Raw genomic sequence first — 144,179 nt, 5'->3', positions numbered from 1 at the left:
AAAATCAATCAATCCACAATTCAGGGCCATATTCACCCAAAACAGATTTTTCCACAAACTTGAGAGACCCCTAAGGTTTGCATAAAAAACTGAATTAAAAAAAATACATTGTGGGGGTTTAATCCTTCCCATTTACATAAAGCATTGTCTGAGCATGCACAGAGAACACACTGTTGGGGAGCTGGTGTAGGGGCCAGCAGCAGTGGCAGCTTCTGCAAAACCTGGGGGCCCAAAGGCAGCTGTGGTGAGCCCTGGCACTCAGCAGCAGAGCCTGGGAATCACTGCGGGGATCAGCCACAATGGTAGTGGATTCCAGGAGCACTCTGGCCTTGCAGTGGTGGGTGTTGTGAACTGCTTCAGGCCCTGATACAGCATTGAATATATCATGAGCACTAACTTATACAGAAACATGGGCAACATGAAGTTGGGAAGTTCACGTGATTCATGTAGTCAATATACATATAGTTCATTTAGTCCTAGATTTAGATCTCCTTGAGTATGAGACAATTAATGGATGGCATTTTCAAAGTTAACTAGAGTATGTTAATACAAATCTTCTAAGTTCATAACACTTGTTGCAAAATAAATCTACTTATTTTATTGCTTTCGTGCACAGGCTGCCTCAGTCCAGACTCTTTAACAACAACTTTATATAATCCAAGAGATATGAAATGCAGATCTTGTGACTTATTAACTGAAACTTATTCAACAACATCTATTTCTCTGAAATGCTGGAAGAGGTGTCAGACTGTAAATTAAGAGGAAAATGCCAGTGGGAAAGAGATCCTGGGCAGACTAAAATCTAATATAAACTTGAGTCAGCCTGACATTAAGCATTCACTGAAATTACTAATCCGAACAGTACCATGTTTTCAAAAACACACGTTTACAGATACTCATCTGTACTCTTATGCAACTCTTAATTAGTAAGTGTTTTCATTGTGTCCCCAGACTGAAATGCACAGCTGAGTTTTTACAGCAGTGGATGTGTCAGGTCCATCTCATGCTGAGTCAGTGGAGCTGGGGAAGATGGAGGCTGACATGTGTCAGCAGCAAGCAGCTGAGTTTGTCTCTTGCTCAGAACAAAGAAGGACCTGAAAGTTTTTGTAAGAAACAAGATATTAAAAATAAGGCCAAGGCCGATGGCACAAAATAGTAAAAAATATTTATTCTATTTAAGTCTTCAAAAATTCCCTACGTGTTTCACCAAAAGTCTTTTTCAAGGGAAACTATATAATATAATATTAGTATTTGTTAAGTAAACTCAGTATTTTTATTATATTGTTATATTAAATGTTACAGATTCCCTTGAGGAAGCCTTTTTGGTGAAATGAACAGGAAATTTCTGGAGACTTAAACTGAGTAATAAAATATTTTTATCTATTTTGCACCGTCAGCCTTGGCCTTTTTTATATCCCCTGACTCCATATTTTCTTGTTTATAAGGAATGGATCTTGTCACATGAGCCACTCTATCCCATGAAATTCTACTGAAGATTCTTTTGCTGATATAAAAGTACACTTCTTTGGCTATAGTTAAAGGCCCGTTTAGACGTGGCAGGCATCCTTGGGTTTATGTCAGGAATGCCCTGCTATTTTAAAAAGTGAATTACCGGCCAGGAACTCCTTTACATTTCACCACAGGGTCCCAGTTCTGGTTGGGACCACTGCAGCATGCTCTGTTTTTCTTTTTACTGTTTTTTTTAAAGGTCTTCAGTTTTGCTTGTAATTAAGCCATTTCAAAAACTAAATCTTTGGGGGTATAAAAGTAAAGGTAAAGGTATCCCCTGTGCAAGCACCGAGTCGTGTCTGACCCTTGGGGTGACGCCCTCTAGTGTTTTCATGGCAGACTCAATACAGGGTGGTTTGCCAGTGCCTTCCCCAGTCATTACCGTTTACCCCCCCAGCAAGCTGGGTACTCATTTGACTGACCTCGGAAGGATGGAAGGCTGAGTCAACCTTGAGCCGGCTGCTGGGATTGAACTCCCAGCCTCATGGGCAAAGCTTTCAGATGGCTGCCTTACCACTCTGCGCCACAAGAGGCTCTTCGTAGTTGCAAATATAACAGCAAAATAAGAAGTTGCATTGTGTTACCACCTAATGATCTGTTAAGTATTAAAGAACATTGCATTTTTATTTTTATTCATATCATTACAAAGGAGGAAGAATGAACTGGATCTGTCTATTGTTGCCCACTATTGATTGCCCTGTCCTCTGCCTCACAGGCTGTTATGGGTAGCAGCTATCATAAACAGTTATTTTTTTAAAAAAACCAAAATCAGCTTTGCTACTGATTTCTAAAAAGGTAAAGGGTATCCCCTGTGCAAGCACCGGGTCATGTCTGACCCTTGGGGTGACGCCCTCTAGCGTTTTCATGGCAGACTCAATACGGGGTGGTTTGCCAGTGCCTTCCCCAGTCATTACCGTTTACTCCCCAGCAAGCTGGGTACTCATTTTACCGACCTCAGAAGGATGGAAGGCTGAGTCAACCTTGAGCCGGCTGCTGGGATTGAACTCCCAGCCTCATGGGCAGAGCTTTCAGATGGCTGCCTTACCACTCTGCGCCACAAGAGGCACATTTGGGGGTATATGTTACATCAAAAATAATTATTTAAAAGAAGAGAATTAATGGTGTTGCTTTTTAAGAAAGAAAATCATGCTCCTCAAAACTCTAAAAGCAAGAACGTTGTCAGTCTTGAGTTTTTTAAAACTCACATTGTACCTTTTAAATTAACAAGTATAAAGACAGCACATAAACGATACCACTACATAATTTAATTTTTTTGGCCATCAAGTCATAGCTGACTTATGGCAATACAAGAGATGTTCAGAGGTGTCTTGTCACTGCTTTCCCCTGCATATAAGCGAGCAAAACTTGGAGAAGGCTGAAAGAAATCAACATGTAAACCAAAACTCCATTGATTCACCTTACAGGACCCACAAAAAAGGTGACACACTAATTTATTCCCGCAAATTCTTCTCAGCTGCAAAGACAACTGTTGCATAGCAGTTTAAAACCCTTTTCCTAGGCAGCAAGTGATGTGGTACTTGTAACCCTAAGGTTGTGAAATGTACACTATTTCACAACAGCGAGTGCCTGCTATCGGAAAGTTGCTTCAGCAGCAAATTCCCATCTAAAAATGTCGTCTGGATGTCTATATATTGATTTCACTGCTGCTACGTAAGCGAACTTCTTGCTTGTCACAGAGCATCTGTTTAAGTCAAAGGTGGCCTCGAGCTATTCCTTGTGAGGGAAAATTCAACTGGTATTGATAAATCAGCACAAAGATATACTGCAACAGGTGTAACAGAAAGTTTTACTGTGAAGTTGGTGTTGAACTCCTCTCTTGGTTTTAAGGCTCTGTACAACTCACTCACTATGTACGTAAGAACAGCTGCTCAGGCAAATCTCTGTCTGAAATTACCATTTGCCAGAGATGTCAGTAGCAAAAATGCAATTGCTAGGTTTTTGGGGAACTAATGTGTCAAAACCATATGTTGTGTGCATTTTTTGAAGTGAAATCTTGGAAAAACTAACATTTTACATTGATTAGCTAGAACACTCTTAAGTATTACTTGAACTACAGGGTGTATTAGACCTCATTTAAATATGATGCTGAGCATGAAAATAAACACACCCACCACAGGATATATACAATCTGCATTCTGTTTAAATTGTTCCTTCCAACTCATGCAATGTTAGCAAATCCAAAACCTAAGCATGCATTCATAGCATTCTGACTTTGCACACTTAGGGCTGGCAACCCAACTGAAATGTGATTTGAGACACATATAATTATATATTTTTATACTTTTATTAAATGACATTTAGAATAAAAGCTTTCAAGGTGAACACGTGCAGACAAAGAACCTTGCAGCCTGCATGCTAGTCACCCAGTTAAGAAACACCATATTGTCTTGAAAGATGACTTCTTACACAATTCTTTCATTGTGTTTGCAGCAGCCAGCCTTTGCCCATGTACCAAACAAATCAAGCTAGCTGTTTTCCCTGATGATTAATTCCAGTCTGCCTGCCTGCCATAACCCATACTCTAAGACCAAATCACACCCTGTTGAAAAGCACAGGAATGTTGAACTGCTATTGTAAATTGATATTCCTTCATGGTTACCAATCAATTCTGAAGCCCTGTATAAACACACTTAAAACATTTAAGGACTGTCTTTCTGCTATTCAACTTATGTCAGAAACCTGATAAACATTTAGAATTGTCTGTTTATCCAAATATACACATCAATAGTGCCAAAGCAGAAAAATGCTTTAAGTAGCATGTGTGAAATGTTAGAATCATAGAGTTGGAAGGAACCTCCAGGGTCATCTAGTCCAACCCCCTGCAGGATATTCTTGTGCCTTCTTCAGCTGGTCACATTTTTGAGGAATACCTAGAAGACCTAAACTAAATTTCAAACCCAGTATATCTAACTTGACGGAGTTGTCCTTGATTGATGATCAGAGCAGTGAGAGGTATGAACAAACATAGCTTGTTTCCTGATTAAGGATTCACTAGGAAGGCATTATGCATCTCTTCCAGTATCAGTGATGGCAACCACTGTGGCACCTCCATTGGAAGATGAGATGCAAATTTCTGTAAATAGAAGTCAACAGACAAATTACAAATTAAGTGAACATGAACACCCATATAAGGAGAATGCAGATATTACTTCTCCAGGTGGTAACACCATTTGATTGATTTCTTTCATAGATTTGTTTGTTCTACAAAATGGTGAAGGATATTGCCACTCTCCTGCTCCTCTAGATTTCTGATTTGCCACATAAGAATCCTAAAATTTCCCACACCATTTTTAGATACACAAAACCCTGCCTTCTAAATAAATATATGACTATATTTCCACTTGACGAATACTCATTCATGTTCACCAATTATGTTGATGTACTACTTTTCCAGTGGTTTTATGCTATTCTGAGCATTTCTTATTCATGTTGCTGTTAAACAACACTAAGATGAAAAATGAAGCAGCCAACATGCTGCTAGGGTGAGACAACATCTATGAAGAGAAGATGGGAAGAAACCTGATCATGTGAAATTTTTATTGACAAGAAAAATGATTCACTTGGTATCTTTAAAGTGATCTGAATAAGAATGCTTCATCAGCTGTCAAGCATCTCTTGGCTAGTGAATGTTCCGGTATGTAACCAGAAATGCATACACACGTCATGTGACACGTGTATATTCAGCAGTGGAGAATGAGCTTAGTGAGAGGTTGGTAACTTAGCGTTTAAGGATTGATTTGCCAATGTATTAAGAGGTGATTTTACCCTTTAGAACTCAAAGCAGACAACAAATAGGTATAGTAAAATAATATGTTCTTTATTAAAACAGAAATAACAAAAAGAAATAGACAAACATATATCCAGCAAACTAGCAGTCAAGTGGATAGGAAAATAAAGTGGGAAAGAGGATTGCAATCAGTACATTTACCAGTCCTGGAAAAAGAAGAAGCAGAGAGGACAACACAACCAGCCAGTGGTGGTTCTGAATGGGTCCCGGGTCAGAAGCACACTTTGGGCTTGGCAAAGCCCCTGTTTATATGTTTTCTTGGGAGAGGGGGTACATGACTGAGGCCAGGTGAACACAGGATGGAATTTTCCATGGGGCAGGATATTAGAAAAATGTCTCCTCTTGGTCAGGACATTTAATTGGTAACCCATCTTGTCTAGCAGTGTCTAAGTGTTTGGGAAGTAATTTCCCTTGGCAGATAGGCACAGAGTGGATTATAGATGAGAGATTGAGAATCTTGTCCAGGAAGCTTTTAGGCAAACAAAACTCTGCCAGACCCTTTGCTCAGAAAATACAATGGGGAGGGGGGGGGCAATGAGAGGTGACCTGGACATGTTTTGGATTGAAGCTGCTATGTGAACCTGTGACAGGGAAGATGGAGTCTGGCTGTGGCAGACTTTAACAGTGCATGGCTTAGCATAAGCCTAGACTAGAGATGAGTGCCGCTGGTTGTTCATAACAGCATGCCAACCCGTAGGGCAGGTCCTGCCATCCTTAACAGGTAGTCTCCTACCAATGCCTGTAAAAGAACCATGTCCATCTTTGGGAAGCAATAGAGTATAGTAAGTCCTAAGTAAAGCAACCTGGATCTTTGTGTCATCCTTCTTGAAAGAGGCAAGGGACCAACCACAAAAAATAATTTGGCTCAGAAGGAGTAGTCTTGCAGTAGTATCTATTTGGCCTTTGTTTATGGAGACAGCTTGGAGAAGGACCAGCCCCAAACCCTAGGATAAGCAAGTTCATGACCATAGAGTAAGCAAGTTTGGGGCAGTAGTTGCAGTGATCTGCAAATTATTAGCCCTGAATGGGATTGTTTTCCTGGGGAAAGGATACTACAAATATCAGTTTGTTTACTATGCTATGCACTTAAATTTACAAAACATTCCCCAAAATTAGTGTATTCTAAAGTCTTACATAGTTATCAAGATTTGTGAAAGGAACCAACTCATTATTTAGCTCTCTGCTTACCAAAAACCCTGTTCAAAGTTGCTTTTTTGACAAGCACAATACATCATAGTATAGCATAATACATTTCAATGGCCTGTTTACAAGTCAGGCTCTTCTTGATTGTTGCATGTTTATTCTGTGTGATCAAGTTATGTCCTAACCCAGAATGTGAGTGTTTAGTCTCTGCATGCCAGCGTTAATCACTGCATCGCTCTCTCAATCAAGCTGCAAAGTCCAAAGAAGCCATAATTATACTGGGATGACCCGCCCTATACTCTTTCTCTGGTCTATTTATATGGTTTTATTTGTTTGCTATGCTGCAAACAGGTAGTCTCGCTATTCCATCAGACCAGTTTTTGTTACAGCCAAGGGCAGGTGTTGCACAACTTGCAAGGCACTGTGACCACCGTGTGGAAAACATGAAGCCGGTGGCAGGCCACTCATCAGGAGAAGTGACTGAGTTGACCTTTATAAAATTATTGCACCTGTGATCAAGCGCCACTTGAAAGATGGCACACATTTATAGAGCCAGAGTTGATCTCCTGCAGAGACAGACAGCACTTGACACCCGTAAGAAGCTTGTCCTTTCCCAATAACTTTGGTGGAAGTGAGCAGGGGTGAAGAAGAGCAAAGGCTCCCTTGCTCTGGCCTTTATAATCCAATATGAAAAGAGCTCTTAAAATTGAAACCAAATATAGTCAGGCTGTATAAGCAGTGGACTAATACACTGAGCACTGCCTGGAAGACACGTAACGCAACATTTTTCTCTTTCTCCCTTCTTCCCGCCCCCCCCCCCCACAATAACTGATTTGAGCAGAAATGAAAACTGCCAAGTGGCTACTCACCAGCCCCAATATTTAAAGTCAAAGTTCCAGGTAGAACATAAGAGTGTGCACTTGGAGCACTGGATATAATTGCGAGATACAATCTAAGTTGGAAACACCCAAGAATGCAAAGTATGCATGTGCATATTTTTGCAGTTTCTTGAAAACATGGCAAACAGCAGCAGCAGCATCTCAGGAACGTAAGACTCTGGCTTGCTGAATCAGATCCATAGTCTAGCTAACAGTCAGGTACCTCTGGGTGCTTTAGACATGAAAATCCATCCCTAGTTATTCCTCACCAATGTCTAATAGCTAGATGTTTAATGCCTCTGATGATGGAGGTTCTATCAGGTTGCACAACTCACAGCCCTAGATATCCTAACCCACATCTCAAGGTAGTGAGTTAAATGTGAGTTCATTCCTTTTCCTAGTATTTTTAGCCATTCATCTTCATTGAGGGCTTGCAGGTTCTAGTATTATAGAATCATAGAGTTGAAAGGGGCCATCCAGGCCATCTACTCAATGCAGGATCAGCCGAAAGCATCCTAAAGATCGGAATAACGTTTGCTCTCTTCCAGTTCTCCGGGACATCTCCAGTCCTTAAAGAGGTCCCGAAGATGATGGACAAGCATTGTGCAAGTTCTCTGGAAGTTTCTTTGAGCACTCTCGGGTGCATTTCATCCGGTCCAGGGGATTTGAACTCATCCAGTGCAGCTAAATGCTTCTTGACAACCTCTCTGTCCATGTCAACCTGCCATCCAGACACTATCTCTTGGCTACTGCCATCTCTAGATGTGCCTAAACCCTTTGACCTGTGGGAAAAAACAGATGTAAAATAGGCGCTGAGCCTTTCTGCTTTCTCTGCATCCTCCGTTAGAGTTTGTCCATCCAAATTATAGAAGAGGGAGAAAGATACTTCCCTTTTCTCTCTGTTCTTAAATGTGTAAAGCTCTTTGATATTATTCTTCAGTCATTTTTCTCAGTTAAGAAGCCCCGAAAGGTTGGCTTCAATTGTATAAAAGTGGAATGACAATATTCAGCCAAGGCTGTTGAGAAGACAAGCCAGATGAAAGCTGTGTAGTGCTTCTAAAAAGATAATAGTCCTACAGCAACAATAATTTTATTTCACACTCTGGTTCAAGTGCTTTATGTAACCCACTCCTTGGCTGTTCTTCATATAAACAATTACATGGGATAAAGGCAATGCAAAATATAACTTGCTATGTTTATCAAGTAAAGCTACATTACGCTCAGCCAAGGCCAAAGGGCTGGTGATCCGTGGCCCCAAAGAGGCCTCGACCAGGGCCAGGGCCTTTTCTGCCCTGGCCCCAGCTTGGTGGAACAAGCTCCCTAACGAGATCAGGACCCTGCCCAAACTCCAGCAGTTTCACAGGGCCTGTAAAATGGAGCTCTTCCATCAAGGGTTTGGCTGAGGTCAGCACACCCACTGCATGTTGTATCATAACAGATAGATGGGCCTTCCTCTCTCTATATACACACACCACTTCTCCATGTCAATATTGCATATTGCTCCTAGGTAACCGGGTGTTCCCACATCAGGACCAAGGAGGATAGTAATTTGTTTTTGCCAACTGCTGGAAGTCTATTGTTTATTGTCTGTATTTTTAATCAAAACTGTTTTATTAATTATATATATTGTTTTTACTGCATTGTAGCTAAAATGTTGTTGGCCATCCCAGGATGCAAGTGAGAGCAAGAAAAAAAATCAAACAATAAATAAAACCAAGTAAAGCTAGGTAAATGATTGCAGTTATTGCAGGGAGACAAACAGAATGCAAAAGCTCACCTTTGCCCATATTTCAAAGACACACACAAAAATTGCTATTTCCAGCTACTATTTAGCACCACCCACAGGATACACTGAGAACTAATGTCTAGAAATTTGCTATTTAAAACCTGGAATGTGTGCAAACTGTTCATCTCGAGTTTTACAGAGGAGTATGTTGGTATCTAATGGAGTTAGTGTTGAAGTGTCAGCTGTAAACACCAGGAAAGCATAAGTATACAGTCAGATTACTTACCCACAGGCCAATCATTGTGCTGATTTCTATAGTTGACTGAAGTCTTGAAAACTGTTGAGGAGATTACAACCTACATATCTTCCATGTGCCAGATGAGACATCAGGTTTCCCTGTAAGCTCTAGTGATACACTATTTCCTCTGTTGGCCATCTGATGCGTGTATGTCCGTATGTCAGTGACATCATAGAAGCCCACAGAAATCAGGTTGTTTTTTTCTCACTGGAAACTCTGCACTGTCTATAAACATCTCAGGTTTTGTAGCTTCCATTTTTTCAGAAATATATTTTCTTGCACGTTTGCTGGTAGGTGAGCAAACACACCTGTCACTGAAAAATATCCACTAATATAACCTTCACAATACACAGTTTTTGTCAGAAGTTAAGGCATTGAAATGGGACTGGTATTGTTTCCATTATCAATACATAGAGATTTTAAGCACTAAAATAGTCCAAGGGTCATAGTGTTTCATCACCACTCCTACATATATAACTTTTGCAAAACACTTTCACATGATCAAAAGGCTTCATATATTTTAGCGTGTTGCAGCCCTTACAACAACACTATAAGTTCACTATTGCTATCTCTGAATGAGTGGAGGGAGAACGTGGCATGGAATAGCCCAATCTTATCAGATCTTGGAAGCTAAGCAGGGCTGGATCTTCGATGGGAGACTCAGCAGGGGAAAGTCATGACAAGACATTGCTACTCACTTGCCCTGAAAGCTAGAGTCACCCTTAGTCACTTGTGCCATGATAGCACTTGTATATGCATGGGGGCATAGGCTGAGGTTAAAAGTAAAAATGGCTTGTGAATTTATGACAAGTAGATAATAACCCAGGGACTTTCTGCTTTGTAACTCAGTGTTGCCTCAGGGTTATCTCATAAAACTTCTCCTAAGTTTATCTTCCAGTTGAAGACTAGCCCTGCTTCTCTCTGTAACATGCTATTGGAGTAGAGGAACATCTCTTGACCAGAAACTGCTTTGAGAGCTGGTATCTGAGAATCAGAGTGGCAGTTATCTGCCTGGATTATCTATTATACTACAGTACAGAAGTGGCCAAACGGTGGTTTTCCAGATGACCATTAACTACAAGTACCATGAGACCCTGCCAGCACGTACTCATGGTAATTGTAGTCCATGGACATCTGGAGAGCCACAGTTTGGTCACCCCTGCTATAGAATGTGATGGACTACTTATAGGGGAAGTCAGAATACACTGGGAATTACAATAAAGCTGGAATTATTTCCATTGTGGGCTACTAGCACCTCATTTCAGAAGGGCAGAACATCAACGCCTATTAATTTATGGCTGTTCAGCTCTTATTACAGAAGTAATCACTCAGCCGTGATGCTCTCAAGAGGTATTGTCCTGTCTATAAGATTTTTTTAGGAGAGGGGGGCCTGAATGTTGAGCATCTGGCCAGTAAACCCCATTAGTTTGCCAGCAATTCCTGAAGAAGCTCTAACTTTTGACCTGGGTATGACACTGAATTGGATCAGGCTGGCAACCTATGCTTGGAGGCAGACAGAGAGGAATTTCCCTGTTGATCTTATTATATCTGCCCACTGTATTTGATATCCTTTGATTATGAGGTGTTTGTAGAACCATTCCTGGAAAAACATCACTTATATGTGGCAGGAAGTATCCCCCAAAACATGGTTCATATACCCTAAAAAATCTTTTCGTGGAGACTTTATATTCCCTTTTATTACAGGTAATTAATTAATTAATTAATTAATTAATTATATTTCTCTACTGCTGCTCTCAGCATTTGCCAGCTTGCAGCAGTTCACAAACATATCATAAAAACAATATCTCAACAATAAAAAGACTAACAATATTTATAACAATAATAATGATAAAATGGCGGTACAAATTTGTAGAATTTTCCCTCCAACATTTCAAGTAGTTGGCGACAGATGATACATGTGTCTGAGGATGGTCGACAGGGAAGCTTTATAATGGCTCAATGAATTACTACTTAATGCTAAACCTGGAGGGACAGAGCAAAGGGCCCTGTGGGGGGCATAAGGAGGCAAGTGGTCCCATATGTAGGCTGGACCCAAGCCGGGTATAGCCCTAAAGGTCATAACCAAGACCTTAAACTTGATCCGGAGGCAGATAGGTAACTAGTGCAGTTGTTTTAGCAGCAGCTGAGCATGGGCCTGCCAAGATGACTTAGTAAGGACCCGCACCGCCACAATCTGTACCAACTGTAATTTCTGGGTCAAGGACAAAGTTAGGCCCTCATAGAAGTCTAACCTGGAAGTGACCATTGCATGGATCACTGTGGCTAAGTGTTCTGAAGACAGGCAGGGTGCTAGTAGCTGAGCCTTGCATAGATGATAAAATGCTGTCTGGGCTACCTTGGTGATCTGAGCCTCCATGGAAAAAGAGACATCAAAGATCACCCCCAAATTCCTGGCCATGAGTGCAGATGTCAATTGTACCGCATCCAGGCAGGGAAGTCGTGCTTCCTGTTCCTGCCCTCTTCTCCCCAGCCACAGGACACCCATTTTGGAGGGGTTGAGTTTCAGGTGACTCTTCCTGATCCATCCAGCCATTGTTTCCATACATCTGGCAATTGTTCTTTTTTTGGGGGGGAGGGGGGGAGGGAGATCAATCCATCCATTAGGAGATAGAGCTGGGTGTCATCAGTATACTGTTATTCGTCCACAGATGGATAAGAACAAATGAAAAATTGTTCCTTACTAACAGAATGCATTCTCTTTCTTTCTTGCTTGCGTTTATATTTGGATTTATCCACCACCACTCCTGAACCCAGCCGGCTTATGGCAGTTTACAATAAAACAATAAAACCCCCATAAAAACAGCAACAACGCTTATTTCTACCACCTCTTTCAGTAACGGAAAGGGCCAGAGTTTGAGTTTTAGCTGAATGCTAGCTTCACTCAGTGAGGAAGGGTGGATGCTTTTTCATTGGAAGTATTCACTCAAGCACAAGAAGGGGAAAGATGAGGAGTCAGTTGGACATTCAAAATGACATGGGTAACTGAAACATCAATATGCCAGCAAATTTGGAAAACTCAACAGTGGCCACAGGATTGGAAAAGGTCAGTTTACATTCCAATCCCAAAGAAGGGCAATGCCAAAGAATGTTCAAACTACCACACTGTTGCACTCATTTCTCATGCTAGCAAAGTTATGCTCAAAATCCTACAAGCTAGGATCCAGCAATATGTGGACCGAGAACTTCCAGAAGTACAGGCAGGATTTCAAAGAGGCAGAGGAACTAGGGATCAAATTGCCAACATATGCTGGATCATGGAGAAAGCTAGGGAGTTCCAGCAGAGGAACTAAAGAGCCTTTTGATGCAGGTGAAGGAGGAGAGTGCAAAAGTTGGCTTGAAACTCAACATCAAGAAAACAAAGTTCATGGCATCTGGCCCTCTCAATTCCTGGCAAATAGATGGGGAGGAAATGGAGATAGTGACAGATTTTATTTTCCTGAGCTCCAAGATCACTGCAGATGGGGACTGCAGCAAGATCCAAGATCTCCACGATCACTGCAGGGGACTGCTCCTGGGGAGGAAAGCTATGGCAAATCTAGACAGCATCCTAAAAAGCAGAGACATTACCCTGCCAACAAAAGTGTGTCTAGTCAAGGCAATGGTCTTCCCAGTTGCAATGTATGGCTGTAAAAGTTGGACCATAAGGAAGGCCAAGTGTCAAAGTATTGAGGCTTTTGAACTCTGGTGCTGGAGAAGACTCTTGCGAGTCCCTTGGACTGCAAGGTGAACAAACCGGTCAGTCCTAGAGGAGATCAGCCCTGACTGCTCCTTAGAAGGCCAGATTCTGAAGATGAAACTCAAATACTTTGGCCACCTCATGAGAAGGAAGGACTCCCTGGAGAAGAAGAAGAAGAAGAGTTGGTTCTTATATGCCGCTTTTCTCTACCCGAAGGAGGCTCAAAGCGGCTTACAGTCGCCTTCCCATTCCTCTCCCCACAACAGACACCCTGTGGGGTGGGTGAGGCTGAGAGAGCGCTGATATCACTGCCCGGTCAGAACAGTTTTATCAGTGCTGTGGCGAGCCCAAGGTCACCCAGCTGGCTGCATGTGGGGGAGCGCAGAATCGAACCCGGCATGCCAGATTAGAAGTCCGCACTCCTAACCACTACACCAAACTGGCTCTCAGAGAACAGCTAGTACAGCCTATTGCTGGGAGCGATCGAGGGCAAAAGAAGAAGGGGACGACAGAGAATGAGGTGGCTGGATGGAGTCACTGAAGCAGTCGGTGCAAACTTAAATGGACTCCGGGGAATGGTAGAGGACAGGAAGGCCTGGAGGATCATTGTCCATGGGATCGCGATGGGTCGGACACGACTTCGCACCTAACAACAATAATAACAACAACTGAAACATCATATACTGATCTCGGCATTAACCAGTAGATATCATGATAATAGTTTAAGATCCATCCCTGCAGAACTCTATGTGACCATCATGATTGCTGCAACTACTAATTGACGCAAGTACAGTGGAAAATAATGGTTTTCAGACAATCAAAGGCTTTCAGCGACAAGACACTCTGACTGGGTATGGCTGCTATAGCCTAGTTCTGTATTTTCAGACCTTGAAACAAAACTAAAGAAATGCAGGTTCTTTGGTATACATAGACGAGGCTTTCTCAACCAGGGTTTTGTGAAACCCTGGAGTTTCTTGATGGCCCTGGAAAGGTTTCCCAAATGGGTGGGAGTTAATTAATTTTTTTTAAATGTTACACATTTCTTGGGTAGTATGACCATATATGGTCAATGTTAACCCCCCTCCCAAAATGGCCAATGATGGGCCTGGACGGGGTAGGAAGGAGAGGGCCATCAAGTGGACATGTACATAGCGAGTCTTCCCAACCATATTCTGCATGATGGCGCCACTTCTTGAAGCCCAAAGAATATTTCAGGGATTTAGCAACAGGAAAAAAGTTGAAAAAGGCTGACCTAGACTTTCAGGGAAAACCTGGCCTGCAAACACAGCCAGAGGTCAATTGGAAGCTCTAATAGCAACCTGCACCTTCAGGCAGCTCTACAAAAGATAAATTTGCCCTGAGCAAGAGAGGGCCCAAATAATTTAAGTACCAAGAAATTTTGGGATTGTGACCATCCAGTGTCAGCACAGCTTGATAGAGCAGCAAAGAGCTGGCACACCAAATACAGGAAGTTGCCTTGTATTAAGCCTGACCAGTACTAGCTGTTCCAGCAGCTTTCCAGGCAAGAGTCTTTCCCAGCCCTCCTGACCTAAGAACTTTCATTGATCAAAACCTACCAAAAAAGTTTAAGACTGGAAATCTATATACCATTTAAGCCATTATTATAATTATAATGTATACATATTTGACACAATCTGATTTAAAATGGCCAGATCAGTCCACACATTTTAGTGAAGAGAAATAAATCTCTAAGTCCTATTTGTACATCTAAACATGATAATCATTTGGCATAATGCGGTATGGTTTGATCATCAGTTTAAATAAAATTCACCAGGCCATGGGTTTGAGCACAGGCAAATCACTCCGTCTTTCAGTGTTTTTCCTAAATGGTATTTCCTAGATGTGCCCCCATCATGTGTGTTGCTCCTTCCTTGCACATCCAAACACATTTTTCAGATATTGGTTGGCTTTACAGCCAGCCGCTGCTGATGGCACCATTCAAGTAAGCACATGTAAAGTCCAGGCAGTTATAGTTATTTCTGATCAGACAGCAGCATCCTTGCACACTGGAAGAGACACCATTTGACACGGGGCAGGGGGGAGGCGAGAGGATAGCAGGTGAAGAGTAATGTGTTTTGGCAGAACGGAGGAGAGATCGTTGCTCTGCACCTGTCTCTGTGAATCTTGATGCTTCCATAGCTAATAAGTCAGAAGTAAGATTCTCAAACAGCTCTTCGAAGGTCCTGCAAGTACATCTTTGCTGCAAAGCCTGCCTTGGCTGCTCCAGCATGCACTCAGACAAGCACAGAAGACTATCTATTGTTAGTTGTAGCCTCAGAGTACAAAAGAAAATACGGAACTTCAAGAGAGGTCTGGATATAACAGCCAGGTTGTGTTGTATTCCTAAAGAACCTTAAACAGCCAGGAAGGGCATTTCAATTTGAGGCCAATTTTAAAACCATTAATGAATTAGATAGTGGCACTTAGAGCCAACCAATGATTGACGATATAATGACTTAGTTTTCTAAAACAAGCACCAATTCAAGACAATTTTGCTGTAACAGTAACTGCTCTCACACAGCCTGTACCAAACCAGTCTGTTTATGCTTCTTCTTCTTTTAAAGGGCGGAAATCTATTGCAAGCTGATGCTGAGCTTCACATGATGTTACTAATGGAACCTAATGTACTCTTTTCTGCTTAAGCAGTAGGCTGGTCACAAAATCGTTATGATAAGCAGTGCTCTGAAATAAATAAACCTGCTCAGGATACTTTGGCATTAATGATTCAATGTGGGATGTGGGAAATAAATCATGAGTTTTAAAGAAAAGTCATGACTCAGTGACAGAGCATTCATTTTCTGCGCAGAAAGTTCCTGGTTCAATCTCCAGGAAGCAGGAGATGGGAAAGACCTGTCTGAGTAGTCAATGCTGGTCTGACTCTGTAGAAGGTAGCTTCAAGAGTTCAGGAGAGTGGGGGCCTGTAGAATGCCCAGGGAGGAATCCATCTCCCCCCTCCAAGCCAGAATGGCTCTTAGGTTCTCCTGCAGCTACTTGCCTGCTTTTGGTGAGATCTTGGACTCTCTGGCAGCAACTGCTGGGACTTGTTTGATTTCCAGGCTATCTGTGCTTTCCATGGGCTGCACCACATGGCTCCTGGGTTGCACAGCCTCTACCATTGGGCCTCTGTGTAGCTCTGGCTTCTCTGCCATGGCTGCTGGATACCACTTGGTTCCTAGGCACCACCAATTGTTGAATTCTCTGTGCTTATACAGAGAATGCTATTTTACTGGGGGGGATTAATTAACCCCCACCAAGATATTTTTAAGATTTGAATTTTTCTGCAAACTTGGAAGGTCCAGATTTGCTGAAAAAACTGTTTGTGTGGTCCCCAGTCCACAGATTTAGGTATCTGCAGATGGGGCTGCACATAGCTTGCTTTTGTGGTCAGTTTTGAAGAAATTACAAATATTAATGAGTGCTGCAAATGCCTACGATTTCCTACTACTTTTTCCCTATCTTAATAATTATTTTTCCAAGTCCTGTTATCTCTTAAAATCAAGAATCCTATGAACCTGGTAAACAGTGAGACAATTAATACTCGTGAGGCATTTAAACCTAATACACATCTAGTCCACCAGATGGCACTGCAGACAGAATGCAGTTCTAAACTGAGAAAAAAGCATATTTTATTTCTTACTCGTAGTAAAGCCCGTTGCATTCTGTAATGATAATAAGGAGAACATGGTAATACTGGAAGAAAGATTGATGGCAAATTACATAGATGAGGAAGAAGAAGAGATGGTTCGTATATGCTGCTTTTCTCTACCCGAAGGAGTCTCAAAGTGGCTTACAGTCGCCTTCCCTTTCCTCTCCCCACAACAAACACCCTGTGAGGTGGGTGAGGCTGAGAGAGCCCTGATATCACTGCTCAGTCAAAACAGCTTTATCAATGCTGTGGTGAGCCCAAGGTCACCTAGCTGGCTGCATGTGGGAGAGTGTAGATTCAAACTCAGTTCACCAGATTAGAAGTCCAGACTCCTAACCCCTACACCAAGCTGGCTTTCTAGATAATATCACCTACAATTTTCTTTTACAAATAGAGGGTAGAGTACCTCAGTTTTATATATTACCCCAAATTCATAAGGGTACTATTCCAGTTCCACGTAGTTCAATAGTCTCCAAGTCTGGGTCAATTTTTTAAACCTCCAGCACTATATTTGAACTTTTCCCTCAAACCCTTCATTCATAAAATAAGATTCTTTTAATGGGACACGATAGATTTTTAAAAACTTTATTAGCAAAATATTGAATATGAGGATATGTTGCTCATAACTATGGACGTGGTCTCCTTGTACACCAATATTCCACAGGATGAAACATGTACAATTCTTATTATTACAGTATAAACTAGTATATTATTTATTAAACATTTATCACGTAATATGATCATATATAGTCATGCCCTCTCCCAAAATGGCCAATAATGGACCTGGAGGGGAGAGGCCTTTGGTGGGTGTGTACACAGCTATGCTTCCCAACAATATATTCTGCATGATTGCTCTGCTTTTGGGTTTTCTCGAATCCTGAAAAGTGTTTCAGGGGGTTCCCAGTGGTAAAAAAGATGAGGAAGTCTGCTATAAGCACAGACCAGTCGTTCTAACATTGAAGTATAATTCTTTGTAAGCTATAATTCTTAAAGTATTGTATATGCTATTGAATGTGTTAAATGTAATCTCTTGTACGTGTGACTCAGCTCCAGACCTTTAAAAGTCTGTATACTTGAACATCTGAGCTGCATAAGCAACAAGAGAATTTCAGCACCAGTTGTTGGACATTGACTGGGTTCTAACTAGATAGGAAAAGATCTGCAGTTTTGGGTCATAGGAAAAGTACACACACAATGGAGGAACAGCTCCCAAAACAACTCAGAGAGAGGGATTCTGGATTTATATACTGAACTCTCTGCAACCTGGAGGCTTAAACTCTGAAATATTCTGGTTGTGCTTGTGATTAGCATACAGGTTTTGCTTTGCATAAGAACTGTGCTCAGTATGTGACTTGTATTTATCCCATTTCCTGTTCATCCTCTTCATGACACAGCAAACAGAAGACTAGAGACACCTGTATTAATAGAAAAACTCCTCTCACTTTGGACCTTTTTTCCAGAGAAAAACACAGCAGGATTTTCCAGTACCCAGGGGAGGTTTGCAATTGAATATTTAATGTACACGAAGCCTGTGCTGTATATTTTGAAGCCATCAATGTATATTTATTAATTAAAGTTATTTATTAGGGATAAAAATATTTGCTGGCTCAGAATTCTTCCTGGCGTATAACAATCAATATGAATATACTGTAGGACCAGAACCAGCGATAAGATTATAGAAGTAAGCAAATTATATAATTAGAATTCATATAATGGAATTAATATAACAGCAGCACTAATTTCTCATTATTTCTGTCACCTCCAGGTATTTACCCCCTGCTGAAAATTGTACAGATGTGTGGATCTGTATACTGACCTCTGGGGAAGATCAGTGTGATCAAAATACATTACGTCTGTACATGTTGGTATCAGTGGGGTACGCACTGAGATGCTTTATTTGTGCCCAATAGATATTTTTCTATGGTTTTAAGACACGTTGGGCTCTGATAATAAATTGTTTATATTTTTCTAAATGTGGTTTTAGACTAGAGGAAGGCAGCCTCTTGGCCTTCTTCATCTTCCTATAACATTTGTAGTCTTAGAAGGATATAGGCAGATATCTCCCTCCCCACTTCCATCATATGAAAAGCTTTTGTTTTTACCCTGCTTTTTACTACCAGAAGGAGTCTCAAAGTGGCTTACAATTGCCTACCCTTCCTCTCCCCATAACAGACACCCTTTGATGTAGGTGAGAGAGCTGAGAGGACTGTGACTGGCCCAAGGTCACCCAGGTGCCTGCAGTTGGGGGAGATGAATCTTGAAATCCAGATCTCCAGATTAGAGGCTGCCGCTACATCAATCTGGCTCCCAATGGAATGGCACCTTGCTAGTTATCCTTCATAAACTTCCTCAAGGATTGTGCTACAAAAAGACAACTCTTAAAAAGGAACAACTAACCATAACATTATTATAATTTATTTATTATCTGTAAGGATTGCCCTATTAGGTCTTCATTTTGGTGATGTCTGTTCTGGACTACAGTGTCATCTATTAACAATGTTTGTTTCTATTTTTGACTTCAAAGATGTCACAGAAAAGAAACGAGATGCCTGGCATAGCCAGCCTTCCCCTAACAGCAATGAAAAGAGATGAACTGCTTCAGTTAGAGAAGCCTTGGCTGACCTGCGGAATCGTTTTCTGATGCTGACGTCACTGACATTGCTTGATTGTCATGTTTCTTATCTGTTGAGATGGTGGTAATAGAGGGAAATTAATGATGGATTTGGAAGTAGCATTATTCAAATACTCTGCTGCAAATTCAGAAATAGTTTTAACGGGTTTCTGCTGGCAACTGAAGGCTGTGGGTTTTTATGTTGTTGTACAAGAGTGTACAAATCTTTCCATTCTTGCACCTGGCATTTGAGGTGCCACCAGGTTTCTTAAGAAGGTATAAACCTTTTACCAACAAATATTCAAAAAAAGTCTGCATCTTAAATCTTGTTAGCTTCAAAGAAATGTTTCAGCCTCTCAATATAGTCTATTCATTTAGACCAGGGGCGAACGCTGGCAGGGGCTCATGGGAATTGTAGTCCATGGACATCTGGAGGACCACAGGTTGACTACCCCTGACTTAGACTATCAAATTTTGGCATGGCATTGTTATTCACTTTGGCATTATTATTCATCCTTGCCACCAGTATAATAACCCCATAACACCCAGTACCAAAAGAGAACATAACTGTATTTGAACATAAGCAATACGTTGCCTGGTCCTTGGTAGGGCATAACTCTCTGCAGGGAGTCCTCCCTACCTATATATGTATTTTAATGAGTACATTTCAACTTTACCAAGATTCCAAATTTCTGCAACCTAGAATACCATCTAATAAAGGGACATCAACAGACTCCTAACTGCCCATGATATGACAATATGCTTTCTCATAATTTCAATGCTACCCATGCAAAGTTTTGTATACCAGCCATGTTTTGGGTTCATGGCTAAATTTGGCAGGAGAAACAATATGCCCCAGGTGACAGATTGGGGAGGATCCAGAAAGGGAAATAGACAATATATTATTTGGATTAGTCTTCAATTTTAGCATTACTCAGTGCTCTATTAGCAACCTAAATATCTTTGCCTGTCTCTGCTTAGACTTATTATCTGCATTACAGGGCATTAGTACCAACAACTGTTCAGTTCATGCAATGAGAATGAAATCTGTTATGCAAACCTATTATGGAGAGCAGAGAAGCAATGGTTTGTTAAATTATTACATTATTCCTTTGATTCACATGATAGCAATACAGCATTTCAAAAGTGGTTCTGAGTTCCTGTACCAACTGAGCTTTATGCAGTACTTTATGCAATACTAAGGACATCCTGTTAGAACCAACAAGGCTCTCTTTAAACATTACAAGCTATAACAATACAGCGCAGAGTTGCTTTCCCATTTCAGGGACCCTACAGGAAAGATTGGTCAACCCAGTCCCTCCTCCCCCCAATATCTCAAGCAGTGATTTTGAAGTTTCATCAACCACCAGGACTTTAACTATCACAGCAGTGCAATGGAGTGGATTCATGGAAAAGAAATTTCCATGCTGTTTCTGGAATAGTTAAAAAAGCAACTCAGAATCACCTAGTAAATGTGGATATGATTTCAGGTGAATGCAAGAGTTTCCAGGGGCTATGTAATGCAGAGTGTTGTTCTTAGTAACAGTCAGCCTAATGCCTCTGGAATTTCATGAGCTGGCTCGAGTTGCCTTTTGGATATAGCGGTTACAATGGTTAACTTCAATGACAAGTGATGGCCAGGTTAATCCCCAGTACAGAAATGAACTCACTTGATGGTTTATTTTTCTTTTATTTAAAACACACACACACAAGGCCAAGATTGATGGTGCAAAATAGGTATATTTTATTACTCAGTTTTCCAAAAATTCTCTATGCATTTTGCCCAAAAAGCTTCTTCAAAGGAATCTGTTCATCTTTCAGAGATTCATGCAAAGAGAGTAAAATTACTGAAAAACAAACAGATTCCCTTGAAGAAGCTTTTTTGGCAAAATGCATAGGGAATTTTTGGAGACTTAAACTGAATAATTAATGAGATTTGTTATCCGCTGCAAGATGGCTTGCTGACAGTAGCGGGTAAATCATCATCATCATCATCATCATCATCATCATCATCATAATCTATTTATCCCTGTTTTGCATCATCAACCTTGGCCTTGTTCCTATTTTAATATCCTGTGACTCCTGCAGCTCCTTATCTTCTCGTTATTTTCCTTTTATATGAATTTTTCACTAGCAGTAACCTCAGATAGGAAAGGAAGCATGGAAACGCCAACCATATTACTCACATACCTCTTTTGGTGGAGGAAACTTCTAGGTCCCAGGTTCAGGTCCCAGAAGAGAATGCACCAAGAAGAGCTTTTTTGTCAGGAAGGGCAGAAGCAGACACTTGCGGGGCAATCCTAAGAATGCTTTCCTGGAGTAAGACCCGCTACACAAGCCAATGCCAGATTCTGAGTAGACATGCTTAGGACTGCTGCAGGACAGCAAGAGGAGAATGCACAAAAGACCACTCCCACCTACAGCTCACTGGAGAGGGGGGAATCATCCCATTGTGGGGGACATGCAATACAACAAACTTCATCTTTTGAATGGCAGCAAAACAGAAAGACATAGGAATAGAACCCATGCTACCAACTGTTCTTCTAACTGCATACTCAAAGAATACGCATCATCCGTGGTGTCAAAAATAGCCTGGAAAGGATATGCAGCACAACTGAGGCCTTGAAGTATCAGATCCAATCACTTGGATTAAGCTGGGTGTGGTTATTGCATACTCCAGACCACAGAGATTTTGCTTAGCATCATTCCACAAAATTACCCCTTAACTGAGCTCATGAGGCTCCCTTCCAGTGACGAATGAGATTGGAAACTCACAGGATTTCCTGCCTCTTTCCTTTGTTAGAGTACAACTATGAAGACTGGGGGGCACCAGCCTTTTTGAGTCTATAGACACCTTTGGAATTCTGACACACAGTGATGGCTGAGATAGGAGATGAAACCAGCCCAAAATGTTAGGGAGGTTATGCATAACTCTGATAGTCCTCTTCAATATTTTATGCAGAAGCTCTGCCAAAGAGGATGGTTTTAAAAATGACTCTTAGAGGCTTTACGCACCGGGATCTTTGTAGCAAATTGGTCACTGAATGAAAAATCGCCATTTAAAATAGTGGAATTCGTCGTTATGCATACCTGCCTTTGTAGTGGAATCCAGTTGCGTTTTTTAGCGTTTCCCACAGGCTTCCGGTCTCGGCAGAAATCGCTAGAAAGGAAGCGCTATTGCCAAGCTCGTCCCGCCCCTGGCCGTCAAGCAGCCAATGGGCAGCCGTTAGCATGCTCCCAAACAGCCCCTTTCCCTTTAAGAAAGGTTTTTTTTAAAAAAAAAACAGACCCATTGCAACAAATCTGTGTTAATTCGTTGCAACGGAGAGACCCATCTAGCTGCCTAGTGTGTTTGAGCTGTCGTTTGATCGTTGCCACGCTCCCTCCGAGTGAAAAAAAAAATCCCCCCCCCTCTCACGGGCCCGATTTTCGGCTGAATGAATGTGTAAAAAATAAAGGGAAAATACATCAGCAAACGGGCTTCTCTGTTCTTTGTGCTTAGTGACTGAAGGGGAGGGACTGAAGCCTGGGAAGCCTCTAACCTGAAAGAGGCTAGCTGGTGCGTTTATCCCCGCTCGCTTGGAGAAAAAAAAATGGCGATCGCTTCACCGGAAGATCAGAGAAGAGAGCCAGGGGGAGGGACTTTGTAGAAACCGCAACAATGTTAACGCACAGGTCTTTTTCGCTAGTGTTGCAGATTGGTTGCAGGAGTGTATCGCTTTCCGGAGGGTGAATCCACTTTTGGGGATTTCCCTGAAAGCGCTACAAGGAAGCGCTTTTTGCAGATTGGTTTCAGGTGTGTGGCAGATTGTCGACGACGTTGTGCATAACAGCAAATCAGTAGCGTTTTCAATTGGCAACCATTGTGCTATTTTGAAGGCGTGCAAAAAGCCCCTTAGTGTTTAAAAATGTGTTCTCGCTGATACACGGCTTACCTTCAGTTATGCAGTGAAGATCCTTGAGCCGCTGTGGCAGCTGCTGTTTTGAATCTGCACAGCCAATCAGAAGCCCTGCTGGGCAAAAGCGCCAACTGGCCCGGCCCACTAGTAGCCACTAGGAAAGGTAGGCACCAACCTGGGGATCCCTCTCAGCCTTTTCTTAGCCCACATCACATGCCAAAGACCGCTGAAGCTAGTAAAGAGCAGAGAATCTGCCAAAAACAGTTAAAACAGATTTATCTGTGAAACAATAAAAATATGAATCCAATAACATCAGGAATGGACTTATGGAATGGAATGGGATTGCAAGCTTCCTTGTTTCAGCTATGCTCCTGTGCATCTGCGGGCTACATTGGCAGATTACAGAATTGTAAGTAGAGCTGCCTCTACCAGCGCATGCCCTGTAGGTTCAGCTATGCTGATGATGCAACTATCAATAATATAGCAATGGTGCAGGAGCCAGACTAAAACAAGGTACTTCATAATCCCAAAAAAGAGCAGCTAGTTGCCAAGTGGTAACTGCAGCTGTTGGTTGTTTTGTTGGCTCAGCGGACAGGTAGCACTGTGCATGGAGCCTGTGCTTGCCTCTGCTCCTTTTGGCAGGTCCCCTGTAATAAGTCAAAAGAGACACAGATAACGGTGAGTAACGTTCAGCAGCAAGTAACAGGGGCTGTTTTACAGTTCTGAGAAAGCAGACTCACCTGGGTGCTGTTCCAATTGCTATTCCTCTCCCCACCCCCTCCCCATGAGGGTTCTTACACTGCAGCATTCAGCTGTTTGACACATAATGTAGTCATTTGATTAATACTTACTGATCCCTGCCAGGGAATGGAACTGGAATTGTCTGTTGCTCTTTTAGGGTTTGATCCTACTTGGCAGAAATGCTTGTACAGCAATAGCAATTGTTGGCAAGGCAGGTAGTCATGTGGAAACGTGACTATTTGTTTCCTCTACTAGTATACACCAGCACGACACTGTATTGACATGATGGTGATGTTCTGTCACCATATCTCTATGGGGGGCTCCCTCCCTTTATGCACAGGGTATACTTACCTTCTATCCCATGTTGGAGTCACTGCTGGCAACTACTGAGGCAAGAGGGGGCCATATTTGCATCAAAGATCCCCTCCCTTGCTTTCCAGTAAGAGGGATTACCTGCTATCCCAAGCTGGCATATGACCAATTGCAATGCTGATGTACCTTATGCTGCCAGCTTCTTTTCCCTCTGGGAAACAGAATTATTAATGATCTGCCTCACATATACCCCTGAAGAAGAAGGGGTGTCTAGTACTCTTTATGTCAAAATATACCAGAGACCAATAATATTAATAATGATAACAACTTTGAATGTTTTACTTACAGTTAAGTTTGTATGGGCTTCTTTACACTAAAATGATAAAGTTCAGTAAGAACTATAAAAATTGAGTTTTCACAACTCTTTTGGTGGCTCAAACCCAGCCAGTGTCAAATTTCTCCACATCCAAAAATCGCATGTGGAGAGAAATGTTTTCTTATGTCTGAACTTGAAGTGCCAGATTTCCATGGTCTGGCAGACATAAAATGATTCAGAGGTTTAATGTTTCCTTGCAGTTAGCCGCATAGCTCTTGCAGTGCATAATAGGTGACTCACAATCCTGTCTCCCCCATTTTGCTCTTCTGTTTTTTTTAAAAAAATGTTTATCCAGCAAAGTTCAGGAAATCTTACAGAAAGCTATGGTTCTAGGAATAGTAAGAGAATGCAGTTCTTCCAGTTCAACATTAGAAGAAGGCACTGTTGTTGGACCTCCAAAGGAACTGGTTGGCCACTGGAAGAGACAGGCTACTAAATGGACCATGGAAATGATGCAGCAGGGCTCTCCTTATGTGGTTCATTTTCCCAAGTCTCTTACTAAGTCTTGTGCAGGTATCAGATTGTGACTGAAGCACAAGATGAAGCATCATAAATACCATACTAAATTCCGTATCCATATTCAGCATTTAATATGATATTTATGATACTTTGACTTGTGCTTCAGCCACAATACTTGGTAATACCACTATGATTTGATATTAACTTAATTTCATCTGAATAGAAAAAAGTTGTAAATGTAAGGAAATACCTAGTCCAGGTAATGTAAAATAGTTTCAAAATGGGCAAAAAAATCATCTCACAACAAAGACTATACTAATCATAGGAGAAATATATATAATTATTTGGAAGTAAGTTCCACTGAAATCAATGGATCTAGGCCAAGATGGGGAAATTAATTTGACTTTGGCTGTAATTGTGTTCCCCTTCTGCAATTTCTTTTTTTTCTTTTTTTTGCCTGCTCCAATGCAAATGCATCCCAGTTTGGTCAGTGGGGATTACTTCCAAGTCACCATTAAGTTCTTTCATCCCAATCAGACATCTTTGATATCAATAACATTTTAGCATGGAAATCAAGAGCAGCCTATGTTTTAATAAAAAGCTACAAGAATATATTTGTTCATAAAGGTGACTCCAAATACCACTTCACTGGATTACACTTAGGTGGCATTTGCACTATATAGATGCTAACTGGATGGATTTTTAGGGGAAAACATAATTGACTATGCCCACAAACAGTGCTAATTTGATTGCAGTCTGCCCAAATGAACACATGCTCACTTATCTTTAGTAGTTAATGCTTGCCTGGCTCCTACCGATATGTACTGTCTCCTGAATTTCTCTTATCCATCTCTTAAACCTGTGAACAATATTTTGTTCTTAGATAGCTTACCTGCTAAGTGATGATTTATTCATCTCCAAGTTCTTCAGCTCCCATTAAAAACTTTAAAAATCCATTTATAAGCATTTATAAGTCTTAAAAGATGCATTTTCAAAATTAACTCAGTATATTATATTTTCTATGCGTACCAATTACATTTTCTAGGCATACATGCAAAACATTTTACAGGTACCCCTAAAATGCATGCAAGCAAGCATGTGCCTTTAACTGTGTGGGTAGATGCACATGAGCCAGCTGAAAAGCAAAAAGGAGGCCAGAATTGTGAAGGTGCCTGGATTGAAAATGGATTGCTGCCATTTGCTGCAGTCTAATGCGTGAAGCACACCTCCATACAGTATGACACAATATTTTTAGAAGTTATCTTCAGCATACTTAGCCAAACAGCACTTTGATTCTGACTCAAACAAGATACAAAGACAACTGTTTCAACTTACATATGTTCTGAAATGCCCATGTGCAAGTTGCTGCATATTCTGAAAAGTTCTACCAGCAGCCATTCCGTCAGTTCTGTTCAGTTATTGTGACCCCTCTTGTAAAATGAAATATGCCTACCTATCCTGAAAGCGGAGTGACATCTCTTCAGTTCACAAGCTTGTGTGTAGCTTATGTAGTTTTACTCCCTGGATACCATTATTTGCATATTCAGGCTCTATGCTTTAGTTTATTAACCATGCTGTTTTTTTTATGGTAGAAGGATCTGAGGAGCCATCAGGCTTTGAAAGAAGCCCCTCTCTTTTTTTCTTGTCAGGAAAGACAGAGGATGGGACACCTGTGGCAAGAATACAGGGCAATGCCAGAAAAATGGAAAGATGCCACCATCCTACTCCACCAACTAAACAACAGCGCCATTACCAATAACGAATTAATCAGTCTAAAATCACACCACATGCCTTAGTCCTGGTTATCCAGCAGTCATACTCTACGTGCTCAAGAGGATCCTGAGTATCAGATTTTCACAAGTTCCAGATTTAAACCTCAACAGTGTACTCCTTGAGTGTAATCCGCGACTTCTTCGGGTAGTAGTGTACAGAGATTTCTAAAACTATTTTTTTTGTGTGTGAAATCTACCATAGCAGCCTATAGCATCCCCAGTTAGCACGCTTCCTGAACGCCAGCCCTGGAAACACCCTTTACTCTCCAGAAGACCTGGACACTCAAACTTTGATCTGCTGATTCAGACCGGCGGGACTCGCCCGCTGGCTCTCTCGACACCAGCTGTGGCCCCCCACCTTCCGATCACCTGGCCCCGCCCCCTAGCTCCCGCAGCGCTTTCAGCCAATAGTGGAAAGGAGGGCGCACAAGGCTCGGCTGTCGCCTGCTCTGGCTGGCCTGGAAGCGCGGCGAAGGCGGTTCCTCGTCTGGCCATCGGAGGGCGGGTCGTCTCGGTGGTGGCCAGGAGCATCCTCTGCCCGCTCGCCAGCCAGGCACCGGCCGGAGAAGAACGAAAGGGGTTCGTGGGCTGGAGGAGCGGAGGAAGAAGCAGGTATTTGGGAAGGAAGCCGGTGGGAGGGGGCGCTTGAGGCTAGCATCTTGAGCCGGCTGACACAAGACTACACTGAGCTCAGTTAAAGCCGGCTTACGGACATGCCAATGACTGCTCTTCCTTTGACGGGAGGACTCCACACTTTTCCTGTGGGTCTCTCTGAGTGGATGCCTCGCAGGTGACTGTGTGCGCTGCGGGTTTCTTCTGCTTCCCAGTGGTATTCCACTGCAACATGTATCTTTTGGTCAAGTAGCAGCAGTGGAATTTTCTGTTCCCGACACTAACTTGGTAGGAATCTCTTCTAGTTTCTAATACGGGCATTGTTTTCTTTGTCATGTCGACGTTTAGGTCACAGCTGGCTTATGGCACCTCAGGGGTTTTCAAGGCAAGAGATGTTCAGAGGTGATTTGCCATTGCCTGCCTCCATGACCCTGGTACTCCTTGATGGTCTCCCTTGCCTGCTTAGGTTCGGAGATCTGATTGAGATCAGGCTCACATGGCATTATCCAGGTCAGGGCAGGCACTTCTGTAGGCTCACAATCTTGCTGCTTCAGATTCTGTTCATCTTTGACCACTCACAGTATTGGTTGTCCTTACCTGAACTGCAGATTGCCTAGATGTGAACAGCTTGGGGAGGGGGGTCTCACATGCCCATATTCATGAAGAGGAAATCGTTCATGAATTGGAAGCATAACTTGTGTACTATAATTATTGCAACTGTATTGCTACAACAGGAGTATATAGCTTAGTGCAGGTATGCTTTCAGGTGCATACAAATGTAGGCAGATGTAAGTTTGAAGATACTTATGCATAAGGAAAGACTTTGGTGGATCCTCTTGTCTTTGAGTAAAGGATTGTGCTAGAAGGTATCTGGGTCCACTGAAACTCCACAACTCTATTCAAAAGTCTTCCAGACATTCAATAACAGCATTTTTGGACCAGTAGTAAGACCATGTCAGTCTTATGGTAGAGGTGTCTGCATTCCCTGTTTAGTTTTTTTTTATCTGAAAGACCCTTCTTTGTGTGTGGCTTTTGCTTCCAGGGACTCAGCAGAGAGTGTTAAGAATGTCCCTGCTTTGGTCAAGACTCATGTTCCTGCCCATCCTTCTAGGGGTGGTATATGCAGCTCCCACCTTAGATGGAGGTAAAAAGCAGCACCCTGAGGAGATAATTCTAAGTTTTCCCAAGGAAAAAGCCAGCCTGAGTGAGATGTTCCGTGAAGTGGAAGAGTTGATGGAGGATACGGAGTACAAACTGAGGAATGCAGTTGAAGAGGTAAGCCATTCCACACCCGATAAATATAGTGAAATGCTTACCTTATGAAGATGCCATATTTTTGGCTTTTTGCATGACATCACCAACATCCAGCACCCAAGCAGCAAACCAGTAGCTACATCCTCCATTTTAAAATGTTAGCTGGGGAATTGCATAAAGTGGATTCCCCAGCCTAAAAAGCATGAGCTACAGGGGAGCAACTAGGAGGCAAATTAGCACTATCTCTGCCTCCAGTATCCTGCCCTCACATCCACCTCCCTTCTCCCAGGGATTTTTGTATGCAAGCTGCCTGGAGCAATGAATTGCTCCCTTCCACCATTGCAAGCTGGCATGCGGAGTGTAAGGAGCGCGAGAAGATGGCAGACAAAAGCAAGAGAGCTAGAAGATGAGAAATGGCCGCAGGTGCGATAATTTTTAGCACTATGCCATTTCTCTGGCGTAACATTATTTTTTAAAATGTGCGGAATTGCCCTGGCTTTCCCAATCAGCACATTGGAATTTGGGTGGGAGCTGTGTATTGTGGAGGAGTGGTCTACCATTGGTCGGGACAGATTCCCACCTATAGTTTCTTAGCTGCTGGTTTCCGAGTTGTGCCTCTTCTTATCGTGTGACAAACTGAATAACATTTCCTGAAATGTGTCATTGAGCTCTAGCCAAAGAAGGGTTATTTTTTCAATTGGTTCAGATAATGGGAACATAACAGAAAAAAAGTGAGGAATGATGGTAGAATAGCCAGTGTGGTATAGTTGGGGAATAACCAGTGTGGAACTAGAACCTGGGAAACCCGGGTTTGAATCCTGACTCTGCCAGGGAAGCCTGCTGGGTGACTTTAGCCTCACTTACCAAAGAGGCTTGATGTGTGGATAAAATTTCTGAGAGGAGCCTCTTCAGTCCCCATTGAGGAGAAAAGCAGAATATAAATGAACGAAATTGTCAGAATCCACCTGGGATAGATGTGCTTCAATTGATGCTACTGATTTAGGTGACATTTCTTCTCTTGGGTATTTTTATACTACGTCTTTGAAAACTGAAGTTTAGGAAATTCACTATGCATTTAAATCTAAATACCAGAATCAATTTAACCAGTGGTGGATAATATAAACCATTTGGAAAAGTGTAATAAGATATGCTGTGTGATTTACTTGAGGCCCCTGTGAATGGTGCCCCTACCTTTTGAATACTGCTCCCATTAAAATGTATTTGTATCTACTTATGCTCATTTTGTTCTAATACTGCATGGCCACAAGAGAATTTTCCACTGTAGGATGCCATTAAAAAAACAACCCTTTGCACAGCTAATACAAACTTCGCAGCACAGTTTCAAAGTAACAAGAATTTAACATTTGTCTCCAGTAGCAGCAGATGCCAGGGCAAATGTGGAAAAAATGTGAACAAGACCGAATAAGAGGGCAGCTAAAACACTGCCTTGCACATTCTGTGAAAACTGTAACTTTCTCTCACAAAGAGAGTATTCATGGTTGCTAACATGAACCCAGGTGCAGATCTCAGAAAGAGGCCCTTTCCCCTCGTCCACAAACCATTGTTTGCACTTTGCACAAAGGACAATATGTTTAACTGCTGTTCCTGTTCCACTTTTCTTTCCCTGCAATTGCTTATGTGTCTTTCTGGCTAACAGTATTTGGGTGGGGTTAAGTTTGGGCTCGTTTTTTACAGATATTGAGAGTGGGAATGATTTGCCGCAGTTCATGAGTTTACTTTGGCTGGGACATGAATCTGTCAGCAACTCCACGTGGGTGCTTTTACCACTTTTTGTTTCCTGGTTAGTTGGTTCCCCAATTTCTGGCTCCATGATTTCACTTCACAAGAGACCAAGTTATTTGTAAATAAGCTGCAAAATAACTCCCCCTCCCAAATTCTGTTCCAAGTTTAGAAATTAGAAGAGAAGGTCTTCCTAGGTAAGCCTCTTTACCTTCAGGGCATGGAAACAACTGTTGTGGCCAGTGGGGACCCCACTGCGTCTCCTGCCCCGTCTCTTTCCTCAGTGCCTTAGATGACACTCTGGGGAATGTAGTCAGACATTATGATTCAGGTATCCTATGGACAGCATCCTAAAGGATGGCCCGCTAGAGAAGCGGGGGGGGGGGGGTGAGTAGTAGCTGCCTGAGAGAGACTTGCCCTTCTGCTGATTAGCCACTAAAGGAAAGAAGGGGATCTGAAACAGAGAAGAATTTGAGGGTGCATCAAAAGCAAGCACTGTGAATTGCCGATGTTCATGTTTCATTGTCTCAATGCATAATGTTTAAAAGCAGTAAGTGTTGGCAGACAGGGAATTGGATGTGGGTTTGAACCCAGGCCTTCTCAGATTTAGTCAAACACTTCACCTCACATTGGGTCTATATTCCATGTGTTTAATTTCATTTATGGCCAGAGAGATCAATTTGAATGTGTTTGCCACCCTTCTAGAAACCATTAGCTGGCTGTTGTTGGAAGAGTTTTGGAATTATCACGTTCAGTTTGCTTATAAAGAGTGTCTGCCTTGGGTCCTGTGATGCTCAGTAGCAGGCAGCCATATAAATATTTTCCATAAATATATTGAATGGTTGCTTGAAGCATAAATCCAGTGTTCAGTGCCATATGACCTAGACACTAGTGTGGCATAAACCTTCTGGCTGTTTACCTAATAAACATAGTAGGATTTCTGAATAAACATGTTTCCATCCACAATGTGAATTGTGGTTGCAGGGCGATGTGAGTTCAAAAACATGTGAAATGGTTGCAGGGCGATATGAGTTCTGTAGTTGGATGGCAGAGCATATGAGTTCTGTAGTTGGATGAACAGCCCCCATGAGGATGCAGTATGGTTTCATTTATTTCTAGTTATACATGATTCCTGGTACAGGAACACTACTAATGCTTGTGCCACATTCTCTTGCAGATCACTAATGCATTAGTTTAAAAGCATTTTTCCTCAACAATAAAATATTTCCTTTGAGTGCTGGGAAAATTCAATCAACATAATACTAGCACTACTGTAATGGAAGATATCTCCTTAAGACTAGACATTTTAAACAGTCAAAAGATCTGTCAGTTGACTGATCCTATGTTGAGAAATGCTAACTGAGAAATCATCTTAATTCACCAAAAAGTCAATTTACTGTCTCTTAATTATGTTAATTGAGAAATTGACTATTGTGGATCAATGAAGTAATGCATTATTAACAATATCAAGAGAGGTTTCTGTAAATGTGATGGTTCATTGAACAGCTTGTCTCACAGGGTTTTTTTAGATGGAAAGAGAGCCCTCCTAAACAGTCAGTTAATTGTTTCTTAACTGTACTTCTAAAAAGAAATGTTTGTTCCACTGATGAAACAAATATCCAGAAGTGCAGTCCAATACTTTAAAAAACGTTGAGGAATAGCCTTTTAAAAATATTCCACATACATTTTTTTTTGCTTCATTCTGCAAATCGATCTCGGTTTAGAGAAGCATGAGAGAAACTCTCCTGAGAGATTTTTTAAAGGCAATTTGTGTTTGTGAAGTGGGGAAATCTTGCCCTGTGGATATACTTGAATTTAGTTTAAGACTAGAATCTGAACTTTAGCTATGTGCCTGCAATTTCCATGTGAAAAAAATAGTATGTTAGAGAACCACTAAGCTGAAGTCTTCAGGAGACGAAAAATAAAGCCTTTTGTTTGTATAGCTGAGAACTATCCAGCTGCATGGAAATGTTGCCTTGACAAACAGGAAAGAATACAGCTGCATGGGGAGGGGAGCTGTGTGCAATTAAGTACACTTGGACTGCAGGACTTGCTTTTCTGAACTGTTCAGTGGAAGATTACTTACTCCTCTTTAAACCGCTCCTGCGGAGAGGATTAAATAATCGGTTAAGGGCACCTAAAGAGGGCCCTGTCCGTGATGAGGAAGGGTGCCGATAGGCCCCCTCCTCATGACTGACAATCGGAGGGCCCAATCAGCAGGCGCTTTGCGCCTGCCGATTGGGCCCTCCGATTGTCAGTCCAGCGGCAAGGGATCAATTGTGGACTGATGAATCGGGAGGTGCAAAGCACCTCCCGAACCGCCCCTCAAACGTCCGCTGCGTTCCCCCGCACTCCGCCATTTGTTCCCTCGCCGCCGAAACAAGCGGCGCCCCCCCCAAGTGACAGCAGCCGCCAATCACAGGTGCTGGCTGCCGCCCACCACTATCGGCGGCAGAGGCGCCGGGGAACCGCTGGCGCCCACTCTGTGCTGAGGCGCCCAACACGCGTTTCGGCCCCGCCACCAGGATGACTGGTGGCCCGCAGCACTGAGAGTTGGCGGTGGCAACTCCCGGCACCAACCAACACGGTGAGGAGCCCGCGGAAAGGACGGCCGCCAGCCGCGCTGCTGACAATGGCTCGCCGCCCACCAACCTCTCTCCCGGTCCACCTCTCTCCCAGCCCACCAACCTCTCTCCCGCAAAGCGCCCGCGGACATCTCCTCCCTGGCCCCAAGGAACACAGGTAGGCAGCAGCGCGGACGCACCATTGGACACGGACACGGTGGCGAAGACGACCCGCCTCGCACACACCCAGCCACAGCGGCGGTGGTGGGGGGGCTCGTGAAGGCTGCCACCCGCCCCGGGAAGGGTCTGACGCCCGCTAGTGCCCGCTGCATTTCAAGTGCAGCGGGCTTTATTACTAGTCTAGAATAAAACCTTTAAAACTAAAAAGAAATTAATGCGGAGCTGGTGTTGAGTCCTGGGATATGTTTCTCATGTGAAGAGTACAGGCATGGAATATGGGCAGGGACCATCTGCAACATGCTCTTCACCTGGGTGAGGACAGCTAACAGCCACTTACCTGAGATAGGAGGAGAACACACCCATATTATAGAATGTGACATTCAGGCAACCTTGAGCTGTAATGCCTCATTTTAGAGACTATACTCTGAGTACTAGCAAGAGGCACAAGACCAGTGTTTGATTCTATAAATGGTCTTTGTATGACTCTGGTTTGGCACTTGTGTCGCATTCTTTAATTATGTGGTGGTGACAAGTCTTCTGATAGCCCTTTTGCTTCCTGTCACTGACACCCCAATACTAAATACTTGGAAATAAATGCACTTGCTTTCTATTAGTGCAGCCTTTCTTGACTTCTTTTACTGATAAGAAACCCCTGAAACATTCTTCAGGCTTTGCGAAACTACAGAAGTGGCACAATTGTGCAGAATATGGTTGAAGCATAGCTGTGTACATGCCCACCTGCAGCCCCTCCCCACCCCCTCCAGACCCATCACCGGCCATTTTGGGAGGGGGTTTGACATGACCATATATGGTCATATCACCCAATACATGTTTAGCAATTTTAAATATATATATAAAATTACCTCCCTCTCATTTGGGAAACCCTTTCAGGGCTGTCAAGAAACCCCAGGGTTTCACGAGACTCTTACTGAGAAAGTCTACATTAGTGTGTTTAGAATCAGATCACCAGCTCTTCCTAGGAATTTTAGGGAATCTAGGACTTACTTGATTTCCCCCGCCTCCTTCTCCAGAATCTTTATGACCACTGAAGTACATTCCTATTGGAGCAGGTATAATTTTATCCACCAATTCCTATTGGGGTGGAATGGCAATAGCCACTGACATCTTTTAAAACAAACTGTCTGCATTCATTTCATTTTCCTACTCTTATAGTGACTGACAAAAATGTTTACCTTTTAACTGAAAGCTGTGTTCACCAACTTTCCTTATTGTGGCCTACTCTTTGATTCCAAGGAAGGGGGAACTTTTTTGGGGTGTGTGTGGTTAGAGTGGCTGCTTCTCAATTAAATGAGGCTGAAATTGCTGCAGAGCAATTGCTGCCTGTTCTGTGAAGAACCCTCAGGTTTCAAGTGAATTGGACCAAGAGTTTAGTTCTATAAGTTGCCGAACAAGATGTTCCCAGCTAGTCTATTTACAGAGAAAAAATTGTTTCACCCATACAAAAGAGGGAGAGGAAAACAGCAGCTCTCCACAGCTTGTCCCCCAAGGTCATTGGCTGAGTGCTCCCTCCTTTGAAGGATCTGATTGGAAGGGAGAAACGCCATTGTCTGGAAAATCATCAGTAGAATAAAAGGTAAACAGAAGTGCATGCTGTGTGGCTGATAAGTATCTGAACATGATTAAAAATATTTTTCTCCCCCACTCAATCCTGGACTTGTATTCCTATTCTATGAAATCACTGTAATTACCCAAACCAGTGATTTCCATGTATACCTCCAGTGGAGGAATTTTAAATTCATATCCCTACTGTACAGTAATCCTTTGTACAGAGCATACTATAAACTACATGTCCTTTAGTGTCATAGGATGTTCTGTTTTTAAGTCTATACTTAATATTGTCATGCTATAAGCATCCAGATTCTACAGAAATACTTTAATTTAAAATATGGTCTGTGGATTTCCATACTATGAAAAAGAGACTTAGGTGACTACTCCCACAGGAAACTGTACCTATTATTAACCACATACCAGAATTTCCTTCAGATTTTTTACAAATGTGTTTGTGTTTCATTTGCAAGTACATTTTTTTAAAAACTATACACACACAAGCTCAATTTTGGATAGCATTGGGGTACTTTTTCCCCTCCATCTACAGCAAGCGAGGCTACTAGTGCCGTATCTGCCCTTTGAGCGCCTGGCCACAGTGATCCATGTGGGCCTATCCTTGTCCTAGATCCAGAAATTACAGCTGGTGCAGAATGCAGCTCCTAGGGCCTTACTGGAGTACCTTGGAGCAGTGGTCCGCAACCTTTGTCAGGCTGCGGACCACTGCGCCGAGGTCCGGGGAGAGGGCAGCCCCGGCGCAAACGCGCATGCGCGGACTTGCCGTGCGTGTTTGCGCCCCCGCCGGACACAAATGCTCATGCGCGGCAAGTCTACGCGTGCGCGTTTGTGCCGCCGGCATGCTGGCGGCCGCGGCTCCCTCTCCCCGCCCCTCCAGGCTGCAAGGAAATCGGCCACTGAAGCGGCCGATTAGCATGCGGCCCGGCAAGCTTCTCTTCCCGCCCCCTCCCAAAGCAAGAAGCTTGCCGGGCCGCAAGCTGATTGGCCGCTTTGGCGGCCGCTTTGCTCGCAGCCTGGCGAGCTTCGCTGGGGGGGGCGGGAAGAGGGAGCCGCGGCCCAGCACTGAGGCCTTCGCGGCCCAGCACCAGGCCGCAGACCGGGGGTTGGGGACCACTGCCTTGGAGGGCTCACATTCAGCCGGTGCTGAGGCAGATGCACTGGCTGCCAGTTGCATTTGGTATCAGGTTCAAGGTTTTGGTGCTAACCTTCAAGGCCATCCGTGGTCTGGGCTCCATATATCTGCCCCCTGCAGGGCCTTGCACTCAGTGGGCATGAATCTGCTGGTGGTCCCTGGCCCACAAGAAGTACACCTGGCATTGGCCAGGGCCTTTTCAGTCCCGGCCCCAACATGGTGAAATGAGCTCCCAGAAGATCTAAGGGCCCTAACAGAACTTGTATAGTTCTGCAAGGCCAGCAAGATGGAGGTCTTCCACTGGACAGTTGGTTGAGGCCGGGTGGCAATAAATTTAAGGGCCCCTCCTCAGTTCAGCTGGGACATCAGGCTCTCCTTATATTACATCTTCTACCCTGAGGCACCAGACAGGGCAGTTATCTAACAGATGGGGGTGGGGGAGAGTTTAGTCTGTCATTAAATGTAGGATGTTTTTTATTTTATTGTGGGGTAATAATAAATTACCAGAAAATCAAACAAATAAATGAAATACCCTTAACTCCAGTTAGGAGCAGAATTGAGCAATTTGGAAGGCGTCTTGTTACCTTGCTAGATGTCAGTGTTCCAACAACTGGGAGACCCTATTGGCTGCTTGACCAGGAGCCAGCAATATAAACATTGTTTGACCAAAGGACAGGGAACAGGAGGGCAGTTATGAGGTTAGAACAAGAAAGGAAGGCATTAAAATAAAATAACCTCATAATTGCCCTCAGTTTCTCTCAGCCCAATCTACTTTATAAGGGTTTATGGACGATGAAATGGAGGTGGGGAGACATCACAGAAAGGGCTATGTATAAGGTCAGTTCACTGCCAAAATCAATGTAAGCAGTTAAAGAGAATATAAACCATTTGGAGGAGCATAGTAAGCTGTGCTGTGTGATTTATTTGAAGCTCTTACTGGAAAGGACTGGTTTGGGGATGGGTCCTAAAGTAACATCACAAGAAGGGGCAGGTTTGAATTAGCACTACAATGTGCTGTTTCTTGACCTTTGAAGAAGAAGAAGAAGAGTTGGTTTTTATATGCTGCTTTTCTCTACCCAAAGGAGTCTCAAAGTGGCTTACAGTCGCCTTCCCTTTCCTCCCCCCACAACAGACACCCTATGAGGTAGGTGAGGCTGAGAGAGCCCTGATATTCCTGCTCGGTCAGAACAGTTTTATCAGTACTGTGGCGAGCCCAAGGTCACCCAGCTGGTTGCATGTGGGGGAGTGCAGAATCTAACCCAGTATGCCAGATTAGAAGTCCACACTCCTAACCACTATACCAAGCTGGCTTTCTGGAAAGGGCATCACAGGACATGACATCACAAAGTAACACCACCTCCTTGCTAAGAAATCTCCCACAATCTCCTGGCATTCCCTGAATTAGTCCTGCCAACCCTAATCACTTATAGGTTTTAATAGGCTGGTATACTCAGAAATAACACCAGGATTTTCTGGGACTTCTATGCTATTTGTGTTGTGCAATAATCAGTGAATTTGACAACACATTCAGGTGTCTATTATGACCCTCAGTATACAGAGTTAGCTCTGCTGCTCTGCTGAATCCACTGCTTATTACTTTAGGAGGAACATAGAGCTCCTCTTACCTCTAAAGTAGGGGCATGGACAGAATTCTGTTAAAGAGAACATTCTGTTAAAGAGAACATAAACACCATAGAAATTAAGTTTTTCATTAACCCAGACTAGAGGCAATCTATGACATGTGAATAAAGGAGAGCAAGATGTCAGCTGTTGAGTAGATGATTAAGTTGCCTCCAGGATGTATTGAACTAATCGTGTCCATTTGCTGTGGGTTTGCCATTTGTTTATTGTTGTGTTTTATTGTGCAAGAATGTACAAATAATTGAAGAAGGGGTAGTGGCTTATTTGTCTATTCCCAACTGGGTAATTGAAAACTGTCTTGCAAACCCTGAACAAGATAGTTTCCACAGATCAGAGAACGGCATTCAGATCTCTGACAGGTTTACTCTTATCAGTGCAGTAATACTGTCGTTTTTCCATCCAATCTTTTAAATGAATTGTTTGATCCCTTTGCATATCCTGTTCTTTCTCCTCCAGGAAATTATTTTACAGGAACCTTTAAACGTTCTAAACTGAGTTACGTCTTTTGTTCATCTAGTTAGCTGTGGTCTACTTTTACCTTATATTGAGCATCCAAAAGAAGCAACAAATTTATGTTTTAGATAATAAGTAATTCATATATTATTCCCTGGTATTTAAAAACTGACTGAGTACAAGATGGGAAGTTCTTTTTAAAAATTGAGACACTGCTGAAGCAAAATTAGGCATACATGTACCTCGGCAGTTATTGTCTGTGCCTCTATGAATATGCGGACAGGTGTTTAAAGTAATAAGTACATTTAAAAAAACCCTTCAATCATAGGAGTTTCACATGTCAATCAGCCATGCTGGGAGGGGATTGGTTTGCCAAAGTGATTGACAGGGGAGGGCAGTCCAAAGCGCAACAAGCGTGTAGCTTTCTCTTCTCACGTTTGTGAGGAGTGCAAGATGCGTAAAAACATGCAAGACAACTCAAGAGGTGTGGAGTGCCAGTGAATTGCTATTTTTTCTTGTGCTTTGCCATACAGCTGGCTTCACACTATAACAATGAGCAGAAAAGCCCTGAGGTTCTTCCTGCAGCAGATAATGGATCTGTAAACATAATAGGATTGTTAGAGCAAAAGTTATTTGCCTAGAGCATTGCAGAGAATATGGGTATCTTTACTGGCTTAAAAGACGAAGAGGAACCCAAAGTAGTGCTGTTTCCTTTTGTTCATTTTGATGCTGAACCAGGACCCCAAGAAAACCACGGGGGAAGAAGTAGGGTTGCCAGAGGTGTGTTGGAAAGTGTCTGCAGAGTTTGGGGGTGAAGCCTGGAGAGGTTGGGGTTTGACGAGATGAGGGACCTCAGTAGAGTATAATGCCATAGAATCTACCCTCCACATTTTCTGTAGATGCTAAGGAGAGTTGTGCCTGGGATAGTTGTATGTTGGTTCTAACTCATCTTTACAACCTCCAGCTTCTAAAATGCCATATTCCCTTTCATTCATATGATGTTGGGTGGTTCCTGTTTTATCACTTAAGTTTGAATTTTTGGATTGGCTTTAGGATTTTTATCTGTTAATGGCTTTAGGATTTTTATCTGTTAATGCTTTTACAGATGCTTTCTCTTTTATTTTGTACAGTTTTTTCAGGCTATGGATTTTATTTATGCTTGCTGGGTTTTATCTAGTATATATTTTTAAAATGTTGTTTTATTTTTATACTTGTCACCCTTCCCTGGAGGCTTAGTGCTGGTCACCCAATTTAAAACACAGTAGAATCATAGAATCATGGAATCGTAGAGTTGGAAGGGGCCATACAGGCCATCTAGTCCAACCCCCTGCTCAACGCAGGATTAGCCCTAAGCATCCAAGAAAAGTGTGCATCCAAACTTTGCTTGAAGTCTGCCAGTGAGGGGGAGCTCACCACCTCCTTAGGCAGCCTATTCCACTGCTGAACTACTCTGACTGTGAAAACTTTTTTCCTGATATCTAGCCTATATCGTTGTGCTTGTAGTTTAAACCCATTACTGCGTGTCCTCTCCTCTGCAGCCAACAGAAACAGCATCCTGCCCTCCTCCAAGTGACAACCTTTCAAATACTAAAAGAGGGCTACCATGTCCCCTCTCAACCTCCTTTTCTCCAGGCTGAACATTCCCAAGTCCCTCAACCTATCTTCATAGGGCTTGGTCCCTTGGCCCCAGATCATCTTCGTCGCTCTCCTCTGTACCCTTTCAATTTTATCTACGTACTTCTTGAAGTGAGGCCTCCAGAACTGCACACAGTACTCCAGGTGTGGTCTGACCAGTGCCGTATACAATTGGACTATGACATCTTGTGATTTTGATGTGATGCCCCTGTTGATACAGCCCAAAATGGCATTTGCCTTTTTTACCGCTGCATCACAGTGCCTGCTCATGTTTAGTTTACAATCCACAAGTGCCCCAAGGTCTCGTTCACACACAGTGTTACCTAGAAGCATATCCCCCATCCAGTAGGCATGCTTTTCATTTTTCTGACCCAGATGCAGAACTTTACACTTATCTTTATTAAATTGCATCTTGTTCTCATCTGCCCATTTTTCCATTGTGTTCAGATCTCATTGAACTCTGCCTCTATCTTCCGGAGTATTTGCCAGTCCTCCCAATTTGGTGTCATCTGCAAACTTGATGAGTAGTCCCTCTACCCCCTCATCTAGATCATTAATAAATATGTTAAAAAGTACCGGGCCGAGCACCGAGCCCTGAGGTACCCCGCTACTCACCTCTCTCCAGTCTGATGAAACACCATTGACAACAACTCTTTGAGTGTGGTTCTCTAACCAATTCCCTATCCACCTAACTATCTGAAAATTCAGACTGCAGTCCTTCAACATCCATCAGAACATCATGGGGAAGCTATCAAAAGCTTTACTAAAATCCAAGTAAACGACATCAACCGAATTTCCACGATCCAGCAAACCTGTTACTTGGTCAAAAAAGGAAACCAGGTTGGTCTGGCAGGACCTGTTGGAGACAAATCCATGCTGACTTCCTTGGATCGCCAAATTGTCCTCCAGATGTTTGCAGATCACTCCCTTTAATATCTGCTTCATTATCTTCCCCACAATAGAGGTCAGACTCACTGGTCGGTAGTTTCCCGGGTCATCCTTCCTCCCTTTTTTGAAGATTGGAATAACGTTTGCTCTCTTCCAGTCCTCCGGGACATCTCCAGTCCTTAAAGAGGTCCCGAAGATGATGGACAAGGGCTGTGCAAGTTCTCTGGAAAGTTCTTTGAGCACTCTCGGGTGCATTTCATCCAGCCCAGGGGATTTGAACTCAACCAGTGCAGCTAAATGCCTCTTGACAACCTCTCTATCCATTTTAACCTGCCACCCAGACACCCAGTACAAATGACCAATGATGGACCTGGAGGGGGTGGCAAGGGGAGGGTCCCTGGGTATGTACACAGCTATGCTTCTCAACCATATTCTGCACTTCTGGGGTTTCTCAATGGGTTGCCATATGATGTTCCCTACAAAGCATCCATTTTCTCAAATGGAACTGAGCTCTGTTTTATGAGATCAGGTGTAATTCTGGGTTCCATATAGGGATTTGAAGGTCAGAACCAGCACTTTGAATGGTGTCTGGCAACAAACTGGTAGCCAGTATATATAGGCCAAACCTGGAGTTATATGAACCCAATGACATACTCCAGTCAGCATCCTAGCTGCAGCAATCTATACTGATTGAAGTTTACAAATACTTCTCAAGGTCAGCTCTACATGGAGAGTCATGACAAAATACAAAAAAGGAGAGAAATTGTACGGCTACAAAAACATTGTATACACAGAGGTGTATTTTCATGTCTGTTGTGTGTTGACTTGACTTGTGAGCCAGCTTGGTGTCTAATCTGGAGAACCAGGTTTGATTCCCCATGCAGCCAGCTGGGTGACTTTGGATCAGTCACAGTTCCTCTCAGAGCTCTCTCTGCCTCACCTACCTTTCAGGGTGTCTATTGTGCAGGGAGGAAGGTTAGGCAATTATAGGCCGCTTTGGGACTTCTTTGGGTACTAAAAAAGGAGCTGCTCTTGCTGGCTTTGGCATTTTCCAGACTGCAGCCACTTTTAGAAGTTTTATCACTGCTTTGCAGGGGGATACTGATAGCCTCAATAAGGACACTGGACTCTACTACTTTTTGGCATGAATACTGGCCACAGCAAGCATGGGAGACAGATCTGGCCCTCTTGTGGCCAGCCGACCACAAGGCAGCCTTAATCAGCATGCCCCCTCAATGGTTTCCTTTGGCTAGCCAGCCCGGAAACCCGAACCTAGTGGCCTGCTGATTAATGGAAGGTAGCCATCCTGAGTGAATCTGCTGGGCATCTGCCTTTTGTTGGGTTCCTTGTCCCCTGGAAAGGCTGCGCATCCACACAGCTCCTTAAGGGGCTACCAGGCCTGGGGAGGCCAGCATGCAAGCCGCATGCCTCCAGTCTGCTGACTGTGACAATTAACAATAAGTAGTCAACTTCCAAATCTTATAACAAACATTAAATCCCATGTCTAACAATAGGGAGGGAGGGTGGGCAACGTCTTCGGGTGCTAGAAGGGAAAAGAGGCCAAGGCACATCAGGTCATCCCTTAAAAGGATGCCCAGCTTGGTCCCTCCCACTCTGCAGTACTCCAGAGGACCCCCTCCTTCCAAAAAGAGAAAAGTGATGCAGCAGCCTGAAAAGGTTCTGGGCCTTTTGGGCTTGACAGTGGGGTTCGCAGGCCTCCTGGCTCTTAGACTGAATTGGCTGCAAGTCTTTTTAGCCAACTAGAGGGAGGGAATGGGGTCGCGATGGGTCGGACAGGACTTCGCACCTAACAACAACAAAAGGGAAGTGATCTGCTGTGCTGAAACTGCTTGCAGGCTTTTTGAAATGGGTGGTTTAATGGCTCAGAGTAATTTAAAACTAATAGCTGAGGGGTGGCTCTCCTTGCTCAGTTGCTAGGTTTAAATGGCCTGAATACCAAACCCAACTAGCCAAAGGGTTTGGGAAATGTTCAGGGGAGGTGACCACTCCCCTCCTGGGCTTGGAGGGGGCATTAACTGGCCAACTTCATGGCTATTTAAAGGTCATTAACTAGTTTGTGCCCATCTCCACAACTCAGAATTGTACCTGGTGTGTGTCTCATCCCTTTTTGGTTGCTTCTCTCCCCATGTTTGTGTGTTCTCCCCCCTCCCAGTGTGGCTCCCCCTCCCAGTTTTTAATTCCTATCCCTGACTTGCACTGTTCACAACAGCTTGTTTCCTTCAATGGCATGCTTACAGGGTAGCTGCACACGCTGCAAAATGTATTTGAAAATGGTGCCTGTGGACATGCTAGCCTCTGCTCTTGAGTGTTAATGAAGGAAGGGTAAGGAAGGCAGTGGTTGGCTGCAAGTGCTGAACGGGACTGAATGGGACTGAACTTCTGTTTCAGCACAGCTGCTCTCCAACCCTGAAATGCTGAAACACTGACACCCAAACTTGCCCTTTTTGAGAAAAGCTGGGGGAAAATGTTTACATTTTGAGCAAGAAGCTATCTTGTGAATTCATTCTGCAATGTGAAAAAAAGGATGTGAAAATCTATCTTAGGGAAGATGTGTGTGTGTGGGGGGGGAGAGATAATGAGGAAAAACCAGAATGGCAACATAGGGGAATGAATATGAATCATTAGAGATATCTGGAAAGTGCTTTTGTGCTGGGTCAGCTTCCCACTAGTGTACTTAACTGTCTGAATGGTACCTAGCAGAATGATTTATTGTTATCAGTCAACAATATTAATGTTATAGTTATTATATGTATGGTTCCATGTATAGTTTTCAGTTCTATGTAAACCACCCTGAGCCTTCAGGGAGAGCGGTATATAAATAAACACTTTATACAATGATAATGTGTTTTAAATCATTATTTTTGCTAGATTGAGGCAGAAGAAGATGGTTCTAAACAGATCTCTGATTTTGACCAGTTTCCTCCCAACTATCACAATGACTCTTACATAGATGCAAAAACTGGAAATAAAACTCTACATATTCACCAGGAAATCAATAAGGTAAGACCTTTCTTTTGTATATGGTATGTGTGAGATCCAATTTGATTTTTGTACTGCCTTTTATATAGTCCTGTTGTCAATTATTTGGAAGGTTAGGCTAAGGAATTGTGCTGCCCATATCCTAATGGCACATTGAAATCTTGTTCATCTCCACTAATTATCAGTATGCTTATTTGCCATAGTGTTGCTTATTGCCTGGAAAGCATAATCTTGCATATTAAATTCCTTGACCTCTGATTGGACTTGCTCCAGATGCCTTTCTATCAGGATGTGTAGTGGCAGAAACTTGGGGCAGAGTCTTCTCCATAGTGGCCCCACAGTTAGGAAACACCTGCCCAGGAAAACCAACCAAGCTATATTTTCATGTGCTTTAGGTAGCCAGTGAAATCTTTGAATTTGCTTAGGTATTTTGGATTCCAAGCATACTTCTCTTGGCTGAGTATAAATTTGTATTGCAGATACTACCACTATGATCCAGTTCCATATATATGGTATTGTTTAGGAGAAAAAATGATTATTTCATTTGTGAAGTAGTAATAAATGATAAAGGACTTGCAACTCATCCAGCTTCTGGACTGCCACAAGAGTTTTTTTTTTAACCATTTAATTGTTGACATGTCTTGAATCTTCTTTTTGCTTAAGTTCAGCAAGTTTTTACATGCTAGATGAGTTGTGCATATTTAAGAACAACTAAAAAAAATACAGCATTTTTAGATGGATAAGAAGCAAATGGATTTAAAATCTTGATCTAACATAATGTATTTCTTTGTACTATTAGGCTACTGATAATAAAACTGGATCTGTTAGCTATTCTGAAACTGTTATTACATCAATACAAGAAGGGGAGAGTAAGAGGAATCATGTAAGTAGCCTCCTTTAGGAAATTGAAATGAAATGTTGCTAATATATTCTGCAAAGATGACAGTTGTAGTCAAACTAGATAAAAGTTTTCTGTTCATAATATGTGTATTAAAATTTTGGATTATCTTTCAATCCCGTTTGTTGTAACATTTCATGATGTACCTTTGCTGGGAACATTATTGAGGCACTGGTTTCTTCCGTAATGTCAACCATGACCGCAAGCCAGTGTTTCATATATTTCATTCTTTAAGCAGTAAGTGATGTTTAAGATATTGGAAAGTTAATAAGGAGTAGAAAGTCTCAATCTTTATTAAATAGGAACGCTTACTGAGATCTGTTACATGGAATATTTCTCCAGTCCGTTCGTCATAGGCGCCCTTAATGGCTTGTTTGTAGCATTAGGCTTAGCAATCCATTTAAAGGCTATTTTTTACCAGTAAAGGTAAAAACTGGTTGGTAAATGTTGAAAATAGTGTGTTTTAAATAAATACGGTAGTGGAAACTAAGCCTTGTATTGTGAAAGAATATACTTCATACAGCTACTTCATCTTGATAGCTGTTCAAATGATGTCCTGCAGGCCTCCAAATAAAAATATCGGTTTCAAGTCCTTAGAACAGGAACTGGGCTTTCTGCCAGTGCTGACACCGAAGTCCAGTTCTTGGAAGGTGCTGCATTGTTGAGAGGCGCCATTTACATACTCAGACTAACTTTTCCTTTCTCAGATTTCAGCTGGGATTGATAGACTCTAACATAGATGCCTGGCTTTCATCCAAAAGTTTTACGTCAGTTCACAGCTCAAGTTCAGACTCAGGATAAGCGGTACATGTTCAGTTATATGTACCTCGCCTTTTCTCTGGTTCCTGGCTTGACTTGTATAAAATATGTATCGTTTAATGTATAAGCATTATCCATATACGCATTCTAATTGCAGCAGAAAGGATCTATAAAAGAAACTTTAAAGATGTCTTGGTTTCCTTCTTACCACTCTCATTATTACTTATGGATGTTTGTTATTTATATATCCTAGACTAGAGGTGTTTCAGATATGATGGCAAACTCTAGTCTACAGCAAACCCGAAATACTTTACTGCCCTTGGGGAGATGGAAGAAGCAGCACTCTTTCACAAAGCAGCATCCCTTGCTTTGCCATTATCTTTCCCAAACCTTAAAGCCTATTGATTAAAATATAATACATGCAGATTTTGATTTTAATATCAGGGCAACTTCATGTTAACTTTAAGGCAATGTCCATCAGGCCATCTGGAGCTCTGTGTGCGTGTGTGGTTATACACATGAAATTTTCACCCAACCTACAAATTTGGGGGTGATCTTTCTGTTGGTTGGGTGGAGGTATTAGGAAAAGAAAGGAATGCCGGAAAACTTTTTAAGTTCTGAGTTTAGTGTGATAGCATGCATATTGCTATCTATATCAAGATAATGGTGCTTTGTAAGAGATCCAAAAATTTAGGCTGATGATTTATTTATAATTTAATTTATACCCTGCCCCTCTCGACTGAGATGTCCTGAGATGGCTTACAACAATAAAACATACCCTATAAAAACCCATAAAACATTGAGATACAATCCCTAAAAATAGAATGATCAAAGCAAGAAATCCACAGATGGTGGCAAAACCCCACAGTTACTCTTCAACCAATCAATCAATCAGCGGTTAGAATTTTCCAGCACCTACTTTGCTTACCTCCTCCAGGCTCTAACTTATTGCACCAGATGTATTGGGTGCATCAATGAGTGGGACCCCAGTTCTCCAGGCATTCCCCCCAGCCTCAACCAAATACCTGGTGGAAGAGCTCCATCTTACAGGTCCTGCATCACCTGGATAGCTCTGCCTTAGCTCTTCCAGGAGCTCATTCCACCAGGCTGGGGCAAGGGGCTGAGAAGGCCCTGGCCCTGGTTGAGGCCAGGTGAATATCCCAGGGGCCCTGGACCACCAGTAGATTCATACCCGCAGAGTGAAGGGCCATGCGGGGGGGGGCATGAGCAGATAAGTGGTCCCTCAGGTAAGCAGGACGCAGGCCATGTATAGCCTTAAGGTCAAAACCAAAACCAAAAACTTGAACTTGATCCGGAAGCAAACTGGCAGCCAGTGCTGTTGTTTTAGCCCAGGCTGAATATGGGCCCTCCAAGATTGATTGCAGGAGATTGATTGCAGGATTAGTATGCATGTTTATTTTTCCTTTGTGAGAGAAGGATTGCCAGTTCATTGCTCTCTCAGTATTTGCTGTCTATTAATTTAGAAATCAACAGTATTATGCATTCTTTCAAATTTGAGGTCCACAGTCCTTAGTTTTCTATTGAACAGCCAAGAACATAAAGTTGAAGAGCTTCCAAAAACTTTGATCCTCCTCAATTGCTACCAGCCATCTCGATGATCCTGGCCTCCACTCATGTATACCAGAGAATGTATTGATCAGAAAGATGCTGGTAATATGGTTATAGTGTTACTGTTTTCTGTTGAAAACTTGGCTGCTAAAAAAATATAATAGTGTTGAATGCACTAGTTTTTCTTTACAGCTGCCTTCAGCTTCGGTTTGGATTTCTCAGTTTTTCTATTAAGTTATTTAAAGGTTTGTCATTGGAAAAAATTAAATGCAAGTATATATCGCAGAGCCAGTTCACGTTATTTGAAGCAGTGTGACTTCTGTGATATCTGGGAGATGTTATTGTACTATCTTTAGAAAACAAAGTTTGTGCCTCAGCAGGAGTTGCTGCTGACAGCAGTAATTGAACCATCTTTCCTCTTTAAATCTGCTGCTACATACTAAGCAAGGTAAATACTCCTGTCCTTAGATACACACCCCCTTCTTAAAGTTTATATTGGTAATCCTGTTATTTAGACAAATAGTACTGCTTACTCATTCATATGGGTACTCATACACCAGTGGGAAAAATTAAACCAAAAACTGAATTTATTTATATATATTAAGTTTTACATTTGTCCCTTCCTCAGCATGGGCTCCTGGTGGGTAACAACATAGCAATATAATAACCACAATAAAACCATAATTTCAATAAAATCCAATTTAAAAACTCAACACATAGAGAAGTAATGATTTTAGCATTAAAAAAATCAGTAATGTTGATGGTGTGCACAAGCCACCTTAGACTAAGCATTTCACCATGTCCCTCACTATTGTCACACTTAAACAGGTGTACTGTTGGCCAGGCACTACCAACAGCCGTGTGTGTGTGATAAGTTGGAAACTAGAATGCTAGAATTAGCATTCAAGTGGTTAGTGCCAGGAGCCAATGTAATGTCTCTGAAGGCAGGTTCACCTTGAGACTAAAACTTGACTGACGTCTAATGTCTAAAAGGTCATTGCCCTGGTGCTCATTGGCATCTTTCCTGGCACACACCAGGTGTTTTTTTGAAAGTGGGCAGAGCCAGGTGGGGCTTTTGCCCAACAAGGCTTCTGGTTGGCCACGAGATTTGATTGGCCTTGAAGATATTTACGTATGTTACTTTGGCAGCAACTGCCACCATAGTATATGGATCTTCATTTTGTGGCAGCAAGAGGTGGCATTTTGTGGCAGACATTTTGTGGCTATGAACCCCATGTTGTGTCAGAAGTCAACGATGCCCACATATACAAAAAGATTAAGGATCTCTGGTATAAAGAACAGTCATCATGGATCAAACCAGTGGTCCACATAATCCAACATTCTGTTGCCTGCAGTGGTCAATTGGATGCCACAGGGAAAACCACATGCAAGGCCCCACCTGCTGGCTGTTCTTCTGTATCTGACAGCTGGAAAGATTCTGACACTGAATGTGGAAGCCCCATTGAGCTATCATTTCCATTCATTTTGGAAATTTAGATTAATAATTTATATTTATATTAATCATGGCTGTCAGCCAGTGATAGGTGTATCATGAGTAAGCTTGTCCAGCCTCACTTACAATACATTAAACCCAGGAGCCACTGCTGTATTTTATGCCCTTGCATAGGCTGACATGATATTGTAGGAGAAGGACAAAAGTTTATCTCTCTCCACAGCACACTTAATTTTATAGATCTTTCAGGCAGCAATCCTATAGTTACTTTAATGAAAGTAAGTTACTTTGAATAATATTGAACTTACCTTTTGCTTGAATGGTGTACACAGTCAAGTTGTGTATGAGATATTGTATGCCTGTGGGAGGTGGTCTATGCTTTAATGGTAATGAGATGGTATCGATGGTAATGAGAAAATAAAAGCTGATTTCCACATACTCATTGTCAGTGAAATGGGAATGCAAAATCATTCCACCGAACTTTTGTTGTTCCAAATTATATGCTAGTGTGTAAACATGGCATGTTTCTTTAAGAAATACAACTAGGAAGGTTTAACTTTTCCTTGAAATGGTTATAGGAGTAAGTAGTTAATATAAACCTTCAAATGGCTGTGAATCCAGATCTTCATAAACACGAAGACCAGAATAAGGTACAAACCATAAATAGGTCCAGAGCAGATGTAATGCTGGCTCTTTACATATCAGGGCCCACTTTGTGAATTTGTGGTTTCTTTTTTCCATCCCTAAAGTGATATTTCCCCCTCTGTCTTTTCTTTTTATTATTGAACTGTAATTCCATATTGGATGAATGCTGATAATACAAACCATGGATTTTCTGGTAAACCAGAGGTTTGTAGTAGGCAATTGGCACACTTTATACTCTCACGCTTCACCTATAAGTATGAAATGATTACTTCCATTCCATGACATTATATCTGAGGAAGTGTGCATGCACACAAAAGCTCATGCCTTTAATAAAACTTTGTTGCTTTTAAAGGAGCCACTGGACTCCAAATTTGTTCTGCTTTCAGCAAACTAAGGCATGGATCTGTTGAAGGATTGATCCTTGCACTAGGGTTCTTGTGCAAACAGAAGAATGGGGGAAACCTCATTCTAGCCCCTGTACTAAGCTGAATGTAGTGTATCTTGTTCTGCTTGAGCAAGATGTTATGCAAATATATATATCCATATATATCCATATATATCCACCATAGGATATATGGACAAGATGTTGTGCAAACGGAAATGTTCTAAGTCCCCTTAAGTTTCCACTTACACATCACTGGATCCAAGCCCATGGTTATTTGGGAGCTTGATGGGTGTTAGCAAGGCTGTAATGCAAAACCACAGTTGACGTTAGGATGGGAGGAGGCCTGTAGAAAGGTTTCCTTGACAGAAGTGGAGAGAAGGCAACAGCTGCTTGGGCAAAGGTGGCGGGGTGGGTTTGCAATTTGACCCTGAGCTCTTCTTGAATTATACCTGGACTCCAAAAGAAGGTTAGTCTTGCACTGTGCTCCACTTTTTCAAATTTGTGAAGTTCAGCTTCAGTGATAATTGTAGTTAATATTCACCAGGTGTATATTTATGTAACAGGTCTTCCACATCTTTATGGGGATAGGTACCCTTGATCACCCATGGTGGGTGGCCTCATGTGGCCATTTTGCTCAGTGTACAAGTTTGCCCACCCAAACCACTGAGGCTGGTGCCCAAGGAGCTCTGTTGGCAGCAGGGTGGGAGAAGCAATGGGTATGGCCTGTGTCCTCCATTACTTCCAAGACCTGCACAGCTGTCAGCAGGATCCAAGAAGATCCCAGTGCTGCTGGGAATTGGCTTGGTCCAAGGCAAGAACAACCCACATAACTCTTCCCCTACCTGTTCTGGTACATCCAATAACTTTGCAGGTTGATGTGATTATTTTGGATAAAAAAGATTGACAGCTCCTAATTTAGTTGCTGGTTTCAAATCCAAATTAAGCATCTTTTATTCAAATTCTTGTCCCTGCAAAAGAACCAGTTCTAGATGACTATACTTAACACTTCTAGAACAGGTACTAACCTGCCTCTAGTTTGAATGTTATATCAGCTTGATATGAAAGGGCTGTGGTACAGAAGTGTGCTCCCATTGTATTTTTTTCCCATTCTGTCTCTTCTTTGCCTAAATAGTAATTTTGGTAAGCTTGGAGATGCTGAGTATGATCTAAAAGTTCAATTGAACAAGTCAGGATAAGTTATAAGAGTTCAATTAAAGAAGTACTTTTTTATTTGCTTGTCTGCACTTATTGTTTGAGTCTGTATGCTAATGAAGCCCTTAGTAGCTGCATTAGTTTGTTGGTGAGTTCTTGAAGTACAGCATAATAAAAACAAACTGTTCATAAGGATTTCTCTGTCAAACCAGTTATTTGCTCCCCATCAGACTTAGCTAAAGGGAACTCTTGAAACTTGATCTATAGTTTTTGCTTCATGGAACTTTATCAGTTGGCTTCGATATATGCTTACTTAGCAGCTCTGCTTAAATTGTTCTTGTAGTCCAGTCACAAGAAATATGTTTATCCAGTATTCATAATGGTACAGGAAATGTTAATGTTGCTGTTCACTCTATGGCAGAACAGTGAATTGTAAAATTTCTGGAGATTTTTGCCATAAAAATTGGCATATGTAGTTCATATTGTACTTTAGAGCTGGTCAGCTATAATAGTGCCACTGTGGTTTGGCTTTTAGAGTACCCTTGAGAACCTTAATTGCAAATATTTTAAATGAGCCAACATGTCAGGGGAATCTGCTCAACATTTTATAAGATACATGAACTTTTAATCATAAGGTCATGTTAGTATTTCAGTTATACTGGAGATCAGTGAGATGCATTGAGAATGTGGGAAAAGACAGTAGAGTTCCATTCTGCCCTTGGAAAATTTATCCTGGATCCAACCCATGGTTTCCCCTACACTTAGACTTGAATCCTTGGGGTCAAACACCTGTCAAATATGGGACCTCTGCGAACTCTCTCATGTAACAGTGCTTTTAACATAATGTAATAATAAATAACCATAGCACGTGAATGGTTAAGGAAGATATTAGTATTAATGTCTATTTTGATTTAGCATCCCAGTTCTATTATCTGGTGTGGCTCAGTAACTCTTGCAACCCCTGGTGTTTTCAGGCTCTTTATTGCTGTATAGTTTCATCCCCATTTACACTGGTCAGGGTGCCAAACAGGAATAAACTGGATTGTGTGAGTTCACCTCCTTTTTTCTTGTTGTTTGAACTAAATCCCAGCAGATTTATGGGAATGAAACATTGCAGAATGGTAGAATCCAGTGTATCCGCTTGAGAGAGGTTATGGTTTTATGTAAGCTTTCTGAAATCTTCTTTGTTCCTTTTTCTGTTAGAGGCTTCCAAGAGAGTTTTCAGCATCTTTTGCTAATGAGTGTTTTTTTAAAAATCTTTCTGGGTGGCTGGCTGCTATCAGGGATGCCGTCCAAAACAATACAGCAGCCATCAAACCCGTGTTCCCTGCAGAAAAGAAGCAGGTCAGCTCTTAACACTTTCCATGTGGCACCACTGTTATATTTTGCAATCACTGTACAGTAGAAGTTGTTTCCAAGAGTGTAGATGTAAAATTGGTAGAAAATGAACTAGGTATATGGCAGATTTTATGCCTTTATCTTTGATGAATACAAAAGATCATGTATGTCATGAATGTCTTCCCATTCACGGTAGTGGCAAGAGGCTGTTCCGTGCATCTGCGTTTATGTTTGTCAAGGTGATATTCCCATTGTTGCCTCCACCAGGAGTTTGACTGCATGTACTAGAACATGCAGAAAACCAATTTTGGCTAATTATGCAATCTTTCAAGTTTTCTCCACAATCTTTTTCGTACAAGGATGGAATGGGGGGGGGGGTGTTCCAGACTGAAAGGAAAGCCAAGTTATTGTGAATTCTGTCTCGAAATGGACAGTCTTTTGGCTCAGGCTTATGTATTCACTGAATGTTCCTACCTGTCACTTTTGTCTATCAAGCAGTTTGTTACCCAAAATGTATCCCTTGAGGGGAATTATGGGGGATTTGAATATATTAGCAAGAGGCTGGGTAACTGCAAGATCTTTTTAACCAGTGTTTATGGGGTCCTCTTTGCAGACAGAAATGCTTTTAAAATAAAGACAGCAGTTCAGCTTAGAAATTAAAAAGGATTTTTATTGAAAACAAACTGAAAGGGTCCCTAACATAGAGGCACACATTTAAGCCAAACACATACAGGCAGATGAAAACAAAAAGGATAAGTTTGGGTCAAAGTCCTTGGAGGCTTTCCAAAGTTCTGTTTAGGATTTGATGAAAAATAGACAAATGTAAGCACACTTGAAAGCAGATGGAACTTGGTGTTGTGGGTCTGCATCCCCCCCCCCCCCCGGCTAGGTGGCACATATTGTTTTCTGGTGGAAGGGTCGTATACATGTGAATTAAATAATAGATTTGGGGGGAAGATTTCTAGCCTGCTTTATCTCTGTTTGGTAGACCTAGCTTGAACTCGTAACATTCTAGTTCAAAGCATCTCAGTCTCATGCCACAGAAAGTAAATGTTTCAGTATGCTCAAAGGATCATAGGTTGTTCCCTGTCTGTCTAAACAATTGTGCTTTTTTTAACTTCCAATCATATTTTGCGAGTAGTAGGTTATTCTGCCTGTTTTATGTGTGCATGGGCCCAGCATTAGTGATTATTTGATACGGATGATGTTGCAATACGTCTTTGAAACTATACTTAATACAGTAAGTTTAAAGTTTTGATTCTGGTATGGAAGTGAATATTTAGAATATTGGTGAGTTTGTGTGTGTTTGTGTGTGTGTCTGAGAGTGCTGCACTGTCCTGCATCAAGGGCACACTCAGTGCTTTGAAAGTGTCTGGAAGATGCAGATAACCTTTTGCCCTTGGCTAGCATTTGATTCCATTCTGCTAGTCGGCTTTCAGAGCAGCTGGAGCGATGGAGGAAACACTCCTCTCAGTGGTCAAAGCAGGACATTCATCTGGTTTTCTGGTCTTCTCCTCTAGAGCCTTCAGATAGGCAATAATTTTCACAAATAAATAAATCTCAGAGGCATATCCTGGTGTGTGTTTTCCTTTGGTCTGTATATTATCTTGATGATTGTTCAAACAGGTTTGCTGAATTTCAAGAATTGGATTTTGTGCACAGAAGTGAATGTAACTATCATAGGTAGATTCAAGTGGGTAGCCATGTTTTATCATAGGCAGTGATACTCTTATTTGTTCAGTCTTCTTTAAGAGGAAGTACTCAGCCTCTCCTTCCTTTCCTAGTTTGGATAAAGCCAGATTCATCAGTAGCTACTAGTATCTGAAAAGAGCCTCCATATGAGATAGCAAACCTCTAAGCATCAAGGCGTAGAAGCAGTAGCAGGGGGTAACCTTGGCCTCTATGCCCTGTTTGCTCTCTAGGACAAATGTAGGATTCTGGGCTAGGTGGAACACTGGTCTGATCCAGCAGGCAGTTGTGTTCATGTGGTTTAACAGTTGCATATGAAGGTTTAAGAAGACCTTGTCCTGCATAGCACAGGCTAGCCCAATCTTAGAATCATAGAATCATAGAGTTGGAAGGGGCCATACAGGCCATCTAGTCCAACCCCCTGCTCAATGCAGGATCAGCCCTAAGCATCCTAAAGCATCCAAGAAAAGTGTGTATCCAACCTTTTCTTGAAGACTGTCAGTGAGGGGGAGCTCACCACCTCCTTATGCAGCCTATTCCAGTACTGAACTACTCTGACTGTGAAATTTTTTTTCCTGATATCTAGCCTATATCATTGTACTTGTAGTTTAAACCCATTAACACGCGTCCTTTCCTCTGCAGTCAATGGGAACAGCATCCTGCCCTCCTCCAAATGACAACCTTTCAAATACTAAAAGAGGGCTACCATGTCCCCTCTCAACCTCATTTTCTCCAGGCTGAACATTCCCAAGTCCCTCAACCAATCTTCATAGGGCTTGGTCCCTTGGCCCCAGATCATCCTCGTCACTTTCCTTTGTACCCTTTCAATTTTATCTTCTTGAAGTGAGGCCGCATACCAACCAATCAGGAGATACCTCAGTACAACGTCTGTGCTGGAGATGTGGCTGCAGTGAGTGGGGAGGGGAAAAGCCGAATGAAGGAGCCCATCTGCATCCAGAATAGAGTGCCATGGGCTCGCATTTCTCTGATGAAGCAGGGAAAATCCGTTCTTGGATATTCTGGAGAATAAGTGGTTTGACACCAGGGTCAATGCTCACCTGTACAGATGAGGGGAAGAATCCCAACTCGAAATCAGTATCAAGTGTAGAAAGCTTTTGTTTATCTGAACCCAACCAGCTTTAAAAGCCCAATGCAGATAAGACCCAGACTTGCAAAGAGCCAGTTATAGAAATCCAACCTGGAGGTGACGGTTGAATGGAAATTGCTTTCCTTTAATATAAAGGTTTATTTTATTTTAAAAATACCAAACACCTAACCACTGTTGTAAAGAAACTGAGATGTAGCAGCCGGTATTGGATTTGATGAGACCAGTTTGCTCTTGCGTTTAGAAAATATCTATACATACTGTAGAGCTGCTGTAAGTTTCAGTGTGTGTTTCTGGATGCTGTTTAGTATGTGCGCATTACAAGTAGTCTGTGTTTCATCTCCCGATTTTTTTTACTGTGCTTGATATTTATGGGAGACAAAGTTGTGTAATATCTTTTATTAACCGACTAGCACAATGTGTGAGCTTTTGAATTCTTGAAATTCTTTGTCAGGGTGGATTTGAAGCAAAAAGAAATGGGTGGGGAGAGAAAATATTTTAGGACATGATAAATGGGCTTCTGTCTCAATATTGGATAGAATGCTTTGACTGACTGCAGTGGGGTGCAGGATATGGTTAGTATATGGTGGCATCTTTGCTTTTTCCAGAATGGCTAAAAAATACTGCTCTAGTTAAAATCAGGTGATCAAATATCCATCTACTACAAGTAAAAAGCTGAACAAAAATCCACAGGCCCGTTTAAAGGCTAAAAGAACAGAAAAACCACACTGGAGTTTCTGAGATTCTGAAAGGATTAATGATGAACTAATGGAATAAATTGGGCTCAGATCATTTTCTCTTATGCAAGGCCTTATTTGTATAGCTATATTATCTTCTATACAGCTAAGGAAGGAGAAAATGCCACCATTAAAAAAAATTAAAGCTTCTTTCTGGTGTAACCCTTCCAACTATATAATTATGGAACTCTAAATGGCCTTTTATACCCCCCCCCACTGCAATGGTTTTTACTGTCTACAAAGGTGATAGAGAAGCATTGAAGCTTCAGTGCATCTGATGAGGTCGATAGTATATATAATATTTATAAAATGTGCTGACAGCAAAAGTGTGGATCTGTGTGAAACTGAAGCCCAGCCCAAGAAATGGGCAGAAGTCAAATTTAAACACACAGTGAAAAGCACTGTGATATTAAGTGCAATAAAATATTTAAATGCTACAGCAAAACATTTGAACAATTAAAATAAATTCAGTTAAAAACACCCAAACAAACAACATTAGAAAGAGAGCCAATAACCAACACATAGCTATTAGTAAACTTTAAAAATAATAAATTCAAATTCTTGCAGCTGTATGCTACATGGATGTCAGCTGATTCATGGTACTTTTCAATGTGGACTTAAAAGTATTGGAATTTGAAATGGCAAAAAACCCAGCAACTTTAGAACACTAAATTGTGAATCCCACATCCCTACAATAATAATTGAAATATGAACTTTTTCAGATCACCAATCGCAAATTTACTATATTTTTCCAGTTTTAAACTCATTCCTGTTTAGTACACATTGCACCATTCACAGGTGATAGTATGGAAGATAGGTAGAACCACAGCCAGTATGGTGTAGTGATTAAGAGCAGTGGCCCCTAGTCTGGAGAACTGGTTTGATCCCCCCTCTTTCTCCACATGCAGCCACCTGGATGACCTTGTGCTAGTCACAGTTCTCATTTTGCTGGGCTTGTATTGCCTTGCTGGAGATGATGGAGGATGCCTAGTGAAGATGGAAAAAAGCCTGGCCAGCAACCTTCATGGTCTTGCGACTCCATAGATAGGGAGGCATCGAGAATCATGCCCAGACTCCTGATGGTGGTGATAGGTGTTAAAAATACCCCATCTAGCACTGGGAGTCGCACCATATCTTCATCAATGTGTCAGCCTCCAAGTGCTGGTCTAAAGTCATTTTGACCGCAATAGAAGCAACAGAGTTTGTGTAACTATGTGTGTAAATCATTAAGAAGATGCCTTCACCAATTTCCATCAATACAATGACTATGTAGGTTCTCTACAGGAGCAAAATATAGTGTCCTTTCAAATAACTATCTGTAACCATTATAATGAAGCCAGTAAGGGGACCTCGGAGGAGTTGGGCCTCATCATTTACTGGCCAATCAGGTCATCTGTCCCACTCCTGCAGCCTCCTCCTCCAATGTGATTGGCCATACATCCAACGGGCAGCCAGTCAGGTTGTGTGTTGCACCCCTGACCGTCTCCTCCAAGTTCTACCACCTGGAACGAGCCCCTGCCCATTCAGAGCTGAGCTGGCTAGTGAGTGAGCTGGAAGGGAGGGCTGGGGGGCCTGCAGGTTAGGAGTCTCTGGGACCTTGGCTGGAGCCTTGAGGGGAGAGGGGGCCAGTTATTGTCTTCACTGTATGGGGCAGGGGGACAGGCTGCTGTTACCTTGCCTGTTGGGGGACCTGGGGTGCAGGGAGAAGGAAGACCCAACCTTTGTGCTGTGGTGGCCACTTGGCCATTGCTGAGATCTAGGGAGGAGGCCAGGGGGTCCTGCAGTGCGAGCTCTTGCCACCACATGCCTGACCATGGCCACAGCCCACTTCCCAATCTGGTGCTTGGCCGCCTACAAGCTATGCACCCCTGCTGGCCTCCACTGTGATGGCTTCCCAACTGCCAGGGAGGCCACAGGATGTCCGCCGTCAGCTGGCCTAGCTTCACTCCAGAGGGTGTTGGTGGCTTTGTGGTGCATTGAGACCAGCTGTCCCTGCCACCTGCAGGGCTGCCCATCTGCACATGGCTCTAGACCGCCTCTATGCCACATGCTTTCCCAGCTGTGTGGACCAACCACTTGCTGTCCTCCCGCCTGGGAACTGCCTGGCTGCTTCGTGCTGGCTGGTGGGGAGCCAAACCCCAGCTTCTCCTCCCCCCAGGAGGATGGGCCTGGGTCCACCACAAATAACCCCCGGCCCACCTCCTCCCTGCCCACGGCGGGCACACGCCTCCTGTTCCTGTCTGTGCCAGCAACCTAATATACTGCAAATTATTTTAATTCTTTTATCAGGAGTGCATTATTGATGAGGACTGTGAGACTGGAAAATATTGTGAATTCTCTGGTTTTGAGTACAAATGTTATGTCTGCAAACCCCAGCACACAGTGAGTATTGGACACTTTCCGATTCTCTTCATTGCATGTCAAGCCATGACTAACATAATATGCTGATATTATTTTATAAGTGGACTGTTGAATTATATTTCCACCTGAAGACACACAACATTAAGCAATAAATAATTAATCAGTCAACCCTACACTTAGGAGTAGATGGGTCAGTCGCAGGTGATCTACATTTTAAAAAATGGATGAAGCTATTGTTGAAATGTCTGCTGAGCAATCAACTGGAATTGGAAACATCTGGCTGGGATTGTATATATGTGAACCTTAAATGCACTAGTATGGACTTCCTTGTGTAAAAACATCAGAAAGGTTTAACTTTTCTTCATATTTGATTAATTGGGTCCAACATCATGCAATAGTAAATGGTGTGTTTTTTTCCATATTACTTTAAGCTAGAAGGGAGTGCTAGTCAGGGGTGTTTTCCTTTACTAGCTAATTCGGTTAAATTAGTGGCTCCAGTTCTCTGGGCCCCTGAAAAAGGTGCCCCCAGACATCCTACTTGCCTCCATTGTTTCTTATGTGGGAAAAACACATGCTTTTATTGATTGATAGATTTGATTTTATACTGCCCCTCTCAGCAATTTTCAAGGGCAAGGTTGAGAGTTCCTGCATTGTTCAGGGGGTTGGATTAGATGACCATGCAGGTCCCTTCCAACTCTGACTCTAAGCCAATAGCCAAATACCAAAGCTTCTAAATGTGGACAGAATTTATGTCAAAGTAAAAAATCCAAGCCAAATCAACTTGGCGAGCTAATATTAAGGCAGCCAACAAGACCTAGCAAGACATGGCCACAAAGATCACTTTGAGTTTTGGGGTTTAGTAAAGCACAGTTTTGAAAATGATTTTCTACAGAGCCAACAAAATAGGATGCCAGTGCAAGCACTTTCTGACTTCTCATAATCCAGAAGAAGAAAAATAGTTGGTCCTTATATGCCGCTTTTTTCTACCAGAAGTTGTCTCAAAGCGGCTTACAATTGCCATCCCTTTCCCCTCCCCACAATAGATACCCTGTGAGGGAGGTGAGGCTGAGAGAGCCCTGATATTACTGCTCGGTCAGAACCACTTTATTGGTGCTGTGGCGAGCACAAGGTCACCCAGCTGGCTGCATGTGGGGGGAATCAAAGCCGGTTTGCCAGGTTAGAAGTCTACGCTCCTAACCACTACACCAAGCTGGCTCTTAATTGAAGCACAGAGCTGCTGTTTAGGAAGACCAGGGCTCAGACTACTACAACGATATAGGCTAGATATCAGGAAAAAAATTTTCACAGTCAGAGTAGTTCAGCAGTGGAATAGGCTGCCTAAGGAGGTGGTGAGCTCCCCCTCACTGGCAGTCTTCAAGCAAAGGTTGGATACACACTTTTCTTGGATGCTTTAGGATGCTTTGGGCTGATCCTGCATTGAGCAGGGGGTTGGACTAGATGGCCTGAATGGCCCCTTCCAACGCTCTGATTCTGTGATTCTGTGACCTTAAGGGGAGCAAACATGAGCAGCATGACATAATAATACTGCCCATTTTGGGGAAAAGCACATTCATTATGCATGCTGATTAGAGGGCATAAGAGGAGCCACCTGAGAGGTCTGGCCAGACCATCCCTTTCCTAGCTCAGTAGTTCACCAGACTGGTGGCATGCAACTTGTAGGCTTAGATGGGTAGTTCCTCCCCACTGTGTCTGCCAAAGCCTGGGTTATGTGTCTCATGTTCCCATGAGCGCAGACTGCTTCCCCAGGTACCTCTATCATCATTGTTATCTTGAAGGTGGCTATGGGAGGGACCTAGCCCATAAGGACTAGTAGTGAGAGACTATGCTAAAGGGAATATGTCCCTCTTAGCCTGAAAACATAGCCTCTGTGAAGAGAGGGCTCATATCTCCAGTGAATGAGCTAGCTTGCAAAGTTGGCCAGATTAGACCTGCTTAGTGAGAAGTTCCAGGTGGGACTCAATAGTTCCTTGCAGCCTCTGCACCAGCACACACACTGCTGGAAGAATGCACTTCCTGTGCCTGGGTCCAGGATGGTGCCCATCTTTCTCTGAAATATTCAGATCAAGAGACCGAAGCCTTCCATGGCACACATGAGTACCCTATTGAACTCCTTTAAAGGGTTTAAGGACCTCCACCATTTGGGGGAGAGCCAGCCACTTCCTGTTGATGAATTATTTTTCTGTGTCAACCTCCAAGGCTACCTTGTCCAGAGCACTCTTCTGTTCCACCAGAGGCTCAAACATAGCACAGGTAGAATTCCAGTGAGTGATGATACCCTGGTTGACCTGCCACTTCCTGATTCTGAAGCAGCAGATGGGTAGCCTTCATGGTGCACAATGAACACATGTTATTGCACAGCGTGTTTGGAGAGGCCCTTCATGGTGTCAAATCTGAAGTTCTGTGCAGAAATCATACCTAGGTCATCTCTCACCACTAGGTGGAGATGGTCCGGGGAGGGCGGTATATAAATATAACAAACAAACAAACGTGCTTCAGGTCCACAGCCTGTACTGCTGCCCTAATGTTTTCACTCCCCACAGTCACCATGTAGCTGATGGAGAAATCCCTACCGCAAGCCCATGTCAATGCTTCTTGATGGTAGCGGTGTTGTTGGCTGCAGTATGCACTTGGTCCAGTACCCCCGCATGGAGCAAAGCGTGGCATTAATACGCCTGATGGACCAATTCATCCTGCCTGGTGCTAGCTGCCCTACCCTTGACATCCTTGGGTTGCTATCTTGATAGGTAGCCTCTGCCCATGCAGTATTTTGGGGATGTACATTAAGACCAGAAATGTCTAAATGCATGTCCTTAAGCATTGAATATAAGAAGTTGGTTATTGTATGCCGCTTTTCTCCAAGTCTCAAAGCGGCTTACAGTCGCCTTCCCTTTCCTCTCCCCACAACAGACACCCTGTGAGGTGGGAGAGGCTGAGAGAGCCCTGATCTTACTGCTTGGTCAGAACAGCTTTATCAGTGCTGCGGTGAGCCCAAGGTCATCCAGCTGGCTGCATGTTGGGGAGGAGCATGGATTATAAGTCCACACTCCTAACCACTACACCAAGCTGGCCTTTAACCTGTGGAAGCTGCTGCTATGACAGGCCTTTCAAAAGTTCCAGTCTCTTATTTGTGCATAACAGACTGCGGCTTAGTTCCATGTTTACAAGGCAACTTTTTGTAGTTATAGCTCAGAACCATAGCAGCTAATGGTGATCACAGAAACTTGTTTCTGAATGGGCAAGTCCAGAACTATGGGTCATAAGACTGCTGTCATTTGTGTGTCAAGGCAACCATTAATGTTAAGTTTTCTGTTGGTAATCTTGGATGGAAACTAGGCTGCATTTGGATTATTGGCAAGACACTCATGCTATCTACTTTGCCATCTTCAGTCAAACGTGCTGTCACTTCATGCCCTGTGCCTGCCAGAGTTTCATTTCAGGTATTAAAGAATTCATATTGGAGCAGTGTGAAGTATGCGTTGTCACAGATTATGTATACACTGGGGTTACAGGATTACATATACCCACCTCTTTAGAGGCTGAAGACATGGATTACCTTGATTTTCATTTCTGTCCAATGAGAGTTGTATGTTTCCATGCCTTCTTCTCTCTCCACTCCCATCTCTCCTAGCATTGCTCTCGAGATGATGAGTGCTGTGGAAACCAGCTCTGTGTATGGGGTGAATGCTTGAAAGCTGCCTCAAGAGGAGCCAATGGAACAATTTGTGAAAGCCAGCGTGACTGTAATTCTGGAATGTGCTGTGCACTTACAAAAGGTCAGTCACTTCACCATTTCCATGTGGGTCCTGCTCTCTTTTCTGCTCTTTCCTATGGATGAAAGGCCAAACAAGTTACTACATCAACTTGTGGGTTTGTATTTCTGGTCTGTTCTACTGTGTAATGTGGGACTGAGAACAACAGATTTTTACTAGAGAAACACTACAGTGTAAAATACATGTCTTCCCATATGCCAAAGACTGAGCAAGTGCGAAAGCAGGGCACTTGAGCATTATGCTGTCAGGGCAGAACAGTTCCTCTCCTGCTGATTCTTAAGTTATTGCGTGCCAATGGACAGTTCTTTTCAGCCAGAATTACCTTTTTATTACTCTGTACTTGGAAAATTGTCAGCTTGGGTTGGGGAAAGTTTTAAGCAGTCCCTACATTAAAGCACATGGCATCAGTATTGGGCAGTACTGGAAGTCATTCTAAAATTAGTGGATAACATTGCCATGAGAAATTTATCAACTCAGGGTAGACTTACTTTGGAAGATCTATCTTCAGGGATTCACCTCAAGAACTAATGAAGGGCAACCTTCCACTTGAGTTTCATCTCTCTAGCCAGCCGTGATCCCAGGACGCAATAGGTATCAGAAGCATAATCGAACCCTCAAAATTTCTGCTTACAGGCCTTCTGTTTCCTGTGTGTACCCCATTACCTGGAGAAGGAGAATCTTGCCATGACCCTTCAAATAGACTCCTCAACTTAATTACATGGGAGCCAGATGGAGCTCTGGATCGCTGCCCCTGTGCACATGGATTGACTTGTAAAATGCAGAGGTAAAATGCATCGTCTTCAAAGATGATGAAATAGCTAGTGAAATTGATGACTTAATATTGTGCAATTTGCCATTCAACTTCCTAGGATAGCCAAAGTTGTACATTACAGGTCGTTGTGGAATTATTTTTACTGGTTTCCTGGTTGAACTATTTCCATATTTTTGTTCCATTGCAAAGTCTGTGGATTCCGTTATACTAGTATAACTTCTGTAGCCAGCATAGCAGTCACCTTAGTAGCTGAGTTAGAACTGGTTCTAGTGATGAATGAGGGATCATTCTCTGGAATTTTAAGGTGCTTATCAATACTAGTAGTGTGCAGGTTTGTAGCTTCCAAATAGGTTTCAGAAGCAGAACTGGTTTTTATACCCTACTTTTATCTGCCCTTAGGAGTCTCAAAAAGGCTTACAGTCATCTTCCCTTCCTCTCCCTACCAACAGGCACCTTAGGAAGTAGGTGGAGCTGAGAGTGTTCTGAGAGAACTGTGACTGGCCCAAGGTCACCCAGCAGCCTCCCTGCAGAGGACTGGGGAATCAACCTTGGTTCTCCAGATTGAAGTCCGCTGCTCTATATCACTACACCTCTTGCTTTTTCAGCCACAATAATGCTGTAAAACAAATTAGACAAGTTAGTTGTGACTTACTGATTCAATTGAACGTGAGTTGGGACTGTAGTTTGTTTGGACCTCTCTTTTTATGCCAAACTGTATGGGCCCAATAAGGGATAGAAAAGATTACAGAACCAGAGGCAGAAGTCAGAGATGCACTCTTGGGTAGATAAGATTAAACTACAGACTGTTGAGATTTTAATATACAGATACTAGATGCCCTAGACACTTTGGGTCCCTACTTATTTGTTCACAAACTTGATTGATTGATGAGAAAAGTATCATTATGCTAACAGCCAACATGTACTTTTTCAACAGCTACAGCAGCAATTCTCTCTGTGAGCTCTCCTTTAATAAGACCGAGAACAAGGACACTGAGGAACCTTTCCTAGTAGATGAAATATCATTGCTGGATCTTATAACACAAGATATTCCTGGTGACTATGAAGAGACTCTGATAAACCAAATGCAGGAAGGCTTGCCAAAAGAAGTTCCCAAAGAACTGGACATAGCCAGTGATAGGCTTTTTGCAGACAAAATGTAGTTACAGATGGTTTTAGAAAGTAGTGTGTTTTTATAGCAGATAAACTATTTCTGCTGGATAGAAGTGCAATAATTAAAATATAATCAGTTATTTTCCTAAGTGCTGTACAAACAAGTATTTTCCAAGTCTGAAATCACATTCTTCCTTGACACATCAAACATGGGCAGGTGTTTCTTGTCAAGATGGCTCTTCTGAGTTTTAGGCAACATATGCCTTATACTTATTATAGGATGAGATAAAGTAGTTAAACATGGGCAGCTTGAGTCCTTTTCTGTATATGTTGTTGTTTTTCAAAGAATTTCTCAGATGATGGATGCTTGATTTTATGACTCAGCATTGGTCCTTACATTTGTGTGGGGAAATAGTATGTTGTAAATTTCAACTATATTCAATTTAAAAAGTTGCTCAATGGGCCTTAAGCTCAGGTAAACTGCATTCAGGTATTATGCAGATAATCTATGCCTTGAGAACTCAAGCATCACAGTACAAAACCCACTTTAAAGTGTTAGTCATTTTCTGCAGACTGATGAAACCAGTGTACACTGTCTACCATTTTTAAGGCTCATAGTAGTTGAGACTGTATTTTACTTGGTTTTAAACTAATAAAAGTTGTTCTGGGTTTGTCCATCAGGGAAGACTGTGATATTTAATTAGGAGTAAAAGCACCCCTGGCTTTTAGCACAAGTCACTTGGGCTGTGATAGGACTATACCACTGAATGAGTAACAGCAATGGAAATATGTGTATGGCTGTATTGTCTTTTCCCTCTTACTCCACTAAAGCATCTAGTGCTCTACAGTCATGGCTGTAACCAATATTGTGATAAGACTGAAATTAATCAGCTGTGGATCATGTTCTCTTCTCATAGGATATACTTGAGTCATCCAATATACAGGTATTGTATTACTCCAACAACAAAACAACTTGCTTCAGGTGTGAACTATGCAGCATTGTTTATGCCAAATTCGCTGCATTAGCCTCTCCCTCAGTAATTTCCCCTCTAAAAGATCCCCAGTTTGATGACCCCATAGCTGATGTAAGGTAAGTTCATATTGAAAAAAACCGTTGGGTCCCACTGGATTTGTTTTCCACCATCGTGTTAACCTGCAGAAAGTGGTTAAATAACTGGACACAACTGGACAATGAAGCAACTGCTGATTCATTCTTTTCTTTACAGGTTCTTTGAAGCAACCCGTTTTAGAGTAGTACTATTTAAAAATGTAAAGATAACAAAACTGAATAGTTGAGGCAGCCATGGCTGCAGTTGAGAAAGAACTGAATAGGAAGTGCAGCTGTGCTTATTCAAGGCACACCTGGTGAACAAGCACTGGGAGAATGTGTATTTCACTCAGAATTTTAAACTTCTACAAGGGCTAAGGGTGGACTGTTTTATGTGCATGTTCCCATCACTATGGTACACAGACTACCTTACTTATCATAAGAATGAACACCCAAACATACATCCTTTCCATACTTTCAAGTTTTATATGCTACATAAAAGAAAACAAATGGAAATTGGAGTAAAAGACAAGGTCACTGGATGACTAATGATTCTTTCTGTATAACCTACCTCACGGAACATCCTTGGTGTCTTCAATGGTTTTCCCATAAGGTGATCACAAAAAGGAAGCAATGTGTATTTCTTGTGGTAGAGCTGGGCACATGTATGATTTGGCAACATAAGAAGTTAACACAGAAGGTGTGGCATAAGAATTGGCAGTTTACATTAATCTGCAAAGGAGGCAGTCCCTCTGAGGTACTCACAGGTCTCTGCCCACCCAGTGGTCTTTTGTGCAAAGTAAGACAAGAGACTTTCCTTTTGGCATGCTCCCATGAACATGAGGGGAAACTTTCCTTCTGTAAAGTTACTTCTACATAATCTAGTGTGGTACATTTCATATTAAAATAAGGGAAGTATGATTAAAATAACAGAATGAGCAAATGTTTTATTGGCATGTTAATTGTTGTAAACAGCATCTGGCATGGAAAAGTTTACCAAAACCTTTTATTGATTGATATAAATTAGATGGTATTTAAAAAAACACACCAGAAAAACATATGTAGAAGTTTGTAGTCGATCTTATGATGTAGCAACCCAAAACCTTGTTGTGTCTGAAGACTTGCAATTAAGTCACATCTAATGAATCAGTCTTGCACCAACCCCTGAACTACTGGGAAGCTTATAGTGGGAGGTGTTATAGAATGTCCAACTTAAATAAAAAACAAACAAGCAACAACCCTACATATAAAACTATGAATCAACTTCAGGAAAAAAATAAGTATGACTTGCAATGGTACTAGAAGATGCAAGCTTGGAAGAGTCCAAAACCAAAATGTACAAAAATAAGTAGCCAAACAATCACCCCTGCAACTTGTTAACAAGGGAAGAATACGAACTAAGTACCCAGCATTGCCAAACATAAAATGGATACAAATTTAAATAGGCAGCTATACTTTTAAATGTACACAGTGAATATTGATATGTGAAGAGAAATATCATGGTAAGCAGCTGAAATGCAGTTCTGCTAATTCAGAAGAGCAGAGTTGTATTTACACACTAAATGAAACAGTGGAATCGTATGCTTCCATAACCTAATAAAAATCAAGATACCTTACAACACTTCTTGAAGACAAAACAACACCTGCTGGTAATGGTAACTTTTTCTAAAAATACTTTTTTCAGATGTTCCTGCTTTATGGAAGAGAAACCTTAGAAGAGTACTTACAAATCTAACTTTATAAAGTTTGGGGTCTGCCAATTCAAACACATTTTCAGTTTATTTCCACGCTCATGCTTCTAAAAAGCCACTGTTACATTTACTTCAGAATTCTTCAATGAGGTAATGTGTGTATCAGTGAAACAAACAGAAAAAATTCATTCATGGCCTTTGCACAGCTTTTATTACCAAGCTATGAATATCCTGTTTGAGGCTAGTTAGCTAGCTACTGCTATGTGCATACTGTCCTCAATTTTTGCTCATTACCCACCCCCACCCCATTTTTGTGGGCTTTTTTATTTGCACATCCCTTTTATCTTTACAGTACATTTGACTATAGTGCACACAACATGATTCCAAGTCAAACAGTGGCCTGACTGGGCTCTGTGCTTCTGATTGGTAAAACTGCAGCCCAATCAGTGCTGGTGTCTTTGCTGTACACCTAAAGTCCTGCCATAATGGCACTACACAGTAGTAGTGAGCCTCTCACTTAAACAAAAACAAAAAAATTCCCCAGGGAGAATGCTGAAATAAGTATCAGTCTTGAGTCAAATCTTTATTTGGTGCTCCATCCAGATATATTTTTAGTGCTTTTTCTTTACGAGGGGAGTAGGTCACACGATGTCCAGTTTTCTGAAGTCGGCTGCTTTCTTTTTTCATTAATTCATTTCTCTGTTCTTCAGTCAATTCTACCACTTCTTCAGTTTTATCCCTTATGTATAAAAGAACAACCTTAAATTCCATAGCATTGCATATAAAACGTTTATTATTTATTCAATCTATTACCCACCAATCTTGGCAAGCTGGCTCGTGGCGCATTACACAGCAACCTAATAAAATAAAACCCCCATTAAAAATCCCTTACACTTTACAGAAAAAATACCACAACGTCATGGTGGCAAAAATAAAAATATGAGTCCTCCCTGTAACATGAAGGACTGTTAGCCGAGGTCGCGAGGGAGTACAACTGGCCACGTCATTGATGATAGCATAGTGGCATATCTTCCCCTGATTTATCCCCTGAACTGTCCTCATCCATAGACCTGATGGAAGAGCTCCGTCTTGCAAGCCTGGCAAAAAGCTCTCCCAGGGCCCGCAGGTATTCTGGGAGCTCATTCCACCAGGTAGGGGCCAGGACCCTTTCAGTCGAGGCCAGGCAAGCTTATCTGGGGCGGTGTGGTTTAAAAAAAACATTAACTGGACTAGAGACTAAGTAGCATGAAGGAACTGTAAGTGCTGGACATAATAATAAACCCTCTTGTTTTTGCATACTTGGGAAAAAACACCTTGTTGAGCAATTTGAAGAATACTGTACTTTCCACAAACATATACAGCATGCTCATCAGGAGGTTTCCAAAGCATTTCCCAGGAACCCACAAACAATAAAAGAGAGGAGTTTGGTAATGATGATAAGACATATCATGCCAAATCAACTAGTGAGAAGCTGCCTCATAGTGATACTTTTGTAAAAGCTCTGCAAAATATCTACATCTACAGCAATAAAAAAACATATTTTGTGGCAGAGCAACACTCCTCCAAACTGAATTAAGTATACTTTCTAACAAGCAAAGTTTCTGGGGATCCCATTTTGACACTCAGAATCGCTTCAAAAATGAAGAGCATTGTATATCAAGATTAGCAAAAACAGATGACAAAACCCACTGTTTACGAAATGTCCAGATGTTCATGAATTTCTGTATATATCTCGTGTGTGAAAGTAGGCTTTGAGTTGTCACTAAATTCACACAGAACACTGCACTACAATATTCTCATGCACATGTAATGTAATGTAATTTCTGACATATGCAAACCCCCCCACAATTAGCAGAGGTGCAAAGAACAATGTCTGAAGTACAGTTGCTTCATAATTTATGGCTCATCTAGTAACTCTTTCTTCCAGATCTATCATATTAATTACTGGATGGAAGAGCACGGAATAAAGTCTGAGTACATCATATACTGTAGATAAGGGGTCCCCAACCTTTTGGCACATGGGGGCTGCGTTAGCGTGCCCAGTGCCTAAAGAGGGCCACATCTTAAACCAAAATGTAACAAAATTATTAACCTTCTGAGGGTGATAGCAGCAGACAAACAGGTTTGAGGGCTGCGGAGACCCCTGCTATAGATTATTAAAGAACATAAATAGTGTATGGTTGAATGGTGTTCATTCATTTTTTGTAAATAGTACAACAGTGCCTGCAGGGTAGGATGTCTTCAAAATTTCTGCACTCATTTACATTTGTGGAATTAAAAATGATTATTTATCCACTAGCATAGCGATCCCCAACCTGTGGGCCGCGGGCCACATGTGGTCCGTCGACTAATTGGAGGTTGGCCGCAAAGGACGCCTTCTCCCCCCCCCGGCCCTTTACTTCACCCCCCCGGCCCTTTACAACACACTTCGGGTGTCATTGTCTCCCATCACTTCCAGATGGGACTATCTCATTGCAGAGAAACAAGCTCAGGGTTCCCATTGATTTGTCATTGTCATGAGTTAAAATTTCCATGAAAATAAAATGTCCCTTATGTTCATTGTTGTGGGGTGTCTGTATCTTATTTTCTTATCTTATTTTGAAGGGATGTTTAAACATTACCATAGCGATCAGAGAGCGTTAGGGCAATAGTTGAGAGTAGAGGAGTAAACTACCCCCCCCCCCAGACCGGGCCTCAGTAAAATTGTCAAGCGTTGAGTGGTCCCCGGTGATAAAAAGGTTGGGGACCACTGCACTAGCACACAGGATAAATGTTAGATTCAAATTATTTTTACAGCCTGTGGCTAATTTCAACAAAATCCATGACTATAACTGTTGCTGAATAGGCACCGTATGACCCAGGTATTTACTATAGTTGCTTGACCTATAATAAAAAATTATTGGGGGCCAACAGAGGGAGCCGCTGAGAAAGCCATACGCTAGGCATTCAATAATTACTGGCAAGCATGTGAATTGGGATGCTGATGTGGGCCAAGCCATGATGATATTTGTAATTTTACCAGTATTTCCTTGTGAGCACCTAGAACACTGCAAATTTCAGCAGACACACATTAACTCCTTGCATGTGTGTTCTGGATTACCCAGAGGTTTCTGTACCTGAAAGTCCATAATGGTGCCCAACATAATTACATGGAAGAATGCCATCAAGTGTGCAGTAGTCTGTAGATCTTCACATCAGAGGCTCAAGTTAACAGCACAGTTGAGGTTATTCTAACGATGATTAGCAAAATCACATGCAATATCCTGCTCCAGTACCCCTTTTCAAAAAGCCAAACAAGCAAGCAGTCATGGAAAATCTAAACATTCGACGTTTCCAGCTTCAGTTTTAGTTTAATTCTGATAACTGGCACTCGGGTTTTCCTAATAAGGGTTCTAAATACAATAAAAGGGCATACCTATAAAATATCACTGCTCCATCATCACATATGTAGAGAGGCCATACATTCAGTGTAGAAACTTTTGGATTCCAATCCAAATCCTGATGAATCTCTAGAACTGAGATTTCACAAGGAAATGTTCCTCTGCCCTGGAAAGAACAAAATACCTTAACAAAAATATTATATGCACCAAGAAAACAAGAGTTTGCACTTACCTGTAACCATTGTTTACCGAGTGGTCTTCTGTGAAGGCCAGCCATGGACAAGTTTTTCAAAGCTTTCTAGTAGGCTATGAAATTTCTGACCAGGAAGAGGGGCAGTACTCCTTCAATTCTCTTCATGCTGCTGCTGGAGACCCCAAAACACTAAGGTTCCCAAGAGTTCACAATGGGGCAAGAGGAAGAGATGTGTGCCGTCTTCTGTGCATTCCCACATTGGAAAATTAGCAAACTCACTAAATGAAGAAGGTGGGTGTGAAGTGTTCAAAGGAAGAGGAACCACCTTCCCATGAATTGTTTAGCATTCCATATCCTGCCCCCCCCCCCAAAAAAAAACAACCTTAGTTAAATAAGGACTTACTGTAGACTATGGAAAGGCAACAAAATTCAAATCTATTGTTAAGGCCTGGTTTGGTACACTGTGTACAGTTCCAGTCATCATACCTCAATAAAGACATGGCAGCATGGGAAAAGGTGCAGAAAAGGGAAATAAAACCCTTAGCTTGGAGAAACAATGATTGAGAAGTGATGTGACAGACGTTTACAAAATTATACATGAGAGAGAGAAGATAAAGAGGTACTCCTAGAATAGGGCAGGCTAAAAAGATTGATCCAGATAAAAGGACAGATTTATCATGTACATCACCAGCATAGGCTATGAGGCACATTGCATCAAGCTCTCTTCAAAGTGGATAACTAAAAGGCCACATTGACCTGTTGATCAAAACTTAAAGGGAAAGTGGCAGAAAAATTCTGCTTTCTATCCTGGTTAACAGCTTACAGCACTCATACCCTGCAGTGGCTGAATCTGGCATGAAGTTCTGTTTAACTTGCAGGCAATCAAGCACAATAGAGATGACTAGGGAAATCAAACATTTATTTGGTCAGGGACTGTAGTAGCAGATATAGCATCAGTTAATAATTATGATTTGTATGGGGCAGCTATTTTGACTAGAGCACAGAAGATATCCTTAAAAAGTTGGAGTTTATCTTACTCCCCAATAGGGACTCCAAGTACCTTATAATATTTTATACTTTTCCATTCCATTCTCACTAGGACCCTGGTTGAGGGAATATGATGGTCGAGGTTCACAAACAAATTTTCAGACAGAAAGTGGCATTTGAATCTGGTCTTCCAAATCCTAGCTCAACACTCCAACTATACTAAATTACACTGGCTTTTGTTACAAAAGATGACTTCAGAGAGTCTGAACCCAGCTGAAATGAGCCCACTCCCGGAAGCAGAAGTGAGACCGAGAACCCAGAGAGAAATCAGTGTCACTCCCCTGTAGGAGGAAAGAAGTGTGGATATACATGAAACTAATAGGGGAAAATTGCCTACAAAAAGATTTGGCTTAGAGGTACAGGTCTATCATTGTTATTGAAAACAGTAGCAGGTAAGGAGCTGTTAAAATAATTTGATGAAGGCTACCATGGAGCCAAGAAGAGAGGTGAACTGATGTGGTGTACCTCCAAAAAGCATACTTGCTGATCACTTGTGAGTTCCCCATGAAGACAGCAGCAGCAAGCCTTGCTTGAAACTGCACCTGTGCTGAAAGAGACTGCAGCAAGATGGTGGACAGAAGGCTGCTGTGTCAGCCTTTAGAACTTGACATTAACGAAAGGGCTTGGAACCAAGATCATCAAAGAATCATCAACAGAGTAAGTGAGAATAAAGCTCAGCAGACTTCAAGCAGAAACAGGCTGTTGTCTTCCCAACAGAACTAACTAAGCAACACACTAAGGCTATAGGAGCTGAAGAGATCCAGACAATCCCAATTAAAGGGCACATTATTAATTAATTATCACAGAGTTACACACAGGAAGTAAGTAAATAATATATTTAATCAAGTTGATATAATGGGTATGCAGACTGAGTGGGCAAATCCCCTAAATACTCATATCTAAACTTTCAAGCCACTCAATCGCAGCTGGGGAGAGTTCAAAGAGTTCTGTCACATCCTCCTGGAAATGACAGCACTCATATTCCTGAGACAGATGGAAAATAGTTTGGTGGACTGCACCACAGGCACATTCAGGTCCTGGTATTTTGCCCCAATTAAACAACAGGTCTGCACAACTGCAAAAGCAAGTTTGTACTGTATTAGTTATCTTTCATACTTTATGTGGGCTTCTCACTGGTGTTTTCCAAATTACGGATATCAGGGGGAACTGACTGCAGGATTTGTGCAGATCTTATTGCTGGGTGTGGGGACCTTAATCACTAAGAAGAGTATCTTGTCTTTGGAGATGTGGGGGAACGATGCACCACAATGTGGGTATCCAACAGGCGGGAGCAGGTTTAATACATCTGCTGATGATTTTCATTGTATTGAGTTGCACATCAAGTTTGTGGATATGGGAGCTGTTGAGCTACACTGTGACACCATATTCCACAGTTCTATATACCAACCCCAAAGCTAAGCATCTAAATATTGTACTAGACATACCACATACTTTTTTGAGAATGGTCATTTAACAGCACCATTCTAAAGTGATAGATGGCTCAGTCCTGAGGCCCCTTTTGAGTCCTAAGGACACAGTGAAACGCCAAACCCTTTTCTTCTTAAATGTAGTATATTCTTCACTAGAACGAGTACTGATGACAAAAAAAATCTTTTGATAGAAATAGATCTTAGCCTAAAGAATGAGGAGAGGACAAAACAGAAACAAGCAATGGAACTCAACTCTTTGTGGCAGCAAAAAGAAAACTGGGCGAGTAGAGTCCCTCCTCCTAGACATGTGATCATTTTGGCAGGAAAGCTCCAGAAGGAGAATGACCATTGGATACCTAGAGAAGAGTTCTTCTCCCCCGGGGTATAAGATGACGTCATTGAGTTTCCACCGCAGGATCAAGGGAGGCCACTGCCACAGCAATTACTGTATCAGGCTCAAAAAAACTATTAATAACTGAAAAAAAAACTTTAGGGTGAACCAGAATATTGAACAATGATGGAAGAAGAAATTGTATAGAGAATAACAGAGAACAGCAGAAAATAAAAGAGAACATTCCTCCAAAAATGTTTGTATTTTTAACTTTCTTTCTTAAAATCTGATTATCGTGTGACATCTTAGCCGCTCTGTTTGGATCGGATACCAAGATAAAAAGTGATTCTGATTTTCTGAACTTCTCTGTCCTTATCAGGAAGGACTTTAGGGTTCTCTGAACATCTAAAGTGTGCCAAATTATCTCCTTCAGGTGTATAAGCTTGTTAACATTTTCCCTCATGGAAGACTCATCTGTTGTGGGGGAAGAATATTCCCGGTTTGGGTTCCAATGACTATGTTTACGTGCTGCTTTTGTGGACCATGATCCTTTCTGTTCACCTTCCTCCTCCCTGCTGATCCTGGAGAAGCATCCCTATGGTGTCTACATTCTTTCATTTCTCCACTCTATCTATTTGAGTTCTCTCCATTCTATCCATTTGACACCTCACCATCTCCAATATGCATTCGATTAATTCCTCAGAAATTAATGTGGCCCAGTGGGCCTTACTATACTCCTACTGTCGCCTTCTTCATCTACGCCTCTTGTCTCTTTGCAAGCAAGCACGGGCCATGCAACACCGGTGGAGGTTTTGGCGCGTTGGTCTTCAAAAGGGCCACTGCATTTCTTCTCTCATGTGTCTCTCTCTGTCTTGATTTGTTTGGCGTCCTTTCAGGTAGGCTTGTCGGTGGCTGGGTTTGGGATGGCCCGTTTGGGCACACCCTCCAGCATCAAAGGCTCCTGGTCTATGGGCTCCTTTGGTACAGTTTGTCTGCCATAGTCATGCGACTCAGATGTCCGAGGGCTGTTGGGAAGTGACTAAGCCTTTAATGGCGTTCACTCCCAGAGCAGAGGTGAAAAGAAAATCAGGGATTTTTTTTAATAGGAAAGAGAAGGAGGGAAAGAATCAAGAAGGGCAGGAAGGAAATTATACAAAGGTAGTAGAAATGCAGTTGAGAGAAGAAAGAGTTTAATCGCTAATCCAAAGCTCCGTGCACTCCCTTCTGAAGCAGAAACCAAACTGAGGAGGTCGGGTGAGTTCCAACTAGTGGCCAGAAGAAAACTTTGAAGTTCCTGCCTCCCTTGATCCTGTGTTGGAAACTCACCAACAAGATGTCCTCTTATACCCCAGGGGAGAACTCTTCTTGGTAGGTATCCAATGGTAATTCTCCTTCCTATCAAAATTATTACATGTCTAGGAGGAGAACTTGCCTCCCTTGATCTGCAGTGAAAACTCACCAACAAGATGCCCTCACCCCAAGGGGAAAAGGGGCACTCCTAGCCTACTAGAAAGCTTTGGAAATCTTTTCCCAATGTGAGACTGAACAAAAGCCATGATGAACATACATTATGTCCCATACACTCACTCACTCACTCTCTCTCTCTCTAAATCTATCTATCTATCTATCTATCTATCTATCTATCTATCTATCTATCTATCTATCTATCTATCTATCTATCTATCTATCTATCTATCTATCTATCTATCTATCTATACACACACACACACACACACACACATATATATATGAAAACATAGCTAGATAATACCATATGTGTCATGATGCATCAGACTGTCTTGTTATTTTCCCATCCCAATATTAACCAGGTTAGCTTCCAAGATGGGATGAGATCAGGCTAGTCTGAACTATCCAGTTCAGGAGAACATTACTTAGCTTGAAGAAATAAACAACTCACCTTTGCAAACTCAATATTTTCTACAAGGATTCCACTTATTTCACTAAGCTGTAAAGAAGAAAACTAGGAGTTAATTTGAGTAAATAAAATCAGCTGCTAGTTTGTTTATGCCCATTCAATAAGTCTATACAAAATTAGGCCTCTAGTCATTGTACAGAAATTTGAGATCTTCAGCTTTTATTTAAGAAAACAAATTGACAATTATTTTTCTTTCCCTAGAGTAGCAGAGTTGTTCTGTGCATAATGAATTGGCCATACGTGGTCTGGGCCCAGTATACCTGAGGGACCGCCTCTCCACCTATACTCCTCAGAGAGCCCTGCGCTCTGCTACATTCAACCTCCTGATGGTCCCTGGCCCCAAGGAAGCCTGCTTGACCTCAACCAGGGCCAGAGCTTTCTCCATTCTGGCCCCCACCTGGTGGAACGAGCTACCAGAGGAGATCAGGGTCCTGACAGAATCTAAACAGTTCCACAGGGCCTGCAAAAGGGAGCTCCTCCGCCAGGCATTTGGTTGAGGTCGACCAAACCACCGCTTCCAGTTGGCCCTCAAACTCCCCCCTCTATGACCAACATTATTATTGTTATAATATTACTGCTGTTACTGTTACCTGTTACCATGTGTTAATTGTATCCTCCCTGTTTTCTGTAAACCACCCTGAGTCCTTGGGGAGGGCGGTATATAAATCTTTAAACCCTGCGCCACGGCGCAGTGCACCGCGGAATAAATAAAAGAGTAAGGGCTCTGTGGGAGGAGTTAGGGCGGGACCCGTCCGGGATAAAAACCACTACACCGCTCAGTCTCCCCCGCACAGAAAAGCAACCCCATGGATCAGGTAAGTCCGTGCGGGGGGGAACCCACGCTGGGGGGACACTGTCTGGCCCACCTGGGACCCACTCCAAGGGCCCTGGGACTCGGGGGGAGGGTGGCCGGACCGCCACCATCGGGGGGAGGGGGACCATCCAGGAGGGCAGCGAGGACCCCAGAGGCATGCTAGCGCCCATTGTATTTCATCATACAATGGGCTTTGCCTCTAGTATAATAATAAAAAATAAACATCTGTATTCTATTATTTTTGCTTTCTTGGTCTTCATATCCTAGTGCAATGATTTCATAGCATTTTCTGTGACAAATATTATTCACCTTTTCTTTTAATTCATCAACACTGCTGCTTTCCAAAACTACTTCTTGAAAAGGATCCAGCTTCATTTCTGATGGCCTCCAGCGTCTTGATAGAACGGCAAGTTGTGACATAGATTTCATTTGTTCTGCTCCTGCAAAATTGATTTTGGGTATTGTAAGTACTCTCAGTAAGACTTTAAGAGATCTGAAGTAGAAGACTAAATTGACACTGTTCTAGAAAGGGACATCAGAGGTTGGAGGGGAATCACACAAAAGACAGCTTCCAGGCAGCCATCTTTTCTAAATATCAGTTTCACAGATTTACTTTTCACTATCTGAAGGAAGGCACCAGCAGCAAATATTATGCAATGGGAAAGGACCTTTTTTTAGAGAAGATGGTGGAGTGGTAGCAGCTTTCATGTTCCAGTAAACACATCTACAGTTTTAGCTGCACTTAAATGAACCAACCTGCTTAACTGCAGAACAACAAACAGGCCTCTTTCTTAACTGGAAAGCTGTAGACCACAGGTCCCCAGCCTTTTTGAAGGCACCTTTAGAAGTCTAACACTAGGTGGTGGGTGCGACCATAAAACAACTGACCATAAAACAAGAAGCAGAGCCAACAACAACTATTAGGGGGTGTCATGCACACTCCAATAGGAACACGTCAACATTTCAGACAGAAGCTCTGTTCTCTTTTAAGACAACTATATGGTTTAAAAACAAATTCTTGCATTCACACAACTTATCTTCAATCATACAGTGAAGACCAGGGGTAGTCAAACTGCGGCCCTCCAGATGTCCATGGACTACAATTCCCAGGAGCCCCTGCCAGCAAATGCTGGCAGGAGCTCCTGGGAATTGTAGTCCATGGACATCTGGAGGGCCGCAGTTTGACTACCCCTGGTGAAGACCCTAGTGCTATGCTGGCACCAACTGCCAAAGCACAGCCAATCAGAAGCCCTGCTGGGCAAAAGCTAACCCACTTCCTAAAAAACCCTTGATGAGTGCCAGGAAAGTTGCTACAAAGCTAATAGCATGTCATTTTAGACTGTAGAAACCAAATCTAGGCTACTTGTTTCCATGAAAACACAAATGGATGAAATAAATTGGATACTGCAAGTTAGCAGGATATTTTCATAATTTTACTACAGACGATGATGTGACATCTCCATGTATACACATTGCATATACACTGTCATTTGTGTCACAAAATATTTTGGACAATCCAATTTAAATCCTTTTAAATAATGACACCAAAATGAGCACTGCTTAAAATGTTAACTATACAATATTATTACCATCCAGTATTTCTAGGAAGACTTCCCAGTTGCTTGAAATATTTATATCTTCTTCATAGACATGATAATCCAGAAACACAGTGCCTGGATTTTTCCAGGTTTTCTTTCTTAGGCGAAATCTGTAGAGACATTAGCAAAATAGGTAATAATTTAGTAATAATTAATACCCACAGGTAATCTCGCTACTTTTCTATTTTTATAATGATGCTAAATGCAGAATTTTATATTGACGATTAAGCTATTAACAAGTCTCAACAAAAAACAGCAACAAACCCATCATAAACTTTTTTAGAGTACTGTACAAATTATGCATTATTTTGTCTCCATTAAATAATAAAAAATATTTCCTTTGTATGCTACAATTAAAAAAACCAAAATTAATTTAAACAATAAGAATTGAAAAGGCAAATATGACCAGTGACAAATGACTGGTAAGAAGTTCCTCATGTCCTGTTTTATGGCCATATGAAAAAGTGAATATTCTTTTCCTCCCCTAAAATGTACAATTTCAATGGATTGCTATCTTGTATACATCTTAATGTCATGCAATAAACACCTAATTGTGCCTCTTTCTGACTGGCATGAGAATGATGAGGCAGAATGGCTGTACCATTTCAGCTGCAAGTAGAGGATCAAGTTTTGTAATGTTGCTGTGTGCTATAAAACTACACTTGGAAACAAAAATTCTGCACAGAAAGTCCCTACAGCAGACAAAGAGAGGGATATATTGTTGCCTTTGCTTCCTATTTACATTGAGTTCTTGTGAGCTCCACCTTCTCCAGCCCCACCTTCTACTTGACAGAGTAGGCTTCCCCCAGGTTTCAGAATGGGAAGGGTGAGGGGTTGTGTGACTATTTTTCACTCTTTCCTAAGCCAGTGATCCCCCAGACCTTGGAGCATGGCCCTCTCACTCCTCTCTGGCCTATTGTGGGGTCAGATTTGTATGGGTTGGGTTTGGCCCCATCTCTTCCCCAGCCTCTCCCAATCCCCTTTGCCTCTGGGTGTCCCTGAATATCAGAGCAGGCCTGGGCCAGGGCTTTTCTCCATGCCCTCCCAGTGACTGCCTGCTCCTGCTGCTGATTCTCCATCCTCCCCATTGCTGCCTGCTTCTCAAGTGAGGCAGTGCTACTAAGCCTACCACTGTCTCCTCTGCTGCTGGCCCAATCCTCTAGGATCCCTGCCAGCTGCAATAAGTCCCAGGGAGCTGTTCTTAATGCCTGTTAGTCACTTTCCCCTCGGGCACAGCTCCAGAGTGTTGGATTGGGTTGGTGGTGAATCCAGGGCCTGGCCCATCCCCGGACAGTTTTGTCTGCAAAGAAATCCAGCAACAGTCTGTGGTGCTACAGGGAATTCTACCACCTTGGTTCCTTGCTACATAATTTTCATGCATGCATGAACATTGCTAAGATCCAAACTTTACTATAATGCTCTTTACCTGTCAACAGTCAGATCTAGCCCACATTGCTCCCTGAGCTGAGGAAGTAGCTCCTCTTTTGACTGGCGTACCGTCATTCCTTTAGCAAACACAGAATCTAGAAGAAACTTGCAGGGCTGTGAACACAACAGATTTAAAATACTACTTATACCAGCTAACAGGTCTTTTAGAACACAAAACATGAAGCATTATTTTTTTCATAAACAACAGAATGAAATCTGTTATCAAGAACTGCATCCTCAAGTCCAGTAATATGGAATAAAGTTGATTGCAGAGTGGTCTTGAGCAGAGTTATACCCTTCTAGGTCACTGACTTCAATGAACTTAGAAAAATAGCTGTGCTTAATACTGTATCATTATTGCCTCAGCATTGTCGGGTCCTGCATTTCCAAATCTCCAACCATCAGCAAAGTAATGGAGAATGGGGAGATGCAAAATTCTGGGTTTGTAGATATCAATATTTGGTGGTAAGAGAGGGGAGACTCAACAAAGAACTTCCATTCATCTCTGAATTCATCACAGAAAAATCAAGAAATGTATCCAAGAATGTGCTACAAACATGGAAGACTGAATAATACATCAGTTTTTAAAAAGAATGGTTTCTGTGTCTTTTAACAAAGGCAGTGAAATTAGATCTTTACAAAATTGGCCTAAAGATATCAGACTAATTTAAAATGGCACACATATCTCTTTGCTCAAAGCAATCAATTGAATGTTTTTTTTAGCCTGAAATTATATGGAAACACATAAACCAAAGAGAATTAGCTATTGGGGTAGTTGAAGGACAAGAATGACCATTAACCACCAGGCTATCCTTGCTTAAGTGCCAGACCACATAACGAAAATGTAAGAGGGAGGAAGAGAGACTTGTAAAAGATTTGGTTTTTTTTAACCTTTTTGGTTTTTAAAGGAAAGATCTATTCTATTTAATAAAACATTTATAAACAATGTTTTCATACAATTCAGGGTCTCCAAAACTTTAAAACTATTTCAGGTATAAAAAGCATTTAAAACACAAAAATATAAAGTATTTTAAACAAGTAAATAAAATATAATATAAACACATACAGAAACACAAACAGGAAGAAGGTTTAATAAGGGACAGCCCCCGCTTCATGATGCACTCTGAGCCCGTGTCATCGAGAAAGCCAGTAAAGCCAGCGACTAAGCTTGGGCAGGCAAGTTGGGGGCAGCAGAGCCCATCCCAGCCGAAGCATCGTGATGTGGGCCAGCCTGCTAGGGCTGGCAGCCAGAGAGCTTTCGGGAGAGTGTGGGAGTACCAGCACGAGCTGCAGCTGCCCTTACCAGGGAGGGTAGCCAAAGATGTCAAAGGAAGGGGCGGGGTTTTTGTGCCCTCGAGGGCAGGGCAGAACACACAAGGGTGGTGGAAAGCGGGTAAAAGCCAAGACGGAGAGGCCGAAGTAGGATGCATGGGAATTCTTGTCTTTGCCATGGACTCAAAGGTTTCAGAAATGTAACATCTCTAAATAAATACCTGAGGGTAGAAAACGCAGTACATATGAAATACCAAAATAAAGTGTTGAAAGTAAACTTTTAGTATTTGAGGTAAGCTATCAATTAATTTCAAAAGCTTTGCTTACCTCTGGATCATTTATCAAGAGCTGATAAACCTTAACTCTGTATTCCCCCTTCTTCAGTGCTCTCCCAAGCCTAATTGTTATCTGTAAAGAAGGAAAAAATGTTACGAAAAAATAATAAAATCAATAAATTCTCAGACAATTGCAGTAACATATGCTTGCAGCAGTGAACACCTTAATTGATCAATTTCAGTGAGGTGTAGGGAGGGGTAAACAAAACATTTAACTAGTAATGAATGAATGGCTTCAGTAGAAGCTCAGTACCAAGGAAAAAAATAAATATTTCAGGCAAGAAATGTTTGCAAAATAGTATCCTCTAATTTATCATTCGAAACATGTACACAGTTCTCATAATGTTCACTAGGGGGTTCAACTTTATGCTTAAGATAGCTTGTGGGCATTACAGTTAATACCTAATTGTAAATTTACAGTGGATGAGCGATAAGGTTGTGAGTGTCCTGCATAGTGCAGGGGGTTGGAGTAGAGGATCCAGGAGGTCCCTTCCAACTCTATGATTCTATGAAATTGTTGTCTCTACTGTTTAATAAAATATGATTATGGTATTTCAGCTTTTAATATATTCTTCTGTGTCTTTTGTATATATTTAAAAAACATTTTAAATGTATAATTATTCCAAATGGAGAAGAGACATTTAATAAAGGTCTTCAATTTGAAAGCAAACACCCTTCATTCAATTACATGGCAGAATCTGACTAAATTTCCCTATACTGGCACTTACAGTGTTTTTGGTACCCAACAGCATGCTTTACAAACCTTATTGTCATCTGAGAAGGATGAAAGGGTCTCATTGAGCCGCACACTTTCAAACTCTTGATTGCTGGCATAAACTCTAAAGACCTTGAACTGAGAAGATGGAACACCAACCAATGGCTCCAAGTGTTGTTTGAAGGCAGAGAGTGTAATTCTTTTATCAACGTGAATTAATAACCCTAAGTCAGAAAAGATAAATTTTCAGCATAAAATCGTACAATTATCAGTTCATGTACGCTGAATATATATTTGACAATGTTTACGTGGCCACTTAGTCACATGTCAGGAAACAAAAAATTCTTCTTGAAACCTCATTACTGCCATAGATGCATTCGATCATCACAGTACCATGCTATAACTCTACCCATGCAACTCTTATTCCCTCCACTGATCTTACAGAGTTTCTGACTAAGGTGATGAATCAGTAAAGACCCCTATATATTTGCAAAATATCTTGATCTACACTGTGTAGATCAATAGAAGCTATATACATTGCTCTTTTGTTGTTACTGGGCAGGAAAAGGTCCACAGCCAGAGGGAAAGGGATTTAATGATTAACTATTTACTAAGCAGGAATTCAGAAGGCTGAACAATTATTGAATACATCTGTATTCAGCTTTTCCCAAAATCATATCACTCTACTTAGAAAAAAAGACATATTTAAAGCAAAATGTAAGACAAAAGTTAGAAACAGTAGGAGTTTCTAGGCATGTATTTCTCATTCTTCCCTTTCTTCAAGGTGCAGACTTTGGAATGGGAGTGGGGGCTTCACCAACTAAATTATATCATGCAGTCGGTAATCAAACTCCATAGGGTACAAGATTTAGCTTAACAAATAGTCACGTAATTATAACACTGGCTTGGATTAACCACGGAGTTATTTTTCACTGCACCCCGTTTTGGCCAAGTTCTCTAGAACACTGATGTTAGAGGTTTTGTGAGATGTAGATGAACAAAAATGCACCCTAAAGCAAGGAGGAGAAACCAATGAAGATATCCTCACCAGCACGCCTTCAAAAATGCTTTTGGACAGTTAACTAATCCCCCTCTATTAGCTGAAGACAACATATGTCTTGTAGTTCTAGAAATACCTCTCAAAATTCAGTAAACAAATGGTTTCTCTGTATATGCAGATTTTTATAGGAGTAATAAAAAGTTGAATAAGTACAATTCTGTTAGAAATTATACGCCCTCCGCAGTCTATACGCACATTTCTGTCCTTCTCCTGAACCTTCTTCTGCAATGTAAGGCTCTGCCTTGAAATACATATATTGTGTTTCGCCCCTGCTCTTTCCACTCTCATCATATTCACTGTCGGTGCCAGAATCCTCTTCAGCTGTATCCCATGTTTCTTTTTTTCCTTCATTTGCTTTAGATCTCCTGCTGCTTGTTATGCTGTGTGAATCAAGACCATTAGCCAAGGGGATAGAAGCACTGTCCACATTGCATAAGGTGTCACTACTGTGGCTAGAACTAAGAATGTCGCTGTCCACAGAACTTGTGCTCCTATCATTATTCACATCGGAATCTGACCGTTCCTCCGACTGGAAATTTTCTGGGTCAGAAACCTGAATTTGGTTTTCGAGCTCACGGTTTTCTGCTGAAGCCGATGAATCAACCTCATTAGAAGGTGATTCAATGTTTTCAAAGTCACTTGCCTCTGTGCTCTTGCTGCTATCTCCATTATCCATGTCTTGCTGCTGCTGCTGTAGAGACAATGTTTTAAGCTTTTCTGTACTCTCTTCCAGTATAGCTTCTACTGATTTCATATTACCTAAAGGTCCTTTTACTCTCTGACAAAGTTCATCTACATTGCTGGAATCTCCACTGGCCTTCTGAAAAACTGTCCTTCTAAATTGTGATCCAGGAGACTGTTCGGGTAATGAAACATAAAGTCTGATTGTATTTGCATGGCGATCCAGAATTTTCCATAAATGGGAATCTGTAAATGCCAACTGTCGATCCTGAGACTCTGAACTTTCAACGAATACCTAAATATATAAAGCAGGCAGTCTGCAAGTTAGTTTTATATAAAGCAGGCATTCCACTATTCTTTACAATTCCACATGCAAAAAATCCCTCATCTTCTGAATTTAAGAAATGTATTCAAACTGTATGTATGCCAATTAAAGATATTCTCATACCAGTTTAAGATCTTAGCTTTAAAAGCTGTCAAAATCCAGTAAATAACAGTACTTCTAAACAACAAAGCATTATTATTTCAATGCTATTAAAAGATAAATGGTTTTAATCTGCTGTTCTTATAATACGAGCGCGTAGAAATAACTTCAACATGAAGTAATTCACAACCCGAATAGCTTACTTTATTGCTTCTAAAAAAGCCTTCAGCTTTCAGTGTTTTGTTAGCCACATTGAGAAGTCGCATATCATTATAGCAACGTTCCAGCACAATCCGCATTGTTTCAGCAGGCAAATGCACAGCCTAAAGTGAAACAAGGAGATAGAAAGATACCCTATAATAAAGGCTTTTCTGACACTAACAAGACGGGTCAAGTTTATTACACGTGTACAAACAAGTGGAGGGAAAAAAATGGAAAGATACTATAGTCACACTGGGCAAAGAGTCACCTTCATTGCATGAGCGGCTAGTGAAGATTTCAATTTACCTTTGAAATAAGATACTTGAATTCTGTTACAGTCTGATTCAGATAAGCACGAACGCTAACAGGAGGAGCCACAGTTTCTTGCTTCAGGTCAACAACATGAACTTTTACCATGACTTCTGTCAGAGTAAGAAAATGAATAGTACACATCAATGTAAGTTAAATGAAAACAGAAGCAGAGGGTTAGCATGATAAAGTTGTAACAACTTTTTTTCTAACAAGATATTAAATTAATTTTTTTTCTAACAAGACATTAAGTGCCTTGCAATCATCAATTTATAAAAATGATTTAATAGCACGGCTCTTAGAATAAATTATGCATGTTTATTGTAGGCATTTATTGTATTTAATCAGAGAGCAGAACATTTTATAAAATATTAATTACCACCAGGTTTATAACACTGGAAAGTCTGTTCAGGTCGTCTTGTTTCCAGCAGAAGATCAAACATATAAGTCGATTTGACACCTCCAAGCAAGATTCCCATAGGAGTATCCTCTTCCCCTTCATAAGATCGTTCCAAATAATCATGAAACTCATCATATTTCACAAGACGGCAGAAATCCAGAGGAATAGCTTCTTCCAAATCCATTATCTAAAACAAACGTAGTGATGAATTCCAGCAAAAACTCAGTACAATTCAATTGAATGTGCAGAAAACAGAGCTGTTTCCAATGCTAAAACTTGAACAGAAAGTTATGGCCATTTTAGATTCTCTTGTTAAAGTAAAGTGTGCAAGTATTAAAAGAAAACAAAATTAAAGTTTCAGTGTCTGAAAGAAAGGAGCTTTGCACCCACTGCACACATTCCAAACTCAAATGTACTGTGATAACAGTTCCTAGTTGCAAGGTTGCCAATGCTTAAATAAGGAATTCTTTAGTATTTCCTAAATACACAAAATGATAAGGGTGGGATTCCAAGAGCTCCATATATATCAGTGGTTCTCAACCTGGGGGTTGGGACCCCTTTGGGGGTTGAACGGCCCTTTCACAGGGGTCGCGGCAAGGCAAGCAGCTTCTCCAGAGAGCCATCCATACAACAGCCTTGCGGGGTAGTAGAGCGAGAAAGAGTGTTTGTCTGTCTGGAGCAGCGGAAAAGAGTGAGATCGGCATGGTGGGACAAGAGGCAGAACTGAACTGAACTGAGAAACCCCGGAAAAAAATCCCAATTTATATACAATCATGAACAATGGATCTCCAATGCCATTGGTCAGTTTCGGTTTAATTTCTGTGAAAGAACACTTGCATAATTTTATGGTTGGGGGGGGTCACCATAACATGAGGAACTGTATTAAAGGGTTGCGGCATTACAAAGGTTGAGAAGCCCTGCTATACATGAACAGAAATTACTGAGACTGAATGTCGCTCCTTCTGCCTGCCCGCCCCCCCAGCCACTCGAGAGGCCTGAGGTTCCAAAGGAAGGAGGCTAGGAATGTCTCTGTATGTACATGCAAGCACACCTTCAAGGCCATACGGGGTCAGGGCCCAGTGTACCTGAAGGACTGTCTCCCCACCTATGCCCCCAAAAGAGCTACCAACCAGCTAATGGTGGCTGGCCCTAAAGAAATCTGCCTGGTCTCAACCAGGGCCAGAGCATTCTCTGTTCTGGCCCCCACCTGCTGGAACAAGGTCCTGGAGGAGATCAGGGCCCTGATGGAGCTTAAACAGTTCCACAGGGCCTGCAAAAAGGAGCTCTTCCGCCAGGCATTTGGTTAAGACCAGACGTAACCAACAGCGACTGAAGGGCCCCTGCTCTCCCCCTCCCTCTCAGAATTCCACCAGAATACTCTGGACCTGTTTGCACTGTTGCACTGTTCATTGTTTACATTGTTTATACTGTTATATGGTTACAACTATTAGTTATTAATATTATTATACAGTTATTCATATGTTATAGACTGTTTCATGTACTGTTCTTATGTTCTTATGTTCCATGTAAACCGCCCTGAGCCTCTGGGGAGGGCAGTATATAAATATGAATATGAATATAAATATAAACATTAATATAAATATAAACATAAATATAATACCTATGCATTATGTGTTCCGACCAACAGATCAATGCTATCTAATAAGGTTTCTGAAAGGCATGGTACAGTACCTTATAAGCTATCTCTACAGCTTCCTTCAGAGTCTTGTCTTTATGAACTTCTAGTTTATTCTCCATCATTATTTGTTTCACAGGATGCATACAGAATAATTTTATCTGTATAGTCAGGAACAAAAGGACAATATTTTTTCAAGTACATAAAATAGTTTTTACCTAAACCACAATAGAAAACTACAATTAAGATTTCATTACACGGTACTTCTGCGGAATGGAGGCTTAATCAAATGCCCTGGAGACTCGAACAGATTGTTTTGGTCTGTTCCCGACTGTGAGGAAGTTGCAGCAACCAAACTCCATGCCAGCTCTGGTTAACCAAGGATTTTGGATAGACAAATGATAACTGTTTATCATTTGAATAAAGCAGTAAGGGCTGTGTGGAAGGAGTTAGGGCGGGCCCTGTCTAGGATAAAAACGCGAAGCGTGGCTCCCCATTGGCTGCTTCACCCGCCCAGGGAATATGGCAGAGCGGCCTCGCCGCGCCGGAGACGCGGCGAGGCCGCTCCGCTGCCCGGGAGAAGGCTCCAGAGAGCCTCGGGTGGGGGATGGGCCGGCCAGCCTTCTCCCGGCCGGCGGAGCGGCCTCGCCGCGTCGGAGACGTGGAGAGGCTGCTCTGCTGGCCGGGAGAAGGCTCCAGAGAGCCTCGGGTGGGGGGTGGGCCGGGCAGCCTTCTCCCGCCCGGCGGAGCGGCCTCACCCAGGTAGGTTCCCCCGCGGTAGACTCACACCATGCCCTTCTTCCCCTTGCCTCCCTGCCCACACAGAACTCTTCCCACATCACCACGCCGTCCCTCGCCCCTTTCTAGAGCCTTTCTAAAATCTAGTATATATATAAACAAATAAGCCTATGTTGTTCTATTTTTAATGTGTGGAAAATCAGAACTGGCATAAAGGGCGTATTTTCTTCAGTGGTGAAATAAATGAAGCAGCTCACCGTGCAATGTTCTCTCTCACAGGCAGCTAGTGAAGAACTGAGGGAGGAGTGCTAGCCCCTCCCATGTCGTGTGACTTTTGGGACGGAAAGTCACTCTCCTCCTTCTGGAGGGGAGGGAAGAGGTAGCACTCCTGGGAGTGTAATAGACTTTTAAATAGTTCGCTAGCTACTCTCCGTGGCAGGCCTCCTGCATCACAAATCCCATGTGGGACTGCACTAGAGCCAGAAAAATGAACAAAAGATACTAATATCAGATTGCAGACAGGCCATGAAAATACAAAATGGTATCTCATCAGAACACAAAGGCAGGTACATAAAAGCAAGCGCTCTTCCAAGTCAGAGAATGCCATAATAGATGTCTTCTACCTAGAAATGTATATTGGTAATGTGCTAGCACTATGCCAAGTGATAATTCATGGACAATTCAAACATTAATCAGTTTTGATGAAAGCAATTCACAAATAAATTATGTTCATCTACTCTTTAGTGCAGTACACTAAAAGTATCTGGTCATTTTACTCCCACCTGAAATTCTTTTGAGCTGCCCATGCATATTACAACATACCTTGCAAGTATTGCGCTCAATTTCACGCTGCCTCTTTTCCTGTTCTTCCAACTCTTTTTCTTTTTGTACCAGTCTTTTAATATGATCAGGATAATCACTAACTTCTAAGAACTCTATTGAAGCAAAGAGATAAAACCAGAAACTTCTTGCAACTTTTATCAGTATTTCATAATCTCTTTAGAAATTACATTTCTATCCTATTCTTTCTCTTCAAAAATCATTTTTCATCTAACCATCACAGAGGAACTTAGTTTTAACTGCAGACATGATTGTGCCTTCAAATAGTCTCTTGTTCAGATTTTCCCATTCATTTTACTACAAATAATAATTAATTTTATTTCTACTTAAGCATTTAATTAAAACAAAAATGGACATTTAAAATAAGACAGTTGGACAGAGGCAGATTGGCACTGCTGGTGCTGCTTGATCTGTCAGCAGCATTCAATTTAGTTGACCATGAGCTTCTCACTCACCACCTTGCCGGATTGGGAATTCAGACACAGCCCTACAGGGGTTGGTCTCTTTTCTCCAGAGTCATACACAGAGGGTTGCGGTGGGGGAGAATCCGTTGCAGGCTTTTCAGCTCCCCTGTAGTGTTCCACAGGGTGTAATTCTCTCCTCCACACTGTTCAACATCTTTCTGTGTCCTCTGGTCCAGTTGGCATGGAGCTCTGGACTGGGCTGCCATCAATATGCTAATGACACCCAGCTCTACCTCCTGATGGAAGGCCGACCCAACTTCCCACCCCCAAGACATTTGCCAGATGACTGGAAGCAGTGATAGTTTGGCTCAAGCAGTCTTGGCTGAAACTCAATCCTTCCAAGATGGAGGTCCTGTGGTTAGGTAGGAAAGGCCTAGCATGCTTATGCAGCCTGGACAATATGCAGCTTCAGGTTGTACAGTCTGCCACGAATCTGGGTATGATCTTTTATTCCCTTTCTATGAAAGCATAGATCACTAGAGTAGCCCTGTCAGTGTTTTTCTACCTCCGCCAGGTGAAGCTACTAGCACCCTATCTGATCCCGGAGCACCTGGCCACAGTGATCCATCTGACAGTCACTCCAGATTAGACTGCTGTAACTGGCTCTATGTGGGCCTACCCTTCTGACCTTGACCAGGGCTAGAGCCTTTTCAGTGCTAGCCCCTACCCGGTGAAATGAGCTCCCAGAAGAGCTGAGGGCACTGACTGAACAGGTAGTTCTGCAAGGCCTGTAAGATGGAGCTCTTCCACCAGGTGTTTGGTTGAGGCGAGGACAGTGACACATTCCATTTTGGGATCCTTCTCAAAAACCTGATGCCTTATGCTATTGGAAGACTGCGGCTAGAACTAACCATGATTTATATTATACTATATACATATTTCTGTATGATAATTCTGTTGGGTTTATTTATTGTGGTTTTAATTTTTGGATATTATTGTATTTTAAAATTTTGTAAGCCATCACGAGCTGATAACCCCAGGAGTGGTAGAAAGGGAGGGAGGGAGGCAGGCAGGCAGGCAAGCAGGAAAAAATGCACAAGACGTTCTTAAAATCAGCTATTACCTATATATTTATTTATAATATTTCGGTTTTCCGAAATAAAAGGCAAAATATAAATTATTCCTACATTAAGCTCCTCCTCTTTCTTTGGAAAAAGGTTAGCTCAATGGCTTGCAGTTGTATAGTAATTCTGAGTTTTAAAAGTATCAGAGGGTGGTATATAAATATAATAAATAAATAAATAAATAATAAAATACAAGTACTTACTTGCATTTCTTGTTGGGTCCTTCAGTCTATATATAAGCATATATGCATTTGTAGAGCTACAGATTTTAAAAAGCACACACACAGAATTAGTCTGAGTCTTAGTTATTAAAATAGTACACCTACATAAGATATACCAACTAAATGTGCATAACATTGGTCAAACAATACAGGTACTTATTTAAAACATGAAAGCCCAGATATTATAGCTGACACTAAGTGAAACAAGTACTTATTTCCTTTGAAGATGTTTATTTTATTATTTTTTTTACTGAGTACAGACAGAATGGTCAGACTGTACTTGTTTCTGTTCCCTGGATATGATATTCTTCTTCCTGCTGAGTCTTCCTGATAGCTGGTAGTACCCTGAGGTCTGGTGGCACAGACTATTTTATCTTAGACATAAAGGATACTTAACCCAGGCATCCCCAGATCATTAGTGAATACCTTAGTGGCCAACAGTATTTGTAAGCATCTGGAGGACATCTAGCTGACTGCTGTTGGGATAGATGGACATTTGATCCAACAGAGATCCAAGGAACTTTATGCAAAAACTAGCCATGAAACAAACACCCTTATGTTTCAACATAAAATATGGGTAGTACTCTCAACAGGTCTGTGCACATGGTTTATTTTATTTCACATATTTCTACACTGAGTATGACCTAATGAAAATAGATAAAGGAACTGAGCAGACACCTCTGAGTGCTTCTGGGGAAAGAATGCATTTCTAGCTAGAAGAGAAGCAAATAAATGTTTTATTGCTTTGATTCTATTGTCATGTTGAGAAGTAATTTTATAATCTTCAGTCTATACTGAGAGTGCTTACTAAAATGGGTCTTTTTAATATGCTGGGAAACTTCCCTCCCCAAGCCATATATATATCAAGTCCATTATCATGCCAAGGCTTGTGCATCATGGAACCTGTTTAGCTTGAATGTCATGTATTCTGAATATTATTATATATTCTCCTCTTTACATTCATTCCTACTTTATTAGTTAATAAAGGCTTACAATAATTGACCAATTGGATTTTTAAAAAATTTAGAACACAAGTATTCAAGTAGAATAGTTTTGGTTTAATAAAAGTAGCTATGAATACAAGAGATACTTGGGTCAATTGTCAGCTAGATTATTAAGCAATGAAATAGACAGATGAAGGCAATCAGATATCTAATCTAAATAAAACAAAAAAATATATTAATTCCGTAAGGGTGTGTTTGATTGACCTAGTTTGATTGAACAAAGTTTCCTAACCTTGCAAAAGCACTGGAATAATACCCTCTACTTCCAGATGTTCCACCATAAGTTTTCTTAATGTCTTCATGAGTTATCTGGTAAGAAAATTGAAGAGGGTCCATTTCTCAGAAACATACATTTTTGAAGTAAATCATTTCACTGGCTTATAACACTATGGAAACATTTACATAGGTACAATTAGAGCATATATTATGAGTCTGCAATCCATGCAGGAAACTGCTATTTAAAAAAATTGGTTTTGAGCTATCTTCTACACAAAGTGAATAAATTAACTCCTCTTGCAAGAAAGATCCAGCGAAATCAATTGATTCTGTTACAAAATTAATATGAGGAAAAACAGGCAGGCTGCTGTATAGCTATACCCTTCTGCTGTATAGCTGCTGTACCTGTATGTTGACCTCAACCTATAACAGAATACTTCTTCAAATTTTGGTCATTATCAAAAGCTATTATAGGTATTCCATTTGGTGTCATTAACCCTCCACGTACCTAGATCCCAGGATGCATCTGCTTCCTTTAAATTCCTCCTCTGAAATATGTTCTGCTTCAGAGTTCAGCACACCAACTGTGCAATGAGCAATTAAAATCCTCATCTAAAACATGGAATGCTATGACTGTACAAAATGGCTTACCCTGCTAACATGTTGATCATTGAAACTGTACCACTGGTCATCGTTAAAAGATTTTATACATGCATAGTAGTGACCTCCAGCTGCACTTCCTGAATGGACCATAACAGAAAATAGTTCATATAATAGAGAGTTCTGCAAAAAGCAAAAAGAAAAAAGACATCTAAAACATTGTTAACATCATTAAAAAAAAAAAGAAAAGCCTGTAGTTAAGGGTTTCCATATTATTTTTACTGAACTACATAAGCCATTTTCAACTACTTTTCTTCATGATCAATTCCAAAATGATTATCATTCTGAAACCATATTGTGGCACCTTAAGCACTAAGGTGTGCAGCTCCCGATTGACCCTTGGCCCGTCCCAGACATGCCGGCCCTGCTCGGGAGGGGGGGGAAGGCTTCGGGACGGGCAAAGGAGCAGGCCCGCCACATCTCTAGCCTGCTCCTTTGCCCGCCCTGAAGCTAGGGACTTGGGTGGGAGGGGGCGGGAGGAAAGGCTTTGTGGCAGGGGCCCCACAACCAGGCCGGGAAAGGCGGGCGGGCCCTCCTGCACCCAGCCGCTGACCCGCTAGTGCCCACTGTATTGGGCCAGAGCAGGCCTTAAACCCTAGTTAATCATAGAGTTGGAATGGACCCCGAAGGTCATCCAGCCCAACTGCCTGCAGAATGCAGGAAATTCACAACTACCTGCCCACCACAGTGACCCCAATTCCATGCCCAGATTACTCCCACCCTCAAAACCAGAATCCCTGGCCAATCTGGCCTGGAAGAAATTAGCTTTCTGATCCCAAAATGGCAATCAGCATTTCCCTGGGCATGGAAGAAAGGGCCCCAAGAGCAAGCACCGACACAATCCCTTCTGCCCACCCACTAACACTCTGCTTAAATTCACAGAATTAGCATTGCTGCCAGAATTAGCATTGCTAACCTCTGCTTAAAAACTTCCAAAGGAGAACCCACCAACTTAAAACTCTGAATGGTAACCAAACTGAAGTATAGATAATATCCAGGTATCGGAGATAATCTGGAACCAGCAGGCAGAGAACTGGAACAGTTTTTCCAAGAAAACTAGGCCTAAACACTGTTGACATAGTTTGGCTCTGAGATGTCTTTATAGACAACTCATGCTGACCCATAGATCTCATCTGATGCAGCGAAGGTAGAAATGACTGCTGTTAAGGATACTATGGAGGAGTCTGATAACAGATGGATAATGTCCATCAAGGTGCTGTTGGTACTTGTAGGAAGACCCTGGTTGATGTAAGAGATGTTGAGCGATGGAGATGCCAAAGGAACAGGTGGTTTGCTTATTCTTTTTAATCTGAGATAGTACATCATCCTTCTTTAATGAAAATAAGGTAAGACCCTCAAATGGAAGGTCTTCAACCTTTTGTCACATCTCCATGGGAAGAACAGTTGAGTGGAGCCATGCATGCCTTTAAAAGACAATGGCCAAAGCCCTGGCCAAAGAGTCAGCTGCATGTCATCTTGCATTAATTTGCTATTTTGACAGGCAGATAGCTACTGACTGAAGATGTTTGGCTAGGGACTTCTTATCCTGTGGTAGAAGAATTTAAAAAGGCATCGTTCCCCAATTATAGCCCCATAGTTAGTGACTTCAAATTCGAAGATGAGGAAGGGTAAACATTTCTACTGACCACATCAATTTTTCAGCCCTCCTTATTGATAAGAGCTGAATGGGTATCCGGGTGTTGACGAGCCTGTTTTTCCTCAGCAAAGAGGGATGAAGGGGCCACATCTGTGAAGAGTTAAGGATAGCCCCTCTTGTTGAACTCTATAGAGAGTCTCAGCTCTTTTTCAATTTCCCAGATGTGTGCTGAGAAACAAACTCTGTAAAGCGTCCTCAGTCATGCAACTTTCTGACCTGCCTGGCTGACAATTTCATTTATCAAATGGTAGATGAACCCACAAGAGGTTCAGCCATACTGGACTTAATATTGACCAACAGGCAAGAATTGGTGGATGAGGTGAAGGAGGTGGGGACCCTAGGGGGAAGTGACCATGTCCTCATAGAATTCCTTTTGAGGTGGGGAGGCAAGGAAGCTTGTAGCCAGACGCAGATGTTGGATTTTCGTAGGGCAAACTTTAATAAACTCAGAGACATGAGTGTCATACCATGGACGAGAATGCTGGAAGGCACTACTCAAACAAGAGCTATTGCATGCTCAATCAATGACTATCCCAGAAAGGCGAAAACACTGCAGGAGCTCTAAGAAGCCTATTTGGATGAACAGAGAACTTCAAGAGGAACTAAGAAAGAAAAGGGAAATGTTCAGGAAATGGAGGGAAGGAGTACCTACAGGTTACTAGGCACTGTAGATCAATCATCAGAAAGGCCAAAGCTGAGAGTGAGCTAAGATTGGCCAGGGAAGCCCACTGTAACAAGAAAAGATTTTTCAGGTATGTTAGGAGCAAACGTAAAGGAGGCAATAGGCCCACTGTTGGGTGCGGATGGACAAACTCTAACGAAAGATGCAGAGAAAGCAGAAAGGCTCAGCGCCTATTTTACATCTGTTTTTTCCCACAGGTCAAAGGGCTTAGGTACATCTAGAGATGGCAGTAACCAAGAGATAGTGTCTGAGTGGCAGGTTGACATGGACAGAGAGGTTGTTGAGAGGCATTTAGCTGCACTGGATGAGTTCAAATCCCCTGGTCCGGATGAAATGCACCCGAGAGTGCTCAAAGAACTTTCCAGAGAACTTGCACAACCCTTGCCCATCATCTTCGGGAACTCTTTAAGGACTGGAGATTTCCCGGAGGACTGGAAGAGAGCAAACGTTATTCCGATCTTCAAAAAAGGGAGGAAGGATAACCCGGGAAGCTACAGACCAGTGAGTCTGACCTCTGTTGTGGGGAAGATAATGGAGCACATATTAAAGGGAGCGATCTGCAAACATCTGGAGGACAATTTGGTGATCCAAGGAAGTCAGCACGGATTAGTCTCCAACAGGTCCTGTCAGACCAACCTGGTTTCCTTTTTTGACCAAGAGACAGGTTTGCTGGATCGTGGAAATTCGGTTGATGTTGTTTACTTGGATTTTAGTAAAGCTTTTGATAAGGTTCCCCATGATGTTCTGATGGATAAATTGAAGGACTGCAATCTGGATTTTCAGATAGTTAGGTGGATAGGGAATTGATTAGAGAACCGCACTTAAAGAGTTGTTGTCAATGGTGTTTCTTCAGACTGGAGGGAGGTGAGTAGCAGGGTACCTCAGGGTTCGGTGCTCAGTCCGGTACTTTTTAACATATTTATTAATGATCTAGATGAGGGGGTGGAAGGACTACTCATCAAGTTTGCAGATGACACCAAATTGGGAGGACTGGCAAATACTCCAGAAGATAGAGACAGAATTCAATGAGATCTGAACACAATGGAAAAAATGGGCAAATGAGAACAAGATGCAATTTAATAAAGATAAGTGTAAAGTTCTGCATCTGGGTCAGAAAAATGAAAAGCATACCTACTGGATGGGGGATACGCTTCTAGGTAACACTGTGTGTGAACGAGACCTTGGGGTACTTGTGTATTGTAAACTAAACATGAGCAGGCAGTGTGATGCACTGGTAAAAAAAGCGAATGCCATTTTGGGCTGTATCAACAGGGGCATCACATCAAAATCAGAGGGCAGCTCTCCCACAAATCCATCAGAGGATCCCCTCCAATATTGAGATCTCTAACATCGAAATCATTGTTAGATCTATTGCATTGGTGCCACCTACTGAAGATAGGTTGAGGGACTTGAGAATGTTCAGCCTGGAGAAAAGGAAGTTGAGAGGGGACATGATACCCCTCTAAGTATTTGAAAGGCTGTCATTTGGAGGAGGGCAGGATGCTGATCCTATTGGCTGCAGAGGAAAGGACACGCAGTAATGGGTTTAGACTACAAGTACAATGATATAGGCTAGATATCAGGAAAAAAATTTTCACAGTCAGAGTAGTTCAGCAGTGGAATAGGCTGCCTAAGGAGGTGGTGAGCTCCCCCTCACTGGCAGTCTTCAAGCAAAGGTTGGATACACACTTTTCTTGGATGCTTTAGGATGCTTTGGGTTGATCCTGCATTGAGCAGGGGGTTGGACTAGATGGCCTGTATGACCCCTTCCAACTATATGATTCTATGATTTATGAAAAAACAAGAGGCAAAATTTACAACTATGTTGTGTTCCTCATCCAGGTATAATAAACATGAATATTCATTAGATCTGGTTATTTTTGTCTTGTATTGGGAACATTTTTAAACAGTGCCTTCTATAACATTATGAAGAGAAGTTTGAAGAGACCACTGGAATTCAACCTCGCGCAACAGCAGCAAAAAACAAACTGAGGGACAAGGAGAGTGTCCTCCTTCAGAGCATGTGACCATTTGCACAGGAAAAGGGCTGCAAACATGCTCCAAAGAGGAAAGGCTCAAGGTAGCCAGCCTGTACCTGCTCAGTCTCAATGTGAGCCTGCATGTTCTTCAATGAGATTCTAATTCCAGATCCACTTCAAGGTTTTGGTCTTAATCTTTAAGGCCTTATGCAGTCTGGGCCCTGCATATCTGAGGGACTGTCTCTCTGAATACATTCTCCAGAGAGTTCTTTGATCGAGCTTAGCAAACAAACTGGCCCTAAAGAAATTTACCTGGCCTCAACCAGATCCAGGGCCTTCTTGGCCCTAGCTCCTGAATGGTGGCATGAGCTCCTAGGAGAGATCAGGGCCCTGTTGGAAGTCTCTGGGTTTTGCAGAGCCTGCAAGACGGAAGAGGCTGGCTAGATAATAAGCACCATCATATCAAAATCTTGGGCCTCCCCCCTACCCCCTTCAGTCCTCCTTTTCCTCCAATCTTTTAACATCTATTTCGAGCAAGAATAACTTAAGAGAAAGGTACCTTCTCAATGCCGACTTTTGAAATTCTTTCAGCAGTACTGTTACTTTCAAGACATATTCCTTCATCCACTCCATCATCATTGGAGAAATCATTGCTCATCTGATCACTGTGACAACTGCCTTCATTCTCTGCTCCACTGTCAGTGCAACTCTCTGTTTGAGGAGACTTCTTAAACAAGCCATAAATATTAGGTTTTGTAAAAAATGTATTAAGAGCACCCATAAATGTAACAAATTATTTGAAATGTTGAATTCACAATGAAAATTATACTTTTGCATTATATAATCTTAAAGTATTTGTGGAGTGATTAACTTCAAGTATAGGTTCTACAGAGCTCTATTTCCCATTTGGATGATACAGACTCAAACACTCTGTTTGAGACACCATGGAACAGAATGGACATGTTTTCCTCCCATTCCCTGAAATGGCCCTGCACAGTGACTAGCATAGGAATTCCTTACACATACATGTGGTCAGATCCAACGCTTTATTAGTTCAACGGGAACATAACACTTTAAAGGTCAACTTGAATAAGCATAGATTTTTATTATCTGGAGGTGCAAGACTAAACTCAATTTTCTATGTCATACCAGCATCCCTGAGCATGACCTTTGTTTCAACTTTCTCCAAGAAAAGAAAGCAAGCATGACATTTCAGACAAGGCATGTGGTATTCAATTTTTATGTATTTTATGGTATAGTATGTAAATTTTATGTAGTTTTATATTACATTTTAGAGCCTCTTGTGGCACAGGGTGGTAAGACAGCCGACATGCTGTCTAAAGCTCTGACCATGAGGCTGGGAGTTCAATCCCAGTAGCCGGCTCAAGGTTGACTCAGCCTGAGTACCCAGCTTGCTGGGGGGTAAAAGGGTAAAGACTGGGGAAGGGAATGGCAAAGCACTCCGCATTGAGTCTGCCAAGAAAACGCTAGAGGGCATCACCCCAAGGGTCAGACATGACTCAGTGCTTGCACAGGGGATACCTTTACCTATATTACATATTATGCACAACGAACTTTAGACAATGGCATTGGTAATCAACTTTAAGCTGATTGGATTGTAAACAAATTTACATTGCATGTGGATCATTACCTCATCTTCAATATCAATGAATGAGCCCATGTCCAGCTCTTCTGGAAATGTCATCCGGTCATTAAGTTTTATCCTGTGCATAGTAGTATAATCAAAGTCAAATCTCTTTAGCTGCAAGGTCAACAGATAAGGAAAATGCAAAAACCGCAAGCCCTGTAAAACAAAGAAGGTCCCATAGGCTTATGCATCTCAGAGATACAAATTCAACATTAAATTTCTATCAGAAGCTGTGCATTCATTCATTCACCTTTCTTGCATCACATTTCTTCTTACAGCGTTCACAGAAATACTGATTTGGGCCATCAAGGATCTCGGGTTGGATGAATGCATGTAGAGCTTCCTCCTAATTAAAAAAAGAAAAAACACCACCACCACAGATTTCAGTACTTTCTAAAGTCAGATTATGCGTGCAATCTGGAACTGCATGACAAGCAAGTGGTTATTACAAGTGACCTAGATATAATGAAACCAAAGAATCCTAGGTTCTATAAACAGAGAAAACAAAAAATTCACAGAATGGTTTGGGAGGGAAAAAAAGCCAAATGAAATCAGTATTCTATTTTAGGTAAGCAGTCAAATCATGACTAATACATCACTGTTTATTAAGTGCTCTATGGTTCCATCAGGATCAGGTTTTGTTAACAACCTGAAGTGAAATAACCTGTTATCTTGCACATCACATTAAGTCACAGTGGTACATTCAGCTGTTTTTGAACTGGTGTCATGAAAGTCGATCAATTTCATGTCCTTACCCTCTCAGTTTAAAGATGGCTTTGTTCCTTTAGGAACAAATGTAACATTAAGCATAGTATATAAAAGAGATATAATCCATCCTCCATCTTCCCTGAAGGGTAACTGTACCAGGCCAAGATCACAGATTTCATTCTTGTACGTGCCTATGTCTGTAAAAGTCCTATTATATATACAGATGCAAATTCAGCATATTAAAGAACTCACTCTTAATTGTATTTTCAGTGGCTGTGAGTGCTACTTTTTGCTTTATATTCTTCCAGCATAGGTAGGTATGTGAGGTTGGCATACAAGTTAGTGTTGGACTAGAAACAGGTGAATCTCAAATTCCCTTCACTATGAAGTTCATCTGGTGACTTTTGACCAGATGTTCTTCTCTCAGCCTAGCCTACTTCACAGAGTAGCTGTGAGAATAAAATGGAGGAGAACCACCTGAGCTTCTGGAAGAATAAAAATGTAATACCAAAAAACGATACCCCCTGTAACAAATCTGAGTTCTTTGCAGGAAAACTGTTTGCATTAGCAGGCATGAAACAGAGCCTGAGAATTTTACTGGTGAGTCCAAAAGTCATTGTGTCTCTGCTCTAGTCTCCTCCATTCAAGCTCCACTGGGAAAGAATTTTATAGCATCTATATTCATTGGACACGATAGGATCATTGAACATTTCTACAGAATTACTCACGCTCAGATGAGTAAGTGGCAACTGTTTCTCTTAAGAGTCACTGACCTGGATTAATTTTTTTCCAGTTAGGAGCATACCCAAATGATCAATGCCACACAGAAATATTAAATATGGATGTTTTCAGCAGTTAACTTCAGGTGGGTAGTTAGTCTGAAGCGGTGGAACAAAGCTTGAGTCTAGTGACACCTTTAAGATCAACAAAGGTTAATCTGGGTATAAGTTTTCCTGTGCACACACACAGGACAGCTTATTTAATATTAACTATTAGTTTTCTAAAGGTCAAGGTCAAGTGTGAGCTTACAGAGGTTCACTTTTAAAGTGAATTTTCCCACTGAAACTAACAAGGCATTTTTCTGAACTTCAAAGAGTCACTTTCTGGTCCACTATGCTTTTGGAAGCTGTGCATTACTGCCTTTTATGCACTGGAGTGCATGTCATCTAGTTTTGTTGCTTCTTTCCCTAAAAGGGATGGGGAGGGAATGAGATACTCTCTTTTTACCATGCAACTGAATTAAACCTGTCCACAGATTTTGTGCACTTATTTAGCAGCATTTAAACAGTCTGCCTTTCTAAAAAAGATTAAATTACATAATAATTGGATATTGTGCTTTTGCCTTTTGATTGGGAGCCGTAGAATGACCTTATAAAGGCTAATATGCAGCAGAGGCATAATTCAAAATCATAACCTGAATAATCTCTCAGGGAGCCAAGAATTAAGAAATACTTCTACATCATTTCACAGAGAATTGTCCTTTTCTTGCTTCTTCCCAACAGTATTTTCAATAATACTTTTTTACTAATTGAAAGTGAAGTAACTGGTAATATCTGCAAGGGAAGGGGTTTTTCAGTTATACTTTAAAAAACTCAGCTGAAACTTAATTTAAATATTTTTTGGAGTTAACTTTTAACCAGTTAGCTTGAAAGCTGACTGGGTTTATAACCTCATTACAACACTAGAAGCAATGTGTTTCCCTGTAAAATTTAAAACAAACAACATTGGCATGTTATTAGATGTGTAATTTAAAAGGTAAAAATGGTCAATTTTTTAAAAAAAGAGGGCCCTGAAGGTCATGAAAAACAATTGTTCCCAATAGCTAAATAAATAAGAGGGGGCTTCATTGGGCAGAAGACTCACCAATTGCAAAATGCTGGCAACACAGCTTATAAGATTACTATCTAAAGCATGTTGTTTGATGGATCCCACTTTGGGAGGAAATCAAGGATAGGGAAGGTCTTCAAAAAGCCTCCAATTCATCCCTTCTCCCTCCATTTCTGAGAACTCAGGGAAGCACTAAGAACAAACAGAATAAAGATTTTACAGCCCCTGCTTTTCCACATGAACAAAAGCTCTTGTTTTTATCCTTCCGTAGTGACTAGTTACAAAAGGATTTTTCTCTAGATCATAACTGTTCACTTAGAAAAAAATGTTTACAACTTTAGAGTCTGCAGAAAGATATGCAATAAAGTCATGCCTCTTAAATCAAGAACTGAAAATACTACAGAATCTGAATTATTATTATTCAAATTGTACCAAATTCAAGTCAGACCAGTTAAAATTATCTGCAGACAGATTCCATATAAGATGCAAAACAAGCTAACAATCATGCACGTCATCTGCAAAACACAGAATTCTAGACATCAGTTGCTATCAATATGCTTCTCATGGAACAAATGCTGTCTAAAATTTTGTCTGTTGAACATCATCTATTACAAATCTTCTATTAAAAATAATAGTGATATATAATTTTCTCAGAATACTAGAGTATTTATGTGGGAAGCAATTGTATATATGTATGTATGTGCAATACAACATAAAATGTTACACCTTTTATCAAATAAATGGCATATGAATGACTGACAGAAGTGATTATGCAAAATTTATGTAGACTCCATGTGATGTGCAAGTCAACAAGGAACCATACTATTCTATATTTATATGTGAACAAAAGTGATGCTCCTATGGATTTCAAAAACTGAATGAAAAATCATGAATGGCAATGTATTATATAATGACTTAATTGCTTACCAAGGAAATGCAGCTGAAAATCATTCCTTTAAGTGATTTTTGGCAATATGCCACAATATTTGATCTCTCTGCCACATTAGCTCACCTCTGTATTTTTCTTAGCATACTATGTTTGATTCTGATTATCCCTACAAATTTTCCAGTGGAATTAATACTGGTTTCTCCCAAACACCTCTCTCTCCCTCTCAAACAGCACACCGTTTGGGTTCTCAGTACATAGCTCGCCACCGCTTTACCACAACTTAACATTTCAAGATGTGGTGAATGGAAAAATACTGCATATATTTTAAAACGTTTAAAATTTAAATTGTCCTAATAATTATTTTCTATTTGAGTAGCCCAAGAAAAGGCTATCAAAGTGAGATGACAGCGTAAAACTGACCAGTGTAATATACTGTTCTCATACCAAAGGAACTTGCAGACTCACATCATTAAGTACATCAAGTTTCAACTTTTCAAAGTTTTGTCACTCCATGTGTAAGATTACAGACAGTTTCTTAATATTACTACTGTAAATTGTGCTATTTATAATGTGTATTTGCAGGCACTCAAGGAAACAGTATCTGAACTACAATACCAATTAATTACAATAAAAAATCTCAGGGTTCTTATAAACTTTTCATGGAGTGAAGTTCTGGAAACAGATCTTGCCCTCCTTTCCTTCTCACTGCAGTTCTCTGACCCTGGGGAAATTAATGCTATGGATCAGAACAGCTTTATGAACAACAGGCTATATAGCACAGGATGTGGTAGCATAAAAGGTGATCAGGTGAAATCCCCTTCTCCTGGCAAAGCAAGCTTTCTGCACACGCAGAAGGGCAACTTGACCAAATTTCCTCTTCATGTTGTATATTTTTACTCCATCCTTGCTCCAATCTCTCCCCTCTTCCATTTCATCTCCACAACAGCTTGAGAGTTAGATTAAGCTAGAGAAAGCAGCCAACCCAAGGTCATCCTGTGAGTTTCATGGCCAGTGGGGAGTTGAACCTGGCTCTCCCAGGACTTTGTACAATACTCTAACCCGGTGGTTAATCTTACTCTGAAAATGGTGTGCTACATTCAATTTTTTGGGTTGCAAGGTCTGCACTTGTACTGTCAAGTTCCTGAAAGTATTTAAACATATTTAGGAAATACCACATACACCAGAGCTTAGTCAATTGAGCAGACTGCTTAATGGTTTGCTATAGATATTTCATATATCCATGGCCAGCTTCTCATTAAAGACTTCTCATGTATGAAGGAAACTTAACCTTAAAATGACAGATGACAATTCTGAAAGCATATGTTATCAGTATGTATGTCCATTTATTGGATTTAGATTCTGCTTTTTCACCAAAGCAGGTCACAACATTTGTAAAGTGTAGCAGTTTCAAGATTTGTATTTTCCGAGAAACTAATTTCAAGTTAGAGAGGAGTCAATCCAACTGAACCCAAAACAGGCATGTGAGGGTGACCTGGCCTGCTGGATTCTCTCCTGTCTGCTCAGAGCAAAAGGCCTTATGTGGCCACTTATGTGAGGGATTAGATATAATATAGAAAGCCTAGTAGCAGCCTCAGGTGGCTTTCTGCAGAGTTATTATTATATTTAACTCTGGGACCAGTTAAGCATATTTTCTCTTGCCTATGAAGAAACAGGTATTATAGCACTCCCTCAACTCTTTTAGAATTTATATAAGATTCAAGTAGTCATTTGGTTAAAGAGTTCCTTTGTAATGGTATGTGCTTTATTATATTAAGGGAAACATTTACACATGATCTCGAAAGAATGCAATCTATTGTTAACTGGTAATTATGGTAAAGCTAGACTTCATCATGAACCAAATGAAGAGACAGTTCTGAATACTGAAAGGAAAGATTTCTTCTAGCAACATATGGCAATATAACTTTGAAACCCTAACACCACTAAAGAAATTTAAACTTTATTTTGATTTGCAAGGTAAATGATAAGCAGTTGGACATATTCTTAAGCATAGAAGGGATGCAAATTTCTTATTTAATGTTAGCAGGCATTTCAAATGTAGAAATGTGAGCACAAAACATGAAATTGCAACAAAACTTACATTTTTGCAAAATACGAAAATATTAACAAATCATTATCTAACATCCATTATCTACCATATTAGAAACTAGGGAGATCACTTACCTCTAACTAGAGTTCTTTGAAGGTAGTATCCTCAGACTCCCTATCTTGGGAAGTGCTGCCTGTGGCAAGTTACCTCAGAAAGAGACTAGCAAGATCTAAAGAATTTTGTGTTACCTTCCATGAGACCTATTAGCGCATGTGTTGATCCCATCCTGATTGTTATAACCTCTGAGGCCATGCCTCCTTATCTACTCTCATCCATGGATCAATGGAGGATACTACCTTCAGAGAATTCTATTTAGAAACAGGTGATTTTTTCCCTTCTCCAAAAGCAAGTATCCTCCATAGTTCCCAACTGTTGAAAACTAGACAGCTAGAGTATTTCCTTTTATGAAGAACCACCTTTGCAATTCAATGTAGGAGAAAGTATGAGAGAGCTCAGGTAATCATCAGAGCATCAACACCAATTCCAGGACAAGAGCTCCAGCAGTAATCTGACACAATGTAAATGATTCTCATGTTTTGACAGAATAGAAATAATGCTGTTTGAACTAAACTGAATGTAAGGGGTCTGATATCCATGTAAGTTTATCGTATTTAAACATGAGTGAAACAAATATTCTATAATATTTAACTGAATGCTTACTCCTGACATCTCAGGGGAAGTTTTCAAGACAGATCTTATGATGGCACTTAATTTTTTATGAAGAAAATTTATTCAGCTATTCTCCATTACCTCATAGGTTTCGCTCTCAAAATACAGAGGAGCCATTTAAAACCACAGCAGAAAACAGAATGGAAAGAAGAACTATACAATCAATTATGAACAAACTGAAATTAAAATGAATTAGTCTGGTACCCATATATAACAATGGCACCAAACACAGGGAATGGGGGAGGCCAATCCAAAGTTGGAGGAAAGCCTCCAAGAAGACTCCTTCCTTCGTGCTCTCCTGGCTCATCCCAGAATGCAGAGGGCAGCTAGAAATCTTGCCACGGCATTCTGAACTAAGCTCTTCTACTGTTTTTAAGGGAAGATCCATGCAGAGCACATTAAACCACAGAAAGCACATCTAGGAGGTGACAAGAGTCTGGGTTTCTGTGGTTAGATCATGCTTCTCAAGAAAGAATCTCCACTCATGAACCAGCCAAACTGGATGCAAATATTTAACATTGCAGATGAAATCTGAACATTCATCCATAAACCGGGATATAACTATACTTCCAAGTTGCAAATAAGCTTCTTTAGGGATGCTAACATCATATAACAGCCTTATCTGGTTTCAATTCCAGTATACTAGTCCTTATCCAATATATTATTGTGACCAGATGTTGGTATGAAATGTTGTCTTGTAACATCTAAATATTGGTTGACACATCAATCCATTACATCAGAGGAAGAAAATGGTCAGCACCAGTATCTTATATAGCTTGTTTTTATTACAACCATCAGTACCATCAAAAAATCATTGAAGATATTCTTTATAAGCACCTGGCAGCATATCAACAGAAAAGACATACTGAGCTCTGCTATCAGGAAGAACTTACTGGTACATTATTACCATGAATTCATTTAACCTACACTTGTATTCCTTAAACATGCACTAGTAGGACTCAATGAAGGGTCAAAAGCCTTCTAGAACTTGCTAGCTGTTTTACTGCATAAAGACAGAAAACCCAAGATGAAGTATGTAGGAGGATACCTACCTTTTAAGAAAGTTATATTGCATTAATGTGTAATTTGTGTATAGATGCACTAGCAGTCAGTTTAATAAGTACACACCACGCTTGCAAAAGCTTGGCTGGAGCCATAAGGCCGAATGACCAATGGAATATCAAGGTATGTGTCTATTCTCCAACTCTCATATCCACACTCCAGACATCTTACGTAGTCCTTCAGCTTCCCTTGATAGAGCTGATTTATGAGATCAGCCTACAATTGAGAGAAATCATAGTATATTAGTATGGGGGATATACTGTCCTGAAGTATATAACTCTAGCAAATTTATTCATTCTGAATTGCTCTTTCATAATAAGTTCAAGATGCTTGCCTGTGTGCAATCTAACAATGACCGTCTGTTAGTCAATGCATTAACAATGGGATTTTACAATACAGACAAACATAGACTAAAAAATCCTGTACTAAATATATTCCCATATTTAAGAACATTGTAACTAACCACAATTGGAAAACTAAACTGATAATATTTGGAATTCCTCATATCTGGCCATCATTCTGGAACATGTCATAATTCAAGTAAGTCAGAGAGAAAGGGTAAAGAAGAGGCAAATGTTTTGGTTGCAAACAGTGGCATTATAAGCAGACAGCACTGCAAAGGGAAAGGGGATGAAGACAATTGTCTCACATGTTACCCCTTCCTCACAAACACGCAGTCTGATATTATTAATGTGTGTCATGGAGAGACAGACAGTATGCAAAACTTAAACGATGAAATTGAATCTGAGTACTCTTTAGTATTCCTCTGTATTCCAACACAAATCCCTCTTCCTATAACCAACCACTATTAGCCCTATAAAATCAGAGTCCCGTAGCACCTTTAAGACCAACAAAGGTACTACTGGATTCTGATTTTATTATGCTACTTCACACCAACATGACTACTCATTTGAATCTACCACTATTAGCTCTGGCAGACTTCTGGTGAAACAAACTACATGGATGACGGTGGTCTTAACTAAAGAAAAATGAAGTAGACATGTGAGGGAAACCCTGTCTTTCCCTCATAAAGCTCCACCATTTTTCTCCCATGTTGGCTTACTTCCATCAGGAAAACCTGGCTGAAAGAAAAGTGCTACAAACAATGGAATGCAACGATATAAGGTATAAAAAGATGTAGCTCTTCTTGCTCAGATTTCCTAACCCCCCAATTTTAGACATGAACAGGGAAACATACATATAAAACTTCTGACTGTTTATTGTTTGGAAACAGGGTTGATCAATTTAAACAATCACTTTAAATCATAAAAAATGATTTTAATAATTTGAGTTATAATTTAAATCAATCAATCCTTGGGACAAGCAGTAATTAACAAGGGATTTGATGTAAAGCAACATTTTCTATTTAGTATACAAACATAAAAGTACTTGTGCTAGTTTATTTCTAAAGCCTGTTGGTTCAGGCAATAACGGTTCCGCCTCTTTAATCTAATCCATTACTACAAGTACAAAATGTGTTATACCTGTTCTGTTTGCTTCCACTTTTGTTCCAAAGCATCAAACATAACTCTACAAAGTTCCTGTACATCGTGCTGTTGCCATGCTGTTGTAAAATAAAATTGTTAAATTAAAAAAAAACCTACTTACAGGATTTTAACAGCATAATTCCAAAAGAGCAAATATTGTTCTCTATTTTGCTTTTGCTTAGGACACTGCTTATTTCAGAATAGATCTTCCATGTCTTCTACTTGGCTAAAGTCTTTCTCCATTCATATTCATTAACTGTTTGGTTTTCCAAAGCACTGAGTATTTACAACTGTAGAAATATTAATAAATACTAAAAAGAGTAGTGATATATTGTATTCCTAACACAATTTCTATTTTGGCTTTAATAATACACTAGCATCTCATATTTTAAAGATAATCATAAAGACTCAAAAAAGTATCAAGTGAAATTGACACAATTTTCTGTAATGTATAAAATTTGTTTTAAATTACAAAATTCACTGAAACATATAAAGATTGTGTGCTATATAAATAGAGCATTTGCTGAGTAGATAATCCAAACAGAAATATATAATTTTATGGGTTGGGTTTTATGACTTCATTTATAAGCAGAATGGAGACACAGGATTCTGTGGCTTATGCTTCAAGATTTAAAAGAGGATGGCAAACTATACTTTCATATGTATCAATAATTATTTGGTTAATTGTCTCTTTTTCTTTATAATTTAAGCGATGGGAATTGAGCACGTACGTTTCAAGATAAGAATGGATTGTGTTTTTATATAGATTAATGATTACTCTGCTAGCCGGCTGTTTCCTTTTTTTTTCTCTCTCTCTATTTTTCTGTAAACTTAAGAAAGACAGCAGTAACTGTTAGGTTAGGACTAATATGCAATGGGAGCTGACTACATATTTCTTGAGATAATATCAGATTATACTATGTATGGTATACGCGCATAGACGATGTATAGACTGTGTATTAATAATTATTCATTAGCTAGTCGTTTTTCTTTTTCTCTCTTTTACTTTTCTGTAAATGCTTTACATAACAACAAACAATAAAATTTCAGAAACAAAAAAAAAGATAATTGAAGCACTGCAAATAATAAAAACTACTATAGAGCAACGATTGAATAGTCATTGATCTCTCCTTTTCATACATTATCTCAAAGTAGCAATTAAAAAATCTAACATTACTGCTGGGTGTTGCTTGGAAATTAAATATTTTAAAATAGCACCTAGAAGTCTATACCAAAGCTTGCACCTCCTACACTTATTAGAACATGATATTCCAATTCCGTTGAGCTAGTTTTCAATAAGCAACTAACTCATGGGCTAGTTTGGGTTCTTTATTATGCACATCTTCAATAAACAATATCTTTATATTTAGGCCAACATGATTGTAAGTTTAACCAAGCACTTAATTATATGTCTGCATACCTTCACTACTATCCCATCCAAAGCTTCGCGTAACATCTGTAGTTTCAATTGCTCTCTTTTTGCTTGTCTGTAATAACACAAACAGCCTTTGAAGCTGGAAAGGGATGCTTGTCACTGGATCTTCTTCAGATTCCTCAAATTCCCATCTATCAAAACAGTCATTTAGTATCAACAATTAATTTACAGGATATTGCTCTACAAATCTCTAGCATACATTTATTTATTAGGCAATAAACTTATTCATGTTAGACAGTAGTTCTCAAGCTGTGTCCCAGGGAACTCTTCTCAAGAGCATTTCAGTGAAAATATCAATAATGCAGAACAATCTGCCACCACTACCAACAGTTCCCTGAAGTGTGTAACTGTAAGTGAAGCTGGATATGCTCTAGAGTCCTCTTGTTCAGGGAGAACATCAACAAGCCCAAACAGGCCTGATCAGCATTATGTTTCTAAATTATGTGACAAAGTACAGGAACACATCCATTCACTAAGGTATAAAGTTTGAAAGACACTAAATTTAAATATTTGTTAATGTCTCATGAGTGGCCTTGCTGGAACTGACTTTCAGAAATGCCAATTCACAACTGCCTGCTTTCCAAACCCCTACAAAGATGCCCACTCAATCGTCTAAAAAATGAAGTGCTCTCTCCAGTGAACCCTGAGCAGAGCAAACTGTTTAAAGCATTTATTAGAAAACATGCCTGAATTGAAACCTTCCCATCTAAAATGCAGCTCCAGGGGAAGTTCTGGGTGTCTCTAGGAGCCGGACTAAAAACCACTAGTGTCACAGGTTCTTTCCATGGCTGCTCACATCATTTTAGAAGCAAATGCTTTTTTAAAATTGCCATGAAATCCCCTTCCAAATGGAGTCTGTGGTGACCCTAAGAGTTCTTGTTCTTCCCTTTTCTATGACCTTTCAAGTGCTGAGACAGCCATGGGGATTGTTTCTGCACCTGAAAAGATGTATGTGTGGGGGTAGGAACAAGGCGCTCTGAGGTTGCTGTACCACACACGTGTTTTGGATTGGGGCCTTGCAGCAAGTTATAAAGAACCACAACTGCTTCTAAAATTACATTTGTAGCAACAGAATGAACCTGGGGCCATTCACAATTTGGCTTTCAGTTTAGGTAGGATAACAGTGAGGTCCATCAGATTTAACCTATTGTTGTATGGTGTGCAAACCATATATGCCACTAAATGCTCTACAGTATGCAGAATATCCACAAAGGGTCTTCCTGAAGGCAGGAAGCTTAAAAACTATGGTCACAGCAGAAATCTAACAATTTGAATTGTACCTGAACATTTGCAAACCTACTGGAGGGAAGGTGAAAATGCTTGAGCAAAACAACCCAAATGCAGAACTTTTCTTGCTATGAACAACACCTGCAATAGATGACACTCAAATGAGTGTTCTCATGAAAGTGCCTAACAGATCTGTGTTAAAACAAAGCTTACATTGCTAGCTTCTCTTTTCTGTCATTCTCATCTTTCTTAATTGTGTATCACCAATTGCACTCTGCTTTTCTTTTTCAGTGAAACACAAGAATATTGTAGACCTTTAATTTACTGGGAAATGGGGAAAAAGAAACCTGTGTGAACTCTATGGGCAAAGTTTCCCAAATATACCCTTATGCAACATAAAGCAAATGAAATATTTATATGGCTGGAAAGCCATCAAAGATCCCTGAGAATTTTTTTTTACACAAAGTTATCTTTGCAACATTGACTGCCAAACTAAATGAAACATTCAGATATCTGTCTATTGTTTTTGTAATCAGTAAACTTTGGAGGGTTTCAAGTTAAATCAGAACTTCAAAAAAATCTTCATGTTTGAAAAAGAAAACAAAACTTACCTTATACACACATGAAGATTTTCAGTATATTTTCTTTCTTCCCCTATAATATTCTGTCACAATAATAAGGCTTATACGCATTTCTACAACTCTCAGAAGTTTATATACTTTCTTACAAACATGTTAGAAATGCAAAAATATTTATGTCAACATCAATTTTTGGCTGTAATGTACTTACTTATATAATGCATTCCTGAATTCTGGTGTCATGAAAAGTGTTTGTAGAAGGCTATTCAAATAGCAGGTCATTGCTTGATTTACTAGACCCACATATCCTAAAAAAAAGTTTAATTTTTCATTAGTAGTTGACCAAGATCCTCAAAGTAAACAAAGATGGATGGGAGGACATGTTTGGTAGCTTGACAGGATGCATCTATAGTACAATGAGCACAGCTCAACTTATGAAACAAAACTTGCCCACTTCTCTACTCCCCTGATGTAATCTCTCTTGAAATATTGTCCTAGAGGATCAGGAACCCCCATTAATAGTTCTAGGTATGACATAGATCCCCCTTCAAGGATCGCTGCCTTGGCGTGGCAAGGGGGCTTGTGTAGCTCAGTGAAGCTATGAGCTATGCCGTGCAGGGCCACCCAAGTCCGACAGATCATAGCAGAGAGCTCTGACAAAAGGTGATCCACTGGAGAAGGAAATGGCAAACCAGTATCTTTGCCATGAAAACCCAATGGACAAGTTTAAAAGGCAAAATGATATGATGCCGGAAGATGAGCCCCTCAGGTCGGAAGGTGTCCAATATGCTACTGGGGATGAGCAGACTGCTAGTACGAGTGGCGCTAGAATGAATGAAGCGACTGGGCCAAAGCCAAAAGGATGCTCAGTTGTGGAAGTAACTGGTGGCGAAAAGACAGTCCGATGCTGTAAAGATTTTTATTCCATAGGAACCTGGAACGTCAGATCCATTAATCAAGGCAAGCTGGACGTGGTTAAACAAGAGATGACAAGACTGAACATCGACATTTTAGGAATCAGTGAACTAAAATGGACAGGGATGGGTGAATTTAATTCAGATGACCATCAGGTATACTACTGTGGATGAGAATCTCGCAGAAGAAATGGAGTAGCCTTCATAATCAATAAGAGAGTAGGATTGTAGGAGAGTAGCTTGTAGGATTTTGAGCATAAATTTGCTAGCATGAGAAATGAGTGCAATGGTGCGGTAGTTTGAACATTCTTTGGCATTGCCCTTCTTTGGGATTGGAATGTAAACTGACCTTTTCCAATCCTGTGACCATTGTTGAGTTTTCCAAATTTGCTGGCATATTGAGTGTAGCACTTTTACTGCATCGTCTTTTAAGATTTTGAATAGTTCAACTGGAATGCTGTCACCACCACTAGCCTTATTGTTGCTCAGACTTCTTAAGGCCCATTTGACTTCACATTCCCGGATGTCTGGCTCCAGGTCAGTAACTACCATTATAATAAACTCTAATATCTTACTATGATTCTCTCTACTCAGGACAAACTCCAATAGTCCACTAAACTCTGAATATATATATTTTAAATATCCCTGTAGTTTCTAGACTTGGAAATCGGACTGCTGATCTCAATTTTCAAATTTTCCTCTATTATGGCAAATATTAGTCATTTCCAGAACTGTTATTTTCAACAGCAAGGCTGTGCATGTATCTGAAGGTGAGTGTACAGACAGAAAGAATGGGAGGATCTAAACAGGCCCACAGTATCTGACAGTACATTTTAGGAGAGGGAACTGACACACACACACACCACTCGTCCTGATCCTTTAGGTTGAAAACCATTAACGGGATTACAGCTACTACCATACAAAAGACTAGGAAAAAAAAATGTTAAGTATTTCCAGCACCCTGTAATAAAAGTTGTAAATATGATATATCAATAGAACATTATTTCCATCAAAGTAGAAGTGGCTGCCTAAAATAGTTGTTGTTAGGTGCGAACCCATCGCAACCCCACTTCCATTGCTACAAGTCATCATATTTTTCTACAGGAATTTCAAACACACTTTATTGGAATAATAAACTCTTCACTACTAAGTGTCTATCACCTCTGCTTTACTAGATTCCAAGTTGGTGAAACCATGTTACTTAATAGGTACACTACGAGTTACACTAATAGGTATACTAAGAGTTAAAAATGATAAGGATGATAAACAAATGGCCATATATCCATTCAGCAACCACTCAAGAGGTAAAGAGGAAATACATGTTTAGTATTATAATAGAAGGGGAGTTGGTTTTTATACCCCGCTTAACAGTATACTGCCATTTTGCTTGTAAGCACATAGTCACAGAAGCTCATCTGGATACACTCTCTCCTACTAATACATAATTTCTTTTTAATGAGGAACAAGTTAAATCATTTTCATTTGTGATAACCTTTACACAGTGAAAAATAACAAGCCATCATACCGGTTTCTGATTTATTCAGAATTGATGAATAGGAATAATTCTGAGTGACGTAATCATTGGAACAACCAACTGAGCCTTCTCGTGGAAGTGGACCTATAAATCGGTCTTGATTACGATCATGTTCTCCACTGGATTCCTCCTAAAAATTTGGTAACATAGTGCTTTGTTAAGGATAGAGGTAATATATATCCTTCAATTGAAATACTTAAAGAAAACCAGACGTTAACAATGTACATTCAAGATAGGCAAAATGCAAAATCATAAGACTATACACTCAATATGGCTTCAGGCAAATACCACCCAGGGAGATGTGACCAGAGGAGGAAGCATGTGCAGCTTCAGACTGCTCAGACTATCAGGAACTTGCAATGCCTCTCTTACTATGGAAGTGCAGGTCACCAAAGTAGCATGCCAGACTTTTTTCCACCTGCACTAGGCAAAGCTAGTAGAGCCCTACATGGCCCTGGAACCCCAAGCCACAGTGATCCACATGATAGTCACCTCCAGGTTAGATTACTGTAACTCTCTCTATGTGGGCCTTCCCTTATCCTTGACCCAGAAGTTACAGTTTGTCTAAAACATGGCTGCGCAGGTCCTATCAGGGACCCCATGGAGAACACATATACAACCAGTTCTCCAACAGCTGCACTGGTTGCCAGTTAAATTCTGGATCAGGTTTAATCCCACACACAGCAATCTACTCAGTAAATTCAAACTGGCTGACAGCCCAAGAGACATGAGCTTGGCCCTGGCTCCAGCCTGGTGGAATGAGTTGCTGGCAGATGTGCAAGCCCTGATAAAACTTCCAAAATTCTGGAGGGATTGCAAGATGGCACTCCTCCACCAGGCACTTGATTGAGGCCAAAATCACTATTACCATCAAACTGGGCACCCCAGCTAGACCCCCACCACCCTCCATTTCATGCTTGGTTAATAGCTGTAAACATCCTTAATTTCTAGGCACATAGGGATAATTGGAGCGATGATTACCAATACTGATAGGTTTTTAATGTATTTTAATATTAAATTTGTACTGGTTTTTAACCCTTTGTTGTGAGCTACCCTGATACCGCTTGGAGAGGGGTTGCCTATAAATAAAAATATAAAGAAATTATAGGTGCAAGAAGTGGAATACCTGCCTAGCTACTTAATTCTGCTACCTAACAAGTAATCTGTACAATTCAAAACTGATAACACCATTCAACTGGTAAATGACAAAACATATCAAAACATCACCCCCTTCTGGTAATTGCAATACTTCTTCATATCCCAAACTATAACAGCAGTTTTTTATACTCCTGCATAGAACTAAGTGGTATACAAAGTCACATTTCTGCACCAGCTGTACTGGAGCAAATCTTTAAGGCAAGATGGTGAGAAAATATTCAAAACTATATTGGGAGGTCCTAACATAATATACCCCCTTCAAGGATCGCTGCCTTGTTGTGGCAAGGGGGCTTGCGTAGTTCAGTGAAGCTATGAGCTATGCCGTGCAGGGCCACCCAAGACGGACAGGTCATAGCTGAGAGCTCTGACAAAAGGTGATCCACTGGAGAAGGAAATAGCAAACCACTCCAGTATCTTTGCCATGAAAACTCTATGGACAGTTCCAATAGGCATAATGATATGACGCTGGAAGATGAGCCCCTCAGGTCGGAAGGTGTCCAATATGCTACTGGGGATGAGCAGACGGCTAGTACGAGTAGCGCCAGAATGAATGAAGCGGCTGGGCCAAAGCCGAAAGGACGCTCAGCTGTGGAAGTAACTGGTGGCGAAAAGACAGTCCGATGCTGTAAAGATTTTTATTCCATAGGAACCTGGAACGTCAGATCCATGAATCAAGGCAAGCTGGACGTGGTCAAACAAGAAATGACAAGACTGAACATCGACATTTTAGGAATCAGTGAACTAAAATGGACAGGAATGGGTGAATTTAATTCAGATGACCATCAGGTATACTACTGTGGACAAGAATCTCGCAGAAGAAATGGAGTAGCCTTCATAATCAATAAGAGAGTAAGAAAAGCAGTCTTGGGATACAATCTCCAAAATGACAGAATGATCTCAGTTCGAATCCAAGGCAAACCATTCAACATCACAGTGATCCAGGTCTACGCCCCAACCACTGCTGCTAAAGAGGATGAAGTTGATCAGTTCTATGAAGCCCTACAACACCTTCTAGAAGCAACGCCAAAAAATAATGTGCTTATCATCATGGGGGATTGGAATGCTAAAGTAGGAAGCCAAAAGATAACCGGGATAACAGGCAAGTTTGGCCTTGGAGTACAAAATGAAGCAGGGCACAGGCTGGTAGAATTTTGTCAAGAGAATACAATGGTCATAGCAAACACTCTTTTCCAGCAACCCAAGAGACGACTCTACACATGGACATCACCAGACGGTCAACACAGAAATCAGATTGACTATGTGCTCTGCAGCCAAAGATGGAAAAGTTCTATCCAGTCAATAAAAACAAGACCAGGAGCTGATTGTGGTTCAGATCATGAGCTTCTTGTTGCAAAATTTATGCTTAAATTGAAGAAAGTAGGGAAAAGCACTAGGCCTCTCAGGTATGAACTAAATCATATCCCCGACGAATACACAGTGGAGGTGACAAATAGATTTAAGGAATTAGATCTGATAGACAGAGTGCCTGAAGAACTATGGACGGAGGTTCGCAACATTGTACAAGAGGTAGCAACTAAAACCATCCCAAAGAAAAAGAAATGCAAGAAATCAAAATGGCTGTCTGAGGAAGCTTTACAAATAGCTAAGGAGAGAAGGGAAGTGAAAGGCAAGGGAGAAAGAGAAAGATACACCCAATTGAATGCAGAATTCCAGAGAAAAGCTAGAAGAGATAAGAATGCCTTCTTAAATGAACAGTGCAAACAAATAGAAGAAAACAATAGAATCGGGAGGACCAGAGATCTTTTCAAGAAAATTGGAGATATGAAGAGAACGTTTCATGCAAAGTTGGGTATGATAAGGGACCAAAATGGTAGGGACCTCACAGAAGCAGAAGAGATTAAACAAAGGTGGCAAAATTATACAGAAGAACTATACAAGAGCGAGCTTAACATCCCTGATGACCACAATGGGGTAGTTACTGACCTGGAGCCAGACATCCTGGAATGTGAAGTCAAATGGGCCTTAGGAAGTCTGAGCAACAATAAAGCTAGTGGTGGTGACAGCATTCCAGTTGAACTATTCAAAATCTTAAAGGACGATGCAGTAAAAGTGCTACACTCAATATGCCAGCAAATTTGGAAAACTCAACAATGGCCACAGGATTGGAAAAGGTCAGTTTACATTCCAATCCCAAAGAAGGGCAATGCCAAAGAATGTTCAAACTACCGCACCATTGCACTAATTTCTCATGCTAGCAAAGTTATGCTCAAAATCCTACAAGCTAGGTTCCAGCAATATGTGGACCGAGAACTTCCAGAAGTACAGGCAGGATTTCGAAGAGGCAGGGGAACTAGAGATCAAATTGCCAACATACGCTGGATCATGGAGAAAGCTAGGGAGTACCAGAAGAACGTCTACTTCTGCTTCATTGACTATGCTAAAGCCTTTGATTGTGTGGAGCACAACAAATTGTGGCAAGTTCTTAAAGAGATGGGAATACCAGAGCATCTTATTTGTCTCTTGAGAAATTTATATGCAGGTCAAGAAGCAACAGTGAGAACTGAACATGGAATCACTGACTGGTTCAAAATTGAGAAAGGAGTTCGGCAAGGCTGTATACTGTCGCCTTGCCTATTTAACTTGTATGCAGAGCACATCATGAGAAATGCGGAATTAGAGGAGTCACAAATTGGGATCAAGATTGCAGGGAGAAATATCAACAACCTCAGATATGCAGATGATACCACTCTAATGGCAGAAAGTGAAGAGGAACTAAAGAGCCTGTTGATGCGGGTGAAGGAGGAGAGTGCAAAAGTTGGCTTGAAACTCAACATCAAGAAAACAAAGATCATGGCATCCGGCCCTCTCAATTCCTGGCAAATAGAAGGGGAAGAAATGGAGATAGTGACAGATTTTATTTTCCTGGGCTCCAAGATCACTGCAGATGGGGACTGCAGCAAAGAAATTATAAGACGCTTGCTCCTGGGGAGGAAAGCTATGGCAAATCTAGAGAGCATCCTAAAAAGCAGAGACATCACCCTGCCAACAAAAGTGCGTTTAGTCAAGGCTATGGTCTTCCCAGTTGCAATGTATGGCTGTGAAAGTTGGACCATAAGGAAGGCCGAGCGTCAAAGAATTGAGGCTTTTGAACTCTGGTGCTGGAGAAGACTCTTGCGAGTCCCTTGGACTGCAAGGCGAACAAACCGGTCAGTCCTAGAGGAGATCAGCCCTGACTGCTCTTTAGAAGGCCAGATCCTGAAGATGAAACTCAAATATTTCGGCCACCTCATGAGAAGGAAGGACTCCCTGGAGAAGAGCCTAATGCTGGGAGCGATTGAGGGCAAAAGAAGAAGGGGACGACAGAGAATGAGGTGGATGGATGGAGTCACTGAAGCAGTAGGTGCAAACTTAAATGGACTCCGGGGAATGGTAGAGGACAGGAAGGCCTGGAGGATCATTGTCCATGGGGTCGCGATGGGTCGGACACGACTTCGCACATAACAACAACAACAACATAATATATTTGTTAAATCATCAAGCAAGGCTTGATTTTATACAAATCAGATGTACATACAAACTAGACAAGATACCAGTCAGATGGCAAAGAACAGTGTAATGAACACTTAAATCATTTTCAGATTTTCAACAGACCCCCTGGGTTAAGCTAGAAGTCAAAATAGAGTTAAGTGTCATGCATATAGCGATGGCAACCCAGCATGCATAAGCAATGTAAATTAATTGAAGGAGGAGGAAATAGTTTGATGAAGACTAAATAAGCGCCAATACCACATTCTATTAGGAGCAGACATCATTTAAAGGGGAAAAAGAAGGGAAATGTTAGCCACTGCAAGCAGCTGAGATCTTACAGGATCTGAGAAATTCTCGGGGATGGGGTTGCCGAATATGTCCCCTAGATTTTAATATTTATATATCTATACACACAGAGGTATTGGGACCTATGATCCCTTTTAACTTCCCTGTTAAGAAGCATCTGTTTGCTATATATAGCACTGGAACATAAGAGAACAAATAACAGAACAAAAAGAAAATAAAAACAATATTTCTTGTTAACTTTCTAAAATTCTTACCAATACTATTTGAGGTTGCTCTCCATCTTTATCAGTCAGATGTAGAAAATTCTTTTTCCCCGGTTCAAAACCAGCATCAACAACAGATTTATCACTAGATTGATTCAATAGTGTCTATAATAAAACAAATTTCATTACTGAGTAAAGAAATTTCTTAGGGGAAAGTGGAATAAAAACATCAGTAGTAAGTCTCTTCTATGAACTTTCCAGTCAAGTTGGGCACACATGCATTCACACCCACCCACCCACGCTGTTCAATTTTCAGATGATACAGGGACCACTGAATACAGTTGGTTAGGGGTGTGCAATTCACCTTAGTGTAGCCAAAAACCCACCAAATCATTGGTGATTTGGGGATGGTGTTGGTATTTTTAATCCGAACCACGATTCTCCTATTTGATTTGGGAGCCAATTTGCTAAAACCAAATCAATTCAGCTTGATTTGGGTTTCTACCAATAAGGCTGGCCTGTCCACTAGATTAGGAGAACTGGAAGATCGGCTCTTTCATCTAAAGCAGTGGTCCCCAACTTTTTTATCACCGGGGACTGGCCAATGCTTGACAATTTTACTGAGGCCTGGGGGGGGGGGGGCAGTCTTTTGCCAAGGGACGTCGCCACCACCGCCCCTGCTCCACTTGCTTTCCCACTGGTGCCCCTGACTTCCCACCTCCCGCTGGGGGGTGCTGCTAGCAGCAGCTGCGCAGTGCCCCGCCAAGGGGGAGCCCCCAGCCATGTCAGCCGCTGGAGAGCACCAAAGGTGAGCCGGCGGCAGAGTGGCAGGGCAGCCCCCGAGGCAACAGCCAGGGCGGAGGAGGAGGAACTGTGGCCCGGTACAGACTAATCTATGGACCAGTGCCAGTCCCTGTACTGGGGGTTGGGGACCATTGATCTAAAGAAAAACAATGCAGTCTGGACATTTTTAACTGGAGACTTCAGTAACAACACATATTTTAAAATCTTGGATGTTGTTTTTAATGTTGCTACCCACCATGAGCAGTGCAGGATAAAATTAAAAATTATTATTTGGGGGGGCTAGGTAAACTGTTTATTTTGGGTTAAAGTGAGTGCCTCTGAATTCAAGGCTGAAAGTTAGGTTCCACTACCAAGGCTTTTAGTAATAAAGGACTCTGTTAAGATTTACATTTTAAACACTTACTACAATTTCAGCAGAGGCTTTATTTTCTCCATAACTAGGATTGTGCTAGGAAGATATTAAAAGAGGCAAGGTTCACTTCAAACTGGAACTAAGAAACAGACTAAATGCTTAAGTGCTAATGAATAGACTATTAAAGACTATTAAAGCAGGGATTCTCAAAACTTGTTCAGTCAGCAAACATTTCCAAGATTTTGAGCAAAGGTAGTAGGCCTCATCACAAAACAGTTCTCATAAGAGAGCATTTCAGTATTTTTTTTTTCCTGGAGGCAAGATTAATGTATCCTTTAATTATATTTCAGTTTACATTCAGAGGAGCATGGGTGCTGGATTTTTCCTAATCCCCTCCTCGATTGATACTTTGCACACAAAGCTTCAGTTCATTCAAGTGTTGAGGAAGGGACATGGAAGAAGTAGAGCAGTGCGAAAGCAAGCCTCAGGGAAGGCACTGATGGGCATCATGTTGTGCATCACTGATTTAATTCTGATGAGTTTCATATCTAAAACAGAACAAGATTTTCATAAGCACAATGGCATTTCCACTCAGGAATGTATGTGCTAACTTCCAGTTCATACTACAGGTTGTAAAATCACACCTCACATCCAAGCTGTTTCTGAAGATGTCTTTATTCACAGGAAACATCTTGACAGAGGCAGCATAGATTTACTGGATCTAACCCTATTTTTAGGTCATCATTCCATAACTTACCTGATGATAACTAAATGCGTACATACACATATGAAGTACAGACTCTGAAGAAGCATGAGAAAAACAAACTTACGAAATTCCCAAACTATAAATATTTTTAAAGGTTAGAGAAAAAGACATGCAAGTAAAATAATTGTTTTTACCGTATCAGCAACATTGACTCCATTTCCCCAAATTAAATCAAATGTGCCATTAACATAGCCCACTTTGGAAGCTACATCCTCAAATAATCTTTTTACTGGAGTGGAAGCTGGCAAGTTCAAAGTGATGCGTTCATTCACCGTCTTAGAATTAGTAGTATCTTGTATTATACAAAGAACTCTAGGTTCATCAGCAGCACTTTCAATCTGAAATAAAAGAAAAATAAGTTTTAGCCCTTTCTATTCTAGAGTTTGTTTTAATTTATGTTCAGTTAATCAATATTTTCAGTGAGACAAATATATTTTTCAAAAGTAATAAAATCTACACATATGAATAACAACTCTTTACAAAGCCAGATTCAATATTGGGACTTTTACCTTCTTGTTAGAGCTGAATCCATGAAACTATGTAACAGTAACAACAGCAAGTCCCATCAAATCCGTTGATTTATACCCTGATTAGCCAAATATTACATACATACATACATACATACATACATACATACATACATACATACATACATACATACATACATACATACATACATACATACATACATCCCATCCCATTCCATCTATAATAAACTTAGTAACAGTTTTGCTAGAAGATTAAAGTTTCTACGGGTAGTCAAAATTCATATAATCACAGTTATAAAAATCACATGCTTTTGTGTAAAACAAGGTCAAGTTATGCCTTCTGGCCCACTCATCAGAATTTCTGCTGTTTACTATATATTATTAGATAAGACTTGCCAGGACATCTTAGGAAACTGACACTCGGATTTTTCCAGCAATACCCAAATACATGTGGATTACCAAAATATATCTAAAACATACAACTAAATATTTTAACTTCCCATCAGTGTCATAATACAAATAGTAAAGCCATAAGAGCAATATTGAATTCCATTCTGGGTTAAAAAATGTAGCTAAACATAAGGAGAAACTGATGCACACTGAGGTGGAATCCTTACTTTTAATACCCTGCAACGTCTGAACTGATCACAATAGAGATCAGAAACTCAATTAAAAAGTCTTAACTGACTTTTTGAGCAGCAGTAATAAAAAAATCAACCAACAAGGATTCTTGGCCCTTATATGGAACACATCCACATAAGGGGTGAGAATCCTTGTCCCCTGCCCTCTCCCCTATCCCTTCCCTTACCTCGTCCCTGGTCCCTCCCCCCCTCTCAAACACACATACTCCCTCCCTCCCACTTCCCTCTTTACCTCTAGTAGCAGAAGGGCCGCCATGTTCGGCGGTCCTTTGCTGCCTCAACTTGGTGACCCGTAGCTGTCTGCTGTGGGGCTCCTTTGGGGCTCCCGCAACACCATGGCTGCCCTTGCCTACGCGGGTGCTGCCTCTGCAACTGGGCCAGCCTGAGCTGCTGCTGCTGCTGCCATAGTCTGTGTGGGAGCCACCTCCATGGCTGGGTCAACTTGTGCCACTGCTGCTGTCACGGCCTGCATGGGCACTACCTTCCGCCGCCATGACTGTCACAGCCTCTGTGGGTGCCATTTCCATGGCTGGGCCAGCCTGCGCTGCTGCAGCTGCCCTAGCCTCCACCACTGCCGCAGGCCACCTCCATCTTCCAGCATGCTTGGAGGTGGGACTTACAGACATCATGTCTGTGAGTACTTCTTCACCAAGCACAGCAGATGTGTTTCACATGAAAAATGGTAAATTCTATACTAGGAATTGTTAGGGAAAGAACTGAATGCACTACAATAAGTTATCATAATGCCACTGGTCTAGATCTATGACATAGCTTAATTTGTATATAGTTATGGTCACCATTTTAAAAAGATACTGTGGAATTACCAAAATGATAAAGGAAATAGAACAATTTCTCTATGAAAAAAGGCTAAGGAATGTGGGATTTGTATTTGATTAAAGACAACTAAAGAAGACCCCCAGTAGAGATTTATAATCTGTCAGTGCAGAAACTAGATAAAGAGAACTTTCTTTAACATAACTTTTGGGCATTCAATGAAGTATATGAATCGTCAGTTCAAAAAGCCAGAGCTGTGCAGTGGTTAATCTCTTGGACTAGGATCTGCAAGATCCAGGTTTCAATCCACAGCACACCATAAAAGTCTGCTGGGTGACCTTGGGCCAGGCACACACTCTCATTGTAAACTATTTCACTGAGTCATGATAAGCAGCTTTGGTTCCTCACTGGGGAGATAGGGCAGTGTACATATTAAAAAAGAAGTACTTTTGCCCTCAAAGAGTAATTATGTAGAAATCAGTGCCATAGAACGTAGGGATGCCACAAATTTAATTTGTTTTATAGGTGGATTAGACAATTAACAGAGGGTAAATTCAACATCAGTTATACCCACAGTGACTGAATAGAACTTCTGTGTTACAGCAGTAGACCTCTGAATATAAAAACTGAGAATTAAGTTCTGGCTTTAGCCTTGGGTCTACTTGTAGGCCTTACAGGGACATCTGGTTGGCCATTCTGGTCACACACAAATTGGCTGATTTTATTGTTAAAGAACCTGAATTTGTGCATTCAGATGTCATGAAAACTAGTTCCAATGACACTGATAATGTGTTTAAGGAGGCAGATGACCACCGACATAATAGCAATCAAATAATAAGTGGTCAATTGATAATACTTGACTGACATACCAACTACTTTGAAGCCAGTATCACAGAACATACCGATTGCAAAACAGTAGTGCAACCCGTAATGTATCTGCTCAAGTATTCAGCATTATTTTTGTAAAACAGTTAGCTATTATTTTCTAGAAAGAGTCTATGCATCTAGTAAGGTACTTTAGATTGTTTTCTGGAAAATATGATATTCAGCAGCCAAGCTCTATAAACCATAGTTGCTCATAGGAAATCATGCAATCACAAGAAAAAAAGCATAAATGTATACTACCAGGTGATGCAAACAGTCTAAATTAGCATTACTAAAAGCAAAGACACATTTGTTTTCTTAAGTGCAGAACACAAGCAATGCAAACACATTCCTATTAACTTGGTATTTTGAACATAGTTTTATTAAAAGCTTCCAGTAAACTGCAAAGGAACTATCAAAATCATGCTTCTAGTTCTTGTAAACAGAAGTTGGGTAAGAGAAACCAAGCTTACAATTTTAAACAAATATACAGACTCAAAATTTCAAAGCTTCAGTTGTTAGAGCTACATTAAGAATTAAAACCCAAAATATATGCTTAGAGCATTTTACTTACTCATGCTCTTGTTAAGCATTACAGTTTCATGCCATTTACTGAAGCTGGGCTATAATTTAAAAATATTTACTCAACTATCTACCTGTGAAAATTTCTTCTTCATTTCATCAAAGATGCTTTGTCTGCATCTCCAAAGCATATCCTACGATATATAAAAACAAAATGATAATAATTGTACTACCTTGATGTAAAGAGCAATTAAATTTTATCATTGGACATAAGCCAGGACCTGATATGAAGTAAATGTTGTAATGTACACCTACCTATAACATATGTCTGAAAGCACATAAAAACCTAGTTTCCATAATTATTGATTGAGAGTGTGCCTCTTGTGGCGCAGAGTGGTAAGGCAGCCGTCTAAAAGCTTTGCCCATGACGCTGGGAGTTCAATCCCAGCAGCCGGCTCAAGGTTGACTCAGCCTTCCATCCTTCCGAGGTCGGTAAAATGAGTACCCAGCTTGCTGGGGGGTAAACGGTAATGACTGGGGAAGGCACTGGCAAACCACCCCGTATTGAGTCTGCCATGAAAACGCTAGAGGGCGTCACCCCAAGGGTCAGACATGACTCGGTGCTTGCACAGGGGATACCTTTACCTTTACCTTACTTCAGATGACCCTAATACAAAACATTATTGAAGTCATAAAGGCACGTGCAATAGGATGGAATTCTTCTTAACTTCAAATTTAGGAATAGGAGGGATATTCTTCTACAGCTGTTATAACATGGAATGTACAGAAGCTAATTTTTTGAGATTTCTTAAAGTTCTTTGTAATTTCATGGCTGTCCTTAATATCAGGAACAATGCCTATCCTAAAAATTAGCCTTTGAATCACTGCACAAAAACAGTATATAATCCACTACCTTTCTATCCATTTCTACCTAGTAGAATGGATGAGGGTCACAAGTGACATAAAGCATTGGGATAACAATTTCCAACCTACAACTCTACATGGAAAATCCTTGAATCCTGGTCTCCTGCTGAGCTATGTGCTGGGGAAAGGACTCCCCTGCTGCTTCCTCTTTTTTTCATCCACCATTCAATCTTTTGTCTCACCATAGTTCCCCTTTATCAATGTCAATGAGTATGTGATCTGCCTCCACCTCCCTATCCTTTCCAGTTAGAACACAAAACAGCACGCTCAAGAAGTGAGCAGGGACTCATGAAAACTCATACTGTGCCCCAATTTTGTTAAGTCTTCAAGGTGCTAGTGGATTCTTGTTCTCTTCTATCACACTCAAAACATTTCACAATCCTCTCTACCCCTGACCTATCTGAAAAATAATAACTTCTATAAATCTTTCCTACCTAGTCACCTGGGAACACATTTGCCTTGATATATGTAAGGTCAGTGTTACTTCTCCAACTGGCACAGCAATTCTCCAGGGTCAAATACTTGATCTTTTAACTGGAGATGCTGTGTACTGAACCTGGGACCTTCTGTAATTGAAGGGGATGTTCGGCCATTAAGCCACAGCCCTGCCCTCAAGCAAATCTTAGTGATATGTGTTCCCTAAGAAAATCTGATTCAGGAAATTTTCTGGAAAATTATGTGATACTCTAAATCAGTGGTTCTCAACCTTGGGGTCCTGACCCCAAATGGGATTGCCTGGACCCTTCCCCGGGGTGGCCAGATTGGTGGCCGCAGTGGGGTGGGTGGCGGCGGCAGGCAAAGGCAGGTGGCAGACAGTGGTGCTGCTGGCCTAGCATGATGCGGATGTAGCTGCCTTCCAAGGCGCCCAGTGTCACTACTATGACCATCCCTCGAGCCCTGACCAGCTGTACCGCCACCTGCTGCTGGTGCATCCCATCCTCCTGCGCCACACTGCCACCAAGCCTCGCCCTCGGGCCAGCCTCTCCAGAGGCTCCTCCAGGCACCGCAGGCCTCTCCCTCTCATGCTCTTCTGTTGCCGCACATCTGCCGGCCACCCCCCGTGGCAGCTCTGATGAAGCAGCTAAAAAGTGGCGGTGGCAGGTAGTGAAGTGGCGCAGCAGGTGGTGGCGGAACCACGGCAATGGCTGCCTCCACGCTGCCCCAACTGTGCACACTGCCCGCATGCACGCCGCCACCGCTGCTGCTGCAGTTGGGGTTGCCGAGACAGAGCAGTTGAAAACCACTGCTCTAAATAGTGTGATCTGATTGGGCATATTTGATTCATTCCGTAGCATATATCGTTCCTCAAGAGGCATATAAACTATCTCATATTCAGTAAACAGAACAAAGAATAAAATAAATATATCAGTTTTCACAATAACACATTTGAAGACCATACATTGAACATGAGTCAGCATTGTGACTCAGTGGCTAAAAAGGCAAATGGGATTTTGGGATGCATCAGAGTATTGTGTCAGATCACGGAAGGTGATGGTACCGCTTTACTCTGCTCTGGATCGGCCTCACTTGGAGAACTATGGTCAGTTTTGGGCACCCCAGTTGAAGAGGGATGTAGACAAACTGAAGCATGTCCAGAGGAGGGCAACAAAGATGGTGAGGGGGTTTGGAGACCAAGATGTATGAGGAAAGGTTGGGGAGCTTGGTCTGTTTAGCTTGGAGAGGAGACGACTGAGAGGGGATCTGATAACCATTATCAAGTACTTAAAAGGGTGCCGTATAGAGGATGGAGCAGAGTTGCTCTCTCTTGCCACAGAGAGATGGACCAGAACCAATGGGATGAAATTAATTCAAAAGAAATTCCATATAAACATCAGGAAGAAGTTCCTGACAGAGTGGTTTCTCAGTGGAACAGGCTTCCTCGGGAGGTGGTAGATTCTCCATCTTTGGAAATTTTTAAACAGGGGCTAGATAGCCATCTGACAGAGAGGCTGATTCTGTGAAGGCTCAAGGGGATAGTAGGTTACAGTGGATGAGTGATAGGGATGTGAGTGTCCTGCATAGTGGAGGGGGTTGGACTAGATAACCCATGAGGCCCCTTCCAGTTTTATTATTCTATGATGATGATGATGATTCTATGAAAATTAAATTAAGCATATACTATAGTTTAAACATCATATTCAAACACATTCAAAGATTTGTGGAAATCATTTTACTGGAATAGTCATAAAAGTATTTTTTACATAGGTACTTTCCTTATTTTTTTACATTTAAGGGGAAAATTGAAATATACAACTACATACTATTCTCTGGATATCCAAAAAAACTGCCACTATCAATCTTATACTGACAGAACTAAGTTTTATTCCAGTAGCACCTTCAAGACCAACAAAGTTTTATTTAAGGTTCCGTCACCAGACTATATCTGTTGATGGATGGCCATACTTCTACTCTGCCAGACTCTTTGGCCAGTTTGGAGGCTGTGGCTGATTGGCTCAAGTGGATATAGCTGAAGTTAAATCCAGTTAAGACAGAGGTCCTCTGGCATGCCTTAGATGGGTTGCTATAATTCCTAGCTCTTGACAAAATTCAACTAATAACTTCAGCAACTGACAAGTCTGAATGTGACTCTGGACACCTCCCTATTTATGAAGGCCCAGGTCACAAATGTACAGTACCAGGCTTTTCATAATCTCTACTGGGGTGTCAGTTGGCCAGCATAGTCTAGTTAGTAAGAGTGGTGGGCTTCTAATCTAGCGAGCCACGTTGATTCCTCACTTCTCCATATGCACCCAGCTGGGTGATCTTGGGCCAGTCAAAGTACTATTGGCGTTGTTCTCAAAGAGTAGTCTTGTCAGAGCGCTTTCAGCTTCACCTACCTCACAGGGTGTCTGTTGTGTGGAGAGGAAGGGAAAGGTTCGTATGACCTAACAGAGGAAACTGGGCTTTTAATTTCTGTTATAATTTTATACAATTTATTTAACTGAATGTAAAATGCCGTTTTTGTATTTTATTTTATATAATAATTTCACATTTGTTGTAATCTACACTCAATCTCCATAGAGAGGGCAGAGAATAAAATAAAACTGAAATAAATAAGCTTCAGATATAATGAAATGGCATTATTATGATTTATTAGATTTATTTCCCACCAATCACAGCAAGCCGTCTCATGGCGGGTTACAAGATAAAACCCCCACATAAAAACATACAATATCCCCATTAAAAATCCCCATTAAATTACGGCGGCAAAACTATCACACACACCTCCCCAATCCATAGCAGCTGCCTCTCGGTGCGCCAAGGAGATTACATCTGTTGACAGTTACCAGCAGTGATAATCTGGAATGGCGGCAGTGTCTTCCACGGGGGCCCATCTGATCTTCCATGCCCTGGCTTCAATCATAGACCTGGTGGAACAAGTCCTGCAGAACGCAAAAAGTTCCCGCAGGTCCCTCAGCACTTCCAGGAGCTCATTCCACAGTACATAGTCCATACATATAGGTGAACAGGAAATTAGAATGATGAAGATGTTTAACAGATTCACCAACCAAACAGGAATAACAAGCTAAGTTTATAAGGTTACCATTTGTTTAGATTTAATTCCAGGGTGTAACATAGTGAAGGAGATAAATATATCAAAACTGAAGTTTAATGGACATATGTATCCTGAATTATGGAATGCTGAGAGTAATTAGCTCAGACCTTGTCATTGCACTCCATCTGTCTCCTCCTGCCTGCAGAGTTATCTCCCCCGTCCCTAGACCAGATGCTGGTATGATATTTGACTCTGTCTCTTCCAGAATTCATTTTCAGTTTGTGTCCACCTCCTGTGGCAATACTTAGAGTTTACCTCCCAGACATGGGGCAGCTGGCATAAGTTGTGATTCTAATGGGGCAGCCAAGTTTGCTGTAGCTGTGGAGGGACTCTTTGCTCTCATGTTACTCTGCCCTATTTATTTGTCTGGGTCAGGATGGATGGTATACATTGAATATGGACTGGGCCAATGGATGCATCCACCAATAGTACCAACAACGTATCTATAGCTCACTCAGTGTAAAAATGTGGTCTGACTTGTTTAGAAGGAGGAAGGGGAGACCATTCTGCCTTCATTTGTCTTTCAAAGAAGTTTGGTAAAAAGACTATACTTTAAAAAACAGGATAAGGCAGCCTGATCACCCACCCCTCTTTCCCAGCTCATTCCCCACCTCCAGAAAACAGAAAAGGGGTTGTGTTTTTCCCTGCCTTTCCCCAAAAAGACCATGGACACTTTAAACAAGATTTTATTTCACCACTGACAATCTAAGTTTGCAGTCATGCTGTAACACTATGTCATTTAAAAAAAATTACTCAGAGCAGGAAATGGAAAAGGGAGGGTGGGTGTGAGGGCAGGACAAAGCTGCTGAGACTATCATGCATTTCCCTCTCCATACTGTCATGCTGTCTTACTCTGAGCCTAGGGTCACCTATGAGCAGGGATCTAAAGCACAAGTCTCCCCAAGCTCAGTCCTCAGATGTAAATGACATGGGAACCAATATGATGTAGTAGTTTGAGTGTCAGATAAAGATCGGGGAAAACCAAGTTGGAATTCTTACTTTGCCATGGAAACCTTGGACCAGTCACACAATGTCAGCTTCACATTTCACTGGATGATTTTGAATATATTTACTTCATTTAGGTATCACCTTTCTTCTCTTTGGAGACTCAAAGATGCTTATATCAGTCTTTTCTTCATCTTATTCTCACAACAACCCAGTGAGGTAAGTTAGGCTGGGACTGGCCCAAATAGTAGTTTAATATGCGAAGTTACTTAAATGGTGCATTTTGTATTGTTAAATCAGTAAGTATAAGGATGATATAAAATATTTCAATTTCCCCCCAAATCTGTATTCTTCCATGGACCCAAAAACATTATGGCTGTAATCAGGCCTACAAAAAGAAAAGAAAAGCCAATCTTCAGCACTGAACAACCAACTAACTATAAGGCATGTATCACTCCAGGGAGCAAAGCTTGAAAACTTATTCCAGGAAGAGATCACTTAAACCGAGGAATTTATTCTAGTCTATGGCAGGATATATCCCATGCTTTCAACAGTGCTGGGGTTTCCTCATTTCAGATTCTTCTGTGATCACTCCTAATTCCTATGACAGTATAGTGTACAGCAAGGACCCATAGTACTACAAATAACCTAGTTTTCAGCCACAATAATTGAAAGTCTCATAAGCTTAGAGCTTTTTATTTAGGCTCAGAAATTTTTAGCATAACCCCAATTTTTGGAGGCTAAGAGCCGATTTAGATACCAGCATTTAACAAGACTGAATAAATAAGCTTAATTTCTAGAATATCTAAGCAGACCAGAATTTTGAGCCCCATTAAGTGGAAATTCATATACAGAATTCCAACACATGAGCACTTGTTAAGAGAAATGTGCAGTGAGTGCTTTTCTTAACAACACATCAGAAATGATTTCTGATATTTAAGAGGCTGTTGGGGGCAGTGTGGAAGAGCTGCAATGTAGGAAAAAGCTTTTAAGATTGTCTCTGAAGACATACAAGCCTCCCAACTACAGTTGGGCTTGTTGATGGTCTAGTCCTACAAAACACTTGGAAGCCAGGTATCATCATGCTGCCCCATTCCTGCTTGGAATATTTTTGTCAAGATGTTTTGTTACAAGCATGCTACCCAGGAGCCATATCCAAAGTACAGACTGCTACTCACTTCAACCTTTATTAGTCACTTTGTTTCAAGTTCAGGCTCTAGTTTTCTGCCTAGACAAACACCACCAGCTAATTTTAGGTACTTCCTGTATCCTCTTTCTCCACTCTCTCTTGACATTTGACATAGAGGATGCAGTCTTCCTGTTTCTGCACCTCGCCAAACCTGACAGCTGAAACTTTAACTCCACTTGATCTCCAAGTCTGCCCTTCTTTTCCAGCCCAGTATTCCTTGCTAATTCCTAAAGGAATTATTCCTTTACAATTTCCCAGTCAAAACATCTTCACTAATAGCTAAGGTTGCTAACAGGCCTGGACAAAGATGTCCTCTCCCTTTATAAGAAAGTTAATGTATGGGAATAAGGATTGGAAGATTTTTGTGTCATGGAGGTAAAGAACATTCCCTGTGTTTGGGGCATATCAAACTGATGTGAAAAGGCTGCTAGAACTAGGACTGCAATCTGGATTTTCAGATAGTTACGTGGATAGGGAATTGGTTAGAGAACCGCACTCAAAGAGTTGAAAGGGTGTCATTTGGAGGAGGGCAGGATGCTGTTCCCATTGGCTTCAGAGGAAAGGACACACAGTAATGGGTTTAAACTGCAAGTACAACAATATAGGCTAGATATCAGGAACATTTTTTTCACAGTCAGAGTAGTTCAGCAGTGGAATAGGCTGCCTAAGGAGGTGGTGAGCTCCCCCTCACTGAAAGTCTTCAAGCAAAGGTTGGATACACACTTTTCTTGGATGCTTTAGGATGCTTTGGGCTGATCCTGCGTTGAGCAGGGGGTTGGACTAGATGGCCTGTATGGCCCCTTCCAACTCTATGATTCTAACTAGTGAAAAGGTTGGCAACCTTACTAATACCACCACTCTCTGAGAAATATTTTGGCTGCTCTCAGTTCCTATTCAACATGGCTTGGGCAAAACTGGCTGGAACTGAACAACTTCCCCCTGGTTTCTAAAGCTACAATCATCCAAGCCATGGTAAATATTTTAAAGAAAAAGAAGAGTGTTTAACTTCTAAACTACTCCACAGGGATTAATTGCAGATGAACTATTATATAAAAGCACTTTTAGATGTTAGAAGTTGTCTTAGGTTGCTTCCAGCAGGATTCTAACTGCAACAGTGCTGCACACACAAAATCAATGCAACAATAATAAAATCAATGCAACAGAAATCCGGTATTTACATATCATTATTTAGATAACACAGTTAAACTATTTTATTTATAAAGAGCACAAAAAATCCCAGGTGTCAGGTCACCATCACACCTACAAATTTCACTGCTGTGCCTAAAATTATCAGCAATGGTTTTATTGTAGGTCTCATAGCAATACTCAGCAATACATTTATTATTTCAAATCAGAATATGTTTTGCTGTATGCAACAGACATAAAATACTTGTCATTGCTTGATTTCATTTGTGCCCCACCTAACAGACAAATTTGCTTATTTCATTCTCGTCTCCTGTTTTATCCTCACAACAACCTGTGAGGTAGTTTAGGCGGAAAGAATATTACTCACCCAAGGTCACCCAGCATTCATCTATGGCAGAATGGGGATTTGAACCTAGTCTAAACCACTACACCACAGTGGCTCCCAACTTTTAACCATTTGCTGGTGAGATGCAATTTCATATCTTAGCATTCTAATATTCAATTAAAATGAACTTGTGAAAGCAATAATGAAATTGTGAGAAATCAGGAAGAAGTTCAGCTAGTATAGGTAGATTTGGAATTTTTGGTACCTTGTGCATCCTCCAGGAACAGACCGAACAACTTTTAGAAAGCTGTTTAAATTTTATTTCATTGGATTTTTTTCTGTGCTGCTTAGCTAACAATATTTAATTTCTGATGCTCTTCCTAGTCCACATTCTGCTTCTAAGACAGAACAAATCTTGTTAACGTGCTGGGAGAAGATGGAATAGCTTGAAATACTTTTGTCCCTGGGTTAGGGGTTAGCTTGTTTTGGATATGGTAACTGGGGTTACTCCATATTTATATATTATAATACTTGTTATGACATTAATAGCATTATGAAAAACAGTTTTGGAATTAGGATTTTGACACCAATAATTAGAAAACACATTAATTAAAATGCAAATCCTGAAGACTAAAACAGGAGTCTGACCCCAAGAAGCAAAGAAAATGTATCAAGGCTTGAACCTATAGAAATGAAAGTTTCATATTCTTCAAACATTATTAAGTAACTTATCTAGAAGTTACTGATCTTTGATGAAGATTCCCCATCAATCTGTACATATTCTACTATGGCATTATATAAAAAGTTAAATATATCAAAGAACTTCCTATAATTTAGATTTCTAGGTATGGTTGTTGTGACAATATTCTACTTTTGCGAACAGTATTACAGAACTGATATATGGGGGGGGGGCACTTTACAAATGGAAAAATATTCATTATTTCAATTAAAAAAAACAAGTCGATGGGGGGAATACCTTTTATTGTTGTAATTTTGAGCCAGATTCATCTTACATTTTACATCATCTCTTACGTCAAGAAATATTCTTCTATTAAAGTATTTTAACACCACCAAATATATGGGATACTACTTTACATTAGTACTGTGAAAAAAATTACCTTAGAAACAAACTGCTATAAATTTGTATACACCTGCTAAGAGCTCAGAATCTTAAAACATTTTCAAATGTATTCCACACCCGAAGGGCAAGGGTGACCAAATTATGGTTCTCCAGATGTCCACGAACTACAATTATCATGAACACATGCTGATAGAGGCTCATGGTAATTGTAGTCCATGGACATCTGGACAGCCATAGTTTGGTCACCCCTGCCCTAAGGCATTCCACACCCCATCTTGCTCATCTTTGTTTTCATGATTAAACACACAATGGCATCATTCCCTTTTCCCATTAAACACAAGGCAGAATAAGTTCTAAACACAAAGTATGAGATTCAAGATAAAATGAAGAATTTATGTCTCAGTATATTCCACTCAGTGCTTATGTCCAAGAAACTAGTTTATAAACAGAACATAAAATTTAATAAATCTGTCATAAAAGTTTGAGTACAGTACTTTAATACCAACAAAGTTTTATTCTGGGTGTATAAGCTTTCATATGCCTGCACACTTCTTTGGATACACTGAGGAAAGTAGTAACAGCAATTAACTAATAATTACATTATGTACTTTCAGCCAAACAATACAATGGGTTGGGAAGACGTAACAGGATATTTTTCTCTGCTTTCCTTTGATTCATTTTATATATCAAAAAGGGATGCAATTGAGGTAATTACTTTATACATCCAACAATAAATCCAAGAAAGGGAAGTAATCTACAGGTGAAATCAAATTGATAAGTGATTCCACTTATCTGACCTGGTCTGATTTATTCAGACTCCACTTAGATTCTGATAACACCAGAGAATAAAGTAGAGGCAAAATTTATTGGCAAAGGCTGACCACCCTACTTCTTAGGGCCAGTTTGGTATAGTGGTTAGGAGTGCGGTCTTCTAATCTGGCATGCCAGGTTCAATTCTGTGCTCCTCCACATGCATCCAGCTGGGTGACCTTGGGCTCGCCTTGGCACTGATAAAACTGTTCTGACCGAGCAGTGATATCAGCGCTCTCTCAGCCTCACCCTGGTGTCTGTTGTGGGGAGAGGAAAGGGAAGGCGACTGTAAGCCGCTTTGAGCCTATATAACAAGGACTAGTAAAACATGAATCCGCAGATTTAGATGAAGGTATACACAATTATTTATGGATAAAGAAATCAATCCTAAGTGTCATTATACACAAATGGAGATATCATTATAGATGGATTTTTAAGAATATGGTTCACACATCAGAACATATTGAGCCCTCCAAATTCTCCAAGTTTATCATGATAAGAATACAAGAATTAAATGTGAATTTTTACTGTACAATATGGAAATTCAAGTTCTGGTAAAATACTAGAGATGATGAAGGAATCAACATTGAATGCCTACTAGAAGAAGAAGAAGAGTTGGTTCTTATATGCCGCTTTTCTCAACCCGAAGGAGGCTCAAAGGCCTATTATGAACGGAGGGGAAGGTCCACATTCGAGGTGGGATGGCGGAGGCTAAAATCACCAATACACGCCGCAGGTGGCAACCAGGCACAGGGTCAATGTATGCTGCTGAAAAAGCTGTGTTAGCAAAACGCGAAAGAAAGTGGAGCTTCCCGGGTGACCAGGGCACAACCAGAAGTGGCTCCAGAGTGGCCACGTGCATAATCGGGGAGGTCTGTGGTATACAAGGTTTCTGGGTATACTTGCTCTCTTCCCTTCCGTGTCCTTCAGTTCCGCCGGCAGAGCCTGCACTTGCACATGCCATTGCCGCCATCCTGGGCGGCCCAGCCTCGGTCAGCACCGTGCTTGCCTCCCTTCCTGTTTGCTCTGCATCACCGCCTCGTTGGCCACAGCCAGCAGCTGTTCTGGGTTTTGCCACTGTTGCGTTCCATCCCGTGCATTTGCGGTTTGCTTCACTTCTTCCTCCTCCGCATTTTCCATGAGACCGCCAACCGCCATTTCAGCAGCCATGCATAATAGGCCAAAGCGGCTTACAGCCGCCTTCCCTTTCCTCTCCCCACAACAGACACCCTGTGAGGTGGGTGAGGCTGAGAGAGCCCTGATACCACTGCTCAGTCAGAACAGCTTTATCAGTGCTTTTGGCAAAGCCCAGGTCATCCAGCTGGCTGCATGTGGGGGAGTGCAGAATCAAACCCGGCTTGCCAGATCAGAAGTCAGCACTGCTAACCACTATACCAAACTGGCTCTATATTATCAGTTTCAAGACTAAAGAAGATCATCAACATAGAAGGTGGAGCTTTAAATGAGATGATTGTGTTCAAACAGCTGATTACAAAACAAAAAGATAATTTATTGTATTAAATGTATACTTAAGTTGCGAGCAGAAAGGAAAAAATGTATGATTAAAAAGATGCAGAACTTTGGAGAACAAGTACCTATGCACCAAAGGGAATGGTTATGGGGAAAATAAATTAAGTTTTCAGCCATTCAGGTGTTAAGAAAATATTGGTATAATTTTTTTTCATATGGTATATTAATCCAAAGGATATTGAGAAAACAGATTAAAAATATACAACAGAAAAAGTTGAAATTGTCAAGATATAGAAGGAATTTTTTACTATATGTGGTGGACATTAAAAAAGCACAAAGATATTGAAAGTAAATGCATGGGAAACTCCAAAAAATATTAAAATGTAAATTCCCTATGGAACCTAAGAATATATTATTAGAAGTAAAGGTAAAGGTATCTCCTGTGCAAGCACTGAGTCATTTCTGACCCTTGGGGTGACGCCCTCTAGCGTTTTCATGGCAGACTCAATACGGGGTGGTTTGCCAGTGCCTTCCCCAGTCATTACCGTTTACCCCCCAGCAAGCTGGGTACTCATTTTACCGACCTCAGAAGGATGGAAGGCTGAGTCAACCTTGAGCCGGCTGCTGGGATTGAACTCCCAGCCTCATGGGCAGAGCTTTCAGACTGCATGTCTGCTGCCTTACCACTCTGCGCCACAAGATGCTCTTATTATTAGAAATATTGTCCAACAAATTACTGAAAGTTTTGGAAGACATATCTAAATATTCTAAAACCAGGCTACAGGATGGTACTTGCCCCCCCCCCAGCCCTTATAATGTGAAGCTGAAGTGAGTGAAGAAAGCATGGGGGATGTGGCACCTGTTGGCATTGGCCAGGAGGTCATTAAGACTGGTGGGGCTTCCATGGGGGAGGCAGGCCAGTTTTATTACCCCCGCCAACAGGAAGGAGGCATGCAAGATGTGCAGGGCCACCGCAGAGATGGCATCCAATATTTCCAGCCTCCGGCAGCAGCAAACAAGCAGTAAAGAACAGCAGGGCTTTTGGGGAGGAGGGGAGCTGTCTTCTGCACCACCACAGAGGAGAAGGGGGAGAAGAGGCAGGTAACAGTGACAGGGCCTCTGCGAACGAGGTGGCCAGCTTCCCTACTTCCACTGGTATCAAGAAGGTGGGTGAGATTGGGAGGGCCTCTGCAAAGGAGGAAGCCGCCTTCTGTGCCCTCGCCAGCAAGGAAGAGGCAGGCAAGAGTGGCAGGGCCTCTGCATAAAAGCTGCCAGTCTTCCTCACCCCCCACCAGCAAGGAAGCGGCAGGACCTCCATGGTGGAGGTGGTTGACCTTCCCTAGGCTTGGCAGTCTCAAGGAGGTCAGTGGCAGTCATAAGAGTCTCATCACATGGGACTGGCCTTCCATGGCCTGTTGTTGGCCCTGATTGCGGGCCTCACCCCGAGGGCCAATCAGAGAGCCAGAACACTGCTGAAAGTATGGTCACGATTTTATGTGGTACAATGGTTACAGTGGCTAAAATTATGTATGCAGCAAAACAGAAAACAGGTATCTGTCCAAACTTAATGAGAAAAAAATTATTATTATTTGAGATGCAGATAAATTTCAAAATCTGAATAGGAACGAAGTGTTTATATAGGGACACAAACTCAGGAGAAACAATTTAAAAGCTGTATATAAAAGAATTTCAATGCATATAAATATATTACAATGCAGAAGCAGAATTAGAATAAGTTTCACATATAAATGTAAAAGGAAGTGGATTTTGAACAACAAATCTCTTGGTTTTTATATTTTCTTTTGCACTTTGATATATTGAAAGCTATAACCAGTATCTAGAAATTATTATGAGATGTATAATACAGAACATGTAGAGTATATCAGTTGCGAAGTTTGAAATTTGGAGTGTTTGAGGTGGGGACTTTTGTATTTTATGGAGAATGTCTCAGAGATTGTAAAGGAAATATTGGAGAGAGAGCTCTTTTCTGTTTCATCTATATACATGGTACTTTTAGAGGTTTTATTATATATGGCTTGTTGTATGATCCCTCCTCTTTTTTGCCCTTTATGTTGTCATATTTTTAAAGTAAAAATATATTAATAAACAATACAACAAGATTAGGATTGTAGAAATTTGCAACCAACCAGAAATCTAAAAACAGAACTGAAGCGAAGCATAAGCAGTAATATGACTCATGAAATGATGCAAAATTACATAGCAGGAGCCTACGTACAGCAACCTATACAAACTAATATATACCACAGCTCTTAATCATTTATCCAAGTAAGTCTATGAACTATTTTTTACAGTGCAGCTCTATTAATATTATTATTTTAATTTAATTTTATAAGGCCAACAACACTACTCCTTTTTAAAAGATGTGAGGGTGCTGTACAGCAGTGGTCCCCAACCCCCGGGCCGTAGCCCGGCACGGGGCCACGAAGGCCTCGGCGCAAGGCCGTGGCTCCCTCTTCCCGCCCCCCCAACAGCAAGAAGCTCGCCAGGCATTGAGCAAATCTACCGCCAAAGCGGCCGATTAGCTTGCGTCCCGGCAAGCTTCTTGCTTTGGGAGGGGGGAAGAGAAGGTTGCCGGGCCGCAAGCTAATCGGCCGCTTCGGCGGCTGATTTGCTGGCGGCCTGGAGGGGTGGGGAAAGGGAGCCGCGGCCACCGGCATGTCGGCGGCGCAAACGCGCACGTGCAGACTGCCGCACATGCTCGTTTGCGTCCAGCGGCACCGCAAACGCTCGCGCGCGGCAGTTCTGCATATGCGCAGTGCTGCCGTGTGTGCACCCCACCGGATACAAATGCACACGTGCAGCAAGTCCACACATGCACGTTTGCGCTGGGGCTGCCACACGTGCCCGGGGGCCCGGGCCGCCCTCTCCCCTTACTTCGCAGCAGCGGGCCGCAGCAGCCAGAAGGTTGCAGACTGCTGCTGTATAGTATCACACACAAGGATAAGACGTGACTCTGGAAAGTTACTCTGCACAAACAGCAATGGTCTTCAAATTCCATAGGTAGAACTAACCATAGAATGACAACTGAATCTCTCAACCCCCATTCTTGTAATATCCATAAAAATATGAAACAACTGTTTTCAGAAGCATCTGGAGGGCTGGGAAGACAGTATGTTTGAAGCTCTGTATCTGTTTTGAAGCCCTCAAAGAGTGTGACCTAGGACATTTTTAAAAAATGTTTAGTGAGTAGGTTTGGAAGCAGGATTCCTAAGGTTTAATCAATTTCTTCCTCAAAAATCACAATTAGCAGGTATTAGACTCAGTAGAAACAAAAATTGCCTTAAAGGGTTTCATCTAGCTAAACTGCAGGTTATGCATACTTGTGCAAAAGCCATTAGCCCATAAAGAACTCACACATACTGCATGTTCCCACATTACCAGAAAAAGGAAGTCCCGGGGAAAAAGATGGGAAACTTGGGGGAGGAAGCAGTTTTCTGAAACTTTTCTCCCCTGTAAAAATGGATTATGGAATATTTCCTTTTACAATGATAATATGTTTATGGCAAAGTATTCATTCAATATTATTTCTAGAAACTATATACTATGAAGACTTTTATGTTAATGTAAAGTACCAAATCATTGCAATTATTGTACTTATGAGGATGAGTAAATTCTAAAATACAGTTCAAATACTGAAAAATACTGAGGATACAATTCTTTAAGAAAATGCAATTTCCAAATACTGTCAAATGAAATATGCTTTTCCAAAAGTTATTAGATGAATACATCCTTGCATGTCAGAAGTGTCCTGGAGGTATTTTTAAAATCTTTCAGGGATTTAAAATGAGGAAGATCAGAGCATTAAAATGGATTTTCAATCTGTAAAGACATCTAATTTTAAATTTTTCATTAAATTTCCTGGGGAAAAAAACATTATTCCTCCCATAGCTCCAAAATTTCCAAAAAAACATATCTTTACATTACAGCATAAGACATAACAGAAACTTGGAGGATTGCAGATTATATTATAAAATGGGAAGCATGCAATATAAAGGAGATTTTCAAATACTTTGTTAACAAACATACAAACAGACACAAACATACCTTTCCATCTTCTACAACTGCAAATATTGCAAAGAAAAATACTGCCAGCCTGTTCATGGCCTTCATGAACATGAAATTCATGGCCTTCACTTATATAATTCTTTCTTCTAGCAATTTCAACAACTTCATTCCAGAACATTCAAGTTCCTTAAGAGTACAAAAACCAGTACTCATATTTTGAAGGCCAATGCTACCCAAATTATCTAAATTCTCTGAGGTCCCTTGGAAAACTACAAGAGCTTTCTCAGTTAGAAGATAACAAGATATATTTTATGACAAACTTTTTATTGAATAAATTGTTGTTGGTCTTAAATGTGCTATTGGACTCTGTTGATCTACTTCAGACCAACAGGGCTACCCACTTGAATCTCTGTTCGCAGGTGAGACAGACACAGCACCACATGAACTCTAGAGTATCTCCAAAAAATTTCTGCAACACACAGGTTCCATGATGGGCAAACAGATTTGGAAAACGTTACTTTAAGCATAGAACATTTGGTAGCGAATCAGCAACCTAGACAGACTATGTTGTCTACTCCTCTCTTCAGTATCTCTTGTAACTTTTCATCCCATATCTGCCACAATTGTTTTTTAATATTGCAGGTTGGAACAGTCATATTGAGTGGCTGCAGCATAAATAGTGCCTTGTGACATCTTAACAATTAAACATGTTGGTCTTTGACACGCCACAAGATTCCTACTTACATGATAAGCCCCAGAACAAAGTTTGAGTCCAGTGACAACTTAACAACACAAGAAGAACCTTGTTGGATCAATCCAATGGTCCATCTAGTCCAGTGTCCTACCAGTTACTATGGAAGACCAACAACGGGGCATAGAGACCAAGGACTGCCCCTGATCTTGCCTCCTGCTCAGTCACCATGGCTAGCAGCCGCTGCTAGACGTGTTCTCCATTCATCTGTCTAATCCCCTTTTAAAGTTCGTAAGAATTTCTGAGTATGCCTACAGTGAGACTACAACCGCACCCATAAACACTAAAAGAAAAGAAGTCCCCTTATGTTCAAAGGGAAATGCTTTATGGCCTCCACTGAACCTTGCACCCCAATATATTTACATCCACGCACGATACGGGAATAAGGATTCCCTACACATTCCTCGCAAAAGTTTTAAGAGTCATCCTGGCCCGGTAGGCAAAGCAGCGAAGATTTTCCCGAGGAGGTTTCTTCCTTTGACGTTTCTTTTCCGCCACCTTCCTCCAGCGACAGCCTCCCCCCGTCCCCGTCCCGCGGCGTCCCGTCAGGCAGTGAGGCTGGCTTCCTCTTCGCAGGGCCCCTCCGCCCGTCCCGCTGGCCGCCTGTCAGGGCGCGCAGCTCTCTCCCTCTGCCCCGACGCGCCTTCGCCTTCGCCCCGCACGCAGCGCGGCCTCCTCCCGGTGGCCTCCGCGGCCTCTCCCCTGCAGCCGCCGCCACCCCCCCCCCCCCCGAGCCGCGGGCCCTCTCCTCGCAGCCTCCCGGGCCGCGTCTGAGGCGCTAGGCCCGCCCGGCCTCCTGGCTCACCTCTTTGGGGACCAGCTGGTTCTCCTCGCTGGGCACCATGGCCGGGGGCGGCAGCCTCGGGCCCACGGCAGGCTCTAGCGGGAGTCGTCGTCAGCAAGAGGAGCCTCCCGGGGAGGCCAGGCGGCGGCGGCCCATCGCGCTCCTCCGTCTCCTTTCTCTTTCTGCGTGCCGCCCGCACTGCTCCCCCCTCCGCTCAGGGAGGGCAAGGACAGCTCCTCCGCCCCCTCGCCTCCCCTCGCCAGCGCCAATCAATGGCAAAATGGCCGCCCACCAGGCTCTCGCGAGACGCCGCCGCTCCACGGGCTCCTTCCCCGCCCCTTGGGCCGAGGCGGCCTGGCTGGCGGAGCTGGTGTGCGGCAGCGGCTGTGGGAAAGTGCGCCCGCGCCTCAGCCTCTAATGACTTCCGCGCTTCGGGCGTGAGGAAGGGCGGCGAGGACAACGGGGCCTCCCTGCCAAGAACATCCCCAACCGCCCTCTCGCAGTTCCTAAAGAGCAGGGCTTTCCCCTTGGCTTTTTCAACCGATCTGTCTCTTCTTAAACCAAGCAGCGTTGCATGGATGCTTTTTGTCTTTTAAAGGTGTCACCCTGTTCTTGTTTACGTGGGAGTAAGCGGCATTGAATACAATGAGATTTGCTTTCCACCTTAACGGCGTGGTCTCAACAGGCTGCCTTCTGCGCTTGGCATTTAAATGTCGCAACAGCCAACTTGCTGAGGAGTTTTGGCGAGAGACCCAAAACTTGCACAATATTTTGTGTCGGTGCGGTTAGCCCTAATAAAAGCTATTACATGGATTTTCTTATTTTAGGACTTTGCATGAACCGGTATGTCTGTACAACTTTTTCCAGTATACATGCATGGTAAATAAGAGGCACTGCTGTTGGAATTCCCTAACCCTTCAACGCTAATTAAAGTGACAGCACAGTGCTAGCTTGTTCCTGGTAGTAATGTCCACTGAATAAGCCTTAGGATTCTAAGCAAATTTGCAACACTAAATAAATTAACTCAAAATCTTATTCAGGTCTATTCAGTGAAGTTTAATCAAGGGCAAGTATGCCCAAACTGTGGCTCACCAAATACCATGAGCCCCTGTCAGCTGGCCTAAGGTGTGGAGCCTGTAGATACCCTTGAATTGCAACTGATCTTCCGCTGACAGAGATCAGTTCTTCCAGAGGGTGGACTCAATCAAACTTTTCCAAGGTTTTTCCCTTCCCATGCTCCATCCCCATAAGATCCAGGAATCTACCCACCAGGAGTTGGTAACTGTAGGTAACTCTCAGGAAAGTGCTTTCCACTCTTAGACCTTTCAAAGGTATTTCAAAGCCTGTGACACTTATCACAAAGTCTTATTAGCCATGGTAGGAATTACTGCAGAGTGAACAAGGTTGAGCTGTTTATCTAATTGAAGCCAATAGAACAAGTTAATAATTTAATTCTTGTTGATGATGGGCTGTAGCTGAACTGGATTGCTGGGATCAGTGTAGCTCTGAGGAAGTGTGATTTGAACTTTGTATGGTTTCTATTATTTGTTATTTAATTCCCAACCTTTCAAATCCAGTTGGTCCTTTCAAAAAGGATCCCCCCTTCAAACTCTAAATACATTTTAAATGCCATCAGTTATTGCAAAGGTTTAGAAGCACATGCTGACCTCTTCTTTTACATAACAGCTGGTTGCTTTTTCCTCTTTTATGTAATCAACACTCTGTGGAAGAGAAACTACTGCAGAACTAGAATACACAACTCAGTATCCAAATTCAGAAAACAGTATGACAACAAATACTGTTATACTCCTTTAGATTCCAATTAATGCAAAAAATGTGTTAACACTTATTGACTGGAAGGTCCAGGTCTGAAGGGCTTAGCCAAAATTCTGTCACCCAGATTAGGGAAAGGCCCTGGAGCATATGGGGTGAAGTCTGAAAGTGGGAGCTATTCCTTTGTCTGGGAGTTTGTGTTGGAGTGTGTTAGGGCAGCTGGACATTTTGCCGTAAAGGTTGACAAGGGAGTTATGCCAATATGGTTGCAGATGCACCTGGGATGGGGGAATCGTGCTACTAACAAAAATCAGATATACCATGGATTGTAAGAACCTAGTTACTATCTTTTTTATTTTGTTTACTGCACTTAGATCCATTTTATAGATTCCCGAATTTGTGCCAGAAACGAAGTTGTTTAAAGAGACCCTGCACAAGGTCTTATCCTTTGGCTACTGGATATGCTACAGTTATACTCCCCTATGGAGTTTTCCTCTGCAACTCATGAGAAGGGGGGTGGATTTTACTCAAGGTGATAGCAGCTACAGTAAAAGGGAAAGCAAGATGGGCTAGTCTTGTCCCACATAGGGCTGCCAACTGTGGGTTGGGAAATACCTGGAGTCTTTGGAGATGCAGTCAGAGATGGGCAGGGAGGGACCTTAATAGAGTATGATGCTATGGAGTCCACCCTCTAAACAGCACTTTCTCCAGGGGCAGCAGGTCTCTGTTACCTGGAGATGAGCTGTAAAACCAGGGGATCCTCAGAGTTCCACTTGGGGACTGGCATTCCTAGCCTCACAAGGTGTAACAGAGTTATTCCTAAAATAGAAGTCAGGATTATTTATTTGGATAGGTGTTGGAGATGTAAGCAGCCAGTAGCAAATTTGATATGGTATGGGTGTGTTTGATTATCATGATGTTATGACTTGAAATTAATATGAATTAATTTATCTGGATTTTGATCAATTTGCTACAGTATTGGCGTACATTCCTTCTTCCTGAAACCTCTTGAAGGGACAGAGGCTGTGGACCTTATGAGAGTTAGCAATAGTTAAACAAGCAATGCTTCACAAGTAGGAAGCAATAGCTAAATTACATATTGAAGTATGAACAGAAGCAATGTTAGACCTTGCAAAGAAAAAGTTGCCACTTAAGAGACAAGAAACAAATATAAAGTATCTACTTTTCTGGTATGAATTTATGGAATTATTTGGATATGGATATTAACATGAGTGTATTAAGATGGAATTAGCTGGGCATTTGGGGGAGGAGTAAGAATTTTGGGAGGCGTGGCTCTAATTTGCCATGTGTTCTTTTTTTGCCTGATTCACACAGGATCACGGAGGTTAAACTTTTAAGATAACTCAGGTAAGATCCTGAGTTATATTGACCAAGTTCAGAACCAGAGTGCACTCAACCCAGCTTTTGGTAGGCTACTTGCTTGTGAAAATTCATGCTAAAGTTAAGGTTGTTTTTTCTTTTAAAAAGACATGGGCACCTTGAGGCATCTAGAAATGAAGAGAAGTCACTTAGTCCAGCTAGTTACTGACTGTATAGTGAGGGCCACATTCTTGGGCTACATTCAACTCAACCCTAGGTGCTGTACCATATTTCAATTTGACTTCAGGACAGGATTTGGAACACAGACTGCTTTGGTCGCCTTGGTCTATCAAAAACTAGACAGGGGGAATGTAACCTTGCTTGTTCTGCTAGATTCTCAGCATTCTTTGATACTATCAGCTATAGTATCCTACTAAGCCATCTCTCAGCTGTAGGTTTGAGGGGCACCATGTTATAAGGGTTCAAGTCCTATCTGGGGTGTTAGAAGATAGTGTTGGGATTTCCCTGTCCTGCCCCTTGGCTGTTGGCTTGTGGGGTGCCACAGGGTTCCATCTTATCCCCCATACTATTTAGGATTTATTTGAAGTCACCCTACCCCCAGAAGCTGATCTGCCTCCCAAAACTGAATTGTGCTATTCAATCTTTTGGTTGTTTGAAAACTTCAGACTTGTGGGGGGGGGGGGCACATGCTAGGGCCAAGTCTGATATCTACTTTCAATGAATGGTCCTCCATTATAACCAAATGTATAAGTAGTTTTAGATACATGAAATGAGCTCTGACTCACAAAATCTAATACTGGAGCAAATTTTATTTGTCTCTAATGTGGGATTTGACTCCTGTTTTATTTTTGCTGATAACCAAAAAAAGCCCTCATACTTCTGCAAAGTTCTGTTCCTTGTGGCTAACATATATTTTGTGCTTGTCTTCTTTGAATATTTTTGCATATTGTCTTTATTAATCTATCTGGCCTCTTATCCTTTATCATAAATGAGTCTATGCAGAAGTAAGACCCATTTTATTCCATAGTACCTTTACTCTCAGGAATGTGTTCTTAGGATTGCTGTCTCCAGTGTTCCCAACTGTCTAGCAGGTGCATGTTCCTATTTCCTTCAAAGAGACCATAAGCCACTAGTATCTAGGACCTGTGGGGAATCTACCCAGGCAAAGCGCCTTCCAATTGGCCCCTTACCAGGACAGACAGCAGTTCTAGCCAATTGGGTGAGGGCACAATCTAGGCCCTCACCAGGACAGGCCAGAAATTGACAGGGAAGCGGCAGGACACCATGAGTAAAGAAGGAGGCCCTCCCCTCGGGCCTGTGCTTCTAGGCCCGAGGGGAAGGCCACACCACTGCCGGGGGGGGGGGAAGCAGGCCTTCCCACCGGGCCCAGAAACGCTGCTTCCGGGGGCAATGCTGCCTCTATGTGTCTGCTGGGCGGCCATGGCGGGGGGGAGGGGGCTTTCAAAGCCCGTTCTCATGAATGGGCTTTGAATCTAGTTAATCATATAGCTTTACTGGAGAACCAGGCAATCATCTGAAATCAGCAGCTTAGAATTTTTTTTAAATCTTCATAATTTTGAAAACTCTGGTTAAGGAAAGAATAACACCAACTATTGCTTGTGAAAAACAAATAGATTGATGGAAACCGCATTCTATAACATTAATTTGGATCTTGGCTTGATTAGCATAAATGAATTACAGCTATAAACACATTCCTGGGGAAATGAATAATGAGCTACCAAGGAAGGGTGGCCTACAAAAATAAAGTTTAATATTATTATGTTCAAATAACTTTAAAAAGTAAAATCTGTGGGAAATATGAAGTATATTTTTCAATGATTCATTGGTCATTGAACATTTAGAGGTTATTCACCTGTTACACTCTGGTTTATGGGTAATCTGGGGCTGCCAATAGTTCAGATATGTTAGTGCATTGCAAAATGAGTAGTTTGTCTATAGAAGAATTGCACGTCAAGCGGTAACTTTATTGTAAAGACCGTGAGAGTGATGCAAAGGTTTTGTGTCATCTGGATTTGTAATAACGATGAGAACATTTAAATGAATAAACTTGCATTCTTTGAATAGCAACTAGTTTAAACTCTTCAACAGTCGTTTCAGCTGTGAACATTGTTAGCACTTCCCCACGAGAGAGGTACTTCTCCCATAGTAAACAAGGCTCCTGGCGAACTCAGTTTTACCAAGTATTCTGTGCCAGGAAGACAAGTCAATAATTGATTCCAAGTAATGTACCCAGCATGCTGTAACATTCTTTCCTTGCGGCTGAATGACGCACAGCATAGTGTGAAATTCCTTCCTACCTTCATAAACATCAAAGAAGCCCTTTTGGTCCTGAGTCTTACAAGACAAAGCTCAACTAATTAGTAGGGGTGGGGAGGGAAACATAATCCCACAGACAAGGATATACACAACTGTACAAAGAGGAGGAAGCAATTTTTGATCCGTATAGCTGCATTTTTTTAATGCCAGTCTTACTGAAGCCAAATTCCCCCATAATCCTGTAGCTCGAATTAAGTGTGATGGCCTAGAAACTATTGAGCAAGCAGAGAGTAGAAGAGATGCTAGTAAAATGTAAAAACAAAATCTGAAGGGTTTATCAAAGGCATGAGAGTGACTGCTAGCCTGTATCAACAAGTAGAATTCTTCAGAAGAGATTAAGAAAAATACAGGGAAACCCCAAGGTATTGTAACAGTGTAAAGATGAAAAGAAATAGCTTAGCTAAATTGATTTTTTAAAAATGTAAACAATATAAAGGACTTTTAAAAGTCTGACTAAGCTTACCTTCAAAGA

General features: G+C 41.5%; 2 protein-coding genes across 5 annotated transcripts; one reads left to right on the top strand and one right to left on the bottom strand.

The window, feature by feature from the left end:
* The first annotated feature begins 27,342 nt into the window (after nt 1-27,342).
* DKK3 (dickkopf Wnt signaling pathway inhibitor 3) lies at nt 27,343-66,823 on the top strand. 2 transcript variants are annotated; one of them, XM_077321816.1, is made up of 8 exons: nt 27,343-27,508; nt 28,551-28,783; nt 43,469-43,600; nt 44,379-44,462; nt 57,599-57,691; nt 61,320-61,464; nt 62,095-62,245; nt 63,168-66,823. In XM_077321816.1, the coding sequence occupies exons 2-8, from the start codon at nt 28,574-28,576 to the stop codon at nt 63,391-63,393; spliced, it is 1,041 nt and encodes a 346-aa protein (XP_077177931.1). In that variant the 5' UTR covers nt 27,343-27,508; nt 28,551-28,573; the 3' UTR covers nt 63,394-66,823. The 2 variants fall into 2 exon arrangements, with proteins under 2 accessions (XP_077177931.1, XP_077177932.1); XM_077321817.1 differs by lacking the exon at nt 27,343-27,508 and adding an exon at nt 27,639-27,796.
* On the bottom strand, nt 65,313-138,542 carry USP47 (ubiquitin specific peptidase 47). 3 transcript variants are annotated; one of them, XM_077321814.1, is made up of 29 exons: nt 138,278-138,542; nt 121,384-121,443; nt 118,095-118,298; nt 116,090-116,203; nt 110,874-111,012; nt 108,646-108,742; nt 106,615-106,760; nt 105,192-105,271; nt 103,774-103,923; nt 96,696-96,791; nt 96,449-96,601; nt 95,357-95,521; nt 90,471-90,602; nt 89,836-89,912; nt 88,582-88,637; nt 86,833-86,945; nt 85,329-85,433; nt 83,616-83,823; nt 83,234-83,349; nt 82,930-83,049; nt 81,817-82,597; nt 80,610-80,785; nt 79,839-79,919; nt 78,238-78,353; nt 76,803-76,921; nt 75,523-75,653; nt 74,382-74,429; nt 69,498-69,628; nt 65,313-66,821 (listed from the first exon to the last, which is right to left on the bottom strand). In XM_077321814.1, the coding sequence occupies exons 1-29, from the start codon at nt 138,314-138,316 to the stop codon at nt 66,647-66,649; spliced, it is 4,128 nt and encodes a 1,375-aa protein (XP_077177929.1). In that variant the 5' UTR covers nt 138,317-138,542; the 3' UTR covers nt 65,313-66,646. The 3 variants fall into 3 exon arrangements, with proteins under 3 accessions (XP_077177929.1, XP_077177928.1, XP_077177930.1); XM_077321813.1 differs by having other exon boundaries at nt 95,357-95,524; nt 138,278-138,541; XM_077321815.1 differs by lacking the exon at nt 121,384-121,443 and having other exon boundaries at nt 95,357-95,524; nt 138,278-138,539.
* Between the last annotated feature and the right edge of the window lie 5,637 nt (nt 138,543-144,179).

This window comes from Paroedura picta, chromosome 2 (assembly GCF_049243985.1).
Source record: "Paroedura picta isolate Pp20150507F chromosome 2, Ppicta_v3.0, whole genome shotgun sequence".
NCBI lineage: Eukaryota > Metazoa > Chordata > Lepidosauria > Squamata > Gekkonidae > Paroedura > Paroedura picta.
This window is presented reverse-complemented; position numbering and strand designations above follow the sequence as displayed.

Coding starts and splice junctions, on each gene's coding strand:
- DKK3 (XM_077321816.1), top strand. CDS start 28,574: ATGTCCCTGCTTTGGTCAAGACTCATGTTCCTGCCCATCCTTCTAGGG. Junction 28,784..43,468: donor TGAGGAATGCAGTTGAAGAG/GTAAGCCATTCC, acceptor TATTTTTGCTAG/ATTGAGGCAGAAGAAGATGG. Junction 43,601..44,378: donor TTCACCAGGAAATCAATAAG/GTAAGACCTTTC, acceptor TTGTACTATTAG/GCTACTGATAATAAAACTGG.
- USP47 (XM_077321813.1), bottom strand. CDS start 138,316: ATGGTGCCCAGCGAGGAGAACCAGCTGGTCCCCAAAGAG. Junction 80,786..81,816: donor TTCAGGAGAAGGACAGAAAT/GTGCGTATAGAC, acceptor TTTCTGACTTAG/GGTTATTAATTCACGTTGAT. Junction 78,354..79,838: donor TCTTGATAAATGATCCAGAG/GTAAGCAAAGCT, acceptor TTGTGTTCACAG/CCCTGCAAGTTTCTTCTAGA.